The 120,496-nt window shown below is 39.4% G+C and overlaps 11 protein-coding genes across 13 annotated transcripts; 6 read left to right on the top strand and 5 right to left on the bottom strand.

Annotated features, from left to right (window-relative positions):
- Positions 1-4,351: 4,351 nt before the first annotated feature.
- fbxl15 (F-box and leucine-rich repeat protein 15) lies at positions 4,352-6,817 on the bottom strand. Of its 2 annotated transcripts, none has more exons than XM_072373812.1 (5): positions 6,674-6,817; positions 6,196-6,355; positions 5,611-6,113; positions 5,262-5,488; positions 4,352-5,107 (listed from the first exon to the last, which is right to left on the bottom strand). In XM_072373812.1, the coding sequence occupies exons 1-4, from the start codon at positions 6,697-6,699 to the stop codon at positions 5,299-5,301; spliced, it is 879 nt and encodes a 292-aa protein (XP_072229913.1). In that variant the 5' UTR covers positions 6,700-6,817; the 3' UTR covers positions 4,352-5,107; positions 5,262-5,298. The 2 variants fall into 2 exon arrangements, with proteins under 2 accessions (XP_072229913.1, XP_072229912.1); XM_072373811.1 differs by having other exon boundaries at positions 6,196-6,358.
- A 1,300-nt stretch (positions 6,818-8,117) lies between these two features.
- Positions 8,118-10,309, top strand: gpx9 (glutathione peroxidase 9). Its single transcript, XM_072373212.1, has 5 exons — positions 8,118-8,414; positions 8,516-8,609; positions 9,605-9,735; positions 9,836-9,966; positions 10,045-10,309. The coding sequence occupies exons 1-5, from the start codon at positions 8,283-8,285 to the stop codon at positions 10,100-10,102; spliced, it is 546 nt and encodes a 181-aa protein (XP_072229313.1). The 5' UTR covers positions 8,118-8,282; the 3' UTR covers positions 10,103-10,309.
- A 553-nt stretch (positions 10,310-10,862) lies between these two features.
- Positions 10,863-13,240, top strand: ndufb8 (NADH:ubiquinone oxidoreductase subunit B8). The gene is made up of 5 exons (XM_072373799.1): positions 10,863-10,995; positions 11,244-11,370; positions 11,557-11,656; positions 11,998-12,153; positions 13,079-13,240. The coding sequence occupies exons 1-5, from the start codon at positions 10,863-10,865 to the stop codon at positions 13,169-13,171; spliced, it is 609 nt and encodes a 202-aa protein (XP_072229900.1). The 3' UTR covers positions 13,172-13,240.
- Positions 13,241-13,481: 241 nt separating this feature from the next.
- On the top strand, positions 13,482-25,895 carry sec31b (SEC31 homolog B, COPII coat complex component). 2 transcript variants are annotated; one of them, XM_072372820.1, is made up of 26 exons: positions 13,482-13,588; positions 14,336-14,568; positions 15,067-15,262; positions 15,359-15,454; positions 15,829-15,969; positions 16,701-16,843; positions 16,926-17,025; positions 17,160-17,321; positions 17,848-18,000; positions 18,816-19,046; positions 19,130-19,204; positions 19,308-19,400; positions 19,489-19,600; positions 19,727-19,905; positions 19,986-20,112; positions 20,269-20,414; positions 20,736-20,909; positions 21,030-21,179; positions 21,284-21,476; positions 21,558-21,953; positions 22,083-22,121; positions 23,332-23,390; positions 23,678-23,803; positions 23,902-24,021; positions 24,147-24,218; positions 24,449-25,895. In XM_072372820.1, exons 2-26 carry the CDS (start codon positions 14,366-14,368, stop codon positions 24,626-24,628), a joined length of 3,666 nt encoding a protein of 1,221 aa, XP_072228921.1. In that variant the 5' UTR covers positions 13,482-13,588; positions 14,336-14,365; the 3' UTR covers positions 24,629-25,895. The 2 variants fall into 2 exon arrangements, with proteins under 2 accessions (XP_072228921.1, XP_072228922.1); XM_072372821.1 differs by lacking the exon at positions 22,083-22,121.
- A 3,566-nt stretch (positions 25,896-29,461) lies between these two features.
- Positions 29,462-35,570, bottom strand: scd (stearoyl-CoA desaturase (delta-9-desaturase)). The gene is made up of 6 exons (XM_072374127.1): positions 35,425-35,570; positions 34,906-35,163; positions 33,854-33,984; positions 33,522-33,727; positions 33,021-33,253; positions 29,462-31,811 (listed from the first exon to the last, which is right to left on the bottom strand). Exons 2-6 carry the CDS (start codon positions 35,138-35,140, stop codon positions 31,612-31,614), a joined length of 1,005 nt encoding a protein of 334 aa, XP_072230228.1. The 5' UTR covers positions 35,141-35,163; positions 35,425-35,570; the 3' UTR covers positions 29,462-31,611.
- A 3,676-nt stretch (positions 35,571-39,246) lies between these two features.
- On the top strand, positions 39,247-44,848 carry dnajb12b (DnaJ heat shock protein family (Hsp40) member B12b). Its single transcript, XM_072374126.1, has 9 exons — positions 39,247-39,604; positions 41,439-41,616; positions 41,701-41,846; positions 41,979-42,152; positions 42,244-42,314; positions 42,487-42,596; positions 43,064-43,236; positions 43,390-43,510; positions 43,603-44,848. The coding sequence occupies exons 1-8, from the start codon at positions 39,472-39,474 to the stop codon at positions 43,506-43,508; spliced, it is 1,104 nt and encodes a 367-aa protein (XP_072230227.1). The 5' UTR covers positions 39,247-39,471; the 3' UTR covers positions 43,509-43,510; positions 43,603-44,848.
- A 1,059-nt stretch (positions 44,849-45,907) lies between these two features.
- On the bottom strand, positions 45,908-47,647 carry ddit4 (DNA-damage-inducible transcript 4). The gene is made up of 3 exons (XM_072373683.1): positions 47,510-47,647; positions 47,076-47,296; positions 45,908-46,991 (listed from the first exon to the last, which is right to left on the bottom strand). Exons 2-3 carry the CDS (start codon positions 47,251-47,253, stop codon positions 46,492-46,494), a joined length of 678 nt encoding a protein of 225 aa, XP_072229784.1. The 5' UTR covers positions 47,254-47,296; positions 47,510-47,647; the 3' UTR covers positions 45,908-46,491.
- A 1,464-nt stretch (positions 47,648-49,111) lies between these two features.
- Positions 49,112-52,011, bottom strand: anapc16 (anaphase promoting complex subunit 16). Its single transcript, XM_072373274.1, has 4 exons — positions 51,887-52,011; positions 51,454-51,607; positions 49,849-49,923; positions 49,112-49,756 (listed from the first exon to the last, which is right to left on the bottom strand). The coding sequence occupies exons 2-4, from the start codon at positions 51,593-51,595 to the stop codon at positions 49,647-49,649; spliced, it is 327 nt and encodes a 108-aa protein (XP_072229375.1). The 5' UTR covers positions 51,596-51,607; positions 51,887-52,011; the 3' UTR covers positions 49,112-49,646.
- Positions 52,012-52,164: 153 nt separating this feature from the next.
- ascc1 (activating signal cointegrator 1 complex subunit 1) lies at positions 52,165-64,510 on the top strand. Its single transcript, XM_072373273.1, has 10 exons — positions 52,165-52,376; positions 52,484-52,586; positions 52,689-52,786; positions 52,873-53,051; positions 53,174-53,307; positions 54,203-54,322; positions 54,442-54,566; positions 55,194-55,264; positions 56,993-57,137; positions 64,066-64,510. The coding sequence occupies exons 1-9, from the start codon at positions 52,262-52,264 to the stop codon at positions 57,107-57,109; spliced, it is 1,062 nt and encodes a 353-aa protein (XP_072229374.1). The 5' UTR covers positions 52,165-52,261; the 3' UTR covers positions 57,110-57,137; positions 64,066-64,510.
- A 5,060-nt stretch (positions 64,511-69,570) lies between these two features.
- Positions 69,571-111,438, top strand: LOC140278743 (testican-2-like). The gene is made up of 10 exons (XM_072373818.1): positions 69,571-70,085; positions 93,216-93,261; positions 100,557-100,671; positions 103,668-103,776; positions 104,291-104,399; positions 105,090-105,209; positions 105,332-105,550; positions 107,641-107,703; positions 108,622-108,759; positions 109,448-111,438. Exons 1-10 carry the CDS (start codon positions 69,909-69,911, stop codon positions 109,591-109,593), a joined length of 1,242 nt encoding a protein of 413 aa, XP_072229919.1. The 5' UTR covers positions 69,571-69,908; the 3' UTR covers positions 109,594-111,438.
- A 2,056-nt stretch (positions 111,439-113,494) lies between these two features.
- On the bottom strand, positions 113,495-119,374 carry LOC140278901 (excitatory amino acid transporter 3-like). Its single transcript, XM_072373987.1, has 13 exons — positions 119,338-119,374; positions 118,100-118,240; positions 116,417-116,509; positions 115,937-116,057; positions 115,683-115,725; positions 115,553-115,606; positions 115,263-115,444; positions 114,912-115,022; positions 114,683-114,805; positions 114,349-114,540; positions 113,897-114,031; positions 113,694-113,810; positions 113,495-113,567 (listed from the first exon to the last, which is right to left on the bottom strand). The coding sequence occupies exons 1-13, from the start codon at positions 119,372-119,374 to the stop codon at positions 113,495-113,497; spliced, it is 1,422 nt and encodes a 473-aa protein (XP_072230088.1).
- Positions 119,375-120,496: the final 1,122 nt, after the last annotated feature.

Genomic DNA, 120,496 nt, shown 5'->3' on the forward strand with positions numbered 1-120,496 from the left:
TTAAAATCCAACATTATTTCTTGCTTGGTTGATCGACATTTTGATGCCCACGCTCACAAAGGCACTGTAATGTTGTCATTAGTTATGCTTCTCTGGTGGCCAAAAGATGGATCCTTAAATCCCAGGATCCAATAAGGTTGTATATGAATGGCTGGAGCAGATAAACTACATCAAATAAATGAAAGAACTGATGGAAGACGAGGGGGAAAGCCGCTTAATTAAAAATATGAAAATGAACAAAATCTCTGACACAGTTTTGGGCCCATCTGAACAGCTACAGTAATTCTCTCTTCACCTTATATGAACTTCAATTAATTAACAGAGGACCTGAAATTACCTAAACCAATTTCTGATTTTTTTTTTTCTTGAGCAAGATTTCATTTTCACACAAGCTGCAGATGAAGAGTATTTTGCATTCATATAAATGACAGCTTTCAATTGATTAATGTTGCTTGAAAACTGCTCCTGAAGGTTTTTTGGGGGGTTTTTTTTGGCTTTACTAATAAAAAAATGCTTTACGGCTTGGCTGAAGTAAATCTGACATTAAAAGCTCTGCACTGACTAGAAGCATGACTTATATATGTATATATACATATACATACTCATACTCATACATACATATATGTTGTTCATATTAAATTACATATCTTTTTCTCCAGTGTCTTGTTCAACTACTTCAGATCTCAGGGGGCATGGCACTACACAAACTCCTGTTAGTTTATTTTTCAATTTACTGCTTTTACGTTAAGTTGCTACTTGATTTAGTGACTTAAATACTTATTTACCAATGTGTAATGAACATCTTGTGGTGCAAATCTAATGTGTGGGTTCATGCTGATGCGTACATGAGGAGAGGGATGGTGAGTTTGTAAGAGGCAGGATTGAGTTTTCATTTGTATAATGATACTTCTACGGGAAAAATAAAACAGTGTGAACAGCAGAATAAAGAAAATCACGTCTTTGTCATTTAATGCATAAAGGCAATCACTGAAAATTATATATCATAGCTAATTTGTGTGTTTACTCTTGCAAGATTCACTAAAAATCTGGACTTGTCTGTTGTCAACATTTGGGTTTCTGCTATTCCTGTCAGTGTCAGGGCAGCAATGTGGCGCTTCCTAGATTAAAGATTTCACAGAAATGGAGCAAACATCCTACCACAACTATCTGATTTATCCTGTGTAGTAGGGTCTTAAGTGTATGTGTGTGTATGTGGGGGGTGGGGGGGGTTGCTTATCATAGCTGGCATTTGGAGAGGCGGGGTAGAGGGCAGTCCATTTGGAGAGGCCAGTCCGTCACAGGGCAAACAGAGAGACAAAATCACTGTCACACTCATACAAACAATGATGGTCAATCAAGGCATTAGGAGGCCAGAGCAACCAAAAAGACAAAAAAAAAAACATTCAAGCACAGGAAGGGGATGCAAAACTGTCCTACTGTAAAAGTGTACACCTAAAGAGCAAACAGAATTGTAAGAATGAAGCAAAATCCTGATTTTGCTTGAATGAAAGTGGAGATCAAGTGTTTTTCAGAATTACAACATGCACAGGAATGGAAATCAGGACTTTGATCGGAACATGACAACCAGATGTGGCACACTGGGAACGGCAGAGGTGTAAACGATCAAATTAATGATGGCTGGATTCCATTCAGCTGTTTCAGTCTCTGCAAACAGGTGCACACTGGTTCACCCTGACAAAAACATGATCTATAGAAACTGCTAATGTTTTCTTCATTTTTACACAGAAATCACATGAAAAAAAAAAATTCAAGTTGTACAGGGCTGTTTTGATCATAGCATCACACAATCTTGTATCATTGGATAAAAAAGCTAAACTTTGGGAGGCCTTGCTTTTAGAAAAATGACACATATGACTCATACACATATGACCTCTTCCCCACACCTTACTGGGATGCTTAAACAAAACAGAGCTGCTGTTAATGTTATTAGTATGTGTCTTTATGTAAGTTATGTCTGCCGTGATAAAAACTTGCTTTGTCCTTGTTATATGTACCAGCTGCTACAACACACATAAAAGGAATTCATATGCCTCTGGACAGCATCTGTAAGTTACTCTGTCAGCAAAGGATTTTGTAAGCAGCCAGAGATTAAACTTAGATTTATTCTTTATTTTAATAAGTACAATATATTACACAGTGCCTGGAGCTAAAACTGTATTGTGAATAGAATGAAGCAGCTTCATCGTTGCGTCTTGGTATAAAATGATCAGTTGCTATTGATCAATAATTTAGACAAGTGCCAGTTTATTGACAGGAAGACAAAATATGTTTGGCTGACGATGTTTGAGAAATCCCCCCATATACTCAATCACTGGAACAGAAATTGCTCCTTGGAATATAATATTGCAGCAATGTTTCTTTTCCCTCCTGCAGATCAATGCTAATTGAGGTCCCACATGATGAATGTAGTCTGAATGTTTTTAACCCACAGACTGCTGCAAAGCAACAAGGACGGGCAACGGTTGGGCGTCTGCTGAAAGATTTTAACTATTTTTTCCCAGTGTTGCTTTTTCCATTTAAAAAAGTGGCAAAGACAAATATGTTTAACTCCATGATTAGTACTGAAAATGTTGGGAATAATCTTGCAGAGTTTCATTAAAAGCACCATATGTAGCGTGAATTGAAATTTCAAGATATACTTTATAAGTTACGACACCATGAAGCCTCCTGTGAGGGACAGCGGTACAATATGATGATCAGCGCAGCCAACAGAAGGATGCCAGTTGATCCCCGAAGCCCTCCAAATACAACTCTCATGGTGCAAATTCAGCTTGTGGACAGCACGCAGCAGATGGGGTAAACCATGCCATCATGTGGAAAATAGACCTGTTGTGTTGTCACAGAGACAAGACACAATATAGTCTGCCAAGTGGACCACCAGAGGAAACTGTAAGAAGCTGTGGCAGCAAGGGGGGACATTAATTCTTATTGTGCATTCGCTCTTTCAGGTGATAACGAGATCATGAAGCTTATGTTGGTTTTCAATTTTCAGTCTGCTTAACTAGTCACTTATTACACGTTTTCTTTACATCTTTTGAAAAAAGAAAGATGATTTTATACACTTTTGACATTGTATCAGCGCATATTTAGAACTTTATCGTCATTCTCATCGCCTGTATTTTTAAAATCCATACACGCTCCACACTGATGAATCTCGACTCATTGCTGCCACCTTGTGTCATTTAAAGCCATAAAGCTCCAGACACCTTCTTCAAGAAAACCTCTGACACACTTTGACAATAGCTCCTCATACCTAACAATCAGGAATTAAAGGAATTATGTTACTCACGTCAGGTTAGCCATGAGCCTATTTCAGCTGATTAGGAAGCTGAAAGAAAATGTTTGTCTGTGTGTATGTGTGGGTGGGTGTGTACATGAGACTATGATCGGGTGTGCTTTTTAACATTTGTCAATTATTTCAGTGTGTGCAGACCTGTGTTTTCAATGTGTCAAAATGTTATGTCTCAAAAAACCTGTTTGAGCAATCTGCCAAGTCACCATGTTTAAAGTCAGTATCGTCCTAGAATTTCACAACCGGTGCATCCCCAGTTCTAAGCCCATGCAGTAACCACAACAGAAATATGTATGCTTTTACTGCAGAGCCACCTGAAGGCCCCGGAAATGTAGGGTAGTCAATGTTTTGTTTTTCTTTGCATCCCTGTCCCTTGCATGCAGACATGTTTCTGAAAGGTTTACTATAGATCAGGGGGTCTTTAAAGTCTGAGACAGTAAATCTCCCCTTCAATAAAGTTTGGAAAAGACATCACACTTAATCTTCACAGAGTTTAGCTTAACTCTTGAATCCCTGTAGAATCATATACGTTGTTTAATCCCTGTTAGCGAGAGAGCCGAGATAGCAAATTCTTTTTTGTATTTCTATTATGTCAAATGTCATTATTTTAGTCTTTGACAGGAGACGGTGGACTCCTCCTCGTCTTCTGAAAGACTCAGCTTCCTTATTAGCTTATGAGTATTGTATTTTTAGACCCGGTCATATTACTGACCATGTCCATGTCTTTCTGTTTTTATAATTTTTTCATAGCACCGTGTCGCAAATGTGTAGTAGGAGAAACACTTTCTAAATCTAGAAAATCAGAGCGCTGTCATCAGTCAGGTTTGAAGATGTGAGGTAATCAAAACAAGAGTTTCAGTTGAACTGGGCTCTCATCCATTAACGCAGAACACTCACAACAGCCATTTCTGGTGGCATTTTACAATTTAATATTTCTCACATGTACTGTACTGCATCATTACAGGACGGCAGCATTTCAACAAGTTCCTTTTTTATATATATATAAATATTCATTTAGAGACTGAGAGGGAAACAGTCTTAATAAATGATCATTTTTCAATTAAGTACTGAAGTGTTGAATTTACATATAATTTGGATTAAAGAGTTATTTCATCCGTGTCACAAAGATTATGTATTCACTGAATTATCTCTATACTTCTAACCTGACAAATAGTCTCAGTTTCCACTCAAAAACCTGAAGTTGCTTCTCTGGTGGCCAAAAGTTTTTGTCAAACATGTTGGGCAGCGAAACAAATAGCACTGCTTTCGCTTCTGATGTTTGTCAGACAGGGGGGCGAAAATAAAAACCTGGATAAAAATAAAGTCAGTATCTATAAGACAGTACGGGTAAATAAAAGAGTGGGATTTGGATAAAGTGGCTCTTTAAGCTGGTAAACACACACAAGTTTTTTTTTGTTTTGTTTTTTTAAATCAAACCCAGACTTAAGATAACAGCTCTGTCATTTGTTTTTAAAACAACAAAAGGCCATACTTTGGTTCAAAATCGTTTTTTTTCTATGAAGCCACATTTTTACAAAAAATGCAAAATGGAATAGTACAGTGACATAATTTGGATGCGAGGCGACAAAGCTTAAAAGTACGTGGCTTTTTTCTTTGATTTTTGAAAGACATCTCATTTTAAGTTACACATAAAAATTGGCATCATTCCCGACATTCCAGTGAGTTTTTTGTCCATAACGTAAGCCACCAGAATGTGAGTGTAACACATCCCCGTCTTCTTGAAGAGGTGTGACAAAAGTGTCCATGTGATGCAGATTAAAGTTTTAAAGTCGCCTGCAACAAAGTAATAAAAAACAATTATTAACGTCATCAGAGTAAACCAGTGGTAAATTCCCTAAGTTGTTTTTTTTTGTTCTGGTGAAAGATTTATAAATAAATATGTAAAAAAAACTAATAGCACAATACATATACTGCTGATCTTACCCACCTGTGTGCACTTGTTGGACAGGAAGATTGCCTTCTGGCTATATCTGAAGATTGATAAAGGGAGCAAAACCCAGTACATCCTGAAGAAGCACCAGTGCCCTCTGTAAAGGTGGTTCTACATCAATCAGTACATTGCGCTTCCGCAGAGGGTCGAGGCTCGACTCTGTCACATTGTGACAGTGATTCACCTTCAAGGACTGCAGCTTTGGGCAGTACTCTGCAAGAGTCCTGTGAGCACAGCAAGCAGAAGATCTCAGGGATGGGTGAACAAGTGAGGTGGTGCATGTCAAAGTGTGTGCAAAGAAGACACCAAGTCAGTAGGAATACCACAGGAAATAAGATAACTATACCTGATGGACTGGTTCCTGACCCGCAGGCAACCTGTCAGGTCCAGCTGCTCCAGGCCCCTGCAGTTCTTGGCCACCTCCTCTACTGATTCGTCCGTGATGTTAGCATTGACTGCCAATGATAGAGACTTCAACTGCAAGCACTTTTTGGCCAGGTAGCAGATGGCGTCGTCCTTCAGCTGGCGGCAAGCAGTGAGGTCGATCGACAGTAGCCCCCCGCAGTGGTCAGCCAGGCTGCGCAGGGACAGGCTGTCCACCCATTCGCAGTGTGCCAGGCCGAGATGCTGGAGATGCATGCAACTCAAGGACACAGCCACCAGGGAGTGGCGGGTGAGGCAGGCGCAGCCGCTCATGTCCACTTTCTGTAGATGCTGGTTTTGGCCAATAACCGGCAGCAGTTCCTTGTCTGCCACCCAGTCTGAGCAGTTTTGAAGTGACAGATTCTGTAGAACTTTATTGTCCTTTAACATGGAGCAAAATGCCTCCTTTGGAATGCATGGTCCTATCTGTAAATATCACAACAGAGCAGAGATCAAGCTGCCACAACAGCTGAGGACTTTATGCCTTTTCAACATTGTCAGTACTTACCAGGGACAAATTAAAAGTCCTGCAGTTGGCGAGGTACACCTGGATGAGAGTGTGGAACTGCTTGCTCACCCTCTGAAGGCTGACAACGTGTTGTAGTGGCAAATAGCACAAAATATGTGGAACGAGAACATCCTCCCAGGGCAAGTCCAGGAGATGCAATCTGCTGAAGTGCAAACCGTGTTACAGCTGAACTTTGATACTGCACACATCTATCAAGCGCTTAACACAAGTACGTGTTACTGTTGACGAATGCTTTAGATTGTAGCAATGACAACAGTTTACATTGGTAACGAAGACTGTTAGTTTTGGCCTTGTCGCCAGAAGATGGTCGCTATAAATAAATGTGTGTCGCTGCATTTCGGTGGCTGGCTGTTATTACTCGCCAGCTATTGCTGTTAGCCGGCGAGCTAGGCTGCCGGGGCCACCAATCCCGCTGCTTTTAACAAAAAAACCTTTAAAAAAAAAAAAAGACACTTACGTCTGCGTCTTAGCTTCAACATCCATTATCAGCCGATTAATTATACAGCGTTTTTCAATACGTGGAGTTCTTCACATAGATGCCAAAATAGCGTATTTTGCCTTAGCATCTTGCGAAGCGACTGAGGTGTAACTCAAACCTAATGCTGCCTTCAGGGACTGTAGGAACTATACATATTACATTGCGAAAGGCTGGTGAAGTAACGCTATTTAGAGAAAAATGTCAAATATTAAGTGATTGCCTACTTATTCACGCTGTTTGAATTTGTTAAGATTATCGCTTGTATCTCTAATTGTTGTTAGTTAATTTAGAACATGTAGCCAATTGCCTCACCTTTGGGCTTGTTTACGAAAAAAGCCATTATCATTAACCTTTGAGTGATTATTTTGGCGATAATTTGCTGCTCAGATACAATACAGTATGTATTTATTAGTGGTATTAACAGTTTATTAGGTCTGTTAATCACTGTAGTTTGCATTTACACTGAATCGAGGAATGCAGTACTTGTAATTTTCCGGGTTTACATGCTCAAGGCGATGTTTAGATTGATTTGCTATAACTACGATTAAAGGACTCTTTGAAATGATTTATAGAGACCTCCCAAATCAGTTGTAACTAAGAATTTGCCAGCACTGGGTGGTTTCATGCTGATTTGGTAAATTACTTTCTCGATGGATTTTTTTATTTATTTATTTTTTTAAAGAACTTCCTTAAATTACTAGTACTAAAAACAAATTACTTTCCAGTCTTGTAACAAACAGCGTGACTTATTGGATTACAAAGACTATGTAATAAAATCTGAATACTCTGAAGTCTCTTCAAAATCAAAAACTGTAAACACTGCACCTTATGCTAAAGATAATATGCTGCCATTAAATTCTAGTTTCACAGTTATTCTTGTTTTTGCTCTTTAGATATCTCAAAGCATTTAGTGTGCAAATGAATGCATTTTTCATATTTAGCATCGCCAAATTTAATCCCACACTATTCTTCCACAAACAGCACTGACACAAAATACAGGTACTTCACTAATAGGTGGGTGCTGACCTTAAGGTTTTCGCACATAGAAAATGAGAACACAAGACATGTGCTCATTCAAAATATGTCGCTGCCATTTTTTTAATAAATAACAAGGTCATAAAAAACAGTTTCATGGGAATGTTTGTTTTGTTGTTGACATGTTCCAAAGATTTTAATATACGAATAGTAAAATGCGATCAGAGGGAAAAAGAGTGAGGCTTGAATTTTGATGTCATAATTATTTTTGTCAGAGTAAACAGAAAGATGGAGCCAAAATTAACATATTTTTCACAGAACCAAAATACATTCAATTTGATACTTTATTTTCCAATTAGTAACCACTTTTTACCAGCTACTCATCCCCATATATATATATATATATATGTGTGTGTGTGTGTGTGTGTGTGTTGTGTGTGTGTGTTAGCCTCCCTGCCTGCTCACCTCTGCTCTGAAGAACAATGTGGTCAGTCATGCTGAACAATTGCTGACCTATGAGTTATGTTTCAGTGAATGAGATGAGCCAACGGGATAGCTGAGTGAATACTCACTCCTGACTGACTTCAGTTTGTATACAAGCTAAAGAACAAGCATGGACAATAAATCACTCTATGATTTCTCTGCTGAAACTCTGGATGGACAGCTGGTTCCACTCAGCAGCTACAGGGGCAAAGTGCTTCTCATCATCAATGTTGCCACTTTCTGAGGGTCAACAATAGAGGAGGTGATTCTTGAGAACTTTCTGACTACATTTAGACCACATTCTCTCATAACATGTCCAGATGTCTTCATGGACACGTTTGATTTTTTGCTCTGCTCCCTCAGTACCACCGAATGAATGCACTGATGGAAATGTTTGGCAACCTTAACTTCACTGTCTTAGGATTCCCCTGCAACCAGTTTGGTCTTCAGTCACCTGGTAGGTGTCCTTTCATTTTGTTACACTCCACTGCATGTGGTAATACTGTACTTTTAAATTCAATATATTCAAAAAAATTTACTTTAGAATGAAAATATATTTATGCGTTTAAGAAATCCACTACATTTTAAATATTAGATCAATTACGCTAACCCCACTGGATTGTAACCCCTAATAATAAAAAAAAGCTCTATGTCTGATCCTTTGTTGCCACAGAAGGATTTTTCATAGCTCATAGTTTTATAGTTGTTATTATATGATTGGTCACATGAGCTGCATCCATAGTTCCTGGGAGTAATTTCATAAGATTTGTTTCTAAATTTGAGAAAAGGATAAGTTGGTTGAAAAAAACTGTATACTATCAATAAAAAAATTGCTGTTTTAAACAAAAGATTTCCAAGTTTTGCCTCTGAAAACTTAAACAAAACACGAGGAGACTCGAATGACGGAAACCTGGGTTTTTGGGTTTTTTTTAGGCTCTATGCAATGATCCTAATCCCCCGACCATAACCATTCCCTTTCCTCTCTGTCTTTGTTCTGTTCACTCTGTAAACCACAGGCTTCACTGTCGGTCCATTCCTCTATGTTATGTTTAACTTTTTAGAAGCTACTGTTAAGAACTGTTGTTTAAATTGTTTACATTTGCTAACAAGTTTTTTTTTTTTTGGTAATGGCCACTTCCGTTACAGATAAAAAAAAAAAAAATGGTCAAAAGGGGCATTCTCTCTGCAAAATGTTCTCATATTTTGAGGATAGTTTGCTTCTTCTTTATAATTTCTTAAGATATATTTTCGAATGCAAAACTTTGTAGCAGAGTTAGTTTTTTCCCCCCTATTTTTAATTTAATTTGCACTTTTACTGAAAGGGTCTAAGCACTTCTTCCACCCAATTCATGTTTTGTGTTCCTCAGCCACTGTATTTAAGGGCAAGGTTTTTTATGTGATGTATGTTTACAATACATAAGTAATTTTTTTTTTTTACATTTATCATTATAGAAGTGAGTCATGAAACCCTCAATATTTTAAAATATGTGAGACCTGGTGGTGGGTTTGTACCAAAGTTTCCCATCTTTAACAAAATTGAGGTGAACGGATTAAATGAAGAGCCTCTTTTCACCTTTCTAAAGGTAAAGTTCACCTTCTGAAGAGCTTGAATATACACATTTGATGGATTTTGTCCTTTTTTTATGTCATCACTGCAGCAATGTCATTTCTTGTTTTCCACAGGAATCTCTTCCATTTGTGAACCCTGTTATTGGAGAGCTTAAGAAGTTCTACTGGTCCCCAATAAAAGTCAATGACATTAGGTGGAATTTTGAGAAGTTTCTCATTGATGCAAATGGAATTCCCTTCAGAAGGTAAAGTCAAACTACAGACCTTGACTAAATTAAACCCTTTATTTGAACATTTCTAACTGTATCTTCCCTTCACTGCAGGTATGAACTACACTGCCCCTTTGAGAATGTGGAAAAGGACATAGCAGAACTTCTCTGATGGACTTTGCTCAATCTGTCACCAGTGGCAGAATGATGATCCCTTAGTAAATGCACATGTGCACCTGAGCTTGATCTGATGGGAAGAGGAGCGTGCCTCAGAGCTTCAGTGCATTCACTCTGAGAGCAAGTTCCCTTTAGCCACTGGAGAGGTTTTTATGTCGCCTTTCACATTTCTCTCAAATGGGATGGTGTCTGCTGCACTAAATATAAAATGTGAATAAAATATTTTAAAACAATATCGATGTGGATGTGGTTGATTTACATCATTGTTAGATCGAAAGGTCACTTGTCAGTTACCTCACAGTGAGGTAAGAAGTACTTAAACCATAGATGACATTGAGAGTTGCTATTATGGACACAAGAGAACCTTACAGAATGACAACCACCAGTGCAGCACGTTACCAGGGTGGGATTGAGTGGCAGACAGAAGATGTGCCACAATAAAAAGCACATGAACAAATCTCCCATGACAAACAAAATAATCTGATTTGAAACAAAGATGGAACCATCTGGCCTACATTTTGTCCTTTTTCATATCAACTCTAAAAAAATACTTTTTTAAAAATCCTGATAAACTGTTTAACCTACAGTTTCAAACAAGCATATTGAACTGAACTTACATTCACTTCTTCAGTAATTATTAGTATTGTTTTATTTGAATACATATCTATACTTTTATATTATAACTTAGTACATTTAAGATATTCATAGATGTTTTGAATTGGTCTTTACAGCAACCCATACCTTTGTACTTGCGCATGCGTACTTCTCATTGTGTCAGACAGCAGCAGCCAGTAAACATGGCTGGTGTTGGTTTCCGACGGTGGGCCCAAACTCTCGCAAAGGGAAAAGGCTCTGGCATTCCAGCCCTTTTGTCGGGATGTAGAGCAGGTCAGTTGAGGTTTTTCATGCAATCAAGCTATAGTATGAATTTATCAGAAGGTATGTGTAAGAATCTAAAGTTTAAAGTTTGTCATGGACGTAACCTTGACATGCTAAGGTTAGCTTTGGCTAGCAGAGTAGGAGTGAATAGGAGTGAAGGCAGAAGCAATAATGTTGCTGCGTCGTTATTTGTTTGAGGCCAGTATCTTTATAATGGTAGTGTGTTTAATTCACAAATGCATTTAATGCTGTTTCAGCCTCTGGTGTGACAAAGGGTACCCTACCTGGTCCGTACCCGAAGACCCCAGAGGAGAGAGCTGCCGCTGCCAAGAAGTACAACATGAGGGTTGAGGACTATGAGCCATATCCCGACAACGGCGAGGGGTGAGCTTTATTCTCAAACCTCCACTCGTCATCGTAATTTAAAAGTTAATTGTTTTCCACGACATTGCTGGTGTAAATACTAGTAGGATGAGCGCATTCATATTTACTTTCTACTGTGTCAATCAATAGTAACACACACAAAACCTGCGCCACTGAAAACCGTATGCTGTTGTTTTGTTGTTATAGCTACGGGGACTATCCAAAACTAGTAGACAGGTCTCAACATGAGAGAGACCCCTGGTACAAATGGGACCACCCTGACCTCAGGAGGAACTGGGGAGAGCCGGTAAGATGCTGATAACATGCACTGTTATAAAGTGATGGGGTTGTTTTTTAAGTTATATACTGATGCTATAACAGTCTTGTGAATTGTGTAGTAAGACTCAGTGAAAACTATTTTGCATTCCCGCTGCCTTATTATTTACTTTCCAACATTAAAAAACAACCTCTTTACATGCTCTCTATTGTTTACCAAGCCAATTGTATCTTTACTTCAAAATTCGCACATCCATCTACAGTAAGACCCAAATTTTACAATGTTACACAGATGCACTGGTTTCTCCACAGAAGTTTGCAGTTTCATTTTGCTGATTACATTTAATCGGCAACTGTTCATTTTGTTTTTAGATGCACTGGCATTTTGACATGTACATAAGGAACCGTGTGGATACATCTCCCAGCCCTGTGCCGTGGTCCACAATGTGGAAACAACTGCTTGGCTCCTTCGGGTTCATGTTGTTTATGTTCTACATGGGAGAGCAATTCCCATCCTACCAACCTATTGTAAGTATATAATAAAGCAAAGATGTGTATTATTTTGATATTGCTCTGTCAGGCTCACAACAGTGGCTTGATCAAAGTGGCACGAGTCACACAAAAGTCCCATCGTGGAAACTGTTAAAATGTGCAGGTCTTCTTTTATTATCTGAACATTCTGTGTTGTGGCTGCATGTTTGTGTATTTTGTCGTACAGGAAACCAGTAAAATGATTCAGTTACTTTTTATCAACATTGGTCGAGTGGTTCTACACGATTCATATGGAAATACTGTCAAATTCCAAGTGTTTTGTTTCACTTGGAAGATGCTCAGACCCATGTAGTTAAATGTGTCAGGATACAGTGAGTTACAGTGTGTTACTTTGTATATTTTATTTCCTTGATAGCTTGAATCTTGTATCTTGAATACTTCTTGATTAAAAACAGTGTACTGAAAATATGACAGTCTTTCAAAAGTGAAATACAAAATGTTATCTAGACATTTTAAAATGCTCTACCATATGTACTTTTTCAGAAATCTAAACTCTGCTATGAGAATAACTAATTCAAGAAAATGTTAGGAATGCTAAACATGCTGTAAGGTCAGCTCTGTGTCAAAGACAGACATACTGTCCATATATATGTAAAATTTCACAATTTATCTCTAGGACAAATAGTGCGAGTTCTTGTGTTTTGTTACACCCTAAGGAGATTGCCAAGAGATATAACATAGAGATGGTGTTTATTTTCAGCTGGTAATTATGATTTGATGCTCATTTATTCAAATTTTTGTTTACTTTTTGTTTCTTAGTTTTTTAGTTTTTCTGTGTTAAAACTTTTTAAAAAGTTGTTTAGAAATATCTCTCTTCTTTGGCTAACCACCAATACAGAAAATGCTTCCTTTATTTAAAAAAACCTCACATTTTCATTAAAGCTTTTGTCTCTCGTTCCAGGCTCCGAAGCAATATCCCTACAACAACCTGTACTTGGAGAAGGGAGGAGAACCTGAAAAACAGCCAGAGGAAGTCAAAAATTATGAAATCTGAAGACTGAAATACAGTTGTATTTGTGTATATATTTCTGTCAAGAATAAAGACTTATGTTAAAAGTATAAATATTGTTTTACGTGGTTGTTACTTTTTGTGTGGAAAGAAAGCAGTTTAAACAAGTTAAATAGTTTAATTTAAACTGTAAAATAATAGAAAACAATTAAAGTTTTATGGATCCTGAAGACCACGTGGATTATTGTAGGATTTTTTTTAAAAAGCGGCATATCTATTTTAGGATAGTGTTTGTTGGGTGATACTGGAGTTAGCCTATCGGGAAATAAAGAATGTCCTTGTCGGCTACCGTAGCGTAGTGACAACACAGCAAAGCACTTTGGTCGGAGCTGCTAGCTTGACTGATAAGTGGCTCTGGAACTTGTGAATGCGTACGGTCAAGCTGTGATACAGACATTTGACGTAAGTTGCTTTTAAAACACACATTTAATTTAACTGATGAGTGTTTAAGTTAGCCTTATTGATATTATTTTTTATTTGTCGTTGAAACGTGTTGTAAGGGGTGTTGGCTTTTAGCTAGCTTCTGATAGCATCAACATCGGCTCCGGATATGCTCTGGAATTAAACTGCTAGTCGTTGGTCCATACGCTAGTTATGTTTTAACATGACACCATACACGGTGTATTAACTAAATATTGAATCGGGGAGATGGTGTTAATGGTGACGGGTGTGTTTTTCTGTATACATTGTCCTTAAGTTACGAAGACTAACGCAACATTCGTGAAACATGTTTGCGAGATGCTAAGGTAAGCTAACTAAATGTCAGGATTGCTGAAGTGAAATTCATTCAGAAGCAGCTTCATAACCCTGTCAGTAAGGTCGCTTGAGATTCCGCCAAGATATATTTCGTTTTCATTGTTGTTTAAACAAATATTTTGACGAGTGAAAGCTACTTGATTGGGAAAATGGTCTTCAAGGTGTTGCATTTGCAGGTACTAGTCGAATGCAAAGTCTCAGTAGGTTGGCATTCTTGTTTTGCTAAATAAGGAAGTTGAAAATTTTGGAATGGAAAGACAAATTTGTGTAGCTTTAAATATTCTTCAATTTAAAGTAAGAACTAGGTAAAGTATGTTGTTGTTTGTATAAAACAGTTATACAGAGAAATGTAGATTATTGACATGATTTAGTGAGGTCCATTCATCTGCCCAGAATTTGAAACTTAAACAACTGTAGAGGAAGATGAGGCTGAAGGAAATTCAGAGGACTGCCCACCAGGCGTGGAGTCCTGCCGGGCACCATCCTATCTACCTGGCCTTAGGAACATCAGCACAACAGCTCGATGCTTCTTTCAACACCACCGCAGCCATAGAGATATTTGAGATGGACTTTGCTGACTCCTCTTTGGAAATGCAGCTGAAAGGGTCATTACCTACCACAAACAGGTAATTTGTTGTTTAATCTGACACATTTAATGCCGAAAATTATTTTCCCACAGTCTGTGACACTGTGACACAAACTGTGAAGACACACTGTCGCTTAGACATGATTGCTGTGAAAGTGACACGATGTTGTGGTGTTTCAATGTAATTTTTTGCTCAGCTTTTTGCTTTAAAGCTCATTTTGAACAAGGTTTTGTCCATTTCAGAAGACTGGGCACTTTTTAATTGAACATTTCAATCTTTTGGATTGCACCCAATGGATTTTTTTCAGCTAAAAACACTTTTTTTTTTCAAAGAGACGTGTCAATAAACTAATGGAGCTTTGTGTCTTATTAATTTTAAGTGTGCCCTCCTTGATACACATGATGTGGACTGTTTGACAAATCCTTCACAAGCAATTTGTCTGAAAAATAACGCTTAAAACCTTTGCAATGGTATGCAGCTCTCAGCTGGAGATAATACAGTAAGTCTGTAACTCATAATGCTTGTCCGATTCTATAGGTTGCACAGTATTGTATGGGTAAATTTTGGAATGGGAGCGGACGGTACTGGAGGGAGACTCATTGGTGGGAGTGAAAATGGCACATTGACTGTTTATGACCCTGAGGCCATAATGAGCTCTGGAGCAGAGGCGATAATAGGAGTGTCTGACAAACATACAGGACCTGTTCGAGCGCTTGATTTCAACCCTTTTCAGGTAAATGTCTAACAATCTATGTGATTAGTAACAGTTTGGGCAGAGGCACATCTCAGGAAGTTCCTCATTTGCTCTCTGAATATTTTGCTTTTTCAGAGTAATCTTCTTGCATCAGGAGCAAACGATTCAGAGATCTATATCTGGGATTTAAACAACTTCAGCAGTCCAATGACTCCTGGAGCAAAAACACAGGTGGGTACTCGGTTATACATGCCTGTCATAGTGTAAACATCTTTGATCTGAGCCCATATGCTGCATATACAAATGAAACTACAATCCCCCCCCAACTGGAGTGAGATTTGAGATAAGACCAAAACCACATATAGGTTTGCTTGTTGGTGTCTGCAACTATCTCAAAAGAATAATGTTGCCGATGTCTTGTCCCATTGATCCAAGCAACCCGTTTACCAGTTTGATCAGAATTATCTGAGATCATTCTCAGATAAAGGGACATTTTCAATGTGTTTGCATTACATTTGCGTTTAAAATTCGGGTTTTCTAGTTTCCTCAGTCTCGCAGTAAGGCTTCTTTGTTTTGACACTAACAGCTTCTGTGTCTTGTTTCAGCCTGCTGAAGATGTAAGTGTTGTGTCCTGGAACAGGCAGGTTCAACACATCTTGGCCTCTGCCAACCCCAGCGGAAAAGCAGTTGTGTGGGACCTGAGAAAGAATGAGCCCATTATAAAGATCAGTGATCACAGCAACAGGGTTGGTGGCTTTAACACAAATTACAATAAGTCCAGACTTGCCTTCTGTCATATTGGCAGATATTCAAAGGCCTTTTCTGTTCTTACACATCTGGCACTATCTCATGTTTAAAATCATATATGTTTCACTAAGCCACTGGTATTTGTAATATATTGTTGAATAATGATGCTGTTTGCCTGCTATTTTTTATTTAATTGACATCGGATACATGTTATCTCATATAAAAAAAATTTAAAAAGTCCAAGCAGACATGTGAGTGATGCAGTTATGTTGTGCATTGGAACATTGTTTTGATTACCTGTAGATATTTTTGCTGGTGATATATGTATTTATTCAACTCAAGCACTGCAGGTATAGTTCAGAATAGCATACCATATCAAGCTGAATCTTTATAGATATAATAGTTTAAACAAAAAAAAAAACAATAGCAACATGATATCAGTATTAAATTTCTTCTCTATCAGCATCGGTCTCTAAATAATCTGCATCAGCAGGCTATTAAAGAACCGTTTGTTGAAAATAGACAAAGTAATATACAAATAATTGTGAGTCCTGCCAATGATTGTCTTGGTCTCATCATCCTTTTACCCCAAGTTGGGTTAAGTGACAAGAAAAAAAAAAAGTGGGGCAGAAATCCAACTCTTTTTAGTCCTTTCAGATCAGGTAAAAATTAAAACCCTGTAGAAAATGCTTCACATAAATCTAAGTTTGATTTCTGATGTGATTTTTAGATGCACTGTTCAGGGATGCTCTGGCACCCTGACGTGGCCACTCAGTTGGTGTTGGCCTCTGAAGATGACCGACTTCCAGTCATCCAGATGTGGGACCTCCGCTTTGCTACATCACCTCTTAAAGTTTTTGAGAACCATACAAGGTAAGACTACCTGCCTTTCTTTCTTTTTTCATTTGTAATTTTGCAGAATGTCCTGAAGGTACCCTGTTGTTGTGTATTACAGGGGAATTCTGTCCATATCCTGGAGCCAAGCTGACTCTGAGCTCCTGCTGAGTAGTGCTAAAGACAACAGGATCCTCTGCTGGAATCCAAACACTGGAGAGGTACAGTATGTGACAGTAATTCCTGCTTATGTCAGTTATTGCGCCCTGAATAGCTTCATCTAATTATGATGACTTGATGGATTTGTAATTATGACGACTATGGATTTTCTCTTGTGTCTTTCTCTCAATTTTAGGTCATTTATGAGCTTCCAACAACAAACCAGTGGTGCTTTGATGTCCAGTGGTGCCCCAGAAATCCAGCCTTACTTTCAACAGCATCATTTGATGGAAGAATTACGGTTTACTCTGTGATGGGAGGGAGCTTAAAGGCTCAGCAACAAAGCACAGTAGATAAGGTAGTGACCATCCTGTCCTACGGCATGTGTTGTATTTAATGCAGAAACCCCTGGCCTAAAACTGCATTGTTTGTCCACAAGATGGTGCTGGTGTGAAGGAAATGACACTGACTAATAAACAGGAAATGATTCTGACTAAGGAACACACACACACAGATTATGTTGTTAAATCTGGCAGGTGGTTCCTGGGATTTTGAAATGAATAACCTGAAATATTGTAGCAATTGGGTATTATTTTCATAATTTATTTCAGTGATCTATAATCACTGATAACATATCAGAAAATACCTTCCATATCCATTGCAGTTGATGCTAGAAAAGTTGGTATATTTATAGGTCTTCTAAGACCTAATATCTAAGATATTGTTCTTCTTTTACATAATCTTTGGAAAAAAAGGGGCAGTAAATCATCTGTTAATTTTCTGTCCAGCAGCTAATCATTTCAGCTTTTCTCCAAATAGTTATTTTCATTTTAAATTTCTATGTTGTTGCTTTAACTTTTCTGTGTTTTGTTTCTTTTTAACAGATATCCTCCTCATTTGATGCAATGGATCCCTTTGGTACAGGGCAGGTGCTGCCCCCCCTTCAAGTTCCTCAGCCTAGTGTGCAGGACACCATAGTCCCTCCACTGAAGAAGCCACCGAAGTGGGTCCGCAGGCCAGTTGGAGCTTCGTTTGCTGTAAGTATGAATATTCTATATTCATTAGGGTCGGGCGATTAAACGATATCAAAGTTGGATAGAAAGTGTTGGTTGTATTCTGCCAATACATTGATTAAGCAAAGAGCACAACAAATGCAGAATCAATGTGTCAGGCCAGCACGTCTAAAGAGATCCCCCTTTATTACCTCAAAATGTTGCTGAAGCTACCACAGAACAAGGAACAGAAACTAATAACAGAAACTAAAGACCTGACAGAAGGCACGAAAGCAGGGGTGAGACTGAGAATGAGTGAACTTACATTATCCTCCATACAACAAATCAATCTGCGTTGAACCAAGGCTTGGTGGGTTACACAGTTGCTACTTGAGTGCTTTTTTACATTTCTACCTGATTTTCAAGAAAGCACCTTTTGAAAATATAGGCTAGCAAACTCAGGCTGCAGATAGAGAGAAGTATGAGCTTGTCATATTGCAGGGACCAATATGGCGGCAGGCAATTTTACCAAGCAGAAGTTACAGTTAACTTGAATTCATTTCCTCTGCACTCTGTCTGAAGACTACAGAGGAAATGAATGTGAGTGAGACGGGAAACATGATGGCAAAATGTTGCTTATTTAATGATGTGAGATGTAGATATAGATAAAAGTGTGAAAATATCTGAGTAAAATTTTAAAAGAGTACATTGATAGCATAATCAAATTCTATGTTGATAGCTAAATTGAGATTGATCAATAAAGAAAATATGATAATATTTTATTGACCATATCGCCCTGCTCATGTTAATGGACACGGTGTTCTCTTTCTTTGACTGATCCACTTTTATTTTTTTCTTAGTTTGGTGGAAAGTTGATAACCTTTGAGAATCCCAAGCTGCCTCCAGTTCAGAGCCCCCAGCCCGTCCCCAGACAAGTGTTTGTGAGCCAGGTTACCACGGAGACAGAGTTCCTTCAGCGCTCCAGGGAGCTTCAGGCAGCCCTGCAGTCGGGTTCCTTCAACAACTACTGCCAGGCCAAGATTCAGAGTGCCAAGTCAGACGCTGAACAGGACATATGGAAGTTCCTTCTGGTGGGCATTCCAGATATTGAAACGCAAGCCCATCCACCAGTGTAGTGATATATGTTACAATTATTGACTTCTTCTGTTTACAGGTTAATTTTGAGGATGAAGCCCGCATTAAATTCCTCAAACTTTTGGGTTTCAGCAAAGATGAATTGGAGAAAAAGGTATTCTGTCTCACCTGAAGCTAGTAACTGAAATCGATATTAGAATCATTATCTTGTTCCTTGTCATATTTTGTGCTTAAGCTGTAAAAACGTCCTTATTCAGATTTCAAAATGCCTGGGGAAGAATTTTCAACACAATGGATATGGAGTTGATGCCAAAGATCTTGCAGAGAAGATGCAGCAGCTATCCACTGAGGTCAGCAGCACTTCTGCGTGCATTCTGATTTCTGTTTTTAGGTTTTGTACTTCCTGTTTGTTTTTAAAACATTTCTTATTGTTTTTAGAGGTCTGATGAAGCAGCAACTGATGCTAGAACCTCAGGCTCCGTTTCACCTGCAGACTTTTTTAGTCAGACCCCAAAGGAAAACTCAAACTTCCAAATCCCCGTATCATGCGGTAAAAACACTCCTATAAATATTATTTTATACTAGCTGACCATATGTTACACTCTACCACTGTTATAACTTTTATATAGCGTAACATTTTGATATTGTTGATACTGACCTCTTCATTCATATGCAGACGCTGATGGTTTGATAAGCCAGGCACTGCTGGTTGGTAACTTTGAAGGTGCTGTGGATCTGTGTCTGAACGATGGTCGCTACGCTGAAGCCATCCTGCTGTCCATTAGTGGAGGAGAGGAACTGCTCAAGAAGACTCAGCAGAAGTACCTGAGCAAACAAAAGAACAGCATCTCAATGGTAAGAGTACGAGTTATTGTGGCTCAGTTTGTACAACTGCAAGGCGGAGAATATTTCCATTAATTTGTCCCCAACTGTAGCTGATATCATCAGTGGTGACCCAGAACTGGAGGGACATAGTGCAAAGCTGTGAGTTGGACAATTGGAAGGAAGCTCTTGCTGCTCTGCTGACTTATGCTCACCCTGAAGAGTTTGCTTTTTTGTGCGGTAAGTTCATCTATAGTGGCGCTGATCATGCTGTAACTTGCATTGTTTCCATGTGATTTTATTTTTTATTTTATCATTTCAGCCATACTCATTGTTCCAGTTTCAGCCCTCCCACTTTCTTTAAACTTTGTGTTATTCTGTAATTGGTTTTGTTAGATACCCTGGGAAGCCGGCTGGAGTGTGAGGGTACAGAGAAGCGCTGCCTGCAGGCCTGCTTGTGTTACATCTGCTCTGGAAATATTGAAAAGCTAGTGGAGTGCTGGGCCTTGCATAGAGACTGCTCCTCCCCTCTTGGTCTAGAGGTATAATCTAACTACGCACCTGCAACAAGCACATAAGTATTTGTCTGATAAGCGTAGAGTTCTTTACTAATTGATTATGATCTTTCAGAAATGATAAACAAACCCTTTTGAGGACATGTTTAATTAAATGTAAAATGACAGCAGAGCAAGAGAAGGTATTTCCTTTCACTCTACAAAGACCTCTAAAGGTTCACACTACTATAAAATGAAAAAGTTTTTTATTCATTTTAGAACAAAATGTCCTCAAATATAACTGGAGAGTCAGTTTAACAAAACCCTGCAATATAGTCATTTAGTGGCATGTGTCTGTGTGTTTTTCAGGATCTGGTTGAGAAAGTAATGATGCTGCGAAAGTCAATCGAACGCCTCCGCAACAGCGAGGTGGCAGTCCAGAGCCCCATCCTGGCTGAGAAGCTGACCTGCTACGCTGGCATACTGGCTGCAGAGGGCAGCTTGACCACAGCCATGACCTACCTGCCTGATAACTCAGACCAAGTAAGAGACCTCATTTCAAAGTTCAATTTTCAATTTCAAAGTTCAAATTTCAAACTTTTTTTGTTTCGCTGGCTTGTAATAACCACATCTGGGTGTTTTGTTCCGTTTTTGTCTCCTCAGGCTGGCATCATGATGCTGAGAAACAGACTGTTACATGCTCAGGGAGAGGCTGTCCAACAGCAGCCTCCAAACTCATTCAACAGAGTTGGTGTGCCCACAGAAAAGCCCACTCCTGCTGCTCAGACTCCGGCACCCAAAGCACAAATCCTGGTGGGAATAAGTAACACAACAAATTAAATATCTTATCTATACTAATGAACTTGAATTTGTCCTGTAAATGTATAGCTGATTGTGATTTTATTTTCCAACCATAGAGTCAGTACCAGCCTTCCGCTCCATCCCAGATGGCTGCACAACAGCAGACTCCTATCCCGTCAGTTTTTACTCCTCAAGCTTCTCCACCCAACCCAGGGCATGGTCTGCCACCCTCTTCTCATGTACTGCCGCCCAGTGCGACCCGCCCTGCCATGAGACCTTCCTACCCACAACATCCTTCTACGACTCCAGGTTTGACTGAAAACTTGAAGGTATCTTATTGATGTGCTTGTAGAATTCGATGACATTGTTCTTATTTCTGTGTTTTCCCAGGTTTCAATTCTCATCAAGCATTCCAGCCTCAGCCTTTGTCCACCGGTGGAACCTTCCCTCCTCCAGGTCCATCTGTGCCAGCTGCCAGCTTATCAGGACCTCAACTACCGCCTTCATCCATGCCCCCTGGAGGCCTCCCCCCCATGCCAAGCCCTGGGGTGCCAAGTTTCATGCCGTCTACCTCTTTATCTTCAGGCCTCATGCCACCTAACTCCCAACCAGGAGCCCCGGTTCCTATGTACCAAGGCGGAATCCCCAGCCAGGGGCCTGCACATCCTGTGACTTCTGGTCCCTATACTCCTCTAACTCCTCTTGGATCTGGGTATCCTCAAGGAGGTCCTGGAGCTCCTGCGGTAAAGCCTTTCCCGGCCCCAGTTGTCGCCCCACCTCCCACAGGTGCGAGTCATGCCAGTCATGATAACATCATAACATCAGTAATATTAATCTATTTCAAGATAAGAGAAAGATCACAGCATGATTGCAGCCGACAAGATGTTCAGCTGTCATTCCTTTTTTGACTTGCAGGATACTTTCCGTGGCTGAATTCCCATTGTGATCATCAAGGTGACAGGGTTAGGGCTTGATATGGAATAGTGGAGCATCAAACTATTTACAGCGTGACCAGAAAAGCAGAGCCATGTTTACATCAAAACAATGCAGTGCAATAATCCCATATTATGCTCTGAGTGAAGTGTATTTATTTTTTTATTTTTTTTTTATTATATTGGATTGCTTTGCTGGTTTTCTGATTTCTTGGTTGTTGCTTGTTACCACCCTTAGCTTGAGGGAAAAGTAGAGAATTAAGTTTGAATTCATGTTAGCATTGTTAGCATTTGATACTTTCATAAAGTAACCATAGCTTTTATTTTGGGATTGTTCAGCACCAGTCCCTTAGTGATAACATACACATGCACACAATGTATTAGTGTTGCAAAATAAGGATAAAGTAAGACATTTTGCAGCTATTTGCAGATTTATATGGTATGTGATGCTTACTATATACTCACAATTGGGATATTTGCTTTTGAGTGATTAATTAGATGCTGCCTGAATATTTTGCCACATTTGCTATTTTTGTTTTGCTTTAACTGCTCAAATCTGTGTGGCTCAATGAGATGTTATGACTTGTTGTGTTTTGCCACATAAACTAACTGGCTTCAAGAGATTGAAATAAGCAGTTGTCACACATGAAGTAAAAATAATCGGGTTCAGATGTTATCCACACTTGCATTTTCACCCATGTGGGGGAAAAAAAAAAAGCAGAATTATACTCTTAGGTTGTGCAAAAACAATGTTTTAGCAATCGCAGTGTTTCTTTTGTGTCAAATCAGGGATGGCAGGTGCCATTTTATCTATCATGTTGACAGTTATTGGCTTTCATAGTAAATTTTGACTATTTAATTTTGACTAAGTAAATTTGAGTATTTTGACTTGAATATCAATAAAAGTGGAAAGCAGAATGCAGTCCAGCAGAAACGTGCAAGCAGTAAGCACAGCCGCTGCACGCTTTTTGTGCATTCTTGGGACATTTCTTATGCTCTTTTCACACATTGGTTTATTCAGATACTATCAAGCCTTTGCAGCAGTAAGCTAGCAGGGTCTGGTTCAGCTAATCTGGACATTTACTTTCCCAAACAGAGTGCCCCCAGAACTGCAATCCATGTGTGAAAATGGCTTTTTATTTGCAATCTTCGGCTGCTTGAGTGTGCCCAAAGTAAGAAAAAAAGAAAATGCAACCAGTTTGCTTCTAACTCTAAGTCTTGTCTTGATTTAGGACCTCAGGAGGGCTGGAATGACCCACCAAATGTACGAGGTGGACCCAGGAAGAAGAAGGTATCTATTAATTCATCATCATCAAAGTACTCTTTTAGATCTTGCTGTTTTATGCAGTCTAATATTTAATGGAATATACGGTAATATAATCTTTGAACATTTATTTCTACAGTTTCTGATCAAAATTGTATTAAAAATGCTTTAAATACTTAATATTAACGATTCTGTATTAATTAGCCATATTTCCAGCAGGGGTTAGGTTATATAAAAGCTGTCTTTTGGTAATATACCAAATCTAAACTGTTTAATCCACTGAATAAGCATGTTTCACATTTGTGTGTATGCAGTTCCCTGATAACTACACTCCACCAGCCCCCATCACTGCTCCTGTAATGGGTTTCCCAGGGGATGCCCCACAGCCCCACGACCGCACCCAAGTCCCTCCTGGAGCCCCTCAGGAGCCCACTGTACAGGTTTGTGTCTAACAAGGGTCTGTTATCAGAATTCTTGACAGTAATCCTTATGGCAAAAAAATGTCATCCCCTTTCATACCTTTAATTGTGTTGCTCAGCTCCTCCAGCAGCTGCCAGCAGAGAGGGTGGAGCAGAAAGAAATCCCAGCTGAGCACATGATCCTGAAAACCACCTTTGACAGCCTGGTGCAGCGATGCCAGCTCGCAGCAGGAGATCCAGTAAGTCTCAGGCTGTTGGAGCTGAGTTGCTGTTGCAATAAAGCCTGACTCTATATGAGAGAGAGAAAAAAAGTTGTTTTGTTAATTTTTAAATGAATATAGAATGAACAGTGTTTCTTTTTCAGCAAACAAAAAGGAAGCTTGATGACGCTGGAAAACGTTTGGGGCACCTGTATGATAAGCTGAGAGAGCAGTCGGTAAGATTGTTTTCTTTTTGTTTGTCTTAAGACAAGGTTAAGAAAAAGAGCAGACATTTTGATTTCGACTTGGGCAGTGTGTGTGGGAAAAAAAAAAAAAGCTGTATTATGTTAGTCAAACCTGGGGGAAACGACACAGTCATGCTTTCTAACTGGAAAAATAGTACTTAGAAAAGTACTCGGACATCTCCCTTTTTTATTTTTTTTATTTTTCCCTGTTATTATTTTAGCTCTCTCACAACATCCTGAACGGGCTCCATGAGATCAGTCGCTGTGTGGCGAGCCAGAACTATCAGCGGGGCCTGGAGGTCCACACCCAGGTGGTCAGCAGCAGCAACTTCAGCGAGATCTCCGCCTTCATGCCCATCCTCAAAGTGGTCATGACCATCGCCAACAAGCTGGGCGTCTGATGCCCTGAGGACACCACCGACTACACTTCAGTGTTACCACATTGTTATATATGTATTTATTTCTTTTTGAGACCTGAGGAAGTACATTAATGATGAGAATAATGGCTGGTGCGATTACAGGTTGTGGTTCTCATCAGTCCGTACATGCTTCCTTCCAGAAGACATGGTTGATTTGGGCAGAGGGGTGGATTTTTTTTTTTTTTGTAGATTTGTCAATGTTGCTGTGATAATTTTACAAAAGGTGAATGTATTCTGAAAGTTGTGATTCAGTGTAAATTCAGTAGTTGATGTAATATACAAAAGCAAGTGGTTTGAAACGAGGACGCGGCCGTATGAGTAGGTGCTTTTTCATCTTTTTCATCGTCCACTGTGCTTATTTTTCCTCTCACTTCAGCGCTTGTACAAAAAGTTTTCATTACATAAATGAAGCGCTCCAGCTGCAAAAACAAAACGTCCCAGACTCCCACCTCCAGACATCATGAGAATAAAATTTTCATTGCGCTTACCATTTACTCTTTCAGTGTACTTTGTACGAGGGCGAAACAGGATGGCGCTCTTTACCAAGCGTGTGAGATTTGTCAAAGAGCATCAAAAGCCGGGTATAAACTCTATAAGCTCTGGTTGTTTTCCTGCTGTGGATAGATTGTATTTAATAAATGATGCCATAGGTTTTTATTTAGTTTTTGGTTGTTTTTTTTTTTTGTTTTGTTTTTTTACCCAAAGCACTGCAGAAGAATGTCAGACTGTGATTGTCAAGTGATTTTTCTTTCATTTTGAGCTAACTTAACCCTCTACCAGCATCTCTTGATAGCTTGTGTGAATGGCAGATCTTTTGTTGTCCTTCTCAATTTTTTCTCAACATTAACTCCCTCACTGGGCAGAATTCACACAGCTGCTTGTAAAGCAAACTCTATGCTCATTTATTCTGAACAAATGAATCAATGTCCCTCCTGCACCCTTTATGTTAGCCACTCCCTCTGTAATAGATGCTGTTTCTCTTCTTTCCATGCTGGCAGCATTTGTTTTTAAATAATTATTGAAGTAGATTAGATCATACAATGATAAAACTTAAATGAACTGACAAGTAGGGAAAACGAGACATTTGTGGCTGCCTGTGAAGCTGGATTATTTGGTGTGTTGTGGCAGCAGAAGGCAGCAAAGTGCCTCAATGTGCCTGTTTTGGTTGCACAGATATTTATACAATCCATGTTGCTTACTTTACTCATTTCGGTATCTTTTTTTCAAATAAAGTTTCACTAAAAAGAAATCTCTTTAAACATTGAATGATTCCAAGGTTAATTACATATAACACAAATTTTGCTTCCCTCTTCTGTAAGTCACAGTTCACAAATGGTTACTAGTTATCTCTTTAGTTCACCACTATTAGCTTAACTGTCAGCTTCTTGGGAAGTCAGTTACCAGTTAGTTGTTTACTCTTGGATTTAGTAATTGCAAATGCTAAAGAGAAGCAGAACACTATGAGCGTTTATGGAGGACTGGTGGGGTTATGCTGATGAATTGAAAATGCAGCTAAATGACAATTCCTGGAAGAAACAATCATGCAGGACAACAAACTGCATGGGTTCAACAAACTGCACTGTTCAAATTTCAAAATTTGGCAGCAATGTTCTGGTACTAATGACTCAGTAGGTCAATGCTTACTTGTAAACTAGTACCACATTTTCTTATTCAAGCATGCTGTTCTCATTTTGATGCATGGCATGTAGAAAATGTCAGTTTCATGAAACAAACATGATGAACAAATGTAATTTTATTACAGTGTGTTTAGCATCTTATATGACAACACTAAAATGAATTGATTAAAAAGTCTAATCCAATAAATGTCATGACAAGAGCCTATTTTGGTTTCAATTTTTGGAGCACACGGTTATGGCGTTCATATTTTGGCTTACTAATTGGGATATCTGCCCCATTATGGGCACTAAACGGCTCTATGCTTAACATGAGCGTTATAAGTATTGTTTAATCTTTTCTTGGGCGCAAAATAACTACAACAGGCTACTGCGAGCTCACAGGTCACTCACTTCATCGACTTTTCTGTTTTCCTACATTCAGCACGAGCACTTTAATGCGCCAACGTCATCTCTTCGACCTTATTGGGTCAGAAAATGTCGCCCTTCATCAGTTTCTTGTAATTACACCGTTACCCTGCGGCTGCAAAATGTTAGTAATACATTTCAAGCTTGCACAGGTGGTTCGTGCGCCCTTCCTCCATTGGTCCAGGAGGATCAGAAGTCGGAAACTCGCTGCCGATTGGCCGCAGTCGGTCATGCCGGGAGCCGCGCGGCGTGAATATTTTGGGATGTTGTGAACTTCAGTAACCCTGTCACGTCGGTGTGGGGTTATGGCAATATAATCATCACCACACATCACACCACAGCAGCGACCTGAGTCATGGGTACACGGGCTCCAGGATGAGGGGCAAATGTGCTGAGTGGTAGCCCAGGAAAACACTGAGCCATATTCACAAGTTTGTGAAGTTCTGATCCAGAGAAACCATTCAGCTATGAATACTAATGTGGACATAGATGGAGATGCTTTTCGTTCCTTTGCTCATTCACATATTGGTTCAAACTAAAGGAAAAAAAATCCACACAGAAATGTACCGTTACAGAAAATACACCTTCCAGCATAATCTTACTTTTAACAACCACAGTATTTATGCAAATGTCGATCATATTTCAAGAACGTTATTCTGAAATGTACCACAATAGATAATAGGTATTCCTGCTTAGATTTCGATGGAAACAGCCATTACACTGCTGCTATGTCTAATCACAAATATCATCTGAAGCATTGTTTTTTGTTTTTTTGGCCCATTTTCCAGAACAGTTGGTATGCTTTGTAAAAAAAAAAAAAGGTTATTGAAAAGTGTTTTTTAAATAACAAACCATCATTGAGAATTTCATCTCAGCATTCTCCCCAACATCTGTTCTCTGAAAGTGTTTGGGGAAAAAAGTTGGAGATCACTCTCGTTTATTTTCCATGAGAATATGAGCACTTCTTTCACAACTGGCCCGAGGCTCTGTAACTCACAATCGTTTTAATCATCACTTAAGATGCTGGCAATGAATAAATGAGGTGTCTTGTTCATAAGATGTCAACTACAAATGAAAAAAATGCCCCCAAAAAATCACTTAACTACCCAAAACCAAAACAAATACCTTTAATCTGCATATTTTGTCCGACCAAAATGAATTAGAAAACATATTTAGTTTGTTCTTTTCATCTGACCCCAAGTGAATGGGATGTTTTGGCTTTAAAAGGACGTTTTCTTATGAGAATTTTTATTTTCACTTTCGCAACCATGGTCTTCTTAAGCTGAGAGACAGTCTCATATAAAGTGGTCTCAGATCAGCGCACAGGTCCTACATTCCTCTCTGCTCTGTGTAAACCAGACAGGCGCTAACAACTGCAGTATTAATCAGGAGGGATATATTCACTGGGACACGTACAGTATGTCTGGAACACTGTGGAAGGCAAAAGATAGCCAGGAAACAGACAATCCAAAGACAATCAGGTTGAATATTTCAGTTCCTGGGGTCACCGGATAAACACAAGTTAAACATAATTGTTGGCAACGTTAGGGCATTATTCATGCTCTCACCTTTTTAGAGTGAGAAGAAAGAGAGAAAGAAGCACTATTTAAAAGTTTCTTTAATGGATTTGAAATCATTTGATTGCACTGGATTGGATTGGACTGTATCTTCAAAAGTGCCTTGAAATGATTTTCGTTGCGAGTTGGCGGCATATGAATAAACTAAACAGAATTTAATTGAACTGATTTACTACAAAGGACATATAAATGTACATTTTCAACTAGATCATCCTTCGTGGTAGAGATGCCTTCAGTCCCTTGAATAAGGGTTTTGGTTTTTGTACCATATGTCAACTACTTCTGATAGTGTTTTGGAGTTTCTAATTTCCCAGAAAACAAACTATTCGTCACTCATACTGCACTTGGCAGTGCATAGCGTTTTGCACAATTTTAATTACTCTTTTTCAAAATTCACCAGAGATGATCCAAACGTTTGCATGCTGTTTGATCATGTATTTTTCTCTTGAAAAGAAATTCTCTCCAGCTGTTAAACATGGACCCCCATGTTATTATCTGGGCTTCTGCTGTTGAAATTCAAGAAACAAACACCACTGATGATGGAAAAGAGGATGCCTTCCATAACAGAATAAGGATCCAAAACTTACCACAGATGATAGCCTGAAAGAGCACAAACTGAAAATGTTGCCACTGGACTCGTGTCACCAAGTATGGTCTCCTTTGGTTAGTTAAAACTATAAAATATTGGAATGAAACTGTCATTTCTGTTCAGAATATTAAATAGATGAGTGGTTTTTCAACTTCGTGGCTTGTCAAATGACGGGCATCTTTGACTCAATTAGCTATTCACAGTAATATCTTTTTAGGAGCCCAGACTTTTGAACACTGCTGTATAGACTTTAGATAATGACATTTAAAAATAAAAAAAGGGGGTCCTATAGTTATGCACAATGAGTCCTATATGTAAATGTCCACCTCTGAACTGAGGACATGCTGCAGTAACTGAACCAGCAAATGAGCAGGCGTTTTTGAGCGTGCTTTGCTTGTCTGGCCCTATCACATTAGAAGCACCGATAGCTCCAGGTCGTGTTCTCACAAAATCAAGATTAAATGCCTTATATTTGCAGGTGGTTTATTGCTGCTTGGATTAAACTGGAATGATCTCAAACAAGCAATGCCGAGATGCTAATTATGAGTCAAAGCTACATGCAGCGTCGACACGGTGAATGGAAACAGGAAAAAAAGACAAACAACTGTTCATGTTATTACGAGAGTATTGAAAATATTGTGAATTTTATTTCAGAATAGCACACAGTTGAGATTTGACATATTCAGACTGAAAACCTCTTGATCCCTCTCATCATTAGGAAAATGCTGATTTTGGCGCTCTGGGCAGCAGGAGTTGTCAGCCTGGTTTGTCGAGTTCACTGACATTCCTCACGGCAGCAGTTCTGCTGTGTCCATCCACCGGAGCCCACGTTTTGCAAGTTAAACCCCACAAATGAACATACACACCAGCTGTTACGCTGCCATCAGATACTTTTGAAATGCCTCATTATCTTCTATTTGCATGTACAGTACCATGTTGTAATGCTGTCATTTGCCTAAATTAAACATGTAGACTTAAAAACAACATTCCACCTGATGTTTCAGCCTGAAAACCCTCAGAAGTCGGATTTGCTTTGTGTTACTTGAACCTTTTCGTCTTAACTAATGGAAAGTGAAGGAATGGATGCGAGTCATAAGGCATTAGGTTGTATCCTGACTGTTGTGGAGAGATAAACAGGTGCTGCAGTTTGATATATCTTACATATAATATATGAAATGGTTGGCCGAATCTTAGAACATAGAAGTTATCAGGTTACAACATTTCTTTTTTCAAGAGAAAAAAAGAAATAAATACATAAATTATAGGAGCATTCCACACACCAGAGTAGCAGATAAACATTGACATTGATGCACCTAAAAGTTTAAAATGACAATCACCTTTGTAGGACATCAAAAGGGAAACCAGACCCCATCTCAGAAATCACCACGGCAACAGTTCTGATGATCCAAAAGCGATGTAGCTCCACAGTACAAAAATAGACGCAGCTCTGCCATGACAAGTCACCGATACATTACCTCAGTACAACACCTACTACAGAATATCGCCATGCATGGGTGGCATGTTGTTTTGTAACACCAGAACTGTCACATGACTGGCTGCTGCACGAACCAATGGGTTCTCCACTGCAGCTGTTTCTGGACAAAAGAGGGACGAAACGGGGTCAAATCTTTGAAGCAAAAGTCACTGATGCCACAATGTTAAAAAAAAAACAAAAAAAAAAACGTCCACAATCGTTTAATCTGAAGAGGCAACATCGACTCCAACGGACCGCAGGGATGGGTGTAAATGTGGTGACGGCTGGCACGCTTTTGGCACGATCATATAGTCATTAAAAACACAACAAACTCAATGAAATGTTGCAGGTTACTGTTAGGATTAGATAGCGGTTTCAGTCGGATGTTTAATGTGGCCCTTTCATTGTCATGAGAAAACTCCCATCTGATTATTACACGGGCTAAAAATAGCACATGTTAATCTTTTTCAAAGTGCTTAGACTTTTCTACATATTTGGTGTGGCTTTTCTGCAGAAGGCAAACGCGTTACACATGGAAGCTGAGTGCACTACCCGTCTGTTTGGTTAGATTATAATAGGAAGGTCTGGGTTCCCTCACTCTGCCATCATGTGCTATATCTCATTAAAGCCAACAAGCTTTGTTAACAAAAAAAAAGAAAAAGAAAGAAAAGAAAAAAAAAGAAAAAAGATTAATCGAACTCTCATCCATTTTTTTAAATCTTAAGTGCTCAGAGAGTTAATCTTCACATAAGACTTGATAAAAACTTGCTGTAAACTGCAATAAAGGCAACAGTTTCCAATCGGTATTTAACTACATCGGGTAAAACATTGTTATTCCAGATTCAGTCCTCCTTCTCTTGCTGTTTCAGATTAATAATTGAGAAATACTTCGATAAAAATGAGCGGCTACATGACTGATTTTGCATGAAGAATGCACACCAAAGTGGCAAAACAGCGAGGAATGAAGATGTCTTTTAAAATGCATCTACTTCAAATCTGAAACACATTTGCAAGCCCCTGGCCTGGATGAAAAATTACAAATAACAGCCAAGAGCTTGGCAAAGGATGTTTTGTTTTTTTGTATTTTTTTTTTCTTCTTTTTTTTTCTTTGAACAATTTTAGTTACAGCTACAAAAACCACAAAAAAACAAGCAAAATGTGGCCGAGGCCCTCATGAAGCTGACTATTCTCCTCAGAGGATGAGAAATGTGCAACTGTCAAAGGACTGTTAATCTTCTTCGTGTCGGTTGGTTCGCCTTGAAGCTGATAACAATTCGGCACTCTTAGCCACTGCGGTGGCTTCCGTCTCCGGTACGCTGTAAACGAGCCAGGACGACCTCGCGGGACACTCTCTTGCGGTCCTTGGCCAGGCCCAAGAAGCACATGAAGTCAATGAAACAAGTAGTAAGGTTCAACTTGCAGCCAAACTCGCTGGTTGCGTAATCGTACGGGAACGTGTGGTGGTAGTTGTGAAATCCCTCACCTGTAAGGCACAAGAAGCACAGGTAAGCAACAGATCTGATTACACAGCATTTAAAAATGGAGTGAGCCAGGGAAAAAAAAAGCACCTGCACCCAAATTAATCAGTTTTGATTCTTAAAATCAAAAAAAATTGACCAAATCTTTCCATTTTAATTCATTGTCTCGTGCTTCTATGAAAGCATTATTAAAAGAAATACGCATCTTTTACTAGGATGTTGTTACAGTTTTCATTAAGCTTGCCAGTTTTGAGGCCTGCAGCCACCTGACCTGCCTCGCCACCTCACTTACCTGCGTCCACATCCCTAATCAGCGCCTGCAGGTATTCATGCAACATTCCACGCAACCAGTGGCCGGAACGCGAAATTTTCGAACCTCCGCGCATTCGATGCTCAAAGTGGGGTAAAAAAAACGTGGCTGCCTCCGGGTCAGCTTTGTTGCTATTGGTAACAAATGCTTGCAAACAGTTATTTAGGTGCGTGCACAAATGAGAGAAAGGGATGAACACAGTGGGAAACAGATTTCTAAACTGACTTTTAAACATTTTGTGTATCATTTGACACAAAAAATATTTAAGGCTGTGAAATCATTTTCAGTCCACACTGTTGTCCAGATTCGTTGAGAGCAGAGTAACACTTCTGAAGTGAGGGGCGGGGCCATATTTGCAAACTGACACCTGGGTGGTCCAACTTGGAAAGAAAAGGCATTTATTCGCAAGGTTTTGGAGCTCAGACTTCATGAGGGAAATGGGTTTGTGACAAGGAGAAGCCATTCTAACACAAAGCGCCAGTAAAAATACCACCAGTCATCACATGATGCAGCACACATTTTTCACCATATAACAGGCTCCAGTATTGCATATGAAGAGCAAACTCTCACACTCTACAGTGAAAATCATGGCTTTATCACGATATTTAAATAACAAAAAGATTAATATCTGTAAATAAACCTGTCGGGGAGGTTTGACAGTGTGCAGGAGTCTGTTTCCAACTTTGGAGCATTATACGATGTCTTGAGGCCTCTGTGCACTCAAATGTAGATCATGTGTGGACACGCCAACTCTGGGCTATCTTGGCGATACAACTTCAAAGAAAAAAAATTTAAATGACTGAATCTGGTCTACCTCATATGAAATCTCTCAACTTTAACCCTTTTATGTCTAAATACACCCAAATGGGGTTTAAGTACTTGTGCAGCAGTGTGTTTTTCATACCTATGGCGCTAAAAGTGACAAACTTGTTCTCTCTGGGGTTGATGTTCTCGTCATAGGGCCTGTTTCCCCACATGTGAGCCGCACTGTTGACCAGCCACGTGGCGTTCAGCACCAAGGTGTATCTTAGCAGAGCTGGGATGAAATACGCCACCCAGAGGGACTCCCCCCAGAAGTACCAAGGCACAACCATCGGAATGAAGAAGCACATGAGCAGCACGGACATCTTGTAATGCCTGTTGAGGGGCAGAGAGAATGAAGATGTTTACTCCACTCATTCAAATACAATAGATGAGGAATTGCTGACTCTGCCACGTTCCTCCACATGACACACTTTTTTATTGATGTCTAAACATGCACAAATTAACTTGCTGAACCAGAATGATGAACACAGTTTGCAATTAAGAGAGCTCTGCAGCAAAAGTGGGTTAACTGCCCTATCTTTGCAGGTGCATATTCAGCCGTTAGATAAGTTGTAAAATCCATCACAATCGAGCTTCTCACCTCCTTTGAAACATTACTACTTTGTCAGACAACAGGTCATTGAGCTCCAACTTGCGTCCTTTCTCGATGACGTCAGGGTGTTTGCGCACCAGCAGCCAGCCAATGTGAGCATAGAAGAATCCCCGGACGGCGTTATGAGGATCGGCATCTGTTTCTGAATATTTGTGGTGGACCCTGTGGTCTCGAGCCCATTCAAAGATATCATTCTATGGTTTGAGGTGAAGACAACAATAAGACACGCCGTTAACATCTCAATGTGACTCTACAATGATAAAGAGATGCTCTAATCATGGCTCCAGCTCCGGCTCCAGTGATCCATCAGTTTTACAGACCTGAAATGCCATGGAGTTTGCCGAGGCCAGAAAGATCCTCAGAGGTGTTGAAGCCTTGTACGATCTGTGACTCCACAGGCGATGAGCTCCTGCGGTAACTCCTAAAGCACTTAACAAAAAACAAAGTACAGCTGTGGAGAGAGAGAAAAACAAAAAATGTAAGACATCAGTCCACGTGCTACTTACATTAAGGTACCAATGCAGCAATTTGGAAGACATTATCTGAACGCTTAGAGGGAGATTCTTGAACAGCAAATGTGTAACAAGGCAGTCGGTTATGAAACATCAAGATGTTTGTGTCAGTTTAGTTGAAACCAACCCTACTGTGGAAAAATACACAGAAATCAATAACATACTAAAGCATGTGGTCTGATACCGTCACTTGAATATCGTGTTTTTACCATAGGTAACATGTTTAGTAATCTTCCCTTTGAATCAATAAACTGTGCCAACTCCCTTCCATAAGCTTAAAATAAATTTTTAAGCTTAAAAAAATGTCCATTTGACTGACATGATGTGTACTGTGTGGCTGCAAAGCACGCTAGGTGTACCTGCAGCACTTGCAGTGTGAGGTAACAGTCATATCTGATGATGATGTTGGGAAGTGCACTTGTGCTAAAACTCGACGCTCTGAATCTATTCAGCAGTAGAGATGAATCCTCCCATCTCACTGAATTCTATTAAAATGTTTAAAGTGTGCCATTCTTCATTTATCTGCAGTCCTTTTTTTTTATTCTACTGTTGATTCTGTTGAAAAAAAGGGCTCCAAATATAAGGCTTAGTTTCCTGACAAGCATGCACTGAGCAGTTTCCAGCTTGAAGATGCATGCGGTGCTTATGAAATCTCTGGTGATGTGTGATATGTAATCCCTCAGTGGGGACTGGGAGGATCATGCACAGATCTTCGATTCACCAGTCATGAGAAAGAGGGCTAGGCTGCTGAGAATAACAACTGCAAAGAACTTGTTCAAATACCATTTCCAGTAACAGAAAATCAACAGTCGGCCTGTGCAGATATGCTCAAACAGGTTGTTTAAAAACATAAAACTTACACCAAAGCAAGGTCAAATGACATGCTGAAGGGATGAGTAAGACGCCGTACGCGGCTCCTATATGCAACAGAGTCATCAATATGACATTTTTCCATACGATGACCCGGGCAGGTTTCGGGCCCTCTTTCTCCTTGTATGTGTTATCAAACGCGTCCTCTCTAGCTGCCTCTGAACGAACATTCCCGTTGCTTGGCTTGTGCTGCTGCTTCTTCTCCAACGCCTCCGCCTCCGTCATTGTGGCCGCGGTATGGTGATGCTCTGAGCGGCAAAGATGAGAAAAATTGGTCACCTCGGTGTTTTTCGTGATGACTTAGCACACCAGACAACGAAAAACCCCGCACACAGTAAATATGTTAATTTTTTTTTTCTCCAGCTAGCTAGCCCGCTGAGCTGCTAGTTGGCGCTGGTCAGGAAGAGGGTGGCAATATAACGATGATGCTCTCTTACAGCTGGTATACGACACTCGCTGCGTTGCGTAACACTGATGTAAAAAAAAAAAATAGTGGTTAAATAACTCACCAAAAACAGGCAGACGAGTAAAAATAAATGTTGGGGTGCTAAACGAAGAAGACGCCGGTCTGCTTGACCCAAAATTACAGTAACCCAGAAAGAGAAAACGACAGTCAACTCTGCAGCGAATGCATCAATGAGAGATTGAGCTCACGATGCGCCTAACCAATCAGTGCGCCGATGCCGCCGCAAACTCGGACTCTGATTGGCTATCTGTCCATCTGCTGTTCACCTTTTATTCATTCTTTGGCCAGCCAGATGTACGTTTACCTCCCCTAGAGAGCAAATGCTGTTGTTTCGCTGTTGCTGTCTAGACTTGTATTGAATTAACTGCTCACATATTTCCACGCACGCTTGGGTTGGAACGAATTTGCAGCGATACGATCAGAGTAACGAACTGGAAACGATGAAACAAGGCCAGGATGTGAACTTAGTGTTCGCCAGAAGCAGTGGTAGATGACATCCGCTCCTTCCGCAAACGAGAAAAATAGGATATTTTATCACGTCATACTAGTAGTCCTAAAAAAAAAACCCATAGGATTTTAATTATTATTATTATTTAGGATATAATAGGCAAACATACTTATTTCTATGGTTGGAGAGCAATTATCTAATGAATTTCACTCTAAATCCAAAAGATTTGCGGTTTAACTTTCTACTATGCGATGTAAAATTGCCATAAACTGCGTTGAAAAATTAACAGCGTGTGGTGGTGTTGAACTAAAAAAGAAAGTTGCACACCACGGTACCAAATGAAACATCATCGGGCCCAAAATTAAACCGTGTCAACACATTTTAGGTGGTTTCTACCATAGCCATATGTACATAGACTCCACATTGCCTGCTGCCGCTCACTAGAGGGACGTGCTTACAGGGCGGCCATCTTCGTACAGTGCCACTCGCTCCTGCAGTACATTACATCTATGAAGAAACGGTGTTTCTGCACAATAAAAGTGATCATAAATCACTCAGTTGTCAAACTATTTTCACGAGGTTTGTTTGTTTGAAAACATTCAGGTGTATTCAGGTCTTTATTTAAAGAACCATATATAAAATATTCAAATCAGTATTTCCATTTTACCCAAGTAGCATTCAAGCCTATCTTTCAGCTCTTCATTCATGAGGTTTTTCTCCCTCAGATTCTAGAGCATTCAATCCCCCCAGCGTTTCAGACTCTCCAAACTAGCCAGAGCTTCACTAAATCTGGCCTTTATAACAGTGGGAGAAGCAGGCAAAGTATAATGGTCCTAGTGGAAATAGGGATGGAAACATATAGTGATGTTTATAACTCATCACTCACTGATGTAGCTGACCCACATTCTTAATTTCATCCTTCAATCCCACTGTTTGCACCCTGGATATGAGCTAGCTGTCTAAGTCTAAGTGACAGGGATGTTATAATTGGCTTTATTCTTTGACATTATGTAGTCCTATTCTGTATTTTACTAAATAACCTATGTTCCTAGTTTGTACTTTTCCACTCTGCTCATACAAGGCAATGTGTGTCCTTGAATGGCCCAAAGCTTTGAAATAAAACATAACGGGACACAATAACTGGTAATAACTAATCTATTAGGTCAGATAAGTCTGGTACATTAGATACATGCCAAAAACAACACTCTCACACACACGTTGTTTCTCACATCCAAAGAACATGACGAAGACCGTGGTTGGCCTGCTCATGTCACTAAAAAACTGGCCAATTATACTCAGTCGAGTGTAAGTACAACCTGTGAGATAAAGGTGAACATATATAAAATGTTTTCGGATAACGGGGCTCGGTCTGCCGGGTTTCCTGCGAGAGCACTGCCACTCCGAGTTCAGCGCTGCCATACCACTAATAAATACTTTGTTTAACTTAAGATTTCTCCAGCTTGTTCTTGGGCTTACAGTGAAAGAATCGGGCTAACAGGGACATTATGTTTCAATGTGTACTCATTTCAGTGTGTCTAAAATGAGCGGCAGAGAGCCAATGCGGTACAGGTTTTAATGTGACCAGGGCCTTGATGCTCTCATGTGTCTGAAAAATATTACGCAAATACCCACAACATTAGAATGAGGTTCAGCTTCAGGGAAATGCTGAGGCAAGTTCACTGGAAGAAAAACAGCATTTTAAAAATGTCCAAGCACCCTGTATCATAGCTACATGTGTGACGTTTGAAAATCGGTCCAAAATGCAGCGAATAATTCTACTATAAGATTGAGGGATACCTCTTTCCTTCGGAAGTTCATGCACTGCTGCCTCTGCTAGCCCTGTACCAAGATGGCGGCGCTTTAGTTCGATGCAGCATCTATGTATATATGTCTATGGTTTCAACCCTCATCTTGGTACAGTGCCACTCGCTCCTGCAGTACATTACATCTATGAAGAAACGGTGTTTCTACACAATAAAAGTGATCATAAATCACTCAGTTGTCAAGCTATTTTCACGAGGTTTGTTTGTTTGAAAACGTTCAGGTGTATTCAGGTCTTTATTTAAAGAACCATATATAAAATATTCAAATCAGTATTTCCATTTTACTCGAGTAGCATTCAAGCCTATCTTTCAGCTCTTCATTCATGAGGTTTTCTCCCTCAGATTCTAGAGAAGAGCACATTTTTCTTCGCGCTTCACTCCCGGAGCATCCAAACCCCCCAGCGCTCCAGACTCTCCAAACTAGCCAGAGCGTCACTAAATCTTGCCTTTATAACAGTGGGAGAAGCAGGCAAAGCATAATTATGGTTCTAGTGGAAATAGGGATGGAAACATATAGTGATGTTTATAACATCTCTCAATCCCACTGTTTGCACCCTGGATATGAGCTAGCTACTAAGTCTAAGTGACAGGGATGTTATAATTGGCTTTATTCTTTGACATTATGTAGTCTTATTCTGTATTTTACTAAATAACCTATGTTCCTAGTTTGTACTTTTCCACTCTGCTCATACAACGCAATGTGTGTCCTTGAATGGCCCAAAGCTTTAAAATAAAACATAACGGGACACAATAACTGGGTCAGATAAAGCGTCTTTATTAGGTCAGATAAGTCTGGTACATTAGATACATGCCAAAAACAACACTCTCACACACACATGGTTTCTCACATCCAAAGAACGTGACGAAGATGGTTGGCCTGCTCATGTCACTAAAAAACTGGCCAATTATACTCAGTCGAAGGGAAGTACAACCTGTGAGATAAAGGTGAACATATATGAAATGTTTTCGGATAGCGGGGCTCGGTCTGCCGGGTTTCCTGCGAGAGCTCTGCCACTCCGAGTTCAGCGCTGCCATACCACTAATAAATACTTTGTTTAACTTAAGATTTCTCCAGCTTGTTCTTGGGCTTACAGTGAAAGAATCGGGCTAACAGGGACATTATGTTTTAATGTGTACTCATTTCAGTGTGTCTAAAATGAGCGGCAGAGAGCCAATGCGGTACAGGTTTTAATGTGACCAGGGCCTTGATGCTCTCATGTGTCTGAAAAATATTACGCAAATACCCACAACATTAGAATGAGGTTCAGCTTCAGGGAAATGCTGAGGCAAGTTCACTGGAAGAAAAACAGCATTTTTAAAATGTACAAGCACCCTGTATCATAGCTATATGTGTGACGTTTTTAACAAATCTATACGTTTGAAAATTGGTCCAAAATTCAGCGAACAATTCTACTATAAGATTGAGGGATACCTCTTTACTTCGGAAGTTCATGCACTACTGCCTCTGCTAGCCCTGTACCAAGATGGCGGCGCTTTAGTTCGATGCAGCGTCTATGTATATATGTCTATGGTTTCAACCCTCATCTTATGACCTACATTTGAAAATAATGGATTTTGTCGCCATCTAGTGGAGGTATGAAATAATACAGGGGATGCCGTGGTCATTTGGTTCAAATAGGGCTTGTCTTTGCCTAAAAATAACGCCCTGTCTCTGGGCACCAGCAGCAATACCCGACTATCAAACTAGCAAATTAATATCAATACTTGACTGACGCTTGTCTGTTTGCAGCATCCACGGCACGTCATCAGCAAGCGCCTGTATTTACTTCTAGACCAGTTAGCCGCTGCCGCTGCTGCAATGGAAGTAAACAGGGACGAAGCGGAGCGCTGCATTGACATTGCAACTGCGGCGTTAAACAGCCACCAGCTGGAGAAGGCGCTAAGGTTTCTGGAGAAGGCGCAGAGACTGTTTCCGACAGAGAAAGCCGAGGGTAAGTTAAAATGGCCGAGCTGAGGGTGAAGGGACACTGCAGCTGCAGCATCATCACCTGCAGCATCACCTGCATCCCGGAGGAGCTGCGCATGTAGCCCAGGCCTTTGATAGCATGCCTGCTAACCGACACAGTTCCTTATTAACTGCATTCTCTACATTATTAAGGGACACGAAACATGAAATTAATGTTTTTTATGTTGGAGTTGTAATTGTTATAATTTTTTAATAGAAAGCTAAACCTAGAAAGTCGGTCATCTACAGGGCAGGAGTGGAAATGGGTGTCCCAGATCACCAAGGTCCGTAATTAGCAGTTTTCTTACCACTTTTCATTGCACGCACGTCATCACCATTCCTGGTTGCAAACCCAATACACAAATACAACACACAATGAGAAGCAAATACAGAAGAGTGAGTGAGCACACATAAAGGAAACATATATAAACCAGCCCTGACTTGCCAGGATATGTTTGCGTCATGCACACCTGTGCATACCCACATCTCAAATAGACATGACACAGTTCTTACACAAGTATACACACTCATACAGTAAGCATGGTAATCAGAAAGTCATAATAGTCCTATTCATAAAATCAGAAGCACATGGAGGCAGCTGAGAGTAAATTCCTTATACAAGAGCAAGTTGCATCATCATTCTTTATTTAGTGGAAACAGTTCAACAGCTCATGAAGAAGGGATGAACGGAGGGACTGGCATATGTAAAAAGTGTATGAAAGTATTGGTTTACTGAGGGTTTTTTGCAATCAGTCATTGATGTTTTATGTTTTTTGATCTGTCAGACTCTAAGAGTTAATGAGATAATATGTTCTGCGAGCTTTTATATTCACAAGGTGTTGACCTAAGGTCAAATAATGACACCTATGTCCTTTGTTTTGTGGTGTTTTTGCAAGTCACACGTCCGTCTCGAGTTCATGGTGAGAACATCTGGTTGATTTAAGAAATACATCTACTTGTTATTCACTTGTCACTTTTTAGATAGCACTATTTTTGTATAAGGGGTCCAATCATTTCAAGTCAAAAGGCCCAATTTCTTGTCAGTGGTGATAAAGTCCTAGATGATATGAGTTGTGGATCTTGTTCTATTTGATTAGGTCTAAAATCAGCAAACGTGTGACTCTAAAAAAAAACACGAATTGCTAACTGGTCAATTAATAGATTTTTGGTTATTTTGTTAACGTGTGTTCTGTCAGGCTTGGAGAAAGAAAAATGTGCTCAATAGCCATTTAACTCTTTATTTTTTATAGTGTGAGACAGATCTTTCCTCCTCTGCAGCACTTAATGTATTTAATTTCAATCTTAATGATTTATTGATTTATTGAATTTATTGAGTGATAGAGAGATCTTCTCTGTAGAAATTGTAAGAAAGAAAGATATCTATAAAAGCTATAAAAGTCTTAATGTTAGTCCTCAACTGGCTGTTAGTCCATTTTTTATTCTCTGTACTCCTGTAGTGTCATTCCTTAAGCTGAGACAAGAACTTATGACAAAGCCAAACTTGTTGTTGTGAGCCAAAGACTTATTTTGTAGTATTAAAATATGGGTTGTAATGAAAACTGAGTCCTGTGGATGAAGTTGGAAGATCTTACCATCTTATATTAGATTTTTCTTCTTCTGTTTACAAAATTAAGATACAGAGACTAAAAAAGACAGTCGATAAGGCACCTACTTTTTTCTATGGAAATCTTAAAGCACAGCTTCTTCTCTGCCACTGCTTTTGAAATCTAATAACCAGTCATTTTGTTTTTACAGATTTTTACTGTGGCTTTCCGGCATCTGTTAAAAACATTCGATTGCTGTCACTGTGTGTCTTCTAGCACTGCTGGATCTTATAGCAAAGAATGGATTCACACCCAGACAAGGTGGCCACTCAGACTTCAGTGGCGTCTCAGGGCCTCGACAGCGGCAGAGCACCGGCGAAGATATCAAACGTGAAGAAAAGCCTTCAGACGCCTCCAAATCGTACATGGCTGATCAGCTAGCAGCTGTGAGAAGGTACAGACTTATTGGACATGTTATTCACACTTTAACAGCCTTCATGTGGCATCAGACTTTCTTAATCATGTGTTCTACGCCCAGGATAAAACAATGTAAAGACTTCTATGAAATCCTCGGGGTTCAGAAAGATGCCTCTGAGGATGAGCTGAAGAGATCGTACAGAAAACTTGCTCTGAGATTCCATCCTGACAAGAATCATGCTGCAGGTGCAACAGAGGCATTTAAAGGTAATCTGATCACAGATGTTGGTGTTATGCAGGAAATAATTTAACTGAACAAGTGAGAGAGGCTGTAAATATGCTCACAAACAGTGTGATTGAGAAACACAGTGTAACCTCATCAGTTATGATTTCTCACAGCTATCGGTAATGCCTACGCTGTTCTGAGTAACGCCAACAAAAGACGACAGTATGATCAGTGTGGAGAGGAGGGAAGACACCCATCAAGCACCAGCCCGGAAAACGAAAGCTTTGAGCCAGATATTTCGCCTGAAGATCTCTTTAACATGTTCTTCGGAGGAGGATATCCATCAAGTCAGTATAGTGGTTTTGTGTTTGCAAATGATGCTTGTGGGACAAAGTGTTTTCATCTCTAATGCTACTCTTTTGATGTGTCATGATGTAGGTAATGCTCATGTATACGCAAACGGGCGCATGCGCAACCAAAGACGGGAGAGAAGAGAGCGACAGCGGGATGTAAGTTCGATGCTTTTGTTTATGGAATTATTTGGCATATAATGAAGTTTTCCAAGTCAACCAGCAGGGGGCAGTATTTAGATATCTACTATTTCGATTGGTGGCGATTGGTTTCTTCCAGGGAGTTTTCTTCCTGTGTCATCGTGTGTGTTTGTGATGTGTTCTTTTGCAGGGAGGTCTTGCCCTCTTTGTGCAGGTCATGCCCATCCTCATCTTGGTTATCGTGTCAGCTCTCAGTCAGATAATGGGCAACAGCCCCTCCTACAGCCTAAGCTTCAGGCCGTGAGTGTGGTCCCTGTTCTGATCTCCTGCCCAAGAGGGATGTTAGATAATACACTGAACTGTTGTTCTGCATAATGCAAGTGACTTGGACAAGAGATTATCTTCATGTTACATAAAACTCAACAAGGGTTGTTTCATGAGTCGTTGTTGTGATTTGTGCATAAGCCACAAGGCGAATATTAGGGACTACATTTGAAACGATTTAAAGATTGATAACCCTGACATAGATTCAGTGATTCCTCAGTTAGATCCAAATAAACCCAGACCTTTTCCCTTTTTTCTCAGTGTGTCTGCCTACTCTCCATGTGCACTGCCTTTGTGTTTCAGAGTGTAGTTTCTGGCTCATCTGTGAGCCATTATCAGCCGTGAGTCATTTTAATAGAGACAGGCGATGTCAGGTCTATCATCCCCGTGCTGCATTCTTTCATAAGATGTCTCTCCAACACTCTATCAAATCTTTTTCGCAGGTCAGCAGGGTACTCACAGAAGAGGCTGACTGAAAATCTGAAGGTGCCATACTATGTGGGAGAGCAGTTCTCCAAGGAGTTTACTGGCGTGAATCTTAAGAATCTGGAGCGTTCGGTGGAAGATGATTATATTTCAAACCTTCGCAACAACTGCTGGAAGGAGAAACAACAAAGTATGCTCTCTCTCCACTGAACATACCATCTTATTCGTGTATATAACCAGCAGTATAAACAATTGTGCTGTTAATCTTTGGCAACGCATGCAAGAGTTTTACTTCCCCTCATATGTACAGTTTTTCATGGATTGTTTGTGTGATCCGTTTCAGAGGAAGGCATGTTATATAGAGCTCGCTATTTTGGAGACTCTGAGCTGTACCAAAGAGCACAGAGAGCTCGAACTCCAAGCTGCGCCAAGCTGTCCGAGATCACAGCCTCACTACATTGAAAGCAAGTTCTTCAGAACACACTCGTTAGCACCTGCTTCACTGTTGTCTCGCATGTCGCAAAGTCACGATGCTTTCCTCTTTCTTTCTTTCCAGGGTTCCAGAATCACCCCCAAAAGATGACTGGTTGTAAATACATAAGCTTTAACAATCTGGAGGCTGACAACGACTCAACGCAACACAAACAAAGCACTGATCCTCACCACAGCCTGGTTGATGAAACCATTTCTGTGGAATTTTAGTTGTGAAACTAACATGCCATTTGTTTCTGTATATTGTTGAAGGAATGAAAAAAACTAAAAACATTTAAAATATCCTGACCTTCAGACAAGATGTGGGTATGGATAGCCTGCAAGCATCAGTATTGACTGGGAGCCATGACGCTGAGACATGTCACTTGACCTTTTATTTTGCAAGAACTCAGTGTGAAACCAGAATATAGTTTAGCTATACCTAGTAATACAGATGTTTCTTATGTAGCAATGTCAGAGATACCACATGGAATGCTTCCTCCTTATTTTTATGCAGTCAGATCAGTGGAAAGAGCATCCCCTCTGACTCTAAATGCACTTTCTAACTATGCAGGAATATTGCAAAACCTCTCATGAATATGTTCACTCATGTCTAGGCTTTGATAGACACTTGAACACCTGAGATTTGTCTTTTCCTGTCGTGTATGTGTGAGATAACAATTTGGAAACATCCCTTTCACTTTGCATTGTTAATTTGTATGAGAGACAGAGTTGTACACTGTAACTTCACTTTACACTTGACACCAAGTGGATGAGAAGTCTACTTACCCACCAAGTGGGACTACAGTGGGTTCGAGTTATGGAGTGTAATGTATCTGATACATCTCATCTATTGTATGCTATTTAATTTTTATATTTCTTTGATAAATAGATTATCAGACTAAGAGAACAATGCAGACCCTGCTCACTTTTTCCACCATGTTTTTACTCCCTGTCGAAAATAAAATGTGGACACTCAAACATGTTGAATGTGACTCATTGCTGTGAACAGAACAAGCACAGAGGCGAAGACAAAAGCCCAGTCAGCACATTTGGCACAAAATGTGCCAGCAGGCTGACTGAGGCTGGGAACTGGACACATGGTAGTGTGCACGTTCACATTTTGGGAGGAGACGTGCAGCATGTGCTGCACAGAAAGCGCTGCATCACATTCCTTCGCTATAAATATACTCAGCTGTTTTGGCAGATGTTGCAACTCTGCTCTCCGACTTTAATTTAGGTGTTTTTTTGTTTTTTTTTCCCCTCTGTGGAAAATTCCTCACTTTTTCTGCATCATCATGGTCTACATTGTGATTTACAGTCGGCTGACAAATTAAAGGAAAGACATGGACCTATAACTGTGTTTTTGGGGAAATGCAGTGGCTCTGTTATGTTTTGGGGGCCACTCTGCTGGCATAGTTTGGCTCCACTTGTCCCCCTTGTCTCTGCAAATCAGTACAGTTATTCTGAGTGATCATCCAGGATGAAACAATTCTGATGGGAATGGTCTCTTTTGGGGATGCCCCTATCTGCTACACATAAAGGGTAACTGAATGTTTGAGAATGATGTGAGTCACATGCTACAATATTAACTGTCTCCAGATGTCAATGCAAATGAACACCTATGTGACATTTGGCCTGCTCACGATCATCTGGGGTATAATTGCTTTGCTTAAATGTAGGAAACAGCTGGATCAAACCAGACACAATATTTCCCTTTCATTTTGCTTCATCCCGTTCAACATTTAAAGATACCCAAGCTAAGAATTAGTTCCAAATAGTTTGCCTCAAGGGATTTTTAGAATTTGACCGCATTACGAGTCTCTGTGGACACTGACATTGTGGATTTAAGCCAAGGGCCAAACAAAACCCTAACACTGTGGGAACATTTTGATTTCATGTCATAGTAATACAAATTAACCATATAGAGGTTGCATTCAAAGGCACTAAAAACCCATCGGTGGATCTACCAGTCAAACAAGTTTGCAATCACATCGAGGGTATTGTTCATGTAAAATCGGCACATTGCTATTCTTCCTGAAAAGCAAGGAACTTTTTCCTATATACCCTATCTCCAAGTCTTTAGGGACAAAGAGTTCCTCCCATTAGGGCATATTATTAGGCCTGAGTTTTAATTGTCAACTAAAATGTCCCTCCATCCAGTGGTGTTCGGACTACAATGTCAATGTCTTGTGAGCCAACATACTGAGACACTTGTGTTGTCCTTCAGTTTTACCACTAAACTGTAGTTCAACATTCCTTAACAGATGTTTTAGTATCCTGGTATTGACGCTTTTCTATAGTTTTCCCCAATTTCCCCAGAGTTTCAACGGTAACCTGAATCTGACGCCAAAGCTCAAAGGACGACAGAGAGGAAATGGTTTAAAAAAAACAAAATAATAATTTATTCACGACCATGAAAAGTACAAAAACAGTGCAATGTTATGAGTATTTCAGTATCAAATAAAGTTGAAAGCAAGACAGGTCCAAAGAAATATAAAAATTTAAATCATAGCCACAGCTTGCACATACACAAGCACAGGTAGGCTTTCACTCAAGCCGTCATAAAGGTCCTAAATCTGATGAACTGGGGAACAGTTCATTCGTTTGCGTCCAATTCAGTTAATGGTCATGGATTTAAAAAAAAAAAAAAAACTAAAAAACACAATCATTCAAACAATATAACTAGCTGCCTTTACAAAGTTTCAATAGAAACTGAGGTACGCACTTTTACAATTGCAAAATGCCTTAGATATAGTATGATGGTTATGCTTTGTAATTTTAAAATCTGAACAGGTGTTGAAGCATCACCTCCTCCAAGTACCACAAACTTCAGGTCCTTTACAGTAGAAACCAAAGGCTACATCATGACTAATTTCCTTACACTTCAGAAGGCATCAGATACTTGAAGTTATAAGGCCCTTCCGTGAGCTTTTACTGTCAACTCAGACATTAAAACGGTCCCTTTTATTGCTCAACATTCTTCAATGAGTAGTTCCTCAGAACTATACAGTTTCTTCTTGATCACACGGAAACCAGTGCTGAGTTTAATAGCTTGTCTGACTACTGGAGTGGAAGAAGACTTCGAGCTAAAAAGTCCTTGAATTTTAGGCCACAGGCCGCCCGACTCTAGCCTCAACACCAGAGTCAGCTGAAAGGTGGGTACAAGGTAGGGGTCCACTGACAGCTGTTCCATGCTCTCACAGACCGTACCTTGCTCCACACAAAGGTCGATGAGCGCCCCTCTTAAGCCGCAGGGCTCACTAGCTGCCAGGTGAAGAAGCTCCTGTCCAATATGCTCCAGAAGTTTCTCTGGAATGAGCAGTTTGGAACACCTCAAGGCGCAGTCCGAGTCTTTGGCTTCTCTTAGACTCTGCGCAATTAGGTCCACTACTTCTTTTAGGATTGTCTCCTCCATGGGATCGTAGAACAGGTCATCATTAGAGGGACACAGGTCACTTGAGACATCGGACCCTGCAGAAAAGACAGTGGGTTAGGACGTGAAATGCAGAAAAACAACGTCTCACAAGAATCAGACAGGTTTGCAGCAATGCTTACCAAAGTCTGAGAGATCACTTCTGCTGCCATTGTTGGAGCCCGACTCAAAACTGCTATTATTTGAGCTGAAATCAGTTAGTCTTTGGACCAGTTTGCCCCAGGACATTCTTCTGGGACTACTGTCCACTGGGGATGGAGGTGAGCTGCCATGGTCTGTGGGTGCAAGTACTTCAGGCATATTCGTCCTCTCTGCAGTGTTCAACAACTCCTTTTGTGGTCAGCTGTTTATGAGGAAACAAATGCATCACTCAACAAAGACTCAAAACAAAACAATGGAATCAAAAGCAACAAGCAGCATTTAAAGTGCAACTTGACAGGACATGTATGACAAGTACTAGTTTTCAGCTAAAACCTCGTTTTTCCAGCAGACAGCAGCTGTATCACTAGTCAAATTAGCTTAAAACCAACAAAAACAAATTTTACATCGTACTTACAGTTTATCCACAAGCGAAGACGTCCGAGTTCGTTGTTAAGGACGATTATTTGGATAGTTACTTTCCGTAACTAGTGTCTAGAAACTTCTACCGCTGACGTCTCCAGTCCTCTCACCAGCTGCCAAGCGCCGCAGTCTGTCCCGCAACAAAGTATTTATACTGACTGAGACGCCACGCCTACCTTAGTCCAGCCAGCCAATCAAAAAGAGAGGCACGCCATCTGCGCTGTATCTTGCCTGGTAACATGCCAGCAGAGAAGAAAGACAAACAGGAGAGAAAGGGGGGTATGTGGGGGATGGATAGCAGAACCCAATGTAATGGAAATATACAGGGACATGTGTGGGCTTGCAAGCATCCTATATTATGTTTCTTTGTTTAACATCCCGCATTAGTATAAATTCATTGCACTGTTGTTTGCACATGCACAGTTATGACAGTATATAATAAAGTTCATACAGGGTGGGCTCAGCTCTTCAATGTTGCAGTGTACATTACGTCACCTGTTTTTCTCAACCATTACATCAGAATTTCTTATCTCCTTCACAGAGAGGCAAACACAGTGAGGTGCATGCTAAAACACTGGACACAAAATGAAATGTTAATTCAATAAAAGGTTTCATTTTAACGAAGATGTGCAACACATTCTCCTATTATTGCCTTCAAAAGAACAACAGACATATAGATGGATAGTAATCTATTCATCCCTAAAGGAAAATTACAATGAAAGCCTGCAGGGAAATAGGACTGCACCAGAATGACCTCTGAAATCTAAGATTTTCAGTGTTAAAGAGATTCTCAAACATTTTCAGTATCACAAAACACATGTTGCAAGAAAATGTGCTTAAAACGACCAAACAATCCCTGCATGAGGACTGTAAAGGAAGCTGATTTTGCTAGTTTGTTCCAGAATACTAGAATGTCAAGACAAATGTTGCTGGTGTTTTTTTATGATCCATGGTATGCATTACACACAGCTTGCCTCAGACACAGTTTTGGAAAGCAGCCAGATATATGGTACACTGCTGCACGTGAGTAGGCGTGGAATAGAGTGTACTTTTTAAGGCAGGAACTGAAAGATGTAAACATGCGAAAGCACAGTATGTTCTGAGGAGGGTGTTTTGCATCAGGTGTGATCATATCAAAGTTCTGTCTAAAAAAAAATACGTTTTTTTCCCTCTCTATAATCTGAGATTGTGGGTTGAATGGTCAGAAAACACGACAAGCAACTATTTGGATTCTTAGAAAGTGTGCTCCACATCAAACTTCTTGAAAGTTCAACCCTCGTGCTGTAGGCGTGTCCTCCAATGTGCAGGGCTGTCCTCGGACATTAATTCGGAACAGTACATTCTGTGCAAGTGCCCAACCTTCATTTGTTTAAAAAAAACAAATCGGTCACAAAGCAGAACGCGATTTGCACTTTGTGTGACACGGAAACACCAGCATCCACGAGTGGAACGTAACATAAACCGATGTGAAATGAGACTATGTAAAAAAAAACATCTTTAAAAAAGAAGTATAAAGTAAAGATTTTGAAGGACTTAGTGAAGAGTATTAACACAAACTGCACAACACCAAGCAAAGCAAACAGCGGTGAATGCCAAGAATGTCCAAGTCCGACTTTATTTAAAAGCTCCCTTTGTTTTGCCTCCATGCTGTTTTTTCGAGCGAGGAGCGATGAGGACTGACAGAGAGAGGAGTGGGGACAGGCGGCAGGTTTTCAGATTTATGAGATACAGAGCAGACAGTGCTTTGCTTGAAGGGATTTATTACAAAAAGGTATCGTTTGCCTTAACATAGAAAGGTAACACCAGAATGGACTGGCAGAATCAACTTTAACAAGCCTAAAGCAAATTGAAAACCTGCTCACGATCAAGTAACATTCTGTGTTACCCAGATATTTTCATAAGATTTAGTTGACAAAAGTTTCAGATAGATGGGTCACATTCTTTTAAGAAAAAAACAAAACAAAAAAAAAACAGCAACACAAACTGGTAAAAGTAATTTAAAAAAAAAAACATCTCACATGGTACAAAATAAACCCATAAAGACGGATTATAATTTATGATATGAATAAAACAACTGCTTTTATTTTCCTATTTGACAGATTTATTAACCAAAGCCATCTGGATCTCCTCATTTAAGACGGTGTGAATCCCAGTAGCTGTTCTATTGGTTTGTATCGCCATTCGTCTGCTTCAAGCTCCTCCACAAGGCTTGCAAGTTTCTCCATTCTGGACAACTGTTGATCTGAGGGAAAACGCCACAGTTACTCCACCATCATGTCAGTGTTTAACTGGTGAAACAAACAGATTTGTTGCAGATTGTAGTGACTGACTTACCTTGTTTCACCTGTTTTAGTGTTGAGGCAACTTGGTAGCTGAACACAGACTCACATAAAAATCTGTCGGAGCCGTCTAAAAAGAAGCATAAAAGTCAGGACGCACATCTTCAAAATGAAATGTTGAGCCTCTTATAGGAAGAACGGGATTTAAAAGTCACATAAAAACTAGAAAGTCTAAACATTGTCGACAATTCAAAGTGTCGCCCTTTGAATGGGTGCACTTGAATTTTTCGCAAATGTAGTCATTATGTTACTTCAGGATTAGCCGACTGCAGTTCCTCATCAGTCTGCCTCCAAATATTCTTTAAAAAGCCTCCGGCTGACACAAAATGCTGCAGTAAGACTTCTGATGAGAGCTGACAGAGTGGATTAGATATAGGCTAGATTAGATATATACTTTATTAATTTATAGTATACACTACAGAATTAAAGTAAAAAGGGCAGGAACACACACAAAAAAAGAAAAAAAAACAGAAAGAACTATCTATAACCTACACAATAAACAAGAAAACCATCAACCTGCAAACAGACAATGCGCACAAACAAGTACTGAGGCTAAAGAAGTGGCGTGATATAAAAAGTATTGTAATGTAAAGTGACCATAATATAAGTAATATTGCAAAAGTAAGTGACCATGATATAAATAAATAGTATTGCAAAAGTAATTGACCATGACATAAATAATACTGCAAAGCATAAATTAAATAAAAATATTGCAATGTTGTAAGTGGAAATATAAATATTAAAACGATTAGAAATATAAATACAGAAAAAAATAAAGATAAAAATACCGCCATGGTGAGTAATAGTTGTAGTAGACATGAAAGTAGTTGAGACATGAAAGTTCTTGATAACTAAGGTCTATCTCATAGTTCCCTATTTTCCCAACAGAGCACTTCATTCTCAGACTACTAGTTTACTTGTTGTTCCTTGAAGTTTCCAAAGGTAGAATAAGAAGCAGCCTTCAGTTATCTGTTACCATTATTTTGAGAAACCAGGTACACCCGGTCTACTTTTTATATTTGACTTAAAACTAATCTTAATTTTTTTATTTTCAATAAAGCTTATAGGTTACACTCAGCCATCCCTTGAGTTATGCTGTTATAGGCAAAGGCTGCTGAGGACCTCTCATGATACAATGTGAACCTCTTCAACTCTACTCTCTTTATTTTCTAGGCATGTACATGACATAACTGTCACATACATTATTGTCATATTTCCACTTTCCCTTTGAAAATATTCCTGGCTTGGTGTTGTTATGTTAGTTTGTGCCACTGACTCTTCATCTTACTCATTCCCAGCCTATCAAGGCAGGGAATTTCATTCCTAAATCTGATTGAACTGGACAAATGGACTTTTATTGAACATGTTTTGCATCTCTTTCACTTACCTTCAGATTACGTTTGCAGTGAATTGGTACTTTATAGATAAACTGAATTAATTGGAATTATTTGGTGGCTAAAACTGATCTAAAAAAACCACCATAACTATATTGGTTATTTCTTGGATATATTTCCAAACAAATATAGATTTCACAGGCCCCAGCTAAACAGCTTGTGCTGCTTTTTCCCACCCCGCGATCTTTTTCCTACAAGGATCTCACCTTCCATCATTTCACCTGCTCCTTTAGGATAAGTGTAGAGGACTTTCCTTGGAGGGATGAGCTCTGAAGCACTGAATCCAGAGCCAGTCACCGAGCTGCCGCTCACACCTCCCGCAGAGGACGACGAAGAAGACGCTGCCATCGCCTCAGGAAACTATAAATGACACACCAAGAACTGTAGTTACCACAGCTATAATGTGTGCCACATAAGCACTATATAAAGGGCAAATATTTTAGCAATCAGAAAGTCCGCTAACACCAGCTAACAAATGCTAGCTGGTTTGCAAATGTAATCTAATAGTAAGCCATCTGCTGTGACTAGCAAGGAAGCTAACTAGCCTACTAAGAGCCTTGTGCGCAAAAAAACACTCAACATTTCTGTTTATAGATACAGCAAGACAATACGTTCCAATTTACGAATAGTAAAACTTACCTTCGATGTCTCAGTTAATGTCTTTAATCTAACAGTTAACTCTGGTGTTTGTTTGGATGTCACTTATTTACGACAAAGACATAATTTTACGTTTGAAGCAGTTGCGCTCTTTTAATAGAGCTTATAAGTATATGGATGGCTCAATTGTAATGGAGGCGTCTTTATATGTAATTAGTAGATCAGCGAACACAACACGCACACAAAAAACTGCTTTACGTGTCGTAACGCGACGGACGTCAACTGGCACGTTGGCAACAACTAGCTAGCAAAATAAGTTATAAATGCAAGTAATTTCTTCATTTTTTTTCTGTATAGTCATCCTTTTTTATTTTGTTAACTTAGTGTAGCTTTAGCTAACGTAACCTATTTAAAAGCATGGATGTTCTACGCCCACCTCTTATCAATATAAATGGAAGGATATATCGTAGGAATATAGTTGAGGAAGAACATTATGAAGAAGAAGATGATTTCTCTTACATGGGGCCATCAGGTAAGTTTAGCCCTGTCGGTTATGACAGCCAAAATACGGGGAAGTGTGGCTCTCCTGTTGTCAATTTATTTTAAAAGGAACCAACTCGGTGTTTTTATGTTTTTAAGAGAGCGAAGAACTCGCTGAAGATGAAGCCTGTGATATCGACTTCATTGAACAGACAGAAAAAGGATACCGTTGTGCCATTGACGTCCCAAGTGTTCTCTATAAGTATGTTATTCACAAAACGCACTTGTTTTGCTTGATCTGTATCGTCCTTGACGTGAAAAGTAACATGTGTCTGTCTGCGAACATTGTGTGCTTGCTTTACAGATACATCATTGGGAAGAAAGGAGAAACACGTAGACGTCTCGAGTTTGACACAAAAACATCTATCAGCATCCCCAAACAAGGAGTGGAAGGACAGATTGGTGAGCATTTAGAGTCAATCTGGTCACCCTTTTGAACAGTCATCATTTGAACGATTCTCACTTCACTTTTCTGTTTTTCCTGATAGTTATCACAGGTTCCCAAAAAGCTGCAGTCTCTTCTGCAGTCACCCGCCTTGAGGTCCTTGTGGAAAGTTTTCGGAGGAAGCAGCCTTTCACTCACTTCCTGTCATTCCCTCTAAATGATTCCAAAATTAAAGAAGGATTCCTGAGATTTAAAGATGAGGTGTTGCAGCAGTGTTCGCAGGTAATTCAAAGAAATGCATTAATGATGAGGTGGCACTCGTGATTACAGTTGTTTAAAGTCAGCACTTTGCTGTCTTCTTGAATAAATCACGCCTTCACAAATTGCAATCGCCTGATTTATAGGATCACGGAGTTGAGGAAAGCATATTTCAGAACCCCGCAAAGCTTCATCTGACTGTTGGCACCCTGGCTCTGTTAAATGACACAGAAGTGAGAAAAGCTTGTGAACACCTGCAAGAGTGTCTGAGTTCCATCAGGTAGGGTCTGAAAATATTTATTGTATAACACTAAAGCTGAAATTCATAAACACAGTGGCATTATTTGAGGCAAAATATTAAAAAGCTGAAATAATTTCCTCACAACATGAATGTGATCTTCATTGCTTTTCTTATTGTTAACAAAACTCGTGAAGAACAAGAGGGATTAGTGCACAAGGGTAGCAGCAATGTTGCAGTGTCGTTCAAGATCAGAGATGTATTAATCAGTGACCAAATTCTCGGAGTTAATATGATGGATGTTGAAGAGATGGGGAGTTCAAACTGAACTTTTACTGCTTGAAGGGTATGCTATTAACATCACGGTGCCAGAACCCGTGGGTCACTTCAAAAGAATTATGCCGTGCTGGTTCAGCTGTTTTGTGGCGCTTGTGTTTCGTGACCACCAGCAAGTATGTTTGTGTGACCTAACTTTACGTCCTTTATGGTAACAAATGTTTGAACTGGAGATCACTGCGTCACCTTTTAACTTGACGTAAGCCGACATCAACAACTGCAGCTCATTTAAATGCCTTTGTTTGACTGCCTAACTTGTTCATCTTCATAGGATTTGGCACAAAGGTTATTTCAGCTCCAACCAATGTTTTTTTTTTGGCCAAACAAAAATTGCTGTTAGATTAGATCAACTTTATTGATCCCACTGTAGGGAAGTTCAGTTGTTAAGGTCTGAAATTGGCTCGTAAAGATGCTTCCATAGTGAAAATGTCAGAGTTGAAGTATTTTCCTTGAGGTTTCTTTCCAAGTTTGTTGAAAATGTGAAATCTGACTAACCAATCTGTAAAAGTGGCTTTGACTTGATAAATGACTGTATTCTCACTGTTCACTAGGGAAAAAGTGAGTTTGTGTGTCTGATCTGCTCCATGTTGCTTTTCATCAGGGACATCACTGAAGGGAAGCCTCTGGTGTTGGAGGTGACAGGCATAGAGTACATGAATGATGACCCAGCCATGGTAGATGTCCTGTATGCCAAAGTCAAAGTGAAAGACAGATCTGACAAGTCAGTACACCAGAGAAGGATCAAATACATGTCAAGTTCATCTCCTCTGTATTTTAAAGTGCTTTCACCCTGCTTGAATCTCTGTTTCACTATTTTATTTGGATATGACCCCACTGTAGGTTGCAGATGATTGCAGATCGGCTGGTAGAGCACTTTGTCTCTGCAGGGCTGATGGCCAGAGAATGGGACAGAGTGAAGCTGCACGGAACTGTGATGAACACTCTGTTCAGAAAAGACTCCACAGGTAAAGACACGGCATACCCACAAATGTAGGCTAACTAGTACAAATGGAAAGAAGAGACATGCTGGGATCGCTCTAGGATCTGCTTACCCTAAACCTTTTTGCCAATGTCCCTTTATTATCTCTTGGCTTGGACTGGAGCTGCAGTGACGACAAAGCTGAGCCTTGAACAATTGCAACAACTAATTTGTGCAGAGAGGAGTCAGGGAGGCAGCTCCCTGTTTTTCTTCAGTGCTGTTTACGTGCACCAAGTGGTGTGTTTTGCAAGTACTCTGACAATGTCTTTATTCATTTCGAACTTGGTTCCAGTCCAGCAGCAGTTCTCAAATTTGCACCGGGTTGACCAATAACACAGCACAAGCAAGGGGCTCGCCGCTGCTGACCATGTTTACCACCGTGTGGACAAGCCTCTTTTTAAATTTTTTCTCTCCCTTCTCCTTAGTCCCTATTTCACAAGATAATTTTACAAACTAAGTAACCTTGAGCCACACTGTGAAGTTGTAGTGAAAAAAAGACAAAAAAATAAGCTGAAAGTAAACATGTTTATTGGATCAGAGAGATAAGTTATCTACATGTTTTTCTTCAGTGTTACATTGTGTTCATTACATTGTGTCTCTGGTGTTTTTCCAGTTGAAGACATGGGCGGAGGACGACAAACCACAAATGAGAGAGAGGCTTTTGATGCCAGAAACATTTTAAAGGTTTGTGGAAATGTACTCGGTTACATCTAGAGTGTCCTCGCCGCTTGACTGCTCTTAATACAAAACAATAGTCACATACGTGGGATTTTAGAAAGTATTTTATGCCATAATAATGGCATTTGTTTGAAATTCTTTTGTGCATGCTTCCAGTTAAAAGAAATGCCTCCTAAAATGTGATTTAAGATGTGGTGTTCGTCATGTAGATGTTCGATTTTTTTTATTTTTTTTATTTTAATGTGAAATATGTGAAGATACAAATCAGATCTAGATTACTTTCTGTAGGCACATGCAGTGGCATTACATCATAACCGTTTTTGTTTTAAGCATTTTATTTAGATTTCCATCACAATTTCGAGTCCCATGAGAGCATGCCAGTTAATGGGCCTGTAAACAGAGATATTTTGGTCTCTGGGAGAGCCACACAGACCCAAGCACAGAGGATTATCGAGTTTATTTTGAGGCTGACTCAATTTAATTACAAAAGGTGTTTTGGTTTCAGGCTGGTACTACATGATTATGTTCCCAGATTAGCTGTGATGTAAAATAAGTAAATGTTCAGGCACCTGATCTCCTTAAATGTCACAACAGTCAGATTTTAAATCTCTGAACCCTCACATAATCCTGTTCGACCTTTTTCAGTGTTACTGATTATTTTCTCTCTTGTATACACATGACATATACACAGAAAGAGTTTGTGAAAAATTAAGTACATCTGTAAAAAGAAGTTCCGGCAGTTTGCTGGTTTGGAGGATTCAGGTGCGTTTTAACACAGTGCCAAGGAGGAAAAACATCAGCAAATGATCTTAGAGAAACAACTGTCGCTGCCCATTAATAAGGAAAAGTTTACAAGTTAATTCCCAAACTATTTGGAGCCCATCATTCCACAGTAAAAAAAAAATATATTATTCAAGTGGAAAACATTCCGGACGGTTTCCAATCTTCTCAGGAGTGGATGTCCTAGCAAGTTACGCCTCAAGTTCAGACCGTGCAATGCTCGGAGAGACTGCAAAAAATCCCAGAGCTACATCTCAGACTCTACTGGCTTCAAGTGGAATGTTGAAGATTAAAGTTTATGACAGTGAAATTAGAAAAAGACTAAACAAGTATGGCTTATTCGGAAGGGTTTGCCAGGAAAAAGACCCTTATCTCTAAAAAGAACATAGTAGCACAGATTTTCTTAACAAACCACATTACTTCCTCGAACAATGTCTTGTGGACACACAAGACCGAAGAGGAGATATATGGCCATAGTGCACAACAATATGTTTGCAGTACATCAGCACAAACCCTTAACACAAACTGTTGAGCCTGGTGGCGGAGGGCTGATGATTTGGACTTGTTGGGCATCTTGCAGGTCTTGATCTCTTTTAATCAAATGTGAGGCCAGTGTCTTAGTCAAAGTCCAGACCTCGATCCAATTGAAATGCTGTGGCTTGACTTTAAGAGAGCTGTGCTTAAACAAATGGCAACAAACGTCATTGAACTGAAGCAATATGTAAAGAAGAGATGGCCAAAATTTTTCCAGAACAATTTTGTAGTCAGAGAGTGGGAAAACAGAAAATAATCACAACGCGGTTCTCTTAAGTTATTGAATAATAATGACATGATGTAATATGTCACATGTTGTTGTTCATCTTAGTTTGTTTTTACCTAGACTTTATCAGGAAATTAGTTATCTTAAACGATGATGACATTTTGAAGTTTGCAAATATGCTCTTCTTGTTACAGAAATTTGCTTCTTATTGTTTTGGGGATTTTGAACTGAACACTGTCCAGCTATCCCAGAGATATTCAACAGACTGTACAGGATACTACACATCTGCAGGGAGCATCAGCTTCTCCTGACACGCAGCAAGGCTGAGCACATTCTGAGGTAGGAAATTTAAAAAGGGTTTTCCCAACATTGCAGCAGAATTGACAGTTTTGTGCAGCAGATGGCAGCATAGTTTGTCTACGAATACCTTTGTCTTGTTCTTGAAAATAAATGGGTTTTTGCTTTTGTACAATTAGGGATTTGTTGTTGAAAATGGAAAGATTTTTTTCTGGATTAAATCAATTCATTGTCTGGCTTTTTACCTCTGTTCCACTTCATTTTACAAGCAAGTATTGCAAGTTACGTAGCAAATTAATAAATTTTTTTATATATATTTGTAGCAGTAGTTCCTACTTTTACTTAAACAAAGAACTTGATCTAATCTACACTTCCTTCCGGTAAGTACCAACATCCAACTGCAGTGATACCCTGTCAGAAAAGAAAAGGGATGAATTGAAAAGCATCTCTCTTTCCCTGAACTCGCCACTTTAGTGAGCTGATTGGCTGATAATAGCTCCAACATGTTCAGGCTGCTCAAGCAGAAGTCTGTACTGAAAAGCGTGTGCTTAATAATTTCTCCCTGCACCATCACACCTGACAGAGGTAATAGCTGAAATTGCTGCCATTTTTCAAAGTGTCCTGTATTAAGAAAGTAACATCTCTAGCAGGAGGCAGTGATATTTCATGACTTAACAGTTCTGAACACCAGTCCTTGTAATTTAAAACCACACCTTGTGTCACTCAGAAAGCTGTCGGTCATTGTAACACTGGTTGAGTTTCACAAGTCTAGTGTCATCCTCACGCCATATGATGTCATAGCCTTGTATTACACATTTTCTTTCACCTCACTGCCTTATGGATGTGTTAATGCATCGCTGATATGATTTATTACAGCTCCCCCCCAGCCTCTTTACTGTGCCCTTCCCATATGAACCATGACTTTGCTTCCTCTGCCATCTGTCGTAAGTGTCAGTAAATGCAGACATCGGACAGCCCGACCACTTGCTCTTGCCATCAGCTTTTTCTTTTTTTATCCCCACTTTCCCCTCAGCTGATGATGCCGTTCGTTTAGCATGCAGGAGGGTGATCATTGAGCGGTCAAAAGTTACACTGATGAAAACTGAAGACCCTTTTTGGTGTCAGCTCTGCCATCCTCTACTGTCCAGCTTCCCATTTCAGCAGTAGTGTGATTTTTAAAAAGCATGTATTCAGCCTCACAAAAGGGCCTCATCATGCACACTCTTTCAGATCCAGATTGGATCAGAGGCAGAGGCACATATCTAGTTTAACACCACACTCTAATAGGAGATGTGGTGAGGTTTCGGGGGCACTGCTGCTCATAAATACACCGAAAAAACACGAGACACAAATAGCTACAATTTAATTAGATTCATTATTGTCCTTTTTGGCAGGGACACAGTCAAAGATGTGTTGCACAGATGTCCTCAGTAATGACTGCACTGAAAATGCAGGAAGGATTATTTGTCATCCTCAGAGGACATACTCGGTTTGTTAGGAGATTTCCATATGACAAGTTCAGACTTGATGTTTATTCAAATGGCCATATGTCCTATTAGTGCATTGCTAAAGAAGTTTAACAGTTACAGAAAATGTAGAAAAATGGTCCCTCGCAAGCAAAAGCTCCTTATGTAACATTTAGGATGATCTAACACAAATACACTATAATAGCCATTTATACCTATGAAGTTAGGTAAAGCTATAGGCTCTCTTTGGCATAGTCCGGCTGTCTTACACTGCCATGTTTCTACAGTAACCCAGAAGGGACAAAGCAGCAGCGCAAATATTGTTCTTCTTTACACGGTTTGAAGGGCGAATAGGAGGATATTCCATGTGTTTAACTGTGTATAATTAGCATAGGGAGACAATTAAACAAAAGGATTTACTTATCCTGCTCGACTTATCTGTTGCATTTGACACTGTCAACCACAGTATCCTTTTGTCCATACTCTCTAGCATGGGCATCACAGGGAGAGCACACTCCTGGTTTGAATCATACCTCACTGGTCGGTCATTCAAAGTATCCTGGCTTGGTCACACCTGTAGCGCACCACCTCGCCACAGGGGTCCCCCAAGGTTCAGTACTGGGACCTCTTCTCTTTGCCGTATACACCAACTCACTGGGACAGATCATCCGATCACATGGCTTCTCATACCAATGTTATGCTGATGATACCCAGCTCTATCTGTCATTCCCACCTGACGACCACACGGTCTCAGCACGAATCTCAGACTGTCTCTCTGACAGATCAAAACTGAACTGCTTGTCTTCCCAGCCAAACCAACCATACACCACAGCATCTGCATCCAAACTGAATCCCTATGTCTTGCTCCATCAAAGTTGCTAGAAACTTGGGTGTAACGATTGAAGACCAACTAACCTTCAAAGATCACGTTACCTCAGTTGCTCGTTCATGCTGCTTTGCATTACTAAACATAAGACAGATCAGACCATACCTAACCCAACATGCCACCTAGCTCCTGGTGCAGGCCATGGTCATCTCCCGCCTTGACTACTGCAACGCTCTCCTAACTGGTCTCCCAGCCTCTACTATGAAACCTCTGCAGATGGTCCAGAATGCAGCGACGCGTCTGGTCTTCAATCAGCCTAAAAGCACTCACGTCACCCCTCTGTTTGTTGAACTCCACTGGCTACCCTTAGCTGCCCCCATCAAATTCAAGTCACTGATGTTAGCCTACAAAGTGCGTAATGGAACGGCTCCCATCTACTTGAATGCTCTTGCAAAGGCCTATGTCACAACTCGGTCCCTCCGTTCGTCGCAGGATTGTCGTCTAGCAGTGCCTACATCACGCCTAAGACAATCCAAACTCTTTTCATGTGTCGTCCCACGATGGTGGAATGACCCACCGAGCGCTACCAGAACAGGGGCGTCCTTGTCCCCCTCTATCTCTGCACTTTATCTTTCTGCACTTCCCTCTATGCCTGCACTCTATCTCTACTCTGTCACCTCTGACAGAGTCGGACTAGTGGGTTCCTTCTATGTAGTTATTCTTAGCTTTTTATATAGCTTGTTATATCTTCATTTGTAAGTCGCTTTGGATAAAAGCGTCTGCTAAATGCATAAACATAAACATAAACAGGATTTGAGAACCAGCTCCTGCTTGACTTTTTCAGCTGACTCTTTAGACTTAAATGATTGTTTTCACTTCTACGCTGTGCAAAATTATGCCTTCTTCCCCCATTATAATAGTGGCTTTGAATTAAAAATGCTTGCTTTATTATGCGACTTACCCAGATTTATACACTAAAGAAATTAAACATCATGGCCACTCCTAACTAATTTGCTTTAGAGTTCCTGACTGTCATGAAAAGGGGCTTTAATGCTATAAGATGTAAGGAGTTAAAAGGATATGTTGGGCCTAAAGACATTGAAGTGGCTCTCCTTCTACCTGGCTATATCATTAACTTATGGTGTATACCTAATGTGCATGGTAGGAGGCCATTTTCAGAGTTTCATATTTGAATTGACTCTAAAAAGCACCCGTTTCCTGATTTTATACACTTTGAGCGATGGATTCTCAACTGATGGAATGAGCCATACGTCAGTAATGCCACCAAAGGTTACATACATAACCCGCAGTTATTGCGTAGTAAACTGGATGTGGCACTGTGTGCAGTCAATTGTATAAAATACAGATGAATCTCTTTTTATGTTTTCAAGCATTGCATGTGCATTGAATGGTGAAATTAAATGGTATTCCACAGTGAAACCTGCAGACACTTTCTGATGTAGAAAATGCACAAATATGTTTTCATGATTGGTTTTGTTTACCTCCAAAGTCTCAGTGTCAGACACTGAGATGTTGGCAGCAGATTGTCCGTGTCGTGTAAATTACAAGCCGACACGGGATTGGACCTGTTCCCTCCTCTGATCACTGTCAGGAATTAGTCACAGTTTGAAAACCCCAAAAGCCTTGCTGTTTCACAGGAGCTTATCTGTACATAACAATTTGTCGAAATAATTCCTCAGGTTTTTGCATCTCTCTGTTTCTTGATGTGAATTGATATGATTTCATCACAAGATAATCAATTTGCATCACTTCATCTGCGATTAGGCTTTGTGTTGTGACTGGGAATATAGAGAAAAGACTAAATCATGTTGCCATGGATGTCTCTCAGAATGCGCTCGCTTGCACATCATGCATATTTTCTGTCCCTGACACATCTCTCATCCTAATCGGTCATTTCTGTGCCTCCTGAAGTTGAAATCCCCAATCAGACCCTGATGGTTTCGGGTCGAGCTTGCACAACTTTCAGTGATCCTGACAAACGAAAACCGCCCCCCCCCACGTCTGTTTGAGTTACCACTGATCTTCATCCCCGTTTCTGAAGATCTAACAAGTCAAAGGATGGTCGATTTGAATTAAAACGTTAAATAGTTTTTCTGTGCAGGCCGACATGCAAACACCTGTTTAAATGCACTCATGAGTTACATACAGTGTCTGTGTGGCAGGGAGATAGGCTATGCTCTTAGAAAACATGCCTCCGCAGTGTAACGAATTGATTTGAAAACTTACTTCCTATTCAGAGAGTCGAAGGGGAAAGCTGCTGTTTTTTAAGATGTGAAATCAAAAACTCAGATTAGCCCATGCCAGTCCCATCAGTAATGTAAATTCATATCCTGATTGGAAGCTGTCTTGTGTTATCTTGACCAAGCATTGTTTAGGCCTCTAAGCAATTTGCATATTTAATACACACCAGTTTTGAAAGTAGCCTTTTTTTAAATGTTTTTTTTATCAAAGCACTGTTTGAAATGGGCTTTACTTGATCAATGTAGTTGTGTGTGTGTGATATTCAGAACCATGCTGTGCAGTTTTTTCATGTCTAATTAGAAGTTAAGCTTTGTCAGGGAATGAAGGGCATTAAAATCTGCTGGAAAAAAAAAGATTACGTTTGACAGATTTGAATGTTTAATGCAGTAGATATGTTTGATATGCATGCTCAGAGAATGTAATGGAGTTTCTGAAATCAATTAAGTGAATAAATCACGCTTTAAGGTCATGTGTACCTTAAAGCGTGAATGTGGATCAGGTCCATTTAACAAAGTGGTGAACAGAAGATTTAAAAGCAAATCCAAGATCTTTTGACAACAAGGGAGCACAGATATGGGATTTCAGCAGGCAGCTTCATTGTTTCCCACGCATGAATCTTTAGGTTGTTTTATGTTTGATGATTAATCAGAGACATCTGTTCATGAGAAGCTGAAATCTGATTTATAAATGAGATCCTGCTTGACAAATGCCAAGTCGTCAAATTGGACATCTTTCCTGGTTTATTTTGACAGCTCTTATGTTGGATGTTACGCTACATTTGTGTGTAACCACTGTTTGAAGTTCACACCAATCACTCTGCCACTAATGGGCATACCTTGATGGACAGTATTTGAAATCTCCAATATGCTCCAGTGAGAAAGCAGGTGATCGCTTATCATTCAGAGAGCTGAGTCTTAAGGCTGCCTGCATCTGTCCACATCTGTTTACTGCTGAAGGCACGCTTGAATGTTCAATGTTTGAGCAACAAAACAGCACTGAGAGCTGCCGTGTGCTTTATATACAGTTTGCAAAAGAGGCATTTAAAAATGTCGGGATTTTTCACAAACACTTTATCTGTTTGGTTCTGATCAATAAATCTAAAATGCAGAAAATATGTGTGCAAAATCCAAGGGCTGTTCACATCTTGGATAAATTTAGGTTCTATTCGCAACAGTGAAGATTCACTGCTTGAAATTTCTAATCAGAAGCTATAAATTGTTAAAAAAAACATCTTCATCCTCTCTTACTTTAGTGGTTTATAGATTATGTTGCATTATGAAATCCCTTCACACGGCACTTCATATCAAAACCATCATCGTCCGATCACAAGGTGAGAATTAATTTCTCGTTCTTCTGTCATAGACCAGCCTGTCGCTCGCTGCTGAGGTGAAGCAGATAAAGAGGATGCTGAGAGGGTTTTAATCTTCAGCAAGGAAGCTGTAAAAACACTTCAGTTTAACAGTTAGTGTGCTGTTTCTGGAAATTATTTTAATTTGAATTATTATTTAATTTATTATTATAATTTTATACTTTAGATTTTTTTTCTTTTTATCTGTCTGGCTGTACAATTTGGTAGAGTTCTCAGGTTTGTGGCTCTCAATAAAATGGAAATAAACAGGAAAAGCGTTGCCCCGGCAGCTACTCCCCTGAACTACAGCTATCCATGATGCAAACAAAAAATATCTAAAACTGAGGACACCATTGGATCCAAATATTAGCAAGCTTTTGTCGGCAGTGTACATTTTATTGAAGAGAGTGCTACACTGTCTTCCATCTCTACTGCCTGTAGTGCTTAACAGCAGCTTCAGTTCTCGCCGAGCAGTAGCAAAGTTTGCACTCTTAATAGCTGTGTGACCCAGTTTGAATCCCATTGAACCGAATCTATACAAATGTATAGCAGCGTCTCTTGCAGCTGTAATTCATTTGAGATTTCTCATTAAATGTGTCCTGACGTAGTTTATTCACTCCTCCACTTTCAAAATAACTTTGCATGGGATTTCTGATCGAGGAATTTGCTCTCAGGCTGCACTGATTTTTTTTTTTTTTTCATCCATCCATGTTTGGGTGTCTTTTAACAGGGAGAAACTGACTCATCAAACAGAGAAAACAGGTTGTTATCCCTTTTTATTGTGTTTTTTCCCTCCGTTCCTTTCATTCGATTTTATTTTTTTGACATTTCTATTGACCTAAACATAATAGATGTTATACCAGTACATTACACTGGATAAGTAACCAGTCATACAGTAAGAATCCCCATTTTTGTTAGCCCATGGGCCCCTAAAAGTTCTGTTTTTCTCTACTTTTATTTAAAGATGAGTTATTGAAAATAGTAGTAAACAGAAACAGAAAATTGATCATTAGTTGCAGCCAAAAAGACCTTCAAAGTACAAATCCAATCACTGATTTTGTGTTACAGGTCCTTGGTGAACAGAGCTGTGGGATGGAGAGTGTTCACGGATGTTTGCTGATAAGGAAGCAGTTGAAAGACGAGGTCCCATCAGTTCCAAACATGAGTGGAAAAGCTTCGGCATGTTTTGTAGGAACCAAAATTGAGATTTTCTTTTTCTTTTTGTTTTCCTCCCTTTGGTAACGTAGCATCATGCATTCGCCCACAGCCTGTTGTAATTAATTGTTGTGTACCAGGAATTCCTGAAGAAGTCCTCAAGGTTATTTCATGTGACAATGTGAACAGCCGTGATAACCAAACAACACAGCTCGTCTTGAGTCTTATGAGATGTTTGCAAAAGAGAAGAGGGATGTGTTCATGTACATTTGAAAACGGCAGATATTTTCAAATAATATAGCCATTAAATTGTGCTATAAACAGGCTTGTCTGGTGTGATTAAAATTAAGCTTTCCCACCTTCTGCTCCTTTTGTGTCGACTGATTATGCTGTTTGAAGGATAGATAAGCTTTATCTACATCAGCAAGAGAGGAGGAAGAGGAATCTACATCAATTAATCCCTTAACTCATAAAGGTGCTCTTCCACAGCATGACCCTGATCTAAAGAAGATGTTGAACAAAGGTAGTTGAGCTGCTTTCATGTTTAAAGATGAAGCGAACGCACAACACAGTTGATGTAAGTCAACAGGCTTTTGCAAAAATGAACATCAACCTACTATGTGACAGTATGTTACCCCTTCATGTCAGACCTTCACGTGTGTTATTATAGAAGAGAAGAAGAGTCTTCTCACATTCCTGAAAAGTGTTAATGGAAAACTGAGCAGAGTGGATGTGTCTGAAGCAGCTGAACTTCTTGTAGGTTGACTTACATGTGTGACAGCTCTTGATTTTATTGTTCAGCAAAGTGTAGATTTAGACAAATAAGGGCAGAGAGACGACTGTGCAGCATAATCACTTGATGGATGGGTAAGTCTCTCACTGCTTGCTTTTTTTAGTGTATACAACCAACAATGAATCTACTGTGATTCTGTGATTTGCTCTGATTATCGGACTGTTTGACTCTTTCAAACACCATCTAAGGTCAAACTGAATCCTGTTGCTTCAGTAACTGCGTACCAAACCTTCATTTGTTAAATTCCAACATGCAGAAGAGTTACGTCCTACAAAGTTTCTCAAGCAAATATTAATCATTGTATCTGTATTGATAAATTGTCATTTATGGGTAAGCAACAGGACAGTTGCTTATATAGACATATGCCTACACATTGGGTAAAATACGCATTATTGTCAAAGTATAAGAGTGACATGAGGATGCTTTCAAAAGTAAAGCACATTAACAAAAAGTTACAAAATCAAATCTGTGATTGTTTTTTGCATTTAAAACAACATTGGTTCTCATTTACAAACTCACACATTCTCTGAGGTACTTGCACTTTACATTTTGTGCAAATCTCTTTTTCTATTCTCATTTGCATCTTGGTGAAAAATATTGCGTTTATGTAACAGTTTCAGTGATTTGTTGATTGATATAGAACTTTTAAAAAAAGCAGTTTTGCTATGAATTGATCTACTTAACATTCTCTGGAAGTACAGCGGAAACAAATGGCTGCTTAATCAATCAGCGCATTGACAGCAGATTACTTTGTCATCATTAGGTGCACTTCTGACAGCGTTATCACTATTTTTGCAGACTAAGCTGTGAGTTGATGATTTGTGAAAATGGTCATTCTCTGCAGCTGCATCCAAACTAATCTGAAGTTAATCACCTTCATGAAGACTGAAAGGCAAAAAGGCCACATCTGCCGACCAATCTCTCAGACGGAAGATTTAATCCAGAGTGAGTGTTTAGCATGTATTTTAAAGAGATGAAGCCTCCAGATCACAGATAAAATCATTAATTTGGTTGAATCATTTCTGAGATTTTTTAGTGGGCTGCCACTTTAGATTCTGATGGAACAGAACAGGTACACCCATAAGGTCCCTTGGCAATTTTTATAGAAAATGTAGTTTGAGTCTTCTCCTCCCTTTAAACCTGCTATCTGAAGTGAATGGTGCAAATCGGAGTCTGTCATCAACATGTTTCGTATTCCTATCTCTGTTTTTGCCCGTGCAGCATTCTCTCAGAAAACTACCATCAATGGTGGCTTTCCAGTAACATCCAAACTCTCGAAAGTCTTTTACAACCAATAGAGCAGCACAGAAAAGTCTTTACTGGTTGGAAGTGACCCAGATCAGTGACCCAATATGGGTCATCAGCAAATTCACCCTGATCATGATGTGACAAATTATGACCTCTGAATGAATTTTTCATGTCCTTAACTTTGTATTTCTGATGTACACAGCTGGCTACCGCTGTGGGACGTTTCTCCTCTCGTCCTTGCTTCCAGCTCTGCACACTCAGGAAAAGCCCACAACTGCCACATCAACGGTTTAGATGCCAGTATCAGAGTTAGTTCGTACAGCTAAGCAGCATTACTGAAATATGATCCTGCCCCCGGCCACTCAGCCTTGGCCAACATGGGCAACCTTAAACTTAAATGAATCTGAGGAGGGTATTGGATTAAGTTTATCGTCATGGGGATGAAATGAAAAGCAGAGGGAGAGACTGTGAGAGGGCATGCAGAGTTGAGGAAGCAGAGGGAATAACGTGGGCAGACTTAAAATGATCTGCAGGTACAGCAAAGCTCTGTGGGTAATATATTCTGGATTAAAAGTCAGCATGCAATACATTTTTTACTTTTTCAGTCGCGCAACACATCTTTAAAGCGTTTTGTGCTAAAACTGTTCAGACAAATGAAAGATCAAATATTAGAGGTTTCAGTATGTGATAGACGTCTGTCAGGCTGATTTAAAGGACAAGGTATGAATAAGGCAAGAATGAGACAGAGTTTCCCATTTGATGTCATGCCAAAGTTAGAATTGTTTTCTCAGCAAATTTATTTCAATTTCAGGTGCAAGGAGTATTTAGATTCAAGGTAAATTCCCCAAAAGCAAGACGGTGTCATCTCTAAAGCAAATGTATTTACATTTTCTATGAAGACATCAAAGGATTCATCATAATAGTGCCTCTGTGAGTTGTGTATTATTTATGTATTTAAGTCATACATCCATGTATATTTATGTGTTTCCCTCAAACATTCATATCATAACTAAGGCTTTAAAATATCATGATTAGGATTTTCAACCAGGCGAAAAGAAACAGTCCAAAAAGGCCAATACTTGTTTTGTCAACTGGTTTGGGTTCATTTAAAAGAGACATGCTTCACCACATTTTCTGTTTTCTGTAATATCTGATATATATGTAATGTCTAAGTGTGAGAGGTTCAAGGTGAAATGTGGCCAAAGTCTCACTTCCCAACCTAGAACAGTCAAAAAATAGCTGCAAACAGCATGAACAATATTCCAGAGTAGACTCGGGGTCAGACGTGTGTGGATGGATTAAAGTTCAGAAGATTTAATCCAGAGTGAGTGTTTAGCATGTATTTTAAAGAAATGAAGCCTCCAGATCACAGATAAAATCATTAATTTGGTTGAATCGTTTCTGAGATTTTTTAGTGGACTGCCACTTTAGATTTGGATCGAACAGAACAGGTACACCCATAGCAAGACGGTCTCATCTCTAAAGCAAATTAAAGTTGTCATTTCCAAGTGAGTATAAGGAATTATCTGAGTTTTAGGTCAGTTTCACACCTGTAAGTTTAAACTAAGGTCTTAACAAAAGTCAGTGGGTTTGTGGCAGAAATAAGTCGTAAAAAACAATCTTCTTTGATATTATCATTTTATTATGTCGGTTTTACTACCAGCAGCTTTCAAGAACACACTTTGTAACTCTTCCTCCCGCTTTTACATATCCTTCTCTATTATCTCTCTCTCTCTCTCTCTCTCTCTCTCTGTATAGTATCTGTATAGTTATTACTTTTCTAACAACCTCAGTGGAGCAAATTTCAGCAGTATCCTTCTTACATGTAATCTTTGTTCTTGGTTATGACACTTGAGTGTGACAATAGCATGTCCAAACCATCCAAAAATCTTTTTTTCACTGTAGGAATTGTTCAAAGCAAGATTCAGAACTGTTTCAGGGCCTGTATTTGGTCATTTCTTCTGTACTGGGCTCCTGGAGAGGTTTTTCATCTCTAATTTCTGTATGAAGCAAGCTGAGAAGTCAGAGGTTCTAGACCAAGTGTTTTAGGTCTAAAAGGGCCCATACAGTGACCTGGAGGATTTGTACCCACTGTCTGGCAGGTTCTCTATAGAAACTATGTAGAGAATCTTACGCCTTTAAAAAAAATAAAAAATAAAAAAGGTTATTAAAGTAGATGAAACATCCATGAAAACTTCAACCAATTAGATCAATAGAGGGTCAGTGAATAGAGGTCACAATCACCAACCTAAAACTTGTCCATAGCAGCCACTGATCACTGATTGCACTGAAGTTTGTGCTAAGAACTTCCACACTGGTGAAAAAATGAGGCAATGCTTAACAGCGCTGGGTGCCGCCCTTCTGCAGGCTTCCTGAATAAAGACAATGAGACTTTTATGAACGGTATCTCCCCTTTCAAGGTCCAATTCAGCTGTGGAGCTGCAACAGGGGCAGTATGAGATAAAAAAAAAAATATATATATATTTGTTTTATTTATGTATCTATAAGAATTATTAACAGAAATGATAAGAAGAAGGAGGAGGAAGAGAAGGAATTTATCAGCCAATGAAAATGAGCACAAGCTTTGAAACATGTGCTGCAGAATCACAGTGCTGACCCATATAAATGTCCTTGAAAAAGTGGTTTGATTGTTTGTGTTACAAACTTATTTGCTTCCAGTTTTATGCAAAGATGTTTATACTATTTTGTCTGTCAAATAATGGTACTGTCAGCATTTGGCTAGCTGAGATCAGCTTGTCAGGAAGTAACAAATCCGTCTTAGCACCTCAGACTTTGTACAAGATATTTCACGTTGAGCTTTAGATAATAGGAACAAATAATCAGTGAATCCAGAAATAGCATCTTTATTTTTGTTAAATGCAAGGTGGACCTCAGGTGTTGAATTTGATTATCTAGTCATTTATTTAGTGGACTGTGAGACATGTCGATAAGCAGCTGTGGAGGAATGTTAGGCGAATGTAAGATTGGCTAAACAGCTGCACGGACAGTGAAGGTTGCAAAGTAGAACATTATGGACCCGCTTGTTCCTGTAGTTCGCACAAAAATGGCAATGAAGGCTATTTAGACACGTCGGATGAGTTGCCCTCACAGTCTCTCCCTGTGCAGCTAATGAACAAATTAGGAATGAAATTGAGCTAATTTTAAGCTAAATTGAACCTCATTTGCCTCTTGGCCTCCTGGGAGTCTCACTTCTTACCAGTCTGGGTACTTCCTCGTGGCATGAACTCAATTGCTGCAATTTTTCTCACATTTTCCTGGCTCAATTCCCTCCAGTTTAGCTGCAAAGCTCATTGCAGCCTTGCAGATATAAATATGAGACCATCTCCCACCCCTGAAACATTCTAACACAACGAACAACCGGGATGATCTCTAATCCGTCAGTTAACATCTGTTCCACTTGTATGATTCATTCGCAGTGTGACTGGAATTCTGAATGTGTGGAATGCTTAAAAACAACAAAAAAAACAAGCAGCTGAAATAATGAAACCAGGTAAACAAAAATTAATGATCAGCGCAGGATCCAATCTCTCCTGTCACTCCCTCCCTCTTTCTCTCTTCTCCTTCTCCTCCTCCTCTGTCTCTCATTTCCATTCGCTCCGTTGAGGCAGCAGCAACAGTCTTGCATGTGGACCAGTGGCTGGTGGACAGAAGCAGCAGCAGGAGCATACATCCCAAACCAAACTGCCTCAGCACCATGGTCGGTGTGAGAACCGCGGCTTGCCTGTGTCTGCTGCTGGGCGTCTCGCTCCAGCTGGACGTGAAAAGTGGGAAAGAGGCAGGAAAAGCCGGGAATTTCATGGAAGACGAGCAATGGCTGTCAACCATCTCCCAGTACAGCCGTAAGATCAAACACTGGAATCGCTTCAGAGACGTGAGTGCTTCATCTCTTACCTTACCTCATCAGGGCTGCCCGCGGAGGAAACGCAGGTTGTTGTCTGAGGTGTTGTTGCGCACAGTTAACTGTCACCCTGAAGTGCACGCACGCTCGCGACACTATCAACGTGTGCTGTAGAAATACTTAAAAAGATTGGCTTATATGTCCTAATAAATGCGTGCTGCTGTGCGCACGCTCTCGCAAATCATGTAAATCTCGGATGTATTTATGTTTTCTTTCTTTGTTTTGTCTATTTTTTTGTGCATTATTGTCTTATATTATTCCCTTGATGTAACGGACAGACAGGATAGATAACCAGCTGTTTTATTTCTGTGGAAGTGAAAACATTACAACTCAATAAGGGAAGCCACAGTTTGACATTCACCTAAGTCCAAAAGCTATTTCCAAGCCCCCTCTTGGTATGTATACGAAACATTGTCTGTATGCATCACTACTTACTGATGTGTGATATTGCACAGAAAATGTAGAGCTCACAGCTGGGGACTCCTGAGCTCCCAGACTGAATAGACACAGCAAGACATCACTTATGTAAATCACATATAAAGACTATAAAGTTTAAGGTTACAAGGCTTTTTTGCTCTCGTGTCTCCACTGATTTCTGTCCATTCACAGCTTTGTTTATTCTCTTTCACCATGCCAGTAGGACTGATGACTTCATAGCGACACTAAGTGATCACATTCTTAATATGATTATTCTTTTGACTTGATTGAGCTTCATTATTATCAAAGCTGAAATTAGTCAGATTGGGAATGAACCTGGTGAGTATTTTTCATGCAAAAATGTCAAACAATTGCAAACTGCTGCTTAACAAATGTGAGTATCAGCTCCTTTGTCACTCAGCGAGTCAAGGTTTTTGGATTTGACAATGTTGGCTCGGGTTTTTGAAGATCTGTTTTCACAGCCTGAATACTGTCTTTCAGAGACAAAATTTCTATATGCAGTAGTTAAAGAAAGATAAAAGAAATGCACCAACAATACCCAGCTCTAATAACCAATAACCAACAGTCACAGTGCAAGCTGGCTGAACAAAAATGCTAATGAGGTACATTTTGACATTGATATATGTTGTGACACTCACTATTATGAAATACTTAAAATGTGAGACTTTTTTTCTTTTAATCCAATTAATTTGAATGCATCTAAAGCTGTTGATCACAGAATTACAGACTGCTCTGCAATCACCACAGGCTGTCCACTTCATTCATTTGCACCATTGGCCACAATGGCCTGGCACAAACAGAGATATTACAGGAACAGCTGGCATTATGAACAGTTAGGGTCTGACATGGGGAAAAATTAATTTTGTTTTTGACCGAATATTTGAAAGCTCTTGAGGAGACCATTTAACATTAGTGGGTAATGTTGGAGATCTTTTCTTTCACTATGGGGAACTGGTTCTGAGTTTCAGCTGGGCCAATATTCCCTCGCTAACAATAAAGTAGTATTTCAGGGTATGCATGCATCTTATCAGTGTAATGCAAATGATCATACTCATATAAAAGAGCCTATGGAAGTTAAAACATTGACAGGTTGGCACTGGGCGATCAGTAAGCATGATAAGGAGTAAAGGGGCTTCCTTTGGTGATGACTAACCCAGATCTCTGAGGAGGAGTTGGTTTGCAAGTCTCAGAAGTCTCCAGACCTCTGCCAATACAACCGTACAGTTGTTTGATCTCACTGGTGGGAAATATCACCGCAGACAGATAGTCTTATCAGAGTCTGCCAGAAAGCAGCTGCAGTGCATTTTACCATCTTTGGTGTTATCCAGGAGAATGCACGATAGCCCTTGCTGGACCCAAGAGAATTTGTAATTGAATCGCAAATTTGCGCCGTCTTGCAAATTTGAACATCATCCTCCTTGGTGTTTGGAGCAATTTGCCTCACCTCTCTGTTTGGATCAGTGTTTGACTGACAGGTGGATGGGACAGAGAGGGAAAAGGGCCTCTCTGTGGGGCTTTTTGCAGCATGATCGCTCACATTACCCTAAGCAGATTTGTTTGAATGTTTTGTTGTTGTTTTTTTCTCAAGAAGTTGAGTTTGAGATTCATCCTCAGTCCGTTTTAATGAAGTTGCATCAGGATTCCGAGATTGAAACATCTTGCAGAGTAAAAGAGATTTTTGCGAGATCATGGTCATGACAGAATCCATCTTGCCAGACTTTAAGCTCTGGCTTTGCGAATCAAATTGGGTCAAATCAGTCATGGTCTTTAAACGACTTTTAGTCTTGATGCTTGTGGCATCAGTTATATATGTACTAGAGAGTATTTCTTTGTTGACTGCAAAGGACAACACTAAGGGCTTTTCTCCGCTGAAAAAGCTGTTCCTCTAACTGGCTTCAGGAGGAGTTTGTAGAGCTAACAAGCCCCTCAGGTAGTGGTTGATTATTCTGACTGAACAAAGAGAAATGGTGATAGACAGACTGTTCATCTAGTCAGCCGATTAGTGTTTTTTAATAAACCTACTCACGTTCCATGCAGTTTTCACCTTTTACTTCCCAGCTGGTTCAAAATGCAAGATGAATTTAATTATTGCTGGTAAAACAGGATGAACAGGCTATGGCTGGTTTTGTCTTTACGTATCCTTGAGGCTCTGCTGGCACATGGGACTGATATCACTCGGCGGAGCAACGGTATGGATATGTTTTAAGCAACTGCGAGTAATAGTCACAATTTCTTGTGTGTAGCCAACATAAAAATGTATGAATAAAAGCAGCTTGATGGGGAATTTGGCTGTAATAAAATATACTTGTGCTTTACTGTTTTGTGCAAAAAGATGCAAAAGGATGAAACTATAGGTCATGTATGGAGTGCCAAGATCATTTTTAGTCTAGTTGAGTATATACATTTCAATTATTTGATCCCCAACCATATTACCTGGGTTTGTTCATTCAGTTTTGAGAGATTTGATTTCAAACTATTTCAATTGGACTAACATGTTTCATAGGCATTTTAAAAGTCCAGATTTACACAATTATTGCTTTTTTCTGGTGTCAAGTAAACATGTTCAGATCACAGATCCTGTGAAGGTGGGAATCAATCATTTTCTTTTAATTACCCACTGCAGAGTCTTCCAGTCGTGGCATATCTTGTGACAGTTTGTTCCAGCTAGGATGCTTTCACTTGCATCTCTATGGAGGTTTTCAAGAGCCACCCAAGTCAGGGTAAAAAGGGGCTGCTGATTTAGGAGGAGAACTACAAAAAACTGGGTCAAGCTAAAGTAAAATGTTCCTAAGTTGTACTCTACAGGGACACTGTAGGTACTCGGTACACTGTGTCCCAATGGATTCAGCTGAGTATTTATTAGACTAATGGTTGGATATATAAAACATTAGAAAATTGTCAAATAGACAAGTGACATTTCAGTTTTAAACCTAATGATATTGAATTTGCAGGGATACTGTCCTCTAATTTTGAAATCTAGAACCAGCTTTTTGCTCAATAACAACTTAAATTATGTATACATTACTGAAATTCTCGTTCAATTATTTTTCTTGATCTGTAAATGGCTTTTTTTTATTCACTTTTTAAATGTGAATAAAAAGAAAATTACCACTTCTTTCAATGGACTAAAATCAGTAAATACATTAATTTGTAATAAAGGGTTCAGCATAAAGGCTTGTGGTGTTGACTTTACTTTGGTACAATTGAAATCAGAAACCCTCTCTTAAAGATTGAACGTAGAATAGATCTGTTGATTAATTTGATTAAGGTTTAATTAATCTGCTATGAATGTAATTTGAGTCACAGTTATGGGAGCTGTGGGGGGACCTGAAATAGCTGTTTGTGTGGTTAAAATTATGTGTGTTGTGCTGGTGTCATGAACTCCTCAAAGCAACATGTTAGATGTGTCTAAATATACGTAATACATATAATGCAATATACATACATACACACGCACATATACATATATATATATATATCTTTCTGCATATATATAGACATTAACAAAGATAAAATAAAAAGACAAATATTGATAATGTGGTAAAAAATACACATATATGTCACGATCTGCATCTTTGGTTTTTGTCACATTTGTGTTTTTGTCTTGCTATTTCCTCATTTTCCTGTCTCTCTTAGTCGTCAGCTCCACTCACTCCACCTGTGTTTCTTCCCTCAGCTGCTTTCAATCCCTCCTCTGCATTTAAACTCCCAGTTGTGATTCACTCATTGTCAGATCCTTACTGTCACCCATGTTAACTCAGGTTTGTCATTGCTACCCTCACCTGTGTTTCCATGTCAGGTTTTTCATTGTTCAAGTCAAGCTGTTATTCATGGCAGTCAGGCTGTTTGTTCCTCAGGTTTTGTTTGCTCTGTTTTGCTGTTTGGAATTCCGGCTTTGCTGCGCCTTTTGTTTAAATTGTTAAAATACTTTTTTTTTTAAACTTTAAATCTACATTCGGGTCTTCACCTCCTCGCCTACACCACACATGAAAATACGATGATATCATAATTTTGTATAAGTTGACTAAATCACCTTATTATTGATTGTAGACTTTTTTTGGTTATTTTTTTAAAAGCTATGATTACTGTATGTCCACCGTTATCTTGAGTGTTTGATAATTGAAAAAAGGAAAGGAACATTTTTATAAAAGATTACTTTTATTACGTCAATAATATCTTTATCATGAATCCTTATAGTAAGAATATCATGGAATGAAAATCTGATATTATGAGACCCCTTTTACACAATCATACATACATGAGAGTGATGTCAATTTCATTAATTGTGCCATTTCCTTCAATAAATGTTATGATTGGATGTTTTAACAATAAATGAAGGCAAATATTGAACCATTGCTTACTAGGGGATGTGATACTGCAAACAGATGGGTTGGTTCTGCTCAGATAGGACTATTCTCGCTCTTTGGGGCACTAGGATTTACCATCTGAGATGTGACAGGGTTGCATTTGTTTACTAGTTATCTTGGCAAACAGGAGGTGTGAAAAACAAACAGGAATATCCATGCTGCATCTCAATGAAATAAGACAGGGAGGAAGAAATGACCATGTGGACTTTATAAACCCAGTAGTGTCAGTTGTATTGATCTGACCGTTGTTTAAATTGGACCAGTGTACATATCATTATCCAGCGCAGAGACGTAATGAGGAAATGTTGAAAGGAAGAACAAAGAGGTGTCAGGATACTCCACAGCAGGTTAACAAGCTTCATTATTACAGACATCAACGTTGAATCATGACATAGTGCAAATGTCAAGACATAAACATATGCTCAGAATTCATCCACACAAGAGATGACAGCAGGTTACACATTCCACAAATGAAGCATGGGTGTAACTGATTGCATCACTTTACTGAAATCGTCTTTGACAACTTGATGTACTAATTTGTCACAACACAAGTTCTGCTTTGCATTCTGCTGTGTTCCGGTGAATCTGCTAAGTGGGAGCCCGGGCCACCGCTCATGTGAACAACGGTGTGCTGTTCATTCACGGCCAGATTCCTCCATCTCTCTGAACATTGCATATAGGGATCTCATTAAGGAGCCCTTCAGCCTTTTAACCAACCACAGAGGGCTTTTTAAGGTTTGCACCTGCTCTAGAATCAGCTATGTTTCTAATGAGGGACATTTGCTACATGTTTTACTGGTGGCTCCTCTGTTCTTTTGGATGTTAAGATCAGTACAGTGAGGAAAAGCAGGAGTATTCATTAGCAGTCTTGGTGCCCAGAATTAAATCTAAGACAGTGATATATACAATAATTACATAACAGTGAGCAGTTCCTTAAGTTCTACCTGAGCGACTTTGTGTGCTTAAGCTATATTTTCTGTATTCATGAAGGAATGTTTTATAAAGGCTGACAATAGCAACTATTTATATGAATATAAAAAAGTAGTGAGAGGATGAAGAAGCCAACATGTTCAAACGTACTTGCATTTTTTTAAATTTACGGGCATATTTTCAATGTCAAGTTTTTATTTCATTGTAAGCTGGTCACATTACAGGATATGATCACAACACTGCTTGGAGCTAAAAGCTTTATTTTTTTACCTTTTTTAACTTTCTATAGGGATTTAAAACCTTTGGGAGTACTCGGTGCGTTTGCAATGCAGGGATCAGAGCCTAAAGAAAGTACTGTGGAAACCTTTTGACTCCACAAAATGTTCCTGCTCAGGAATTTTAACTTCCAGAAAGTTCAGGATCCTTGAGGCTTGAACATGCTTTGCTGAATGTCTCAGGTTGGTTGGATACTGCTAACATACTCACTGTCCATCCATATTCGCTCTGTGTCTAATAGTGGAAGACAACATCAGTTGTGTCTTTTTTCTTCTACAATCTGTGTATATTACAGTCAATTGTGTGAAAATTATTGCTGCCTGGCAAAGAGTTTGCAAATGATAGCAACCAGAATAACAACTCACAGCCATGAATAAGGCATGGCCATGATACAGTTACAACATATAGGTTGCTTGGTCCTCCCGTCAGTAACAATCGATAAAACATCTCTCAAACGACACTGACAAATGTTTCTTACTTTGAAAAAGTACCAAATGTCCTTATCAATGAAGCCGGGAAGCTGAGTTTGATTTAGTTTGTTTTATTCTGTTTTAGATTTTAGTTTAGCTAGCTGTTTGCTTCACTGTGAGATGCTACTTGATCAGGTTTATTCAGTTTTCTAACTCAGTTTTCCAACTCATCACCTGTTTTTACAACTTTAGATGCAAAAAATGTTATTTTCTAGGTTTGCTGGGTGACTAGTCCACCAGAGATGTTGACGTTTATTTTTGACATGGCTGCTAGAGGTCACTCAGTGATGAAGTATTGGTATAAATCATAATGACAGCCTACACCTCAACCCACAGTATAGTGTCATTTTCATAGGAAGAGCGGTCTGTCTCAGCCATGTAGTTTCAGCTCCTGCCTTTTGCCCAATGTTCACTTTTTGTTTGCGTTTCAACCTTCCCTGAAATATATAGTTGTAGGCTTATCCAAATGTGATGACCTTTACTCATAGCAGCAGCACAATGGACAGTTACCTAGCAAAGCTAAACGTTTTAGGATTGTATAGAGTATAGAGCTACATTCTATACTCCAGTGAAAACCTTCAAACTAGCCAGGGTGGTGTTGCCTAACTTTATCCTGCTAAATGATTTAATTTCCTGTGAAAAAACACCAATTAGCCACTCATTAAGCTGTAAGTAGCAGCCTCCTTCATCCACACATGAGTTAGTCATTATTAATGGCAAACTGTAGTAAATGTGACTGGCAACGGCTAGATCTGTGACCCTACAACAAAATGGCTCCTGACTCAGTGCTTGATAAATGCAGGACAGCGGTTCATTCTATTTATCAGCAAATATGATGTTGCTACATCATGACACTTAGCTCAAAAAACAGCCAATTGTGGGTTTCTCTACTCCTGTCATCAGCATTGACCATTTATTAGCCTCTCCCAGGATTTATGCTCCAGCACTAACAGCCAGTGTAATTACGGACATGAAAAGCTGGAGTAAGAAGGCAGTATGCAATTGGAGAAATATGATAACGAGGCATATTTCCAGCAAAATTTTATCCATTGCCAAATTGCTGGTTGAAAATTATGCCAGGAGACACCATAACAGTTAAATGAGCTTATAGTTATCTGTGTTTCCTCGGGTGTGAATATGAATCTATCAAATCTAGAATTTGTGGAATTTTCCTTGTTCCACACTAATGAGATAAATGTGACAGATGTGGCAAAAGGAGAGCCTTTTCAATCTTGTGTTTTCATCATGCTAAATGTTGGGGAGATTTGGGGCTGCTCTGATATGATTCTAAGGGGAGAGAGAGAAGAAAGGAGGTCCTGTTTCCTTTCCAACACAAGCGTGGGTGGTTCTTAATTGAGTGGAAACACTGCTTTGTATTGTTGCTCCTGTGGAGAAGCTCCTCTCACTGGATAGTAATTTATGTCCTGGAAAAAGCAAAGGAAACACTGAGAAAAGCTCAACAGTTGCTTTGAATTCTTTTCATAGGTTCGTTCCACAGCCCACAGATTGTCTAAATACGCAAAATCTCTTCGTATTTGTATTTTTGATCTTGGCTAAATCTAACAGAGCAACTTGTTGTGATAGGACAGTACATACAGATTAATAGATTTCGTAACACAGTCTGGCTGTGCCTATTGCATTAGTGTGTTAATACACACAGACCAGTCGCGATGATGGTTTGAGTACCATCTTTTTCAGCTGTTAATTTCTGTGTGAGTTGCTGAAATGTCGGGCTGAATAATTAGCTGTTCCAGGGTTCTTCTTCTGGCTCTATTGTTCATGCATTATTTATAGTGGCATCTGCCTGAGTTGTCTCTGTTCTGGTTTAGCTTTTCTATGCCTTGCTGCAGGCGGAGCGATAAATGCATCCAGTCTGCTTGTGAGTCTGTCTTCACTCCTGGCTGGCACAATGGCACTCTCAAGATTCAATCAGAGATAGAGTTTTACCAATATACAAGCAGAACTATTCAACGTTTTTTGCTTTTTTTAAGTATTGATAATGGAAACTGATAGAACACTGGGTTTTTTTTTTACTCTTAGGACAAGAAATGTCTCACATGTCCAATAGTTTCTCTGGTCTAAATTGTTGAACTGAAGATGCCACAAAGAAACCTAAACTATGACCTTTATGTTTACCAAGTGGTTTTTTTTTTTGTCTGTTTGTTTGCCTAAAGCTAATAAAATAGCAGCTGAAAATAATAGAAAGTTTAAAACAGATTGTAGTACAGTAACAAAGTGTAAAAAATAATGGTATCAAAATGATAACAAACAGCAACTGAAAACAAAGATAACATGGAGATGGTCATGGAGATCCTTAACTAAAGTGCACTTAAATGTTTGATACTTTTTAGGTGCACTCGACAGGAATCTGCCAGTTTGAAGATTCCCTATACATATCTTTGTTCTAATAGGTGTTGGCTTTGGGAAACATATTTGTAACAGGTACCACAGTGGTACCTCACAGCAAGTTTACTGGGTCCAAAGTTTCCAAGGTCTGAATCTTATCCATGAAGCGCAGTGCAGTGTTTGATGTGGATCGATTTTCAGATTTATTAAGTCATGTTTTTGTTGGAGTTTCATAAATCTTTATGGACTACTATTCCATTAAAAAAATCACCACTTTCTGCATCTGATGAGCTCTGACGCTATCGTTTTTGTCTAACCCTAAACATGGTACACAGTGTTCCTAACGGGTGTTTTTGCGACATGTTTCTGCTCCAACATTAATGCACATTTCAGAAAAAATCCAGAAGCAGCACTTAAAATATGCAGCTGGCACAGTTACACGAAACAAAAACATTTACTAAATTGAGCCCTGGCAATTTTCATCTGGACCAGAGCCAATTTTCCCAACTTGAAAACTGCTGTGTAAATACATTTAAAACATTATGCAAAAGCAACAAACGACACTATCATGTTGGACAGCACAGCTGAAACAGTTTATTGTCAGAGTGTGTGCATTGCAGAGACTCTCCACCGGCTAGTGCATATTTCCTGCAACTCACCAGAATCATTTCAGTCAAGAACGCCAGGATGTACCATCTCCTTTTGCTGATAGGAAAGGGGATGGTCTGAGTGGTAGAGAACTGAGGGTTAACTACATGTGGTATCTGCTACCTTTGCTCTGTAGTGGCTTTCATTAAAACCAGTGTCCAATCAGGTTTTTTCTCTCATTTTGCATTGTTGTCAATGCCCTTAGAGCTTCACAATAAAGTTAACATTTTGCAGAGCAGTGCTATTGATAACTTGGCTTTACAATTAATTTTTTGACTTGAAATATTTTTGCAGCACCTCAAGATTTTTTATTTTTTATTTTTCAGACTTAAATCGATTTGTATTCTGTAACCACTGTTTGCCTTGATTTATTTCTTAGTTGCTTCTCACATTATCATGGATAGATTGTACCGTAGGTGCCAGAACAGGTAAGGACAGTCTACAACACCCCCACAAATGCTGGCTGAATTGCTAGAAGTCCTTCATAAAAACTCCTACAGTGCCTAGACTTGGATGATGAGGAAAGGCGGTAGTGGACTGCTGATTGGTTGAAAGTTAGCTTGAACAGGGAGGGTTCAACATAATGCCAATGAAGCAACAAAAACTCTAAAGATCAAAGAAGAACAGATGAAAAACACAGACAATAGATGCACAAGGTAACCTTCATTACGGGTTTTTGTCCACTGTGACTTCTGTTGATCAATATTATCTGATTCAGCTTTGAATTTTGCTCTGGCCTCTTCTTCACATTTCAGTTCTCAAAACACTGTAATATCTCGCTGTACTGTGCTAAAGCAAATGTGCAGTATATGTGATAACAAAAGGCCATTTATTTTTTTGGACAGTAAAAAAATATGCATTGTTTTTTCTTTTTAATCTATGGGTTACCATGTCCAGTGATTCAAATATTGAATATCATAGCGTATAGTGAAACTAGATTTATTTTCTGTGAAGGTCCAGCTGCTTGGAACAGAAATCTACTGCTATTCCCTCAGAAGTGTATTTTTTCATGTGTCAGAGGAAAAATAGAGAATGTAAAGTTGAGGAAATGTGTTTATAATCCTTTGAAATCCATCTGCCTCTTAACTACAATGAGATTACCTTCTATTTATCCACTATGACCTTTATTGTTATCATTCACAAACAGGAAGCTGAGCGCTCAGTTTATCTTTCACTGGGTAAACCCTATCGTAAAGGTTTCACCTGCTGTCGAGGAAGGGGTTAGTCAAGGGACCTGTTATTTCAGTGGAAATAATTAAACCTGGAAAAGTGCCTGCAAACATAGCTGTGCTAATACTTTATTCACCAGCGCTGTCATAAATATAATCAGGAACTCCTCATTATTGATGTATGAGTGTTTGAGGTCAGCATTATTGTTATGAATTGTCTGGACCTCTGCTGCATTAGATACGTGATCTGAGCAGCAGAGCTGTATCACTTATTCTCAGCAGCAATAGTTGTAATAATGGAAGGTGCTCAAGTTTAACCTGGCATTGATAGATTCTTTGCCAGAAGCTACAAATCATTCACTGTTGAAACAGCAGGGCATGTGCTTTACAATTAGGCCAGGCAGATACAAAAACTGAGGACATGCTCTTGCCTAGGGAGAAACAGCCCCATTTTACTGTCTTTTGTGTGTTTGATATTCACATTGGACAAGATAAGCTTGTCCGTCCCACTGCTACATATGGAGGAGCGGGGAGAGTTGAGCCTCCTGTCTGCATTAACTGCACAAGCAAGACGGAGGTGTCAAGGACATGCTTGGAAAAGACGCTGGTCCTGTCTGTATATAAGCATTCCTAACATGGTGGATATATTTGTTTGTCTGTGTGTTGGATAGAGACTGTTAATTTGCCGAGCTGGCAGGGTAATGGATACACACTACAAAGTCATATTGAAATGACCTTAATCAAGTAAATCTTATAGCAGGGATACGGAGCAGAGCTAAAGCGCTAATAGCTTTTTTCTCAGTTGAAAGAGCCCAACAGAATCTAATTTCTGCATGATGTAGTCCATCCGAAAGCCGTAACGTGACATCTCAGTGAGCCTCCTTGTTTTACTGTAATATCCCTCTCCCACTGCGGGATATTAGCATTATCAGCAGCCACAACAACCCGATTTGTCCTCATTGGCACGGCAGACGGGCCCATTAAGTGTAATCAGCCAGCTAGCATATTTAACTTAGCTACTCCTTCGAGAAGTCTCATTCAGATCCCTGCAGCATTTCAACTGGGATGGTTATCATCATTATGTTCTATAAACTGTGCTGCTGGCTTCTAAAGTTCTGAAAGTTGTAAACGGGTTTCAGTAAACTTGTTATTTATGTAAACAGCTGGCATAGCTGTTAGAATTTGCAAACAACAAATGAAATTATGATCACAGGCAATGATAGATGTTCAAGTCATGATTTCAGGAAGTTCACCACTCACACATGCTGACAATACATTGCAACCTACTCAAATGATTGCACAGCTGCTCATTACAACAAAAGCTTGGCTGTTACTGATTAGTCCAGTTACACAAAAGAAAAACCCCACAAACACCAACTAATATCTGGCTTTTATAATCAGTAGGGAAATAGCATTCATTCCCGTTCTGGTTGGCAGTGGACAAGCCAACTTTTGCCCCTTTTCTGGCTCAATGTTATCAACAATAGCTATCATTTAGGCATTAAAGGCTTGATTGAATTGAATTATTTGAATCTTTGTCATCTCAACCACAATTCCATCTGTCTTCATTCAAGCGAGCACTTGAACATCCTTCAGTACACAATGAGTATGAGGAGACCGAAGTGAAAGATACAAATTGTCACATTGTCACTGGCCAACGTGCTGCTTTCTAGCATTTACTTACCTTGTTTTTTAGTGCATTTGAGACAACATGAAGAGAAATAAGTTGACTCATATTTAGAAAAGCTTAAAATACATGCTAAACTAGGTGCAAAAAGGAAACCTATCCTCGCCATAAAAACAGCTTGTCTTTTGTCCCAGCTGTTATTACAATAATGTTCCAGAAGGTGATTCTTAGTGACTTTTTAAAATGAAACTAAGACTTTCTAACGTGCACAAAATTGAGCACCACAAAACAAAGCAACCAAAATAACTTGGCACTTAGCCCCAAATTCATCGGCTATTCTAAACACGTATTATTTTTTAATATGAAGTTGTAGATATATAGTTTCATCATTGAAAAAAAAAACTGTCAGCATTGCTTTATAACAGCTGGGAACTGAAGTAAATAATAAACTATTCAAACGGGAGATAATAGTGCATTTGTCACGCTACAAATGATTTATGGCTGTGGGATGGTGTATGACTGTATGGGTGTATGACCCAAGAATGAGTAACAACAACTTGTTATTAATCAATTCAAACAGGTCTTTTGTGCCGACTGATGGTTCTCCTTAGGATCCTCGTCAGTATGTAGAACTCCAGATTGGAATTATGCTCTTACATTACATTAGTTAACTCAGCCTCACCATAAAATATGTAATTGGTACATTTGTTTACATGTATAAAACATATTATACGAGCCATCATTAGAAGATATGAGGTGGCAGCATATTTCTTGCCAGTTGTTATGTGCGTTGCAGTGTCCATGTGACATGACAGGAACTACCCCTACTGAATGGTAAAATGCGTAAACCTTTACTATGTTTATCTTCCTACTCGCCACATATTTTGTAACATGAAAACCTAGCCATGTACATGAATTCTAATCATAAACATGTTATTTTTAACTCCTCACCCAAAGCATTTGCGAGTGAGAGGGAAGTGGAAAAGTGAACTGTAGGGATGTAGGGAATGGGTGTCAAACTGGGATATCCAGCATGGGAGTCTGCAGACTCATGTCTCTGACCACCCCTCTTTTCTTCTTAGAAGTGTGTGTGGTGATGGTTGCAGCAAGCCGCTGAGTGTCAACATCATCACTTAGCAGCTGCCTTTGCAAAAATATAGTCATTGTACAATTTTCTTTTGCCTTTTTTGTAAATCTGCAGCATTTTGCATTGTGAACCAACATAGTTTTTACGATTTATGTTGTGAAATATCAGATTGCATTAGTTTGATTAAACATTAGCCTCGCCGAGGTTCTTGGTCAGGTTAGTGAGTTTGTGCCAGCTAGCCTGGGCTAACTCGTCAGCTACACGCACGACATCATGTTAACAGAAAATTGTCCAAACTAATTTAATCTAATCTAATTTTACTGAATTAAATTCATGATAATTTAATATTCCCCAAATGGAAACTATATTGCTGAATTATGAATGATCATTGAATATATGCTCTTATAATAGGTCCATGACAAAATAAATACAAAAATCAGCTGAATGTATGGCTGAAGGTATGGACAAAATTAGAAAGTTGGGGAAAATGAAAACAGTTTTTCAGCTGACATTCGTTACTCTGAGAGAATAAAGTAAGCCTTTTACGGCTGCATTACCACTTTTGACCATACTCAACATAATAACACATGTCCAAAGTCAAATGAAAGGCAGTTTAAAGATTTCCAAGTGGCAATTAGCTATGTCATTAGAATATCTGATTTATCTGATAATCAGAATATCTGATTTAGCTTAGTAGCTAAACTTCAGAATAAACAAAAAACAGAGTAAAGCTAAAAGTGACACCAAAACACAGAAGATTTAAAATTACTGTATATAGGAAAGCACTCCTCCTTTTTGTTTTACACTCTTTACACTCTTTTACACTCTTTTTACACTGTTTACACTCTTTTATAAATACTTGTAGTGATAATTTCCATAAAATTCAGTTAAGGTAGAAATTCAGATACAAGCTTTAAAAACATAGAAGTAAATGCATATCCAAAGGTTTTCAAAGTTTAAATTTAGATGTATTAGAAGAGGCTTTCAGTCTGATCTTCAAAGCGTCAGCAGAGTCGCAAAAGATTTCAAACTTGAAAGCCTTGTTTTTTGTTCTCATCTGAGAAAAAAAAAGAATCTGTTTGTTAGAGTTTATTGGACTCGAATTCACTTTCTTAGCATCCATCCATGTTTATTATTGATTCAAGATCTCTCGATAAGGTCAGGATACCAACACCAAACAAGATTTAAGTTATTTCATCTGTTTATGTTTGCTGATAACTTTTTGTGTTTGCAGATCAATACTAATGAGTCTAGAATTCTACAAAGGGGGAAAAAAACGTGTTGTTCTAATGCCTCAGTTTGTCTTATTACTGGCTTTCTGCTAATATCATATGCACAAGCAGCATGGCTCAGCACAGTAAAGACAGCCCTGCATAAGCTTCGAGCTCCCTGGGGCATCTGTGTTGAGCTCAACCTGAAGGCTCGCCTCTTCTCTTTCTGCCTCTTTGTTTTGCAAACAGGGGGGAGGGAGCGATAAGATGCTGCAGAGACTCTGCTGTTCCAGGGTTCTGCTTGGCTCAGCAGTGGGGTCCAACAAAATCCATTTTTCTGCATCTACACCCTCCTCCTCTCCAATTACTGCATCTCTCAGAGCATGCAATGCCTTGATTCGGCCATGGAGTCTACTCCAGCAAAGAGTCTGGCCACTGTTTGATGTGTCACTTCATCAGCGACTTGAGACCACAGCTAAAGGACCCCTGAGAGGTTTTCTCTGTGATGCAGCTTTCTGAAACTCTTATTATCTCATGGCAGAAGCCTTATAGAAAACCTTCGCATAATAAGGCATTAATGTTATCAGATTCCTGTGTCAGGTTGAAACAAGCCTCTTTTATCTTATCTGCACATAAACCAGTGTGTTTCTTTACAGAAAATGCCATTACTAGTTGATTTAATTGTCTGCAACCGTCGGCAAAAACTAATCTCCTCAGTCAGCCTGATTTCCTCTGCATTTCAGCACTTAGCAAATGTTTCAGGTGGATGCCCGTTTGGCAGCTGGCTACCTCACAGTTTAGGAGAAAAGACGTGCCCTTCAGTGTGCAGAGATGGCTGCAGATTGTGCTCCGTGCTGTGCTGCATTGCAGGAGGCGTCTTACCTTGTGAAACAACATGTGTCCTTTGCCTGCAGGCCCCCAAGCACTCCAGCTCAGATGATCAATTTGATCCAGCTCTATGTTGTTTAGCTGCAACTTAATCCCAAAATGCTTTGGTATTTGTTGCAGTTGAAACACCCCCATTTTTCTCCGTGGGTTTCTTGTCTTGTCTTTGGATTGTGACAAAAAAAAAGTCTTGCTTTACCTCTCGCTTCTTTCATATACTCGGCATGCAGTCAGCTTCAGAAGAATGAAACACAGCATTAGATCATGTCTGCCTCTGGTACTGTGAGTACGGAGAAAGAAATCTTAGACCTGCCATGTTTTAATAAAAGCAAACTGAGATACTACTCCTTTTGCTGTTGCAGAATCCACACATTTTGGCATCTGGGTTCAGATGAGATGTGAAAACATGTCTTTAGCTGTTGCTGTGATTCCTGCAACGTGTTCCAGTTCAAGTGTAATGTTTTGCTACTCCAAAGCCACTGGGCTCAGGTAAGAACAAAAAAACATGCAGCACAATTTTGGAACAATCTTAACACATTTCTAAGTGTTTCAATCTGTGGTTCGTACATTAGAGTCTATCTCAGTTCTCTGCCGTTTTCAAAGCCAGCAGGGCACAAGCAGAATGAGACATTACCTCCACCACTTAAGCCCCAGCATGCTGAATCGAGTCGCCATAATGACATGGCAAAGGCAAGATGCACTCCCGCTGCTCCACAGTAACTACAGAAATGAAGGGTGGAAAGTAGATTCACGTCAGCCTCCTCCCGTGTGCCCTTTTGCAGCAATTTAAAGTGAGCAGGAAGACATAGCTAATTAATCTGCATTAATCAGGCAAAGTACATTACTGTGCAAATTATCGCTAGGGGAATGATGAGCTGACATTGTCCTGCCAGTCAGATAGGCAGACACACATTGGTGATCTGACAGGATGACACAGCTAGAGCATAGAGTGGAGCAATCGGCGGAGGGAAGCCTTTCATAGGTCTTTCTTTCATTACAGACATGACCCAGATCACCAGTCTATCCATCAGCTGTGTTTATCCAGTCACCAGCAGAGTAAATGACTTCATGAGGCTGGATAAATGACAGCCGGAGGAGGTGCAGGATGTCCAGATCATCATTTAGCCTCTAACTCATATCCTGCAGCTTAAGTTATGTTCTCACTGCAAATATCTAGTCTTCAGAAAATCAATAAGGAATAGTGCAGGTGATGAAGCAAGCAGTTATTGCTCTGAGAGTGAGGGATTTCATTAGAAAAAGTTTCTCCACCTAAATTCTTAATAAGTGTGTATCTGAGTTGTGGTTTTTTGAAAGCAGCACCAAGATTTGCTGAATGATTACTGTTTAAAAATATGTCTCAAAACTTGCATCTGGATCCAAAATCTGCATAACAATAATGATACTGACTATCTGAAAAATACATACATCTTAGAAAATTTTCATGGAGCATTGGCTATGTTGTGCAACACACATACAAAAATGCTCTAATCACTATGAAATGGTTTGAATTGTTTCATAGTAAAAGAAATGTGCTCTTTTGTTGGTCACATTTTGTGCAGCGGTTAGCTTGGCTCGTCGCCAGGAATCTTTTTTGCTTCTCCAAATTGACAGTGCTCTCACTGCTGTCTGCCATAGGTTAGACACTGACTATTCATAGATACTTCCCACAACCCAACCTCAGAAAAATGGACATGGATAATCACTTTAAAAATCCCATCTGGTTTGCAAAATATTCTGTGAAAGTTTTCATTGATATTTTCAGTTGGGCCATTGAAATGTGTCTGAGAATTTTGTTGACTGGCTAAAATATGTGGGAGAGAAAATAGTAAGCAGTTCTTTATTCAAAGGAAAACTAAATAGGTGAATCCTCCACTAAAAGCAATTGGCTTTTGTTGTAGAATGAATATACATGTGGACCTAAATTCAATAGATTATTCCTTTAGCCATGCTTCACCTTTCCAACAAGTTTCACAAAATTTAGCATGGTAGTTTAATAATATTGATAATCTTGCCACCAGAAAAAAACTTCTACAGCTCATCCTTTTTCCTTTTGGAATATCAACAAAAAATGGCCATTTTTAGTCTTACTCCCAATTTGTCACATATAGATTCTAGATCAACACATTAGAGCGCACCAAGTCCCCTTTAGTGTAGTTCTAAAACATGAAGATTAATCCAGTACACTACAATAAAAGTCCCCCAGTTTCTTCATCAGTCTGCCATCACCATGGTAACCCAAAACATAGAGGAGAAGATTGCTGCAAATGTTGAATGCAACTTGCAAGTTAGCAATGCCACCAAATTAATTTTGAAAATGTAGAAAGAATAATAAAGAGAAATGAAAGACTGACCATTATGAGTAAACCTTAGAAAAGAATACTCACAGACTTTATTTTCTGTCAATTCCACAGTGCTGTTGCCTACATTATAATGACTTCCTGTCTTTTCACCAGCAGAACATACATCAGAGTGGTAGAGCTAGCTCCCTAGGCTAGTAAAACTGTGGACTGGAGTAGGTCCAACCTGCACAAACTCGATATTTACTGTGGTGAAAATAGAAAAAAAAAACACCAACAAACTCACTATATTGCGTCAAAGCACTGAGAAAGAGACAGTATGGCACAATGCAGAAGAAGAAAAAAAAACGCTTTTAAGAGCGCTTATATTATCAAATACTGAATTTCTGCATTTGTGTTCCGTGACGTTCAAGATGTACCTAGGGCATAAGAATTTTAATGTTATAGGCTGCTGTCCACATGGCAGTGAAATCTGTCAATGCATTTGAAAAAGACAAATAAAAAAAATCAACCAATTGAAAAATATATAGTTTCATCAATATGCAACAAATGTTTCTGATAAAATGGTCGTGTATCAAAATAAGGGAGTTAGGGGGAGTTTCAAAAAATCCCTCTAAATATTTAATTTGATTAATTTTAATATTTGTTATGGCTTCCGATCCAGTGTTTCATACTTTTGGAGTTTGGGAGCATTATTTGCCAAACCACGTCAAACAGTATTTAACAGCATATCTTTCAAAGAGACATGCAGGTAAATGGTTTAAGAGCACCCCTGCTGTCATCATGTCGAGTTTGGATGTACTTGAACATTTTGCTGTCAGGGCTCAGGACGGGGGTGTTATTCTGTGTTGTAGTGGGTGCGGCTGGGCTTGACTGGTTCCAGATACTCAGTGGTACTTATGTCACAGGGAGACAAGGCTCAGGCAAGGTGAGGTAGACGTTAACTCAGACGAGTGCAGTCAGGCTTGCTGCCAAACGTTGTCAGCCTAATGCCAGCGCGTAGTCTGGGAGGAGCGGTCGCAGCATCTGGATAGTCAAGCTCCATTAGGCTCCTGGCTCTGTTTTACACCGGCTGCCTTACAGCCTTGTTGACAAATGGCAGAAGAGGTGGTGTGTGTGATATGAATCACATAACTCAAGGGACCTCCAGCATGTATATCATACCCCCTCCACCCCCTGCTTCCTGATCTTTTCCCTCCCTTCTTGTTGTCAGAGCTTGCTGTAAACATCAGCAGGCTGGGATTCAGTGGGACAGCATTAGCTCTCAACCTTGGTGAAGGACTAAATGCAGCCTCAGCCTGGTGTCCTTGCTGTCACACTGCTGCTAGGAGAAGATAAGCACTCCAGCCTTCAGGACATGTTGTCGGGCTTCCATTGGTCCTGGCAGTAATGTGTGCTGGGTAATCACAGAAATCCCTGCAAATAATTAATTAAGTACATCTGATGTAAGACATGAGCTTACAGGCTTTAATGATGAGAGCAGTGTTTTCAATCTTCCATAACCTCTGCCTGATTGCTTATTTTATGCTTTAGTGTCAGCCTGACAGTTAAGTGATTGCGCTATTATCTTGATTTTTTTTTCATATACAGCAGTGGAGGTGTTTCACATGACATACCATATTAAAAGTTTCTTCTTCTCATATGACCCATCGTAGAAATCCAGGTGATAAATAACAAATGGTGATATAGCATCTTGTTTAGCAGGAGAAAGTGAGAAAATATTTACCTCAAATAAACTATTTCTGAGGGAAAATCTAAAATCCTGCCGTGGCTTCTCAATATTTTAAAGGCATCCTTTGGCTTTTTGGCTTGTCCTAGTGAGGCTTATAAATTGTCCATAAAGATGCTGTCACAGCACTGTTAAGCAGCCAGGTATGGCTGTGTGCGCGCGCGTGTGTGTGTGTGTGTAAAAGAATTAGGTATATTTACAGAGTAGAGTTGCTGAAATAAATGTTGTGGTGCTATATATCTCTCAAACACACCAGAGCAGTGGATGATGAAACACACACAGAAGCTGAGGTGGGTATTGATGTGTAATGCCCTTGGACCAAAGCCAAGACAGTGAAATGGAATGAATGGGAAGCAGTCACTCCCCTGTTAACTCAAGGTTGTTCTTTACAGAAGACATATCTGTCTGTGTCGTCGAATCTCTGCTTAGTAAACACGTGCGTGCTGCTGCTTAAAAAAATAACAAAAAACATCTAGACCAGACCTGCCTGTTAAAAATTCACATAAATTTTCTTTGCACTTCCAAGGCTGATGCGGTATGTCATGGCTAATCCACAACTTCTGAGCTGGCAGGAGGCTGTTGTTGTCTAACAAGTAAACACAGCCATAGAAGGGGCCCCATAGTGATCGGGACCCCTGCCAGTGCATAGAAGTGCCAGCTGATCATCCTCAGTTAATAGGCGCTCATAATCCTCTGTGAATGTCTTATGTTGTCCCTCGAGAGGAGTGAGACTGTGGCATGTATTTGCAATCAGCGCGCATTAAGGCTTGACAGTTTAACTGCTGCCATAACTGCAACAAGACAACCCTCTCTTTGCATGCCGAATGGAAGCAAAATTAAAACTGTGAAGTGTTGTTTTTCCTTATGTCTAACAGCTTCTGTTTTCCTTTTTCCTTTTTCCTTCATTGCTGCTGGTCTCTGCCACAGGAAGTCGAGGTTAGTGGCTCCTTTGTGAATTCTTGTGATGCACTGCTTGTCTTTGCTTTGACACTTCTTCTTGGCTGATTGTGTCACCTCCCTGTTGAGTAGGAGATAAAGCACAACCACACGTACTGACTCTAACTCAGTTTGAGCTTCTGTGAAATAAGAACAAATGGGATTAGAAGAAATAACATGAAAAAAACACAAATGACATAAAATCTTAAACTAAACAAACTCACAGTTGTTTCAGTCGTGTTAAAATAATATGAATCACAACTCAGAAATAGAAATGTCATCTTTTTAGGCTGGAACCTATAAATTTGTTGAAAGAAATAGCATTTAAAAAAGCAACAAAACTATCTCTCTCAGTCCCCACTCAGTGCACAGTATTCAAGCTCCCTTCGGCTGAACTTGTTCGGCTTGACTTGAGAGCTCAGTCGTCATATCCCCTCCGCAGAATTAGACTGAGCCAAACTGATCAGACCTGATCCTCGGGGTCCTTGCTGGACCTCGTGCCGAGTAAGTAATCCTCTCTCTCTGTCTTGACACAGAGAGAAATGGGGCAGAGTAAATACAGCATGGGGGACAAATCATTTTTATTATTGTTGTAGTGCAACGCCACCAGGAATCCTCTCTAAAAGAGTCTTAGTTTGCAAATATTCCCTCCGCAACAGAGCAGGAGCAAATGATGTATTTAAAGTTCAGAGTCTTGACTTTTTTTAGAAGCTACTTCTATTTCTTGACTGTGGAAAAGAAACACAGCTCAAGGTCAACCGCCTACTATGATCAGGATCTCTTAAATTAGCACTGCTGTCACAGAGAATTCTTTATGATCTGAACTATGCCCTTAAAAGTTGCCAAATCATTTGGTAAAGAAGAAGGATCTATCGTGCCGGCACAAACAGATTACAAAATACTAAAATGACAGCAAGTACACATCTGTGGTCTCTGCAGCTCTCTGTGTGCGCATCCACAAGGGAATACAATTTCAGCCTGAGTCTTGGGACCCTGTGAGCCAAAGTCACCTCCAGAACAAATCCTTTAGGGGGAAACAGGCTGCCGTTCTGGCTTGATGATCTCTTGCTGCTTCGTGGGTGATAGATTTACAGTGCTTAAGATGTAACTGTGTATAGGATAAGATTTGTTCTGAAATAAGCAGTTTTTATAATTAAATCATTAAAACGATGTACAGGATAAATAAAGAAATAAACTAATCATTGATAATCACAGCTTCTTAGAAAAAATAGGTTTTATTTTAATTAGAAAATAGATATTGATTAATATTAATACTATTTAAATGGATCATTTTAAAAAAGTAAAATTAATATTAAATATTTGAATGAGCTCCTGGTGCTTTTCCATTACTTTTTACGATGGTAAAAATGCCATGTGACTTAATGTGAACACATTAATGCATTGGCATTAGCATGGACACTAGAGATGGGTTAATTTGGCATAAGAAGAGCTGTTTAGAGGAATCTGAAAGATCGCATTTTTAGATAGATTATTAACAGCACGAGCACTGTCTACTTTTTTTTACAGCATCTGAGCCAAATTTGAACCTGTGCTTAAAAAGTGTTTGGGTTGCTCCTTCTGCTGTCTGTTTGTACAGCCCGGTCACATGAAAAAAATGTCAACTTGTCACGAAATAGAAAACTTTGCATTTATGCAGATGACTATGAAATCTTTTTTTTGTTTGTTTGAGTTTGTGTAGTTCTATCCCACGACCCCTCTGACCACCAAATGTGGACTTTCAAAACTCTTAATGTGATTCATTTTTGTGTCCTGTAGCATGAAGAAATTAAAAAAAAGAAATCACATTTGCTGTGAGACTGGGTTGGAATATTCCCTTACAAATAACTTATAAATGGTCAACGAATACTACCACCAATATTTTCAGCTGCTTCTATCAGCTGCCTTTATTTCTTATTAAACCACTGCACATGTGGCACACTGATAGGAATTTTTATGATGATATGACATGAGGGCTGCATGGTGGTGTAGTAGTTAGCACCGTCGCCTCACAGCAAGAGGGTTCTGGGTATGGAGTACGCATGTGAATGCATGGGTTCTCTCTGGATTACTCTGGCTGCCTCCCACCACAAAAAAACATGCATGTTAGGTTAACTGGTGACTCTAACTTGACCCCAGGAATGTGTGAGCATGGATGTTTTGTTTGTCTCGTTTGTCTCTATGTGACCTTGTGATGGACTGGCAACCTGTCCTCTCTTGGTTAGCCCCCCCATATTTTTTTTAAGATGGTTTTTCGATAAATGAATTTTTAGAAATCATTGAACCACATGAATAAGTGATGTATATTGAGACACAAAGTCTTTAAACACTGAATTTGATTTCAAGGAGACTTTTGAAATCCAAAAGTGAATAAGTCCAACATACTTTTGTATTGCGAGTCAAAAATGATTCTGTTGAAAAATAATCTTTTCTGTTTGTTATATGAATTGCTTTTAGCTCTCTGTTGAAAGTAAAAAATGAATATATATGACTTGTTTGAACAAATGCTGAACATCATTCATGGCATATAGCGCAGTTTTAATATAACTTTGCTTCCATAGCTTCCATTATACTCCCTAATTATTTATGCTCATTTGAATTTCAAGTAAGCATGAGTGTAAGAACCTCCTCGACTGTTTTTCCCTGCTTGAATTATTAAATCTATTAATGAAGATATATTTTCATTTTAGGATGATTACATCAAAAACACAGAAGAGAACACTGGCTCTGATGAAAGTAAGTCAGAAAACATTTTATGCTGTTGCAAAAGATTTACTGTGAATGTTTCTGAATGTTCTTTCATTTGAAATCTTGTGTCATATACAAGTTTCGGAATGGCTTAAAGTTTGAGTCTACAGTGTAACATTATAAATCAAACTTCCATGGCTCAATACAAAAGCTATATGTTGTTCACCTTTCTGCCATGCCAATGAAATGGCATGACACACATTATCAAAGCGCTAACTTCTTCTATTAGTCTTTTATTAGTTGTTTGAGATCATCCAGCTCGTGGTGAGCGCTCGTTTAAGGTGTCAGAGCTTGTGAAGGGTGAGAACACAGCTGAGATTCTGAAGGTTGAACCTTCAGTCAGATCTTTTAGTTCGAAAAGCCTGCTGTAATTGCTTTTGTTGCTGAGGGCTCAGCTCAGAACTCCCACCTGGCTACATTTTACTCCACGGGGGTATGTTTCTAGCAGAGAAAAAAAAATCTTACCTTTAGAAAAAATGACTATTTTTGGCTATGTAGGAGGAACGGAAGCCAGTGAAATCAGTTGTGTAATATCTCAGATAAAGGTCATTCGTTGTGTATTCAACATGAAATATACGAAACATGAAGTAATGAGGTATTTACAGTGCAGATCTGTATATCTGCCGTTGCTATTGTTTAATTATTATATGAAAGATAATTTAGGCCCAATTTAAGCCCAATTCTGTGCAGTGCTGTGCCCAAAAGCTACAAGTACTGTAATGAAACAGATCATATTGAGTAGTTTTAGGATTCCTCAGCTCTGAACTTTTCCACTAGTTTTAGATTTTAGCAGCACATTCCTTTATCAAAGGAAAAATCTACAAAGAATTTAATTAATTCATTAATTTCTGTCTTCAAAACTATTTCCTAGCTTTAAATTGCCAGTTAGTTATCAAACGCATGTATCAGTACTGTACTAAAAATATGAGTGTGCTGCATTACTTAAGTCGATTTAGATTAGCCTTACACTGTTTCTGCCAATGACCCACAAACATATTGTATAACCAGTTCTTGCACCATCATGATGCTGCTAACAGATGTGTTGCTGTTTAATCATTGCATCTGTCTTAAATTCAAACTACCGTTGAACTTTTAGAGTGATTCATGTTCAAAGTTAAGTTCTCCAAACAAATGATGAGCCTCGCAGAGAGCGGTGCATGCAGCACAGGGTGTTACGTTGGTTTTTGGCTTTTTCAGCACAAGAACATCTGCTTATTACTTGTCTTGTCCTTGTCACAAGTTTGGGCCCAAGAGGATCTTAATGATCCCTTATTTTGAGAAATGAACCTGAAAATTATCTTACTGTTTCCAGTTACAAAAAGAACACAGTGTTGGCTGTGTGGCTGTTTTGGGGTTTTGGGTACAAATACATTAGCAACAGATGCTTTAAGTTCCAACGTGTTACAATGGATCAGAACAGTTTCTTCAAAACATCTCATACAAGGATTTTGAATTTTGGGACTTTAGAGGCCAAATGAACACCTTAAACTTTTGTTATGTTCTTCAAACCATCACTAAACAGTTTTAGTACTTGACAAAAATAGCTCCTGCCATCATGAAATAATAAGACCTTGTAGGTCTGTATTTTGTCTGCAACAACGTTTAGGTAAGTGTTACGTGTCAAAGTAACATCCACATGAGCGGGACACAAGGTTTTCCTCAGCAGAACATTGCACAAGAGCATCAAACTACATCTGCCAATTTGCGTATCATTTCAAGAATTTGCTACAGTTGTGTTACTTTGAAACTGCCCACTCAGACCAGCCCTTATTCTCCCCATGAATCAGTGTTCTTTGGGCATTCAGGATAGTTTGCCCCTCTTTGGTCCCTCTTAAGAATCAACTGCAACCATTTTGTTGAGTCTCTGTCCAAGTCATCGAGCCATCACAATTTGGCTCTTGTCAGAGTTACTCAGATCCTCACACTTGCTCATTTTTCCTACTTCTCGTCCATCAATTTCAAGAACTGATTGTTCAGTCGCTGCCTAATACATCCAGCTCTGTGACGGGTGCCATCGTAACGAGATAATTCACTTAATCTGTCAGTGGTTTTGTCCTGTGGCTGATAGGTGAATAAGAGTATAAGAGTTCAATGATTTAATCACCCAAAGCTAACACTGTGGTTTATATGTCTATCTTTATTATGAGGATAAATGATTCCACCTACACACAAAAAGATCTATCGATATTTTTTTGAGAAATTAACCAAATAGATTAAATGACGAAATCAGAGAGTGAAAATCAACAACCCTGTTTCAGTATATGTTACACTCAGAGAAAATAGAAATTGTTAAAACAGCTGAATAAAGCACTCACCACTAAATAAAGCTGAGCTTTCATTGGCAGTTCATTTTTTTTCTGTAGTGCATTCAGTAGGGATTATACTCGGCATGCAGCTGTGGGCAAACTCCTTGAAAAGTCAGGGTGATAAAGTGCAGTATGAATCATTTTACAGATCAGGTTATATGTGTGCTATTCACACACATGGTAGGCTATTAGCAAACCCTTCCCAGCGTGCTCCTGCAGCAGGGGCAGTGTTGGAGGTCGATTTTAATGCCACACCCACACTGCCTTAAAGCCAGAAGATGTAAGAAGAAGGAGCTTGGGATATTATTCCAGCCATCTGTTCTCACAACAGGAGGAATAACTAATGTAATCTCAAGGAAATGCCTCCCTTGCTGTAGTGTGGGCGACCATCATTTGAATACCATTGATTTCCCCCCATCACCACCCCCCCCGTGAACAATTCTGAAGGCCTAATTGATCAGAGCCTTCTTCTTTGCAAATTCAACAAGACTGCAGAGACTCTTGTAAGGTGTAGTTTGAACCCCTGGACAGAACAAAAGCTCTAACAGGAGACGTTACTTCCTATGCCTTTTATGTGTGCTGACTGAAACATCAGCTGAGCTCCACGCTGTGTTTTCTGTTTGCAAGTCCTTTCAGAATAAAGTGGTGCCAACTAATCTGACTTGAAAGAGGAGCTGTCATACTTGACCCCGACAATTTCTTGTTTGTACTAAGCAATTACACATATTTTGTGTATAGAACATTTTTACAGATCAGATAAAATGGTGACAGTGATTACACTTCAATTTCAATAACTTTAGGAGATCCACCAATTAAATGAAAGAGCATAACAGTCTCCTAAGCTGACAGTTGAATGAGTCCATCTCTCTCTTGCTTTAATATTTCAGATGTTTAGTGGGTGCCCTGATGTCTTGGCTGCCAAGGTTTTATTTTAGTCCTGAACCTCTTAGGTACTTAGTTAGAAGCAAAACAAATGGCTGTTGAAAGGCTTTTATTGATGATCCTGTCTAACTGCAAGGCGCCGCATTCAGTGGGGACTCAGATGTAAGAGCAGACAAAAGTGAGGCAGCTAATCATGGAAGAAAAAACAGCTATATTATTGTGTTTTTGTTTGCTGCGTCATGATAATATTCAAAGAGTTTGGATGCAGTATCAGTGCAGCTGAATCGCTTTTGTTGTCATGATTGGAGTTGGATTTAGAACCAGTGAGATTGACGCATCCGAGTCCTGGACCGAATTCTCAGTGGAGAACAATATACACCAGTTGGAAGGAAAACCCATTTGATCTTTATTGTTTGATTTTAATTTTTAGCATGTCGGAGTGGTAAAAGGATACCACACATGGAATGTTTTTCATTTGAAGATGCTGCAAGTAGGCAGCCTTGAAGATGCTCATAAATACTGAACATGAGAACAAGGAGAGAGCTCTACATTGCTATCTGAATCAATACTGAAAACATACAGCTTAGTTTCTATGGGAACATACAGCTGGATTGTGGGGTATGATTAAAAAAAGATGAGATGGAGTGAAAGGTCAGGCAATGGACCACTGAAGGGGGGGCTATTATACTCATTTCCACCAGAGAAGACGATCATAATTCCATGATTCACTGTTGAAAAAGAAAATCCATATTTATGTCATACTGGCCATTTATGCAGCATCTTTTGAAGCTTTTTAAATTTTCCCTCCCTAAAAGCCCACTTTCTTGCAATAAGTCCATGTCACCTCAAAGGTAATTTGTTCATACTGTTAAACGTGCAAAGAAAAAACTAACGTCCTTGCAGGTGAGATGAGATATTACACCTCAGATCCACACAAAACGCATTTCACATGAGCTTTTCAAAATTGAAGCAAATGCCACTTTGGAGTGTTTACTTTAATGCTACTTCAATAGTCCTCATAAGAAACTAGAAGTTGTGGGGACAGTCCACAGTCCTTTCAGCCACTTGACTCCAGTTTGAAACCACAATATAGCTACTGTTTTTCACTTCCATTCTTTCATTCACTTTAGTGTTTTCATTCATTCACTCTGGGTTCACTCTCTATTTGTGTATCACAACTACTTGGTTAGGGTTAGGGGGGGTAGTTTGCTGGTTAGGTTTAGGCTAAAAAAAACAAGGTCAGGATTAGAAAACAATCATTCTCCAAAAAGCTAACGTTACATTACAGCATGTTGTTTTAGAGATCTTCTGGTTGCATATTTTGAAACATATATTCAAGTCATCATTCCTGCTTGAAGAACTCCTTCTTATTCGATATAAACAGTATCCATTATTCTGACTTACTCCTGGAAGCCTGGGAAGGTTCAGCACCCAGTATTAGTGAACTGTTCTGCCCTTACATTGTGGACACATAAAATTAGCAAAAAGAAAAAAGAAAAACTTTATGACATTATGAATTCTCAGGTATCATTACGGCATATTTTTATATTAATGTTGAAATCTAATTGGCCATTTTAAGAGCATGCAACAATTTAACACTATACAGGATATACAAAAAATAAGCTAAAGCACAGTCGAGGGATAATTTCATGTTGGTAAGATTTTCTTTCATTGTTAAGTGATCGGCAGGTCTTGAATATTCAGAAATTAGACAGCCAGTCTGAGTGCTTTTTAGTTATATTTGACACTAGATAATGGGAATAGTTAAAAGTAGATTCACCTCCACAAGTAATGACAAAAGTTTATGAATTTAACTTGTGATAACAACAAAACTGTGAAATATAAATTGCCTGTCTAGATATGACACACTAGAGGAAAATCTGTAAGAAAAAAAAAACTGAGCTATGAGTTGCACTAAAGACAGCTCATATTCATCTTAAAATAGTGGTTAATGTTAATTTTGTTGTTGTTAAAAGAATTTGTCTAAATTGTATGTGGAGACTAGGATGAGTTCCACTGAGGTTTAATGTCTTAAATCAAAAGAAACACCCGGTACAAATGTACCATTAATTGTCAAGTCTGTTTATTATTCACTTGCTCCTTCAATCATATCTGAGCAGGATGCCAGTTGGACCAGATGAAGTGAACAAATGTCAAGTATTCACAAAAAAATTTGATATGAAATGACACAATTTATGAGCTATCAGCACCTCGGGAGTCTGGCTATCTGTCTCTGAGTTTCTTGGCTGAACAGAAGAGCTACAGTTTCCCCTCAGGGATTAATAAAGTCTTGTGTTTCTACCCCAGTGACAAGTACAATCCAGATAAATGGGTTTATAATTCAATTAAGATAGGCAGCAAAAATAATACCAGTTCTGTCTCACTGATACATATATATATATATATATATATATTTTTTTTTTTTAATAAAGCTCAGGGTTTTTTCTTCTCTCCCAACATATTGAATAATCGTCTTTGGAATTAAAATATGTTCAAGTTTTTAGATACCCAGCATTGCTTTAGACCTCCTCACTATATGTTACACATTGATTTCATCAGCTAGCATCCCCCAAGGTCCTAAAATTAATCATTGTTACTAGCTCTTCAGCTGTGGGTTGTATTTCGCAGGATTAATCCAAGCTCCTTCCATCAAACAGAAGCGAAAGCTTTTTGTGACCCAATTAGAGTTGTAATGCTGCTAATATAGGGGATGAAGAGGTACCCTTAAAACTTTCATAAGACAGGTGGATCTAAACTATGCTAGCAAAGAGTCTTCATTGCTGTGTGTGATAATAAACAATATTTTATATGATCAGTGTGATCATAAACAAAAGCCCAATATTTCCGATCTTGGAAATTGGATGATTGGTGTAACATTTGGAGGGCTAAGGTCACTGATGGGGGAGAGTTATGAAGGTTTTAAAAGTTACCCTGTTATCCTAACAGATGCATAAGCAGATGAGCGAACTGAACCGTCCACATAATAAACACAACATTGTGGGAGAAGTATTCCTGTTATCAGCTTGGTCTTATAGAGCAAAAATACAACAAACACCACATTTCTGATTTCTCTCGGGGGTTATGTCACGGTCCCCTGATTTTAAAAAAAGTCCACCATTCACTCTTCAAAGGATCACCTAGTCATCAGATTTGCAAGAATCTGGCTGACAGCCACCTCATCTGGTGACCGTGTTGACTACAAAGCAGCTACTGAGAGCTGACTCTGTATTTCAAGGCTTAGATTTCTCTCAACGACTACCGCCTGTCACTCACTCTTAGATTTATCTTGGGTCTCAGAGTTTTCTGAGGTCTCTCTGGCAAGGCAGTAAATGGACTGAGAAGGTGCGACATCCACTTTCCGATGGCATTGACCGTTGGCTAAGGAAGGTGGAGGACACAAAGCTATTTCCATCTCAGTCTATCAGTGGAAAAGTGGCTGGCATTGAACCACTCAACTCTCTGAAGGTGGAGAGACAGAGATAGCAAGAGAAGGAGAGGGGGGCGAAAGAGGGGAATGCATGAGACAAAGATAGAGTGTGAGTTTCTGTGTGAGAGAGAAGAGGCAAGCTGGAGTGAGACAGCGATAAGTTGACATGACGGAAGTGAGATGTCGCAAGTCAAAAGGAGGAGATGCTCAATCAGTGCTGTCAGGTTTTCAGAGACAGCCGGTGGAGACTGCTGGCACTGCTATAGACAATGTGCTGCCTGACTAATGACAGCTTGGCATCAATGATTTTTGCAGTGCAGACTAAAAAATCAATTGACTCATTTGTGCACACTGTTTCATAATTTTTCACAGCGCATTCCATGATTTTTATTGCACGTACTTGCATGAAAGATAGGAGTGAATGGGGGATAATTGTGAACCGTGTAATTACACAGAACTTGATTATACAGCAGAGAAAATAACAGCAGACCTGTTTTGCATACTCACTATCAATCTGTTGAACACATGCTCCTTGTCAAAAGAAAAAAAAGCAGCCAGGGGCTGTGTTTGTCTGCTAGAGGTGACAAAAATAGAGATTTTGAAATAAAAAACCTCTCAGGTGTGATTGACATTTCTGCATTTTCAGTGTTGTTGTTTTGTGTTCACAGCTGTTGACACCACCAAGGACCCATGCCAGAATGTGAAATGCAGCCGGCATAAGGTGTGCGTCGCTCAGGGCTACCAAAGGGCCATGTGTGTCAATCGCAAGAAACTAGACCACAGGTAGGAGGAGTTTTAACAGATCAGAGGGTGCCTCATGTTATGTGTATGTAAAAGGTGATAACTGGGGTTACAAGTTTCCTAAATGGACCAGACGTTTTTTCTGTGGTGCTGATGACAAGAGGCATTTGGAGAGGTGTTGATTTACAACACGCTGTAGTCAGTAAGGACAGGACTACAGCGTGTTGAGTGCACCCTGAGGATTCATGCTGGGAAATTGTCAAAAAGCTGTGGTGAAAGCAGTGCCAGAAGGCAAGAAAGCAGTGAAATCAGAGCAATAAAATTTGAATCTATTTTTTTTTTACAGTGGTACTGTTTTAATGCACAAATAAAATCACCTCAAAACCCACAGAAATGAGCAATAAGGACAGATTTTGAGTCATTTGTAGCTGGGATGCACTTCCTTACTTGCGTGGTAATCTCAACCGCGAGGTAGTTGTAAAATCAGAATAAAGATGTCATCTAAAGCAATAAAACATTGATATCAGAATGCTTCACAGTGGTCACGTTTTAAGATTCAAATATCTATGAGGACATATTATTAGCTGATACAGCTAAATTGGACTTACTTTTGGCACAGCATGGCAATGCTGAGACTCCAGCAAGCACATTGAGTTGCACTTATGTATGAAATGTGCTATACAAATAAAATTGCCTTGCCTTGCCTTGCAAGTGCCGATGGGGATATGGGATAGAGCGACGCACTTATTTTTCCTAATCTACCTTGAACTTTAGAGTTATATGGAAATGCAACAGACCCAGGACTGATAATGATCGTTAAACTCCACGAAAAAATCCCTAGGCTATTTAAGTTCTGGTTGCTGTTGGTCAAAAAGCATCAATACTCCTAATTTTGTCGATGTTAACATTGCAATCATTCAACAATATCAGACACCTTGCATTTACTGAAGAGTAAATGCAAAAAAATGGTATTTGTTCTTTGGCAGACTCTGACATGACAAAACAAAAGATTTTTTTTAAATCCATGTTTTTTTCAATTACCGCCAAAATTGTAATTGAGAGTGTAAAATTAGAAAGGGTATGTCTTAAACTAAGAGCGTGTACAAACTGAGAAACTGGGTCTAAAATACACCTAAAGTTAGACTGTTTATAATAGTGAGATTGTGGCAAATTGCAGAACATAGCATGGCAAAAGCAGAGATAAATCCTGTAATTGGTGAACAGCATTCTCTTAGGTTAGTCAATAAGGCTAAGAGACCAACTTAGGCTGGAGCAACATCCTCTAAACTTATAATATTGTGTGAAGGCGTGTTGAAATGCATGTTGTTCAACTCAGTCATGCCTCTATTATAAAGACTGAACAAAAGAAGAGGACACTTTTTTAAGGTAGTCTTTTCAAAAACACACTAAATATGCAGAAAACACTATGTGTAGATAAATGTGCACATTAAATATGATAATTTTTGAAAGAAAGCAAACAGTAATTTTATTGTCTGACACTTATCATTAATATATTATCATGGATATATTGCTTGCTTTTTAGACATTTTCCTGAATGCTCCCCATTAATAATGTAGCAGAGCAGGAGGAAACAGATACTAATACCATGAACAGTTTATAGAAAAATATGTTACATTTTACCTTTTTAGTAGCATAACATTGGGGTTTATGTTTCTCTCCTTTCTAAGACTTTTTATTTTCCTGCAAAAAGACCTCAGTGAAGGACATTTTTTTTTACATTGCACTCATTTATTCCACTTTAACTGAAAAACAAATGAGCAGGGTCTGAAAAGAATTAATGGAGTGAATTATTACTACCTGCAAAGTCTATATGTAGTGACAGGCATTTATCTTTTTCAATAAAGTGCTTCATTTACAGAGTCACCTCAGAGATGAAAGAGACTGTGTCAAATGGTGGGTAATGAGCACGAATGCAACCACACCAAACCATCTCAGCATCATTAAGTAAGACCTGGCGAAGCTCTACAGTGGAGCATGATGATTTTGCTCATTGAACATAAAGTCAATTGGAATGTGAAGGGAAAGTAGCCATTTTCATGAGCAGTGCATCCACATATTAACAGGCACATTATGACAGGTAGTTAAAAAAGACACCTTCATTGAGGTTGTAGTTTGCAGGATGTAAGAAAAACAGCTTGTTCAAGGAGACTTGTAACTAGTTGAACCCCAGCAAGATGGAGAATATTGGATCAGTTCACCCAAATAACAAAAATGTTTTCTCTTTCTCATCTAATTTTGTTTTTGCATACCCAAAAACTTTAATGTCTGCCCCTAAGTGTTTTTTCAACCCTCTTAAAATGCCCATGTTGTGTTTTCTAAACGCTTAAATCTGTATCATAGCCAAAGTAAGCAGCTGAAGCTGTGGCTTAGTATGACTCGAACTAAACTGCAATGTACCAATGATTGTGAGCAATGTTTCAAACAGATATATTAAACAGATTGAAACAGACAGGGTGTGTTTAAACAGCAATAAGGAAGCAATCACCTTAACTTCCAAAACTGGACTTGTAGTAGTATAATTTTGTTGTCCAAATTCTCCACCTCTTGGAAAGTGGTGGAACTAGAGAAGGAGAGCAGTTAGCATGTTCCACACACATACAGCAAGGTGCTGTAGGTACATCTAAGGAAATTGGGCATGAAAGGATTATTCTCAGAAATATGGAAAATCTGAAATTGGATCCTTCTTAGATTGCCAATCAGCATGTTCACACACACTAGCACTTTAATGAGTTTTTCTGTGGAAAATCTCAATTTATTCAATGGCTCGACATACAAAAACCACATAATGAATTTTTTTCAAGGAGAATTATTGCAATTTTGGTGAACGTTTGATCACATGGGATTTCTTTAACTACAAAATGACACCAGCTTCAGACATATTTCCATTTTGCTAATGAATATTTGCATGCTAACACTCCAAGTGCTGTGAACACCATCAACAAAATGTCATTAATCTTTGTGTGTTGGAACAGTTTCATAGAGATAGATATTTCTGCATTTTTCCTTCTCATGTTCAGAGTCAAACAGTCGGGGCAGCTAGAGCTCCATGAAAGCAGCTGCAAGCCTTGTCCCGTGGCTGCCTCCTCACCTGTATGTGGCTCTGATGGACACAACTACGCCTCAGAGGTAGAAGAAAATATTCTGCACCGGTATTTCTTTTGAAAGCATTCACTTTACTTTTACCTTTTACCTTTTTTTCTCCCTGAGCTTCATAACTAAAGTGTTTCAACATAAAACCCCTGAGAAGAAATGAAGAGTTGTCTGTGTCAACGTTTTAAATAATGAGAGGAGACCAGTCAAGTGCAGTTTCCTGCTGCGCTGACATATACGTGGGCGCAGCAGGGCAGATCAGTTCATCACTGTTCACGAGAGGACGATCGCAAAGGCTCAATGTAGCCTTATGATTAATGACTGACGTTGTTTTGAACAGCATCGCTGAAGAGCAGCCACAGCCAGGACTGTATTGATTTATGTATAGTTTTTAATTTTGACCTTGCATGAGAAGACAGTGGAAAATGACAGCTCATTCTTGCTGCCTCTCTTTAAGTGCAGTGTCTCCTCTGAATGAGCAATCTTTTTCCTGCGGCCACCCTTATAAATATTTTAACTGCATCCCTCCCTATCTCGCCCTTTCTTACAGTGTAAGTTGGAGCAGCAGGTTTGCCTCACAGGCAAAGACCTGAGGATCTTGTGCACTGGATTTTGCCCTTGCACTTCAGCTATTGTTACAAATACTGATATAAAACGAGGTAAGTGCCTTTTCTTTACCTCTAAAGTCATTGTCATCCATCTGACAAGTCAAGACTTCTAACAAAAAAAGAAAGAAAGAAAATGCAATGTTGCACTCAGTGTTGCATTCTATGTGTAGGATAGGACTTTTTATTCCTCACAAATCAACCCAATGTTTCGACATTTGGGATCAATACTCACCAATTTCAGAGATTACTGTTAACCAAACAACTCCCATGTGGTTTACTGCTCTTTCAATCATGTGGTAATTAATTATTTAGAGTGTACACAATCTATTAATGCAGCCAAATACAATTGATTGTCCAGGCTCTTGGGCACGTGAAAATGCCAATTGATCAAACCAAGGAAATGTTTCTCCTGCAACAAGTGTGTAGCTTAAAACTGAAAGTGTATTTAAATAGGCTAACATCAAGTTGCTGCCTCAGTGTTAACTATAAAGTAATGTAAATTCTTAGAATTGGCAGATAACGTGCTTAAAAAAAAGTATGAAAAAAGTGTGAAAATATAACATTTCAGATCAACTGCTTTACAGTGAAGGTAGCCTGGGCCATTCATTGCACATCAGTAAGAGCACTGTAATAGCAGCTCTTACTGAGTCAGTGTCTGCCTTTAGGGGAAGTGAATCATGCTGCTGTCAAGCAACTGCCACAGTTTTTGAATGGTGAGATTCATTTATTCGTTCCCCACAGAGAGCTGCACTGGTCAGGACCTGGCAGACCTGGGTGACCGCCTGAGAGACTGGTTCCAGCTCCTTCATGTGAACGCAAAGCAGAATAACTCTGGCAAGCCTGGAGCTGGCACCGCTTCAGGTTAGAAACTCACAAAGCAGCTTTATTCAGCAACCTCCAAACTTAAAACTTAGTTGTCAATGCAAAGAAATGTAGTACTAACAGAAAAAAAATCTACAATACTGTGTGGTTATTGCTGACAGTGCTGGACAAAAGCCTGGTTGCCAGCTGCAAAGACTCCATCGGCTGGATGTTCTCGAAGCTAGACACCAACAGTGACTTGTATCTGGACCAAGCTGAGCTGGCTGCTATCAACCTGGACAAGTACGAAGTCTGTATCCGGCCTTTCTTCAATTCCTGCGACAGCTACAAGGATGGAAAGGTCTCTACGGCGGAGTGGTGCCTCTGCTTCTGGAGAGAAAGTGAGTGAAGGGATTTCCACCCAAAGAAATGATCTGTTTTGAGTCAGATCTGTAAATGGGTGAAATTAAAGCAAGGTTATGTCAGAGAGAAACGTGGGATGCACTTGACGTCAGTTTCTTCCACCTGCTTCTCAGAGAAATGTAAAGAAATGTTCCGGGGTCATTTTGGGAAATACTATTTTCAAAAAGCTCTACTTGAAGGTGGAAACAATTTTCCTGGATCAATTTAATAGATAAAAATACACTTATCAGTATGTTGAAAGATGACAAATAATTATAGTCTACTCCAACATTTCTCTTTGCAGATGGGTTTAACAAATGACAGGCATTATCTTAATCAGCCTAATCACATGTAAGATTGCAGCAGTTTTGTCGATTTGTTTATTAAATCAATATCATATACAAGTCTGATGATAAACCCAGAATGATTAGCAGTTGTACATTGGGTAAGACCTCTCTTTTTTGTCCCTCCACTGTGCAACAGAAAAAGCAGTCAACCGATTTTGGGATCTTCTCTGTAAACAAATCTCCCAAAAACTGTCTTCATCCTTGGAACATTCGCCTACAACTTTCTGTTCATGGGTGTAAACAACTTTCTCTTAACAATAGAGGCTTTGACTAAACTAGTTGCATCTACTTGATTGAAACAGGATTGCAAATCTATTCTAATCTTCGCATTCTCAGGGGAAGAAGCCAGGAATTGATTTGTGCAGCTGTCAAAATGGTTTTCTTTGGATGTTTTATGGCTTGAGTGCACAGTCAACTGCTGCAAGGTGCTATCAGGCGTACTGTCTCTCTGCGAGTGCTTTATAGCCTTTTATGAGGTGCTTAAATGTTAACGCTGCAGGTGTTGAATAGTGAAATGTGGTTTGCTTTCTTGTCATTTTGATGAAGAACAAAGTCTGAGAGAATAGAAGTTGCAGCAGATCTGAACTGACCTGTGAAATGATGGAAGAATTAGACTTGAAATGCCTGGTGTGCAAATACAAATTCATTTGGAGCTCACATGTGGAGACACTGTCTTAATATTTTTGAAGTTATTACATAGAATAATCAAGTGCTTCCATCAAAACACGTTTCAGCTGTGCACAAGTGGAACATCTGCAACGTTTGACCTGTACTTAATAAATTCAGGATAATTCTGCAGGTAGCCTCATTTGCGGGCTGCATGGTGGTGTGGTGGTCAGCACTGTCGCCTCACAACGAGATGGTTCCAAGTTTGATCCCCTCCTGGGGCCTTTCTGTGTGGAGTTTGCACGTTCTCCACATGTATGTGTGGGTTCTCTCCAGGTACTCCGGCTTCCTCCCACCGTCCAGAAACATGCATGTTAGGTTAATTGGTGTCTCTAAAATTGTCCTTAGGAGTGAGTGTGAGTGTGTGTGTGGTTATTTGTCTTGTTTGTCTCTGTGTGGCCCTGTGATGGACTGGCAACCTGTCCAGGATGTACCCTGCCTCTCACCCCAGCCCACCCGTGACCCGACCAACGGATTAAGCGGGTATAGAAAATGGATGGATGGATGGAACCTCATTTGCAAGCTGATTACTCATTGATCAGGCATTAAACCTGCATGCAATAGATCAAACCGATGACCTAATCAATTCTTGGTCACAAAATGTTGGTGTGAGGAAACTACTTCATGCTAAACCATTAAATAATCATGTTTTTTTGTAGCACTGCACACAAAGAAAGAGACATAAGTCTGAAAGTTTCACAATAAACTGTTATTTTAGGTGGCCTTTTTTTCCATTTGTGCCTTGAACAGACACTGAAATAGTTCTGTAAAAATCCACAAATGTTTTGCGAGATGTGTTGCCTCACAGGTCGATACAAAGTGTCTCTCTCTTTGTTTCTATTTCTATCTGCTCTTGAGGTTCAGCTTGTTTCTTTGTCCTTCTCAGTCTGCATCCATATGTTCTTTCACCCAAACCCTCCCCGATCAATCACGCTCTGGGGAACGAAATAGAAGACTTCTTAAACAAATCAATAAGAGCAAAAACTGTAATTATGAAGAGCATTGATTGAGATAAAATTTGAGGAGAGCAGTTTTAGGTTTTGCCTGTCATCACTTTTCATGTTTGATTCCCACAGAGCCGCCATGCCTTGCTGAGCTGGAGAGAATCCAAGTGCAGGAGGCTGCCAAGAAGAAACCTGGTAAATACATTTTTTTTGTATAATACTGTGAAGTTCAAGTCGCATTAAGTGAAACTCTTGCATTTCAACACCTTTTAGGTAGAAACTCATCACTTACTCATCTCAGATCCTTTTAAAGTCACAGCACACGGTAGAATTACCTGTGAACTACACCATGCAGCTGGCTTGTGCCTTCACACTGTCTCAGGTTTGTTGGGGAATTTGTATTACAAAATGTGTGGAGATGCAGACGAATTGCTGGAGAACGCTCATTACAGAGATCACAAGCACACAGCTAGGATTAGGCCGTAATCAGGTTGGGAGGATTAGAGGGCAGTGCTGGCTTTGGGAAAAAGCAAAGTTAAAGTGGCCATTTCTCTCTATGAGGAACTCCACGCTACAATACCTACCAAGCATCCTCAGCATACTGCACAGCTGCTTTCCTGTCTTCAGCTCCAAATACAGATCTGTTTTACCATCCCGGAGGCCCACTCATATCAATTCTTGTGTTTTGTCTTGTATTTTCAGTTGTGCAGTGGGGAGGCTCAGCATTTGTATCAAAACTTTGTTCTGGGTTTGACAGGAGCGTCCTCAGGGAGGCTGAAAGAGTGGAGCTCTGTCTCACAGGCTGTCGCTACATTTTAACATACCACTCTCACAGCATAAGGAAATGCCATGCCAACCTACTGTATAAAATGACATCCACCAACATGTGCACACTTGTGTCAAACAAACATGGGAAGCTTTCGCTTTCTCTGTCTCTGTGGTATTCTCTGCCAAAAAGCTGCCTCTGTGCCATGTGATGGTCTTGTCTCTGGATCACTTAGGCGAGTTGGCGTTCTAGTTTGCTGCACTCTCGGGCACCAGTATGGTCCACTGATGTGTGATAAGGGTATAGATATTGAAGAAACAGGCATGAGTGTGTGCGTGTTTTTGCAGGGATGTATATTCCCAGCTGCGATGAGGACGGCTACTACAGGAAAGTGCAGTGCGACCCGAGCCGAGGAGAGTGCTGGTGTGTTGATCAGCACGGAGAAGAAATGATGGGCTCTAGAATTCATGGCAACCCTGACTGCGGTAAGAATTTTACATCATACAATCAAAAAAGGAATGTTTGTGAAGTAAATTTTTCTCTGTTCATGAATCGGTCTGTTAACTGCTAGGTGCAATAACCTGTATTCAGAGTCCAGGTAACAAATCAGCAGGAGCGCTTTTGTGTTTATTCCAGTTTCTCTTTTTGCTTTTTCTCTTCAAAAACAAACAAAAAAAAAAGAATAATTTTAATATCTCATTGGTGTATTTGCTCCATTGGTCTTTTGCTTCGAAAATGTCAAATTTGTTGTCTTTTTGCAAATTCCATTAACCTGAAAATGTTTTACAATGAGATCAAGAAAAAGTGAGTAGAAAAAGGCTATAGGATTAATATTTGTGTACTTCTTAACCGTACCCAAAGCAGCCTCCCTCTGCCACCATTTATTACTGATCGGACAACCAATCAGAGACTTGAATAGATAAAAGCTAAACCTAAATGTTTGAAATAGAAAGGGACAATCAATAATATGAGAAAAATAACATTATTTCCTCATGCATTCTCATGCAGTCTCTAGCATTTTCATGGTTCTAAACCTTTTAAGCTTAAATAGACAGAAATAGACTAGAATGGCATGAAATTTACAAAACAAGTAATAGATAACCACATTTTTGTCATCATTTCCTGTCTATAGACAAATTGTTTTAATACGACCATCTATTTATTACTTTTCAGATGAAGTAGCTGGATATTCTGGAGATTTTGGGAGCGGAGTGGGATGGGAAGATGAAGAAGAGAAGGAGGCAGAGGACAATGGAGAGGAAGCAGAGGAGGAGGAAGAGGAGGAGGGTGAGGCAGATGATGGAGGATACATCTGGTAGAACAGTCTGACCCCATAAGGAGAGCACATTAGCTGGCCTGAAAATCAACAGTCATGGCTCTCTACTTAAAGGAAAAGCTTTTGGGATCTGACTGAGTGCATCTTTGGAATTGCCCTGGTGGGATAAGGGGAGCTGGGCAGGTCCAGTGATGAGATGATCAGCTGTTTTTTTTTCTTTCTTTGTCTTAAATATGTGTAATTGCTTCATTCTACTCTCTGTTTTTTGAACAACAGAGCTTTGTGTATTTCTGTCCTGAAAAGGGACAGCCACTGACTCTTGTGCCATAGGTAGCTAATGTCCATCAAAATTCCTATCTTGTCTTACCGCCATCTATGCATATAGAGATTACAAGTAATTTTGTAGTGTACGAACAGTTGCTTGAGTATTAGAGTTGCCGTCCCACTGGAAAGAATAGAGCTCAGATGTGAAAAACAGTTTGGGAGAAAAGCTTATTTGTTTTCCTGAACAGGGTTAGATAATTGATAAGAATCTTGGATAAATATGAGGCAAGAGTTGGAGATGGCCAGCTTTACTTTGCCTAAAGACTGAGAGGGGTAAACATTTGCTTTTTGCTTTGTGCTAAGCGTTTAAAAAACTGTCCTTTACCTTTCAAGTGTTAGTGTAAAAACTCAACGTTATTCTTAAGACCTAATATGCAGGAAAAGCCAGCACCAGAGATACAAAAATATCCCTCAAAATAGTAATTGTAAAACCTCCACCATTGCGCTTAAGAGGATTTTGCTTCATTTGAATATACACCAATCCGCCACAACAAAAGACCCACTGACAGGTGAATTGAATAGTATGGCTCATTTTCTGACAGTCCATTGTTGTGCTGGGAAACTTTAGGTCCTGCCTTTAATGTGGATGTTGCTTTGTCACGTAACATTCACCTAAGCATTGATGCAGTCCAGTCACAACAGATCATTCATGGGATGTGCTAGACGAAGGCAAACAAGGGTCTACAAAGTTCCCATCTCAAGAATATAATCTGGCAATGTCCCTGTGCCGAAAAGCAGTCAAACACAAAGCAGCTTGTAGCAGTCAAAAAGCCAGATCATTTCGTCAGTAGTTACAAGAGACCAAATCATAACTAACAGAGTAATTGTTGGATTTACATTCAAGAAAACACAAAAGTAATGATGAATGATAATGCTCAAATTCTCCCAAACAGTTGGATAAATGAAGAAGCAATTGTTCTGGAAGCAACACATAAGGTTATTTAATGGTTCTATCAATATGTTTTTGCTTAGCTACAAAGCAAAAAAGCATATTTGCTTAACTGTGAAACTGTTCATTCAAAGCACTTCAGTGGTAATGTATTTTAAAACCAGTTCTGTATATATTTTCAGTGTAAAAGAAAGGAAGGCTTGTAAAGCAAACATAGAGTATTTCAGGTCACTCTGGTTTCAAGGTACCTTTATGACTGACCAGACGCTACTAGTTTTAAAATTGTACATGTAATCTTAATAAAGTGGACACACACTGCTGTACGGGACCTAGATTTCGAGTTAAAGGACCCAAACTGCACCCACAGTAGAAGTCGATGTCTGTCCTCTGCTAACTCTAAAATCGTGTCAGAGAATGTGCCACAAATCTTTCTTTTTTTGAGTTTGCAACTTGAAAAACTGTATTTTTTTTTATTATCATTATTGTGTGCATCACTTGAAGTTCTGTGTGTGTACTTGAATTCACACTGTCCTTTCTTTTTTCTATGGAAATATTGCTGCAATGTCTTCATTCATGCTATTGATAGGCAAGGCCTTGTTTGTTTTTAGTATTGCATGTTAGTAAGTAAGAATGTACTTGAGCTGAGCACTTTACTAATAAAGGCACTGGAGCCAAACTGTCTGTTGGTTTCAAGCTTTTTCTGAATTATTTAAAGATGAAAAGAGTCACCTGAAGAGGAGCACCAAATTTCATAAATGTGTTTTTTTAGGTTACCCTGCAAGTTGAGTCTTCATGAACTAATAGTATACTGAGTCTTTTCAGTGACACCACATCCTTACTGATGTAGTTTTCTCCAAAATATAAGCTGGTTGTGTAAATATGAACAGTTGAGCTCCATCTATCCATTTTCTATACCCGCTTAATCCGTCGGTTGGATCAGAGGGGGGCTGGAGCCTAGCCCAGCGGTCATCGGGCGAGAGGCGGGATACACCCTGGTCAGGTCGCCAGTCCATCACAGGGCCACACAGAGACAAACAAGACAAACAACCACACGCTCACCCTCACTCCTAAGGACAATTTTAGAGACACCAATTAACCTAACATGCATGTTTTTGGACGGTGGGAGGAAGCTGGAGGACCCGGAGCGAACCCACGCATTCACGGGGAGAACATGCAAACTCCACAGAGAAAGGCCCCAGCCGAGAGTTGAACTTGGAACTCTCTTGCTAACAGCTGAGTTCAACTTTTTTATATTCTTGGTGTGTTTGGACCTTCTTCTTACATAGACAGACTGGAGCCAAAAATGAGTGCAACGATTTATTAAAAAGAATAAACATAAATGGAATTACAGTCAATAATGCAAAAAAAGCCTGTATAATTTAAGCAAGCTTAAAAGTCAATATTTGGTATGACTGCTTTTATTCTTCAACACAGACAAGCTCTCTCGCCATTTCTTTAAGCAGTTTTCAGGAATAGTTCTTCAGGCTTTTTGAAGGACATCCCAAAAGCTCTTCTTTGGATGTTACTTGCCTTTTGTTCCATTCTCTGTCAACATTATCCCACACTGCTTCAATAGCTTTGAGGTTTGGGCTCTGGGGAGGATTTATCACTCCTTCAAACCTGATGCCACAGATTTTCAGTCCACTTCTTCTGTGATTTGGCATATCTCACCCTTTCTCATTGTTTCCCTCCCTAAAGAATCTCTGCTTGACAGCCACACCTCCAAGAAGAGTGTTTAATTATGAGGCTTCAGTGGACAAATGGATCAACTGAAGATCCAGATGCATCTCTCAGGTCCTGTGTCAAGTCTGCTGGATTTTTCCCATCGCTTAAGAAAATCCCTTTTCAATCTCATCTCATCATCTGCCATAGAAAGTTTTAGGCCTGCCTCTTCTTCTTATGTCCTCCACTTGTCCGCTTTCTTCAAATTCTTTCAGGACACTCTGCACACCATGCTGAGATATGCAAAGCTATAGGCACACAGCTCTTTGAAAAACACCTTACTGGTGCAAAAATACTATCGTATGCCTGCCAAACTGTATTATCTTTAGACTGTGTTATCTTTAGCATTTTTCATAGATGCAACAAAAGAAATGGGAACAAATTATGAATCACTGCAACTGGCTGTTTTCTATCAAAGTGCCTGAGGATAGAATTCCAAATTGGTTCTTCACTAAGATGTCTGTTGTATGTACAGGCAACACTGGTTCATCCATAGAGTTAGGTGCCTTTTTCATGCTTGAATGATTCATAGGACAGAGTTAAGTGGCTCAACAGACAAAACATACACTTTTGTCTGAAAAAGGTCAGGTACATGTGGTGGACTGAAAATGAGTGTAAAAGCAGCTTTAAAAGAAAGAAATTATTTGATTTGAGCCTGGAGAACTAGAAAGTCTGGCTCCTTGGAAGTAAAATATTAAGTTAGATTAAAAAATTAAGGCTTCCAGTGTCCAAAATTCAGACTAATTCTATATATTTTACAAACCCTTTCGATGGACTAAAATCAAAACTTTTCAAAAATGTATTCAGGGAATACATTTGTCACAAATACAAAAATATATTCCAACGAAGCTGAGAAAAACACAAATCTTGTCAAAATTAGCATATGGTCAAAAAAACAGAAATGCAGAAAAATCTAAACAGTTTTATTTAAATCAATAACAATCAACAATTCAATATAATACAACAGATATCATTAGATACAATCAACTATTTTATGGAGCAGCCATCTTTATAGTGTGAGAGGACTCGGTGGCTGTTGCATGGGAACTGAAGCCAGAACACTCATTTCCACAGTCTCATATCTGAACGGCATACACAAACAAAGCATGAGTAAACACATTTCTTGACTTTGAGATGGTTACATCTCTACGACAAATGTCTCAGGATCTGCTGGTTAGAAATAACCTAAAGACAAAATGATTTTAAACCTGTCTCCAAAGGATCCTCCATCATCCATTTTCGCAAGTTCCTGTTGGGACAGATGGCCGACGAGCGCCACACCAATGCAGTCTCCCAGGACGTTGACGACAGAATTGCAGCGATCTCTGTCCGACACACAAAACGCTCTTTCTCACAATGTGTTGTTCGATATCAGCTTTAGTAACAGTGCAAAAACTTGGGCTCCACTCACAGCAGCCATTCTATAGCCAGCAAAAGGGAGGCGTCCTTCGCAGGAATCCCACAGATTGTCAGGACAAAAAGAGTGGTGATAGTTCCTGTAGCCGGGATTCCTGCCTCTCCTACAGCTGACAGAGCCACTGACACACTGCAAAGCAATCATAAAGCTGTGTTGAAGACAAACTTTGTATCAACAATGGCGGTAAACCACGATAGTGAAGGTTCACACGTGAAACCACCATAAGCTACTACATACAAAACAATAATCACAGATTTTTTAAATCAACATTTCTGCCCGAGTCTGGGATCATGAAAAACAGAAAGAGCATAGCACAAATATTCTACTGAACCCCCTCCTAAAATCCATGGATTCGGTGGGATTGGTAATTTCTTAACAGAATATAATAATTTATCTTTGATCAAATATGACAGAGAGATACGTTAGATAAAATGATCATAACTTACCCAATGGTAAACATATTGCTCCAGTTCAAATTCATGCCGTTGAGTTGGGCGATGAAGATTACTGCTGTCATCTCATAAAGGGCCGTTCCATCCATGTTGACGTTGATGGCAATAGGCAGCATGAACTGAGTGATTCTTCTGTCAACATTGATCACTTCCTCGCAACACCAGTAGGTCAGCGAGGCTGCATAGCTAATAAACACAGTGGACAGTTTGTTCTTTAATATCTCTGATTATTGTGCACTTACATATTCTCCACACATCAATGCAAATCCCATCTGTGCTGTTACAATGTTTAATCCAGACACACAGAAGAGAATACAAATGGTCTTACGTCCGTGAGATGATCAGAGTCCTCAGTAAGGCAGGAAAAACCCCTTTCATGATTTGAAAGGGGTTTTGTCGCGCAATCAACGCATAGATAAGTGGTAAAACGACTAATCCATGAATGCAGAGCCTAACAAAGAGCAAAAATGACCGTGTGAATATTAGTTGTACCAGTGCAAATCCCTGAGAAGTAGCTTTCAGAAATATTATTTCCATCATCAGTGGAGAGGACATACCCACTAATAACAACTGCAGTGAATTTTCCGAGGTGAAGAACAGTCTCCCAGTCGTCCGCGATCTCTACAACAAAACTTGCCGTCAGGAACATGACTCCAATTGGCAAATAGCTAGAAGGACACAAGAGAATGAAAAATTAGCGAAAACACCTCATTATTGTTGGGCCAATGTGAAAACTTTAGGACAAAACGGTTCAGTAAGGAAGAGAAGGCGTCAAAGAAGGAGAACATCACTTTTAAATAGTAATACTTTGTGTATGTCTGTTGGAGTTCTGCTGTCTAGTGACAACTACATAGAATACAGTCTGTCTGGAATCACACTTATTTACATAATGCACTGGCTTCACATACCACATTATCAACTTCACTGCAATTTTGGTGACCTCATTAAAGCCGGTGACCACATCCAAAAAGAGTTTTCCTTTTTCTTTGATTTTTCTGAGACCCATCCCAGTGACAAAGGAAATCAGAGTCAGTCCGAGAACGTTGATCCCCTCGATGGTTTGGCCCACGTAACGCACTTGTGTGTACTCCTGAAACAAGATGTGAAACCCACTGAGAACACAGGCCTGATAGAGAAGTGGTGTGAATTATCACAGCAAGCGTAGACTTTCTAAAAGCGAAGGCAGAGAAATATTTACCTCAGAGTCATCATCCTCTGATTCAATTTTCAGCAAAACCATCTGAGTCTTGTACTGATGAAAAAAGGGAAAACAGATTCTGAATGTGAGACTGGACGCTATTTGTTGCATTATCAGTAAAGATACATACCTGTTGAAAGCCGGCCAGAACGGCATTTTGTGGTATCATGTTCCTACAAACCATAAAGCCAAAACAATCATTCTAACAGTGATGGATAAAAGCATTCGTCAGCTTTAAATGTTTCTTTACAAAACCCGGCTGACGTCGTTTCAGCAGATTAAGTACAGTGACAGGTGCAACTCTGATGTGTTTTGGACTGAAACTGAAACATGACGGGACATTAGTGAAAATCAGGGTTCACTGTCTGAGCACACTTTTCTCACCTTATTAGGTCCAGCAAGGCATGGACTGAGGAGAAAGCTTCCTCATCATCTTCTTCCTCCTCATCCTCAAAGGGAGCCTTGAGACCGGCCCCTGGTTTGATCAACATAGCCATGAACGACCCTATAACAAATGAATATGAAGCAGCCTTATAGCAGAACTATAAAGGATTTTTTTTGGAAAAATGAAACTATCTTTATGGACAGACACCGCAAGTGTAAGTAAGGCAAGGCTTTTCAAAATCTGAGTGAACTGCTTCAACATCAAGAATAAACTCAAATTCAGTAATACTTCATTAATCCCACAAAGGAAATTATATTGCTGCTCAAAAAAAGCTCAAAAAGATACAGAAAAGGAAAAAAAGAAAGAGTTACTGCAGAAGGCTGCACAATACTTCAGGTTGTGTCTGTTTACTAAAAACAGCCTCATGCATGACTAGAGGAATGAAAGCTAACAAAACGATATGCGCAGTATTTCCTTACCAGTAAGGACGGACAGCACTGTAGTCAAGAAAAAATACACCAGTGCACGTGAGGTGATCTTTCTGGAGGGGCTCAAACTCGCACCCGAAACAGCTGTTGAACAAAACGTTGTCTTAGTAAGCGGCTTGCACAAACTGAGGGCTAAAGAATGAGTAACAAATTCAGAGACATCCCTTAACATAAAGGGAAGTTAAAGTAACACATACTACTTTTCCACCAAAGCGGTTCCGGTGCTGGATCCCTGAACCGGCACTGAGTTGGTTTTCAGTTGGTTTTAGAAAGAACTATTTTGACTTTCTACAGCCAGAGACCCACCACAGAGCCACATCATTATGACAACGTTTCCTCCTTCAGTCCTGACGGTGTTCTACTTCTGCACACTCAAAATGTGGTTGCAGTTCAGGAAGCATGTTGGATTGCACCTTTCTTCTCCAATTATTTCTTCATAGCAGCTAGAATGGACCTGACCTGTCATGCCCAGTGTGGCAAAGGGATACATCCTACTGATGTGTAAAGATCTTATTTGAAAATTAAAGAACCACTAACTCATACTTTGCAATGCTGACAGTCTGTTTCAAATAGTAACTGGTATTTATGGCCAGGCGCTGCAAACATGATTTATAAACGTTGTTTTTAGTTGGATCTATAAACACCAGCTGGTGATGGTAACACACTCCACCATGCTTACAAGTGTAGCTGCAAACTCAAGATGAAAACAGAGACCGTGAATGCCGCTCCACACACTGGGTGGCATTCAGTAATACAGCTTCCGGTATCAAAACATCAAACAGCATTGAGAGAAACAGAATTGAGAGAAACATTATGTTAAAGTGCGTCCACTGCTGCTTCGACTTCATGTTCTGCGCTGGCTATAAATTGGTAAACATGGCAGTCACAACATTTCATCTGGTCTGGCCGGCCTCCTCCTCCCACCATCCAAAAACGTGCTTGTTAGATTAACTGCTGATTCTAAATCAAACTTAGGCGTCAGTTTGAGCATGTATTGTTTGTTTCTTTTATCTCTGTGTGGCCCTTTGACCCCTGCGAATAGCAGCTAGGACAGGCTCCAGGTTCCCCACAAACCTGATTTGGATTAAGAGGGTATAGAAAATGGATGGATGGATGGATGGATGGATGGATGGATGGATGGATGGATGGATGGATGGATGGATGGATGGATGGATGGATGGATGGATGGATGGATGGATGGATGGATGGATGGATGGATGGATGGATGGATGGATGGATGGATGGAAGGAAGGAAGGATGGATGGATGGATGGATGGATGGATGGATGGATGGATGGATGGATGGATGGTCTCCATACCGCCAGTGATTGACATAAGTGAGATTTGGTGCTACTGTGGGGCCAGTGCTTTGAGGGTAAAAACCAAAAGAACTGGCTCGAAGTGAGGCTCTGGCTCCAAACTAGCACAGAACTGCTTTGGTGGAAATAGCCCTACATTTGATCCAACATTACAACAATGGAAAAGCTCAAGTGAAATGTTCAAAACTCCAGCCAGGACTATTCCAGAATTCTTAAATAGCATTTGCTTTATTTTGGATGTCAGCTATGTAAATGATTACAAACACTTTTATACAATTGATATGTACCTTTGAAACAGAATATGTATTGAATGCATGAACTAATATAACATTTGGTAGCCCTGGAAATACACTTACCAAGGATCACATTTGTCACAAGTAGAGGCACGGTAACCAGGGAAAGGAGATCCAGGAGTATTGCTCCTGGGAAGCCAATGTAGGTCTTTTGAATTGCTGACAGAGTGACAAAAGTCTTCAAAATCAAGCCACTTGCAACACCTTTCAAAGAGTGACATGAAGATTAGTTCACTTATAGAGAATAACATGTTACAAACTAATATGTACAGTATAAAAAGATCAAATCAGCTCAGAAAATTAAATTCCACCAAGGCTAATGTAAAAGCAAAAACTAATAATGATCACTTTCTATTGAATAAATTAGGTATAATGTAACAAAAAAGCAGTCCTGTGTAAATTTGATTAAGTCATTATGTGACACTATGATATATAAATAGCCAAAAGCCGATTTAAAAAAAGTACAATACAAAACTATTATACATTTTATTAAATTTTTTGTAATAAATACAAATGTTTATTATATTTGGGCATATTGTGTTTTGATGTTTCACAACAAATGCAACAGTAATCGTGTATATTACATTAAATGCTATAACGTTAACTGCCCGCTAGGTGGCAGTGGCGTGCAAAGTGGTTGCCCTGACAACAGAATGAGAGATTTTCGTTTAACCTTTTTAAAGACTTTGACTGGGCGTTGTTGCCATTTGAACTGTTTTTTGGAAAAGTGTAGCAATAGCAAACAGCTTTAGTAGAACAGGACATTATGCGTTTTTAGTCCATATAAATGGGAAACATACAACATTTAATTACCTCACAGCCCAGAGCGTTCCCAATGAGAGACACTCACTCATGCGACTCAAAGAACCGGGGTTACGCAAGTAATCTAAAGTTTTGAGTCCATATAAATATCAATATAAATAACAATAGAAAAATACTTTATTCATCCCCTAGTGGGGGGAATTCAAAATGCAAATGCAACAGTAATCCAGTATATTATATTATACGTCTAATATATACATATAACGTATAGGTATAATGTAACAAAAAGGCAGTCCTGTGTAAATTTGATTCAGTGATTACGTGACACTATGACGTGTAAAAAGTCAAAAGTGGGAAATGAGAAACATGCAACACTTATTTACCTCACATATGAAGTAAAGAAAATAAAAAATGTATATAAGTACCTTTTTCATTATGAAAGGTGCAAACGTAGTTTACAGATATTTCCATCCAGCTAAGTTGTTTCTCAACGCACTATTAGCTCAAACAAAACCGGTTCACAAACAGTCATCACTTACCAAAGACAACACCCAGCAGGCTGGCAAAGGACAGCATATTCCTTCTGTGGAAGCAGCTTGAGAAGCATCTTGCCGTAAAGCTTTTGTTGTCCTCCATTTTTCTGAATTTGAACAAATTCACGTTAGTGAGATAAGTGATGTACTAACATTACACTGCAACACTCACGAGGATGAATAATGCTCAGTGTTTGCTAGGCAACGCTCAACTTTCAATCATTCGATTCCACTGTTTTTTTATTTGTTTTGAAATTGCTGTGTCACGTGACTTAGCATGTAAACATTTTAGATATTTTTTTCATATGTGCAATACATCAGTGCAATAATTCGATTTCATGTGCGATATTTTTCCTGAGAGATGCTTCTCATCCTTTAATTGATTCATCTGAATCATGGGATGCAATATCATGAGTCCTGTACTGGAACAGAAAAAAAGCAGCAGCAGTCTGTACGTCATACAGGAAGATTTTTACAGGGATAGTTTGATGCTCAGCTGCCACCTCATCCTACAAAATCAAATTACAGCAGGCTGGCAGCCAGATTACTGTGACACAGAATGCCAGCGTGACAAACAACACTGTCCAAAGTCATAGATGATGAAATTTGGTAGTGAATGATTCTGTGCCTATACATTTTTGTACAGAGCCCTGGACTAAGCCGCCTAGTCATACAAATCTAATGATAGTTTTAAACATGAAATGTTGGGGGGGGGGGGGGTCATTAAAAACAACATGCTTTAAAAAGAAAAATGACGGGCAGCCACTTTACAGAGTAATGAGTTACTGTGACCTCTTTTCTTGAAGAGCATTAGAAAATAGACTATAAAAGCCTTCCTAAAAGCCCAAGGGTACCAATAAAATCTCAATGATGTCCTTCAGCTGAGCAAAATATGACTGCAAAATATGACACTTGAGTAAAAAAAAGACAGGATTAGAGCCTGGCTACATCACGTTAGCTCAAGACTTAATGAGACGACTCGTCACATACAGATAGATCCTATTTAAGTTTTCATTGCCATAGGATTTTGCATATTTTAATAAAAAAATAAAAGTATTTATTTTTAATGTAAAAGTGAAAACAAATTTGGAAAAAATGTTGGATTGTAAAGCAGGGCTTTTAATTTGTAGCATGTTCTACCAATATTCTGTTTTATCCATAAAAA

This window comes from Leuresthes tenuis, unplaced genomic scaffold (assembly GCF_036924035.1).
Source record: "Leuresthes tenuis unplaced genomic scaffold, fLeuTen1.0.hap1 SCAF_20, whole genome shotgun sequence".
Classification (NCBI taxonomy): Eukaryota; Metazoa; Chordata; class Actinopteri; order Atheriniformes; family Atherinopsidae; genus Leuresthes; species Leuresthes tenuis.

Bases quoted from the DNA above. Each gene is read 5' to 3' on its own strand.
- ddit4 (XM_072373683.1), bottom strand. From the start codon at position 47,253: ATGCCTGAAGTACTTGCACCCACAGACCATGGCAGCTCACCTCCATCC. The intron at 46,992-47,075 runs GTAAGCATTGCT...TCTTTTCTGCAG, and splicing joins AAGTGATCTCTCAGACTTTG to GGTCCGATGTCTCAAGTGAC.
- LOC140278743 (XM_072373818.1), top strand. From the start codon at position 69,909: ATGGTCGGTGTGAGAACCGCGGCTTGCCTGTGTCTGCTGCTGGGCGTC. The intron at 70,086-93,215 runs GTGAGTGCTTCA...TTTTCATTTTAG, and splicing joins ACTGGAATCGCTTCAGAGAC to GATGATTACATCAAAAACAC. The intron at 108,760-109,447 runs GTAAGAATTTTA...ATTACTTTTCAG, and splicing joins TCATGGCAACCCTGACTGCG to ATGAAGTAGCTGGATATTCT.
- dnajb12b (XM_072374126.1), top strand. From the start codon at position 39,472: ATGGAAGTAAACAGGGACGAAGCGGAGCGCTGCATTGACATTGCAACT. The intron at 39,605-41,438 runs GTAAGTTAAAAT...TGTGTCTTCTAG, and splicing joins TCCGACAGAGAAAGCCGAGG to CACTGCTGGATCTTATAGCA. The intron at 42,315-42,486 runs GTAAGTTCGATG...GTTCTTTTGCAG, and splicing joins GAAGAGAGCGACAGCGGGAT to GGAGGTCTTGCCCTCTTTGT.
- LOC140278901 (XM_072373987.1), bottom strand. From the start codon at position 119,374: ATGCTGTCCTTTGCCAGCCTGCTGGGTGTTGTCTTTG. The intron at 118,241-119,337 runs GTAAGTGATGAC...ACTCTTTGAAAG, and splicing joins CCTGCTGGGTGTTGTCTTTG to GTGTTGCAAGTGGCTTGATT. The intron at 115,023-115,262 runs GTATGTGAAGCC...GTGTCCTTCTAG, and splicing joins GCAGTGAAGTTGATAATGTG to CTATTTGCCAATTGGAGTCA.
- scd (XM_072374127.1), bottom strand. From the start codon at position 35,140: ATGACGGAGGCGGAGGCGTTGGAGAAGAAGCAGCAGCACAAGCCAAGC. The intron at 33,985-34,905 runs GTAAGTTTTATG...CTCTCTCCACAG, and splicing joins TCATTTGACCTTGCTTTGGT to CTGTACTTTGTTTTTTGTTA. The intron at 31,812-33,020 runs GTATGAAAAACA...TGTGCCTTACAG, and splicing joins TGTCACTTTTAGCGCCATAG to GTGAGGGATTTCACAACTAC.
- ascc1 (XM_072373273.1), top strand. From the start codon at position 52,262: ATGGATGTTCTACGCCCACCTCTTATCAATATAAATGGAAGGATATAT. The intron at 53,308-54,202 runs GTAGGGTCTGAA...GCTTTTCATCAG, and splicing joins GAGTGTCTGAGTTCCATCAG to GGACATCACTGAAGGGAAGC. The intron at 55,265-56,992 runs GTTTGTGGAAAT...TTCTTGTTACAG, and splicing joins ATGCCAGAAACATTTTAAAG to AAATTTGCTTCTTATTGTTT.
- fbxl15 (XM_072373811.1), bottom strand. From the start codon at position 6,699: ATGGATGTTGAAGCTAAGACGCAGAC. The intron at 6,359-6,673 runs GTAAGTGTCTTT...TTTGCACTTCAG, and splicing joins GTTGAAGCTAAGACGCAGAC to CAGATTGCATCTCCTGGACT. The intron at 5,489-5,610 runs GTATAGTTATCT...CTGTGCTCACAG, and splicing joins GTCAGGAACCAGTCCATCAG to GACTCTTGCAGAGTACTGCC.
- sec31b (XM_072372820.1), top strand. From the start codon at position 14,366: ATGAGGCTGAAGGAAATTCAGAGGACTGCCCACCAGGCGTGGAGTCCT. The intron at 19,205-19,307 runs GTATTCTGTCTC...GTCCTTATTCAG, and splicing joins AAGATGAATTGGAGAAAAAG to ATTTCAAAATGCCTGGGGAA. The intron at 24,022-24,146 runs GTAAGTCTCAGG...TTTCTTTTTCAG, and splicing joins AGCTCGCAGCAGGAGATCCA to CAAACAAAAAGGAAGCTTGA.
- anapc16 (XM_072373274.1), bottom strand. From the start codon at position 51,595: ATGGCAGCGTCTTCTTCGTCGTCCTCTGCGGGAGGTGTGAGCGGCAGC. The intron at 49,924-51,453 runs GTGAGATCCTTG...GCTTCTTTTTAG, and splicing joins AGCAGGTGAAATGATGGAAG to ACGGCTCCGACAGATTTTTA. The intron at 49,757-49,848 runs GTAAGTCAGTCA...GTTTTCCCTCAG, and splicing joins ACTAAAACAGGTGAAACAAG to ATCAACAGTTGTCCAGAATG.
- ndufb8 (XM_072373799.1), top strand. From the start codon at position 10,863: ATGCGTACTTCTCATTGTGTCAGACAGCAGCAGCCAGTAAACATGGCT. The intron at 11,371-11,556 runs GTGAGCTTTATT...TTGTTGTTATAG, and splicing joins TATCCCGACAACGGCGAGGG to CTACGGGGACTATCCAAAAC. The intron at 12,154-13,078 runs GTAAGTATATAA...CTCTCGTTCCAG, and splicing joins TCCCATCCTACCAACCTATT to GCTCCGAAGCAATATCCCTA.